Below are 121,896 nucleotides of genomic sequence, written 5' to 3'. Positions count from 1 at the left end.
TGTGTAAGTCTGAAATTTATTTGCACACAACACATAACATTACTAAAGGAGAAAAAAACATAATACTGTCTTATATTTTTGTTATAAATAAGCTGTGAAACTACAATCAGGCATACAGTAGGTTAAGACATACATAAACATACATTAATTATTACAAGTCTTTCTTAAAAAGTAAAGAGATGATATTGGTAACAAGATATGTTTCTATCATAATTTCACATTAAAGATAACACATTTGTACTTTTACTTGCAGCATAAGCTGCAAAATTATAAATAAGGACGTGTTAGTGCTATAACTAAAGTATACTTATACTACTTCCCACATAAATATGTTATTAAAAGAGCCAAAGATGGCCCCAGGAACATAACAGTTCATTCATGTTAGGTGACTTGTGCTGTCTTGCAGTTTTAAAGCAGTGAGCATGGAAAGGAAAGCAATGTTTATCAACAAAAGATCTGTCACCTAACATAAAACACGCTACATCTAATGGCCCAAAAAACTACTGAGGTTTGAAATGTTACTGTCTGTTACAAATAAGAACAGCATTTTATGTACTTTCCTCAGTAAAAATCAACAGTTTTCTTCCACCCAGAATATTTTATTGGAAGGCAAGAGTTTTATAAACTTATTTTGCTGGACGGTTCATGTTTTTACATTCATAGGTGAGTAAGGCACTGATATATCACTTAGTACTTCAATTTTATTATTATTATTATTTTGCCTAGAAACTATACTGAGTCAGACTGCACTAGGCACCGCTAATGTCAGATTGACTTTTTTATTTTTGACATGTGAGTAATGGATGAGAAAGGCACTTTCAAGTAGACGTTACACATTACATGTCAGAAACGGATCTTAGCAAGTTTTTATTGGATATGTGAGCTCATAATCTTACGATTGTAATTTTAAGAAACTACTCTGTGAGACAACGAAAACTGAGAAACACTATACAGTGAAGCCTAGTTTCTGATAGTAATGTGAGAATCTGAAAATTTTTATTTCAGAAAATAACGATGAAAATAAAATGTTTTAATAAGCAGAAATTCACACTGCTAAGGCATTTATTGCATTCAGTACTTTTGTAGCTACACATTGTGTAAAGTCTCTTCTGGTAACGGCAGGTAGAGACGGGGAAGGGAGGGGGCGATGCCGGCATGAGCAAATGATGGTAGTTGTCTCACGTTCTCAAGGTCATCCGTGTCTGTACAGTACAGGCAACGCGAGCGCTCCTACTGGAGGTTAGCTTCAGTCACATTCGACTCAGTCATGTGTCGATCACAAGGTTATTTTGATCGATCGGCAGCAGTTTCGATGTATCGCCCGCGCGCGGCAGCACTGGCGCGGCGTGCTGGCGCCACTGCGGCTCCTCAGAAGAGCGGCACCTCGCAGACGCCGTAGAGGCGGCGCGTCTTGCACGACAGCTCGGCCCAGTGCCCGTCGTCGCGCAACGCCCAGCAGTTCTTGTCCGTGGCGTTCCTCCAGTGTTGCGGCGCCGGCTTGAAGAAGCGGCGTTCCGACACAGAAGTACCTGCAAGTAGCCACACCATCAGTATAGCTAATGTCTCTCAGCTTTTCGCGGTACTGTCTACTAAACAGCTGACCACTAAAATTGCAACACTGAGAAGGTGGCATGCAGCAAATATCAAACTGGCATAAAATTGTACACTGATGAGCCAAAACATTATGAGCACCTGTTTAATAGTTTGTTTGTCCATATTTGGAACGAAATACACTGGTTCTGCATATCGGGGACCCAACGGTTTGTTGGTAGGTTTGTGTAGGTGTGTGGCATTAGACGTCTATGACCGATCATGTCCTTCGCTTAGATAACGGGCCGCTGATTTGTGTACTATCGATAGTGACCCAAGAAGAGTTCCATAGATTTTACATCAGGCGAATTTGGTCGCCGGGACATCAACGTGAATTCGCTATAATGCTCCTCAAACCACTGACTCCGAGACAGGGACAGTTATATGGCTGGAAGATGACATCGTCTTCAGGGAAGACAACAAGCATGAAGGGATGCAGATGGTTCGCAGCTGTCAGCTTGTCGTCGATTACTACCACGCAAGTGCATCAAGTCTCCCATTGTGTAACACTGCTCCCACCAGCCTGCGTCCATGGCGCGCTGCACGTTTCGAGCCGCCGTTCACCTCGTTGACGGCGTTTGTGAAGACAACCATCTGCCTAGTGCAGCAAAAGTGTGATTCACCAGAAGAGACGACAAGTTTTCTTTCATCGACGGTCGAATCACGATGTTCTCTGCCCAATGCAATCGTAGCTGACGATGTTGTTGGGTCAACATGTGAACACATAGGGGTGGTCTGCTGCAGAGCTCATTGTTCAACAATGTACGAGGTGCATTCAAGTTCTAAGGCCTCCGATTTTTTTTCTAATTAACTACTCACCCGAAATCGATCAAACTGGCGTTACTTCTCGATGTAATCACCCTGCAGACGTACACATTTTTCACAACACTGACGCCATGATTCCATGGCAGCGGAGAAGGTTCTTTAGGAGTCTGTTTTGACCACTGGAAAATCGCTGAGGCAATAGCAGCACGGCTGGTGAATGTGCGGCCACAGAGAGTGTCGTTCATTGTTGGAAAAAGCCAAAAGTCACTAGGAGCCAGGTCAGGTAAGTAGGGAGCATGAGGAATCACTTCAAAGCTGTAATCACGAAGAAACTGTTGCGTAACGTTACTCGATGTGAGGGTGCGTTGCCTTAGTGAAACAGCACACGCGCATGTCATCAGACCAGCTTGTGCAAGCCCGAGGTTGTCTCGGTTTGTTATCACACGATGTTCTGCCTTTATTAAACTGTCGCATCCACGAACGCACTTTCGACACATCCATAACTCCATCACCACATGTCTCCTTCAACTGTCGATGAATTTCAATTGGTTTCACACCACGCAAATTCAGAAAACGAATGATTGCACGCTGTTCAAGTAAGGAAAACGTCGCCATTTTAAGTATTTAAAACAGTTCTCATTCTCGCCGCTGGCGGCAAAATTCCATCTGCCATACGGTGCTGCCATCTCTGGGACATATTGACAATGAACACGGCCTCATTTTAAAACAATGTGCATGCTTCTATCTCTTTCCAGTCCAGAGAAAAAAAATCGGAGGCCTTAGAACCTGAATGCACCTCATATGGAGAACAGTCTGCTCTAAAACAATTGTGTGTGCACCAGCATTATGCTCTTTCAGTAGAGATGCCCCAGATCACCGTCTGTCCTATTTTACAGTGCAGACAAGCCTCCAAAGTCCACGTTTTGTGAAGAGCCGTGGACGTCCAAGCATTTAGCGACTAGTGGTAGTTTCAGTGTCCTTCTACCTCTTTCCATAGATGCTCACGACTTAGCACTTGAACATTCAAACAGTTCGCCGTTTTCGAGATAGTCGTTCACAGGCTCTGCATAAGAACAATCTGCCCTTTGTCAAAGTCGCTTATCTCAATGGATTTCCCCGTTTGCAGCCCATATCTTCGCTAGAATGACCCCGTCCATGTCTGCTACACTTGCATACTTTTGTTACAGCGGCACGCGTCCGCAACGCCACCAGGGTCATCCAACGTCGCAGTGGGCAGTGGTCGTAATGTTTGGCTTATCAGTGCATTACATGCCTGGATACGCAAATAACTTACATTTCTTCGCAACCACACAAAGTATTTACAGGGGTTGGACAAAAATATGAGAACACCGGGAGGAATGTGTGCTTGGGCATAAATGCAGCCTCTCGCCGAGCCTGCTGGTTGCGCTGTTGTATTTGACCACGAACGTGACTGTGCAATGCCCTTAATAAGTTTGAAGAGCCAGTCGTGGTCAGAACAGTGTTCTGTGTAGTTGTGGTGGATTATGTCGGACGTAAGTGAATTCGAACGTTGGCAAACTATTGGTGTTCGTATGGTGTGAGCTACCGTAACCAAGGTACCCGAAGTGTTTGATATTTCAAGAGGCTGCGTATCGAAGATTTGTACCACATACAGGAAAAGCGGAAAAACATCACCCGCTAAGTCACAACGCGGACTAAAATGCGTGTTGCGTGATGAGGATAGACGGTCATTGAAGAGGATTGTTACGAAAAATAACAGAATGATAGCTGCAAAAGTCACTGTAGAACTGAATGTTGCTTTCGCGAAACTGGTCAGCACCAAAACGACACGAAGGGAGTTCCAGAAGGAGCGAATTGCAATGCAAACTAGAATTCCGAAACCACTCATTAGTAATGCAAATTCCTGTAGCAGGAAAACGAAGTGCCAAAGCCACAAAACCTAGATAATGCAGCAATTGAAGAAAGTCGTTTAGTAAGATGAGTCTTGCTGTACACTGCTTCCAACTACTGGCCGCATTTATATCCCAAGAGTGAAACATGGCGAGGGTTCAGTGATGATTTGGACAATTATATTGTCGTATTCATCGGGATCTATGCACTCCGTCTTCAGGACACAAGTTGCCCATCTGGACCATCCGACCGCCGTGTCATCCTCAGTTGAGGATGCGGATAGGAGGGGCATGTGGTCAGCACACCACTCTCCCGGTCGTTATGATGGCTTTCTTTGACTGAAGCCGCTACTATTCGGTCGAGTAGCTCCTCAACTGTTCAACTGTGTGTGAAATCTTATGGGACTAAGCTTACACACTACTTAACATAAATTATCCTAAGGACAACTCACACAGCCATGCCCGAGGGAGGAATCGAACCTCTGCCGGGACCAGCCGCACTGTCCATGACTGCAGCGCCTTGGACCACTCGGCTAATCCCTCGCGGCAGCTCCTCAATTGGCATCACGAGGCTGAGTGCATCGTGAAAAATGGCAACAGCGAATGGCGGCTGGATGGTCACCCATCCAAGTGCCGGCCACGCCCGACAGCGCTTAACTTCGGTGATTCACTGCGGCAAGGCCGTTGCCTCGGGAGCTATGAGTACTCTCCAATGTCTATCACAGCCAAGTGTTATGTGAGCATTTTCGCTGATCAGGCCTATCTCATGGTACATTTTTTTTTCGCCGATTATGATGCTGTCTTACAAGACGACAGCTTGCATCGTCCAAGACTAGTTTAGCAAGCGCGACGATGAATTGTCGCGTCTCCCCTTGGTTCCACAGTCACCGGATTTGAATGCTTATTGTGTCCCTGTTGTCTGTTTTGGAGAGATGGGTGCATGATCACTACCCACCTCCGTCATCATTACCTAAACTTGCCACTATTTTGCAGAAAGAATGGTATACGTTTCCTTTGCAAGCCATACAGACTTGTACTGATTCATTCCAAGACGACTGGAAGCTGGTCTGAATGCCAACGGTTTTTCTACATTGTATTAGGCATGGTAATTGCTTTTGGCGTTTCCATATTTTTGTCCAGCCACTGTACATTCTGTATACAAGAAAAGATTACATAGCTGGTTTATCATTCCGAGATCACCCTTAGATGTTGGGAAGAAGATGGTGTTATGCCTGATGTAAAAGGGAGAAAGATCTGGCAATGAGCGTCGGAATTCGACAGCGGCAGATCTTGGCCTATCAAGACTCCGGTTTTTCTCACGTTGGTTGGGATCCGACGAATATAGAATCGGTGTGTTCAGTATGATCACACTCATCTCCATGAAGCATATAAAGTGCACCACACCACTATACTCTGTTCATCATTAAATTGTTCACGAACGCAAACTTTTTTTTCGGATATGTCCGAAAGAACAGATACCACTCATATGGATGTATATGCAACGTGAAGGCTTATATGATCATTCAGTGCAGAGCACTTTTCGCCTGAACTTAAGTGGGACTTCGCTTGATGTGAAGAGCAAAAAAGAGGAGAAAGGGTTATGGGACAATACTCTGGTAGTGTGCGGCAAATGGGAATTTGAATTCAGTGGGGTGGTGTGCTTGGGTAGTCCGTTCAGTTGCGTCTAACCACTGTGCCAAGGTGGTGTAGATGGTTAACCCATCTGCCTAGTAAGCAGGAGACCTGGGTTAGAATCTTGGCCATGGTACAAATTATAACTTGTCGCGAATGAAGTCTTTCATTGCTTGAATGCGGCAGAGATCGGTATTTCTTCTTTCTGGACGCGTGTTATTTATTTTCAGAAAAGTCCTAGCATATCTCGATATGGAGGCTTTTCGACTGTTGCCCTGGCAGGCATGCTCTCCATACCTCTCAGCCAGTGAAAACACCTGGTCATAGGTTCCTAAGAGACTGGAATGCCGCCACTTGGCAGTCTGCGCAATTGGTGAACAGGACCTGTGCCTCTCACCCAAGCTCATTTCAACTCGATACCCAGCCAGGTCACAGCCATTGTTGCTGCCAGAGCCAGCAGCTCCGTCTACTGAATTTCGCATCCTGTGTGCCCCCAAACCACTTACAAATTTAATCATGCTTTTTTCCTATTAAACTATATACACACAATAAACACAATATTTTGAAATATATTTCCACCATGTGCATGTTAATTACTCATTTATTGTCAATGAACAGTCAAATGGCAGAAATTTCTTTCGACAATTTCTTTATGACTGTGGTCCCCTGCAAAGGAAAGATAATTAATAAACAAAGTTTCGTTATTTGCTACCCTTCCCTGTGTTGCAATTTTAATGTCAAACTTAATTACATTGCACCGGTGTTCCAAAACATATGCTATGAGTTTGACTTTGTACCTGCTGAGGACTGAACAATTTTTTTTATAAAAAATACAGAGTAAATATAAACTGAATCAGTCATTTCTAAGAGGTCTTATCTCACAGTTTTTGGTAAAAGTATTTTATTGTAGGGATGGGTGACTTGTGTTGTGATAAAGAGGTCTGTCTCTGGTAGCTTTTGTTGATGCAGGATGCCAATAATATTTTTAATTATTTCTGAACTGCTCCTTCACCTGGAGAACGGGCAATTCAGCAGGGAATAATGATTGTAAACTGTCCTAAAAGAACAAATGTTCAGTTTACATGGTGTATATGGAAGAAATTTTTGATTTTCACAGATGGTGACCAAATTTCTAGAAGAAACGCAGACCTCCGTGGAAGCTAAAGAAAGAGAAGCCCAATCAAAAGTATCCTTTCAGTCTTGTTTGTTATTCAGAATTCAGGTACAACTCTGTTGATGCAAACATGATGATGCGTTAATGCACATCGTTAAACCAAATTTTGCAGAACACTGAATTGGGACCACTCTACAAAACTGGTGCGCAAAATTAATTTTTAAAAACATTTGATTTGTACGGCGACTCAAACTGATGTTTGATGTTGACAATGAGTGTAGCATAGAATGAGGCGATGGGGAGTATTTGTTTGGCCTGACTTCATTTACAAAACAAAACTGTAAATGTCCACCGAAACACAAGAGACTCCTAGGAGAGACATCCTGTGTTTCTCTGACATGTAAACTACCCAGTAAGTACAGCCACATAAAAGGTCTGCGTGATCATGTTGGCCAGTTCAAATGCTAAATTCTGGATTACTTAGCAATGCCTAGCGTATTTTCTTTTTTTTAAATTTAAGCTGCGCGAAAGACACACGTACCATCACTGTGCGTGGGGTCTCCCTCGCGGCCGTAGACGTCACGCAAGCCGATCCAGGCGTACTGCGCGCCTGCCTGACGCAGCAGCGACGCGGCGTATTCGTTGAGCGCCGGCGACGTCAGCGCCGCCAGGCGGCCGCCCTGCAACTCGCACAGCCGGTCGGCGCCCGCGTAGTCGGCCTGCTGTGACACCACCTTCATGCAGGAGCCGGAGTTGGGCTCGTGGGAGAAGCCGTCACCGCGCACTGCAACAAAACGTCGACACCTCTTACGCTCTGCCTGGACAAGGAGACGATTATAAAGTACGAGAGGTGATCATGAAGTTATTATTATCACTTCAAAAAAGATAAATTACATAATTAATTTTTAGTTTGCATGCCGGTCCATGTCTGCCGTCCTGAAAAATAACGAACGAATACCCGTACCGTAGCATGGCACTAGACGAGTCAAAACAAAACAATGCAGTCGATTGATAAAGGGAAGTCATGACATATGAACGTTGCCTATCCTACAGTCTGACAAGGGAACGCCCCATCGCACCCTATCAGATTTAGTGGCGTGATGGCCCATTGGATAACCCGTTAAAAACTGAGCTCAGATCATGAAAACAGGAAGAAGATGTACTGAACTGTGAAAAAAGAAGCAAAATAGAAATAGTGAACTATCCAAGGTCAATACATGCAACTTCGAGCAAACTGAAGACACCCAGCGTCGTTGTTCTGTGGATACGGTGTTGGACTGCTAAGTGTATGAGATCTGTGTTCAAAACTCCCTTGTGGCCCCATTTTTTTTCCACAAACTTATGAACTGTCCGTCCGGTCATTGATGCGTGTGTTCTCTTTCTATAGTCTTTATAACAGGAAGGAACAGGAGCTAGGAGAGAATAACAGAGAGGATAAAGAAGATGAGGCCAGCCTTCTGCATGACGAGAGAGATATACAATAAAAAGAATATATCCACAGAGGCAAAGATAAGCCACTACAAGGCAACGGTGAGGAATGCAATATTGCATGCTGCTGAGACGATGACACTAGGAAGAAATGGGGCAGAACAACTAGAGAAAGAACAGAGAAAAATATTAGGTCCCAAAAGAGGTGGAGAGAGGTGGATGCGAAGACCTGGGGAAGAATTGTACCAGAACATGAGAACAATATCCGGGGAAGTCAGACTCAAAAGGTCAAGGTTTTCTGGACATGTAGTTAGGATGAGTATGGACAGAATGACGAAGAGAGTGTAGGAAACAACACGGAGGAGAAGGGGAAAGACAAGAATCAAGTGGTTGTTGAACTTCGGAAGGACTGGTTGGAATTGGGGATCAAGGTCGAAGGAAAGCTACATTGGTGGAACAAATATACACCAACAAATGTGCCGGAGATCAATGGCAGAGAAGAATACAGGAAAAGATTAGACCAGTGGAGCAGACAGGAGAAACGGAAACTGAAAATCTCGGAAGAAGAGCGGGAGAGAAGAAGAGAAAGAACGAAGAGGTTCTGGGAGAAGAAGAGGAAAATGCAGTCCACGAAGGGGCTACCCGTGGTCCTACAGAGGCCGTAACGCAAGAAGAAGAAGAAGTTACAGAATATTAGTCATGTGGTAAGAATATATTACCGTCGTAAGTAAATGTGACGAATAGCGAGAGCAGGCGAAATGCCGTGTAGACCTGTCGCAGAAATGAAATCATCAGATAAACGGGTGAGAATTATTTTTCAACAAAGGAACTCAAGAGTCAAAACTTGAAAAACGTTAAAAACATATGTTTTGATAGAGCACAAGGAAAACTGTATGATTATGAAGCTTGCGTTCATTTGTTGCAGCTTATGTGACGAACTATTATGTTTTCATCATTTCTTTGTAACTGATCACATTCAGTTTCATAGGAACACCTAAATCTGGCAAGGAGGCATATCTCATTCATTCACCAGGCGTACAAGTTAGATGCGTCGATAAGAGATTCCTATCATATGACACACCTACTGTCTCCAATGTCTTATATGCCACACCAGACGTGTTTTCCGGTGGAGGATTCGGTTGACATGTCGCCTTGTCATTAAACGTTTGGGGTTCCATTTCGAGAGTCACTTCCTTTCGGCTGCTAATAGAGTAGTTGTGCGAAACCAATTTACATTACAGGTCCCTTCCGCTGCTGCAAACGGACGTACAACCACGACACAAACATACAAATTTGAATACAGCGAACAGACTCGTCAGTGACGAACGGGCTGTTCATAATTTGTGGAAGGAAAGGCAAGAGAGGTTTTGAACACTGATCTTGTGCGTCGCAGTCCAATACCGTAACCATAAAACCACAACGTCATGGCGCGTCTACTTAGCTTGATGTTGCACATATAGACTTTGGTCTGTTCACTGTTTCTGTTTTGTTTCTTTTTGCACAGTTAAACACACCTTCTTCCTGTTTTCATCCTTGATCTGCGTTCGGATTTTCACGGGCTTGTCCAGTGGGCTATCTTACCACTAAATCCTGGGGCGGGGGGGGGGGGGGATGATGAGGGGTTGCCTTGTTAGCAACGACAGTACCGGTGCATGTATCCCACTGTCAGAGGTGTCAGAACGGTTTTCGAGCAATTCGCTGATTCATTCGTTTCTGTTACAGGGTCCCTTACCTCAAACTGACCTTACCTCAAACTGATACCTTTATCCTTCTAAAATGTTTATAATATCATCATATAACACTCTGTATATATAAACATTCATGTACAGCAGCCGGTGCCTGTAACTTTGTCTGTAGCGTCGGTGGATGGCGTTTCCAGATATGGGTTCGCATGTAAAACTTGCTCAACTAAGTCCTCTCTACAACCTCTAGAAGTGTGTAACATGAACTGTGAAACACCCTGTATATTACTAAGAGATTATCCTGGAACCCAGACCGAGTGAGGTGGCGCGGTGGTTAGCACACTGGACTCGCATTCGGGAGGACGACGGTTCAAACCCGCGTTCAGTTTTCCGTCATTTCCCTAAATCGCTTCAGGCAAATACCGGGATGGTTCCTTTGAAAGGGCACGGCCGATTTCCTTCCCCATCCTTCCCTAATCCGAACGCTCCGTCTTTAATGATCTCGTTGTCGAAGGAACGTTAAACATTAATCTCCTCCTGGAACACAGAAGCAAAGAAAGTTGCAGGTTGCCTATCCAGCGGCTCCCAGGGGCAACAAAAATTTGCTATTCAACATATCGCGGTAATTATTAACGGATTTAAAAATTTAAATATTGTAATATTCTCATCAAGAGATATAAATTTACGTTAAAACTTTAACACAACAACACGAGTATTGTTTTGTCGCAGCATAACTGTCTGCAAGCAAATACCCGGACTTAATTCATCCAGTATTTGAGAATGAGGGACTTTGCGACTTCCAACAAACTTTCACATAATTTCAAACACCCCACAAAATGATGAGAGGAAAAAGTTTATCACTTACTACATTTACACTGCTCTTGCAATAAACTTTAGCATTACACGTGACGTTTTAATTTGTTACTTCTTTAGTAACGACTTTATTCGCAACAGCCGGCCGCTGTGGCCGAGCGGTTCTAGAAGAATCAGTCCGGAACCGCGCTGCTGCTACGGTCGCAGGTTCGAATCCTACCTCGGGCATGGATGTGTGTCATGCCCTTAGGTTACTCAGATTTAAGTAGTTCTAGGTCTAGGGGACTGATGGATGACCTCAGATGTTAAGTCCTATAGCGCTTAGAGCCATTTGAACCATATCCGCAACACAGTCTGCAGACGTTTTCCACATATACCCTTGAAGCGCCTACAAAATTAGATCATTGAACGACTCAAGGTTCAGGAGATATGACTTCATAAACATTTAGATGTGTGAAAACTAGCTTAAAATTATTCAAACCGCATTCATGCAGGGTTTCATAATGAGATCGCTTAGCGACTTCCAGCACATTTTTAGCATCATTTCAAATCTTTTACAAAAGTTTCTCTCGTGTACATGCTTAGCGTCTTATATTTAACACATTAACTCATCTGTAAAGTAATGAGACGTTTGAAAACGTTTTATGCACGGGACTTGGATTGTTTAAGAGAACTGAGTGTTTACTGGTATATCTCGTTATACGGAACCACGATGGCGTGTCTGCAGTGGGCGGAAGTTTCACAGAAATGCGCCGCGATGAGATCGGAGAAAACGAACCGCAGACGCGGATGCTGGCGTAAAATCGCCGCATTGGCGCCTAGTTGTAGGCCGGCGGGCTTTCCCTCTGCAGCAGCTGCTGCTGCCGGAGACGCCGACTACCACTCTCGCCGCGGAAGCAGCCGTCGTCTCCAGCGCTGCGCAGAGCGGGTAGTTCCACGCTAGCGTTATTTCAGGCAGAAACCAAGTATGCGAGCAGAGCTATATAATGCATTGTCGTGATAATGCAATAATCATCGGTTCTAGACTCTTCCTCTACTCTACGCAGTACACAGTGCTGTAAAAGTGTCCATATCCTTCCGCAGTTAATGTTTTCTTAACAGCATTGAGGGGTCACATACTAACTGTGAAAAACACTTGCACACGGTTACACCACATCCTCCGTACTTCAATGTTGGCACTACGCATAAGGGCGCCTAATGTTTTCCAGGAATCTTAACCGTACAATCGGATTGCTACAGGCTATAGCGTGATCCATAACTCCAGGTCACTCGTTTCCAGTCGTCCACTGTCCAGCGGCGTTTCTCTTTACACCACCTCAAACGTCGTTTAGCACTGCCTACAGGAATGTGTGAATTATGAGCAGCTGCTCGACAACTGTACCCCATTCGTTTTTAACTACGCGCTGTCACTGGGCCATCAGAACTAAATGGTTCAATTGGCTCTAAGCACTATGGGACTTAACATCTGAGGTCATCAGTCCCCTAGACCTAGAACTACCTAAACCTAACTATCCTAAGGACATCACACATATCCATGGCCGAGGCAGGATTCGAATCTGCGACCGTAGCAGCTGCTTGGTTCCGGACTGAAGCGCCTAGAACCGCTCGACCACAGCGGCCGGCGCCGTCAGGACTGCTGGTGGCTCTTTGGAACTTACTACAAGTCGTTCCTTCCTCTTATTTTATGCGAGCTTCTACAAACACCCTCCACTAACCTCAACCGACAGTCTCTGTCTGGCAGTACATGGGCTCTGCCTGATCGTGGTTTAGCTGTGGTTATACCTTTACGTTTTCGCTTCACTGGGCATCTGTAGAAGGGATGAAGTGTACTCAGCTGACATGCAGTGAGTGATCCATGTTCGAAGTCACTGACCGACACATTCTGTTAGTACTTCACTAGTGACAGCATAATTCTCCCCGTCTCATTTCATACTGTTGGGTCCGCCACTCGTGACATCTAGTGGTCAATTCCGCAGTTACGTAGGGTATCCGGGTACTTTTGATCATGTAGTGTTTTTGTGTGCAGCATACTAGCTGTCAGTTGTGAACTGCACGAGGACGACGTGAATGAAGGTACGCAGTTTACAGAAATCTTTCAAATTGATGTTGTGATAACAACGCAGTAGAAATGCACGGTTATGTTCTATGCAGATTCCCCTACTATCAGCAGTTTACTGTAGATCGCTGAAGCAACGTATTGTACCTAACGACTGGAAAAAAGCATAGGTCTTTACCGTTTCGATGAAGGGTCGTAGGTCAGATGCAAATAATTATAGGCCTATATCGTTGACGTCAGTCTGTTGTAGAATTCTGGAACATGTTTTACCCACATGTATTATGACGTCTTTTGAGAATGAAAATCTCCTTCATAAAAATCAACACTGATTCCGCAACCTGAGATCCTGTGAAACTCAGCTCTCTCTGTTCCTCCATGTAGACCTAGGTCTACATCTACATGGATACTCTGCAAATCACATTTAAGTGCCTGGCAGAGGGTTCATCGAACCATCTTCACAATTCTCTATTATTCTAATCTTGTATAGCGCGCAGAAAGAATGAACACCTATATCTTTCCGTTCGATCTCTGATTTCCCTTATTTTATCGTGGTGATCGTTTCTACCTGTGTATGTTGGTGTCAACAAAATATTTTCGCATTCGGAGGACAAAGTTGGTGATTGGAATTTCGTGAGAAGATTCCGTCGCAACGAAAAACGTCTTTCTTTTAATGATGTCCAGCCCAAATCCTGTATCATTTCAGTGACACTCTCTCACATATTTCGCGATAATACAAAACGTGCTGCCATTCTTTGAACTTTTTCGATGTACTCCGTCAGTCCTATCTGGTAAGGACTCCATCCCGCGCAGCAGTATTCTGAAGGGACGGACAAGCTTAATGTAGGCAGTCTCCTTAGTAGATCTGTTACATTCTCTAAGTGTCCTGCCAATAAAACGCAGTCTTCAGTTAGCCTTCGCCACAAAATTTTCTGTGTTCCTTCCAATTTCATTTATTCGTAATTGTAATTCCTGGGTATTTAGTTGAATTTACGGCCGTAATATTTGACTGATTATCGTGTAACCGAAGATCCACAGAGCTGTAGACAACGGCGCTCAGGCTATGCCGTCTTCCTTAACTTCACGAAGGTGTTTGACACTAACCCGCACTGCCGTTTACGAGCTTACCAGGTTTGCGACTGCATTCAAGGCTTCCTTGCAGATAGAACTCAACAAGTCGCTCTTAACGGATCAAAATCGACAGATATAAAGTTGATTCGGGTGGTACCCCAGGAGAGTGTGATAGCGTCGTTACTGTTTACAATGTACATAAATGATCTAGTAGAATGGATCGGGAGCTCTGTGAAACTGTCCGCAGACGATGCGGTTGTGTATTAGAAGGTAGCAACGCCAAAAGACATTATCGACTTGCAAAATGACCTACAGAGGATTAATGAATGGTGCAAGGACTGGCAGGCGATCCTGCACGTGAATAATTGTCACATATTGCGCATGCATAGGAAACGAAATCCACTACTGTACATTATTAATGACAAACTACTGGAAATAGCAGCTACCGTAAAACATCTGGAGTAACTATCCAGAGTGGCAACATAAAACAAATAGTAGGAAAAGCAGATGCCAGACTGAGATTCATAAGAAGAACCTTAAGGAAATGTAATTCATAAATGAAAGAAGTGGCTTACAAGACCTTGTTAGACCGATTCTTGAGTACTGTTCATCAATATGGGATTTTTACCAGGTTGGACTGATAGAAAAGATAGAGAAGATCCAGCGAAGAGCAGTGCGTTTCGTTGCGGGATCTTTCAGTCAGCGTGAGAGCATCATAGAGATGTTCATCAAATTCTAGTGGCAGATGATACAAGAGAGGCGTTGTGTACCACAGTGAGGTTTTCTACTGAAATGTCGAGGGAATACTTTGCGGGAAGAGTCGGGCAACATATTACTTCCTCCCACGTACATCTCACGAAATAATCGTAAGGAGAAAATTCGAGACATTAGAGCCGATACAGACTCTTACCGCGCCATCGTGAATGGAAAAGGGTAGACGGGATCAGTTAGTGGTACCAGAAGTACCACTTGCGACGCGCCCTTAGGTGGCGTGTGGAGTAGAGCTGTTGATAAAATATCACTATATCGGAATTTTCTTCCAAAAAAATAACGATATACAGGGTGTTACAAAAAGGTACGGCCAAACTTTCTGGAGACATTCCTCACACAGAAAGAAAGAAAATATGTTATGTGGATGTGTGTCCGGAAACGCTTACTTTCGATGTTAGAGCTCATTTTACTACTTCTCTTCAAATATTAATCATGGAATGGAAACACACAGCAACAGAACGTACACCGAGCGAGGTGGCGCAGTGGTTAGACACTGGACTCGCATTCGGGAGGACGACGGTTCAATCCCGCGTCCGGCCATCCTGATTTAGGTTTTCCGTGATTTCCCTAAATCGCTCCAGGCAAATGCCGGGATGGTTCCTTTCAAAGGGCACGGCCGACTTCCTTCCCCGTCCTTCCCTAATCCGATGAGACCGATGACCTCGCTGTCTGGTCTCCTTCCCCCAAAAACCACCACCACAACAGAACGTACCAGCGTGACTTCAAACACTTTGTTACAGGAAATGTTCAAAATGTCCTCCGTTAGCGAGGATACATGCATCCACCCTCCGTCGCATGGAATCCCTGATGCGCTGATGTAGCCCCGGAGAATGGCGTATTGTATCACAGCCGTCCACAATACGAGCACGAAGAGTCTCTACGTTTGGTACCGGGGTTGCGTAGTCAAGAGCTTTCAAATGCCCCCATGAATGAAAGTCAAGAGGGTTGAGGTCAGGAGAGCTTGGAGGCAATGGAATTGGTCCGCCTCTATCAATCCATCGGTCACCGAATCTGTTGTTGAGAAGCATACGAACACGTCGACTGAAATGTGCAGGAGCTCCATCGTGCATTAACCACATGTTGTGTCGTACTTGCAAAGGCACATGTTCTAGCAGCACAGGTGGAGTATCCCGTATGAAATCATGACAACGTGCTCCATTGAACGTAGGTGGAAGAACATGGGGCTCAATCAAGACATCACCAACAATGCCTGCCCAAACGTTCACATAAAATCTGTGTTGACGACGTGATTGCACAATTGCGTCCGGATTCTCGTCAGCCCACACATGTTGATTGTGAAAATTTACAATTTGATCATCAGAATCGAGGAAGTACAGTACATACTGACGATACCAAAATGAGCTCTAACATGGAAATTAAGCGTTTCCAGACACATGTCCACATAACATCTTGTCTTTATTTGTGTGTGAAGAATGTTTCCTGAAAGTTTGGCCGTAGCTTTTTGTAACACACTGTATATCGGCATTAGTTTTTGCCTTGATACGTCGATACCGAAATGACCATATCGAGTGCAGACTTTTATTTTACGTTTTTTTCGCAATTCTCTTTAAATGTGTGAAACTGTCATTTTGAAATTGCAGTAGAACATAATTTAACCTTCACTGTGTGAAGGAGTCTTACTACTTTTTGAGCTGTCATCACACCCAGTCTTACTCTTTGACTGTGTGAAGCAAGTGTAGGTGGTACAAAGAAGAAGTCCGAATGCACTGGGAGGTGGCGATGTGAATGGAATAACAAGATTTCCGATGTAAAGAAATAACACACCAGCTGCATCGAAAAAAAAAAAAAACAGTTGCTGAAAAAGATGCCACAATCTCAACGAAAAGATTGATTTTCGCGGTGGGCGGAGACGTGTGAGGGAATATGCTGACGTCATTTGCGCTCGGCGCTAACAACAGAAACTGGAACGTTTAACTTCTCAGCGCAATTTTGACACTCCAGCTGATAGATCGCTGGCGTTTGCTGAAATGAACAAACAGGGAAGTCGACTTGAAATGTTCCAGACAGATCCGCTATGTGACGAAACCGAACGGCGGACCCATCAGACATGAAGTTACCATTGTTAGCAAAGTGATCAGCGCCAAGTGTGAGCGAGCATCGCTTTCCTTTCAATTCTTGCTCTAAGAGGGATAAGCAGGCAACTACCCTGTTGATGTACAGAATACCTAATAACAAATCAGTACTTAAATGTACAACTCTAAAACTGGTGGTATAGTTACAATGTGCAGCCGATATTTTTATAGTCCAAAACGGCGATGGTTCATATACCGATATATCGATATATTTCTCGATATACCGTGGACCGGCAATGACGTTTGTAAAATATCGATATATCGTGTTCCCAATATTTTTAATAGTATCAACAGTCCAAGTGCGGAATATTAATGTAGCTATTGTGCTATCATAGATCGATACCAGCCCCAACAGCGTCTTGCTGTTGGCAATGGAAATGCACAGATGCCGACAGCAGTCGCGCTGTGGCCTGCGGCTCTGATTACGAGCGCCATCTTCCACCGTGATGCGGGATGGCGGGCGGCAGCTGCACGGCCAGTCTCAGTCGCAGTCTTCGACAGTCTTCAGTCTTAGTCAGCCTTCGGCAGTTCGCTCGTGCATTAGTAGCCGAAGGAGGAGCTCACGCTGCACGAGGCTCTTTAGTGCTGTCTGTTCTTTTGTAGAGTTTGTTTGCAACGCTTGAAGAAAGCTAGTAGTTAAGTAAAACTTCTGTTTACATTTATATTTACATCTACATTTATACTCCGCAAGCCACCCAACGGTGTGTGGCGGAGGGCGCTTTACGTGCCGCTGTCATTACCTCCCTTTCCTGTTCCAGTCGCGTATGGTTCGCGGGAAGAACGACTGTCGGAAAGCCTCCGTGAGCGCTCGAATCTCTCTAATTTTACATTCGTGATCTCCTCTGGAGTTATAGGTAGGGAGAAGTAATATATTCGATACCTCATCCAGAAACGCACCCTCTCGAAACTTGGACAACAAGCTACACCGCGATGCAGAGCGCCTCTCTTGCAGAGTCTGCCACTTGAGTTTGCTAAACATCTCCGTAACGCTATCACGCTTGCCAAATAACCCTGTGACGAAACGCGCCGCTCTTCTTTGGATCTTCTCTATCTCCTCTGTCAACCCGACCTTGTACGGATCCCACACTGATGAGCAATACTCAAGTATAGGTCGAACGAGTGTTTTGTAAGCCACCTCCTTTGTTGATGGACTACATTTTCTAAGGACTCTCCCAATGAATCTCCACCTGGCACCCGCCTTACCAACAATTACTTTTATATGATCATGCCACTTCAAATCGTTCCGCACGCATACTCCCAGATATTTTACAGAAGTAACTGCTACCAGTGTTTGTTCCGCTATCATATAATCATACAATAAAGGATCCTTCTTTCTATGTATTCGCAATACATTACACTTGTCTATGTTAAGGGTCAGTTGCCACTCCCTGCACCAAGTACCTATCTGCTGCAGATCTTCCTGCATTTCGCTGCAGTTTTCTAATGCTGCAACTTCTCTGTATACTAAAGCGACATGTTCACTAACAATTTCTGGTCCTGACAAGTTTCCCTACAACGACAGCTGCTGCACCACCCTACAGCCCAGCTCTCCTTAGCGCTGTGCGAGGTAGTACACAACAGTAGCTGCAGGTGTGCAGCCGCTGGACGGGGAGTTTGTAGCGAATGTGAAAATTGGCGAGTCGGCAGCAGCGGAGCGGGCGTCCGCCTCCGGCGCGGTAATCGCGAATACGGGGTGGAAACCGGGGCGGCGCCGCGTGGAGAAACGGCCGCCGCGGAACGCCGGGCAGCCTCGCGTCGCCTTCCGGAGGAGCAGCGGACGGTCGCCGGTCACGGTCGGGCGGGCAGGCGCCGTGGCGCAACCCGCGGCGCAGCGGCGCGCTCCACTGGACGCGGCTCTGACGCCGTTGGGCAATCTCCTGGTTAACGAACCTTCCAGGGCCCTAGGAGCCGCCGCTCTGCCCGCCTCGTACGGCCCCTTCAGCTCATCCGATACGGGTTCTCAGCGGCTTCTTACCATTTTTTCATTCCTTTTTCTTTTGCCTTTCTCCCGCGCCTAGACCGGTTCGGCATAGTTATCGGGGGATTTTCTCGAGCTGCGACATGGTCGCAAATTGAACAGTGACCCGAAAATAGAATAAATTTCCTTCACTTAACATCAACGGTCACAAATTTTTATATCATAAGACTACTGGTTCGGTAATGACCATTTTCAGATCTGCAGCAAAATACGGGAAAAACATAAATACAGATTGTCTACGGCTTAAAACAATAAAATAGACCATGATGAAAAGCATTACTAACATACGTGTGGATTTGTACCCTTTAAATACACTACTGGCCAATAAAATTGCTACACCAAGAAGAAATGCAGATGATAAACGGGTATTCATTGGACAAATATGTTATACCAGAACTGACATGTGATTACTTTTTCACGCAATTTGGCTGCATAGATTCTGAGAAATCAGTAGCCAGAACAACCACGTCTGGCCGTAATAACGGCCTTGATACGCCTGGGCATTGAGTGAAACAGAGCTTGGATAGCGTGTACAGGTACAGCTGCCCATGCAGCTTCAACACGATACCACAGTTCATCAAGAGTAGTGACTGCCGTATTAAGACGACACAGTTGCTCGGCCACCATTGACCAGACGTTTTCAATTGGTGAGAGATCTGGAGAATGTGCTGACCAGGGCAGCAGTCGAACATTTTCTGTATACAGATAGGCCCGTACAGGACCTGCAACACGTGGTCGTGCATTATCCTGCTGAAATGTAGAGTTTCGCAGGCATCGAATGAAGGGTAGAGCCACAAGTCGTAACACAACTGAAATGTAACGTCAGCTGTTCAAAGTGCCGTCAATGCGAACAAGAGGTGACCGAGACGCGTAACCGATGGCACCCCATACCATCACGCCGGGTGATACGCCAGTATGGCGATGACGAATACACGCTTCCAATGTGCGTTCACCGCGATGTCGCCAAGTACGGATGCGACCATCATGATGCTGTAAACAGAACCTGTATTCATCCGAAAAAATGACGTTTTGCCATTCGTGCAACCAGGTTCGTCCTGTCTGCGATGCAGCGTCAAGAGTAACCGCAGCCATGGTCTCTGAGCTGACAGTCCATGCTGCTGCAAACGTCGTCGAACTGTTCGTGCAGATGGTTGTTGTCTTGCAAACGTCCCCATCTGTTGACTCAGGCATCGAGACGTGGCTGCACGATCCGTTACAGCCATGCGGATAAGATGCCTGCCATCTCGACTGCTAGTGATACGATGCCATTGGGATCCAGCACGGCGTTCCGTTTTACCCTCCTGAACCCATCGATTCGATATTCTGCTAACTGTTATTGGGTCTCGACCAACGCGAGCAGCAATGCCGCAATACGATAAACCGCAATCGCAATAAGCTACAATTCGACCTTTATCAAAGTCGGAAACGTGATGGTACGCATTTCTCCTCCTTAGACCAAGCATCACAACAACGTTTCACCAGGCAACCCCGGTCAACTGCTATTTGTGTATGAGAATTCGGTTGGAAACTTTTCACATGTCAGCACGTTGTATGTGTCGTCAATGGCGCCAACCTTGTGTGAATGCTCTGAAAAGCTAATCATTTGCATATCACAGCATCTTCTTCCTGTCGGTTAAATTTCGCGTCTGTAGCACGTCATCTTCGTGGTGTAGCAATTTTAGTGGCCAATAGTGTAGAATAAATTTCCTTCACTTCACGTCTACGGTCACAAATTTTTATATCGTAAGACCACTGGTTTCTATAATGACCATCTGCAGCAAAATACGGGAAAAACATAAATACAACTAGCAGTTTGTCTACAGCTTAAAACAATAAAATAGACTATGATGAAAAGCATTACTGACATATATGTGCATCTGTGCACTTTAATAAAGATGGTGCATAGCTGTTTCATAAAAACATGTCCAAACGTACTGGAGCCATAGTGGGCTCGTCAAATGCTTTTCTCTTGCTATGCTCGTATCTGTATTAGTAAACGGCTAACCCGCTTCGTAGTCCACGGTGCACAGTTCCATATGCAGGTTACCTATCTAACGGCTTCCAGTGGTAACAAAAATATAATTTTTAGTATTACATATTATTATTGACCGAATTTAGAGTCATGTCACGTTCTGCTCGTCAAGAGATGTAATATTACATTAACGGTTCATCACAGTTAGATGAGTATTACAGTTAGAAACTGAGTACGTGTCTTTAGGCAGCACGTAATCCGAACTACATTCATCCAGCAGTTGAGACTGAGAGCATTTAGCGACTAGCAACAAATTATACATTTCATTTCAAGCCTTTACGAAATTATTTCTCACTGACACCTCCTACACAATTATGAAAGGACTAATTTTGTTGTTCAGCATCAGGCATAATGTTTTAATTTATTATTTGTTACTACTAACTCTGGCTCTGAGCACTATGAGACTTAACATCTGAGGTCATCAGTCCCGTGGAACTTAGAACTACTTAAACCTAACTAACCTAAGGACATCACACACATCCATGCCCGAGGCAGGATTCAAACCTACGACCGTAGCTGTCGTGCGGTTCCGGACTGAGGAGCCTAGGACTTCTCAGCCACCTTGGTCGGCCTACTAACTCTATAGAGAACCCATCTTCCAGACAGTATCCACATATATCAATGAACGCATGTGCAAAATTATATCATTATACGACGCATAGTTTACGAGTTAAGATGTCATGTAATGAGATGCCCGAAAAAATTATCTTTTCCTTAAAACCGAGCGCAAATTATCCAGACTATGTTTGTTAATGAGAGCACTGAGTGACTTCCAACAAACGTTCAACACAATTTCAAATATTTTCTAAACTTTTTCTCGCTTATATGTTTAAAAGTCAAAAACTGAACGCATTAACTCATTTGTGAAGTTATTAGATGTTTGAAGCTGTGTTATACATGGGAGTTCGAGTCTTTAAAGATTCGGGGGGCGTGGGTTTACAGATAATTTCGTAGTCTATTTCAGATTATCAAAGCGAAGTTGATTATGACACCCAATAACAAACTCTTTCACCTCAACAAAAATTCATATGTAGTGAATTTAGTTTTATTACTCTAGCTGAGACAGATTTATGGCAACAGCACGAATTTTCTGATTGCTTGCTGGTTCTATTCATTCGTTACAACACTTCCGAAACGGTATTTAATAGATCTCTTGTAAGAAATCCATATTTCGAATGCTGAAACCACTTTAATACTTGTTAAAAAAATCTCACCAATACCATGAGCTGCACGTAAAATATTTAATTTGGCAGACCGCTATTCGTGCCCAGGGACTCTCATCAGTGGTATCTGATCCAGAGGACAAACAAACAATTATATACAGGGGGAGCCAGTCAAAATGGCCACGGCGGGCAGAGGGCCCATTGGGGTTCTTGGAGCTATAAGATGCTGGAATGATGCGGGAAATTCCTTAACTCCCTGGAGAGCCCAACCACCCCACAAAATCCAACCTATTTTCTCTCAAAACCCTCAGAGTTTTAATGATTTTTGTATATTTAAGTTGTCCTGATGTAACGTAAGCGGTCAGTTCGTGCATTTATTGTGGGGAGGGAATTTGACTTGTTTCTGTTTAGTTCAATTGTGTTAAAGTGTCACACCTTGACTCCATAATCCTACTTTATTTATTGAAATTCTGGCCATGCTATCAGGGGGTATACAAGTTTTGTATAATGGCGTCAATGCGGGAAAAGTTGCCAGCTTGGTGGTGGCTTCTGGCCACTTTACCAGCCAAGCACCAACTGGTTACTTAGCAGGTAGCAAATAAAGAAAGAGAAGAAAAAAGTACTAAAAAGAAGTAAAAATGGAAAGCAGCCGAAGAGATGAAAGGCAGTAAAAAGAAAAAGGCGAAGTGCAGGAACCCCATCCTCGGAAGAGCTTCTTTTTGACGACAACGATGAAAAAAGAGAATGCATACACTGCGAAAAAAAATTTCAAATTCTTGACCAGAAGTGCAGTACAAGTTAAATGCGGGTCGTCCTCTCTCTGGGGCCACGAACTCTGCACAGTAGTTGAGGAACACAGTTTGACTTTTATTTGTGAAAAGTGGAAACAATTTAACTCGAATCATAATTTACAATAAAATGTATTTATTTCATTGTTGAAACAATTTTTTACCCCTTATTTTTAAGTTTAATAGTAAGTGGCCATTTTGCTTCTTTGTGCAAACTGAATTGTTTAAAGTACTTAATTTGATCCAAAGTTACTTACACTCTGTGATATTTAAGTTACTTACACTCTGTGATATTTTGCTTCAGTTGTAGCAGATTATAATCACTTATATCGTTCTATTACTTCTCAGCTTAAAAAAAATGTGAATGCCTTAGCCTATCGATTTCGCCCAGCTCTCCCATAGCTATATCTACAACATAATAATATTTCTAAGCATAATATGAGACGCGCTGAAGCATTACTGCATTTCTTGTCATGCTGAAATCCAAGCCAAATTAGATGAGGAAAAGCTACATTTCAAAAAGTTTGCGTTTTAAATACATTTGTTCTGAAGCAGGTGAAGGCTCGTACCTACAAATTCACACATATGTGGTGTCTGTTCTAGCAAAAAAATGGTTCAAATGGCTCTAAGTACTAAGGGGCTTAACATCTGAGGTCATCAGTCCCCTAGACTTCGAACTACTTAAACCTAAGTAACCTAAGGATATCACACACATCCATGTCGAGGCAGGATTCGAGCCTGCGACCGTAGCAGCAGCGTGGTTCCGGACTGAAGCGCCTAAAACCGCTCGACCACGGCGGCCTGCTTCTATTCTAGCAGCCACTATGAATTAGTGTGTGGATAAGTTGAGAATTTGAATCTGACGCGTGGCGTGCTAGGGTAATAGCTGCAATGACCATTGTGTCTGGATGCTTTTGTGGTCAGAGCATCTGCCTAGTGAACAGGAGACCCGGATTCGAATCCCGGTCCGGAACAAATTTTCAACTTTCCCTGTTGATTTAAATCTATGCCCACTTGCAGCCAGTGTCTGTAATTCCTTTGTGTCTTTACTCATTCACAGTCATTTAGCAAATGGTTCGTTTTCGGACCTTTGTTTACTGGAATATTTATGCTTTTGTTATGGTATACTTTCTGTCGACTAAGTTTTAGCTGTTAATTACGATACACTCCGTTAAGATAATAAAGTAGTAAAATATCACATTGCTTCAGCTTCGTTAGATTAACACCAGTATAGTAGATCCTCGTAACCTTTTCGATTCGTTACATCTTTCTCAACTGTAGGATTAATATTACAGTGTCATTTGGAAATATAACGAACAATACAGTATATTACGGGAAACACTTCCGAACTGTGTTCTACTGAATTTTGGAATCAGAATGTTTGTTCTGAGGTTGCTACTACGACATTCTAGAATCTCGATTTGAGGTATCACCGGCGTGCCTCTCCTTGCAGAGGCTGGGTCATGCGTCTATTGAGATCTAGAAGAGATGTCATTCAAGTAGCTGCTGGGAGCAGGACGTACAAAAAGTGCCACTGCACTTTCTCCGCGACTCAGAAAACCGGCACGCATTCCTCTGCGCTTACCGCTTAGCGCTAGCGGTCTCGTTATATGTTTCGTACCACCAGTAACCTTTTAGTAGCATTGCCACTTCCACTAGTTACGCCATAAGTAAGAGAAAACACAAAGCCGAAACACTCAGTTTTCACTTTTCCTAAACCGCATTTACGGTGATTTGCTACCAGAACTTTTGTAATATGATAGTATGAGAACATGTCAGTAAGAATCGGACGGATGTCGTCACCGATAACTTAGTGATATTTTTAAATGTTGTCGTCGTCTTACGTGCGGACACAAGTTATATGTCTGTTTCGTCTTCACAAAGTTTTTGTCCATCGTTTCCTTGGTCGACTTATATCTCTCCTTTCTTTCGGACTGTGATTCAAGATTGTCCCTGCTAGGCTTCCACCTCTTTTCTGTTTTCAGCTCTCTCTGTGTTTAACTATTTCCTTATTAGCAGGATGTAAATTAGTACTCATTTCGAACATCTTGATTCTGTATTAAATCTCTTCTTGTGCAGCCCTTCACTCTCCTCATGAAGCTCTGTCTGTCCTTGTATTTTTCTGTCGTCTTTCTTTTTACTTATATAATTCCCGATCCTATACAGCAGTAATTGTTTCACCAAAGTTTCATCAAATTAACTTATCAAATTTAATTTTTGTATCTTTTCAAGTTTTGTGTGTAGGTATTTTATTTATTGCTCCATATACTGCTTGAAACATGTGCAGCTTTTCACCTTTACTATCAGTCTAATAATAACTCGTGTCATAGCCCAGACACACCTCAGAAAGAAGGCATTATCTGAGTGGGACGGAAATCGGAAGATGTGATATACATGGACAGACAAACAAATGATTACAATTTCAGAAAAACTGGATGATTTATTCAAGAGAAAGAGGTTCACAAATTGAGCAAATCAAGAGCACGTTGGTCCATCCCTGGCCCTCATGTAAACAGTTATTCGGCTTGGCATTGATTACTTGAATTGTTGTATGTCTTCCTGAGGGATATCGTGCCAAATTCTGTCCAGTTAGCGCGTTAGATCTTCAAAACCCGGCCGAGCTGGTTGGAGGGCCCTGCCCATAATGATCCATACATTCTCAATCGGGGAGCATCTGGCGACCTTGCCGGCCAAGGCTAGGTTTGGCAAGCACGAAGGCAACTCGTAGAAACTCTCACGTATGCGGGCGGGCATTATCTTGCTGAAATATAAGCCCAGGATGACCTGCCATGAAGGGCAACCAAACGGATCGTAGAATGTGTAATATCGTTGCTGCTATGTCCTGTCCTTTTTTAGGATTGTTAGTTTCTCCTTAGATGCACACTGGAGATGCCTATCTGATTTTAGTTTGTTTTTAGATATTCTATTTTTGTCTTAACAGCTTGGATGACAGTGGATCAGCGATATTGTTTTACATAGTTACCATTATAACTAAGTGATGTGTCGAAATTCGGTTGTTTTTTATTTTTGTATGGAATTTGTTTTAGTTTTATTTGAGATTTTTATTTTACATTTTTATTTTTCCGTAATAATTTTGTTACTATCTATGATTTACGTTGGTATTGTGTCTCTGTTTTATACTCTTTATGTTGTTATCGCTGTTATTATGTATATGTGTTATTTAGCATCTGATTTATTACTTTACGCGTTTTCTTGTTTTATAATGTGAAAAGAGTTTTCTATGTACGTTTTGTGCTTTAGGTCTGTTTGTTCATTCACTAAATTTGTAGGGTTGCTGTATGCATGTGAATGTAAAGGCCTATTTGGAAAGTAAGGTCCGATCGGTCGCAAAATGGAAACCACTGTGAAAATCAAAAATGTGTATGCCCCTTCGATTTTGATATTTATCGTAGCGTTGTACCAACATTCCCATACCCTCGTCATAGAAGGCATCCACCTGTGCTTTCCATCAATCCTCTAAGCTGATCTAAAGCTCGTTGTCTGAGCCAAAATGTTGTCTTCATAGCCATCGGTTCTTGTAAGTAGAGATGAAGCTCAGGGAGAGGCAATTATGGGCTCTATTGTGGGTGATCAAACACTCCCATCGACAACGCTGCAAGAGCATCTTCACTGCCGCTTGAGAGAGCGCCTGAGAATTGTCATGCAGAAGAAAACGTATGACAGCTATGTTATGTGGGCTGCATGACATCATGCGCAATCTCACACCAGGCCCTTATACTTGGTGGGAGACACTATTGTTCTAAGCATCTCTACATGCTCACTGTTCGCTCAGATCTGAAAAGAGCGACGTGACGCGATCGAAGGGCGTACTAGAGACACTGCCCAACACATTTGTGCAAAGCTTCATCGGATTTTCACTGTTGTTTCCGTTTCGCACTCCATCGGATTACTTTCAAAAATGGCTCTGAGCACTATGGGACTTAACTGCTGTGGTCATCAGTCCCCTAGAACTTAGAACTACTTAAACCTAACTAACCTAAGGACATCACACACATCCATGCCCGAGGCAGGATTCGAACCTGCGACCATAGCGGTCACGCGGTTCCAGACTGTAGCGCCTAGAACCGCACGGCCACTCCGGCCGGCGGATTACTTTCCGACTACCCCTTGTATCTCTATTTCCTCAAGGACGTTCATGAATGCTATCTTCTGCGTAATATGGAGGATTTGTAGAGCTTCGTTTATAGGTTTTAACTCGTGTTTTTCTGTTTCTGGATGTTGAAAAAAATGTGGATGAGTTACATTCACTTTCTCTGGTGTGCTGTTTATATCTAATTTTTAAGTTCCTACCCGTTTCCCCTATGTAGAATTTGTGGCATGTGTTACATGAAATTTTGTAAATGCGAGGGTTGTTGTGTTGGAAACTTTCCAGGTGCTTCTGTGGATTTTGTGTTTGAGGCTGTGTATGTTTTGATATCCAAAGGCGATGTCGGTTTTGTTGAGTAAGTTGTTAATTTTGTATGAGATGTTTCCTAGCAAAGTTGTGGTCACGAAGCACTAGTTAATCATCAACGATTTATAAAAAATAGAAACCATTTACAGAGCAGTGTCGCTGGCTGATATTCGTCACAATCATGTCATTGAAAGACATAGTTTGCACTGTGGGCCCCAAAGGATGTGTGTGAATTTCTAAGGAACGAAACTGCTCAGGTCATCGGCCCCTAGACTTACGCACTACTTAAACAATCTCAACCTAACTTATGCTAAGAACAACACACACACTCATTCCCGAGGGGAGGACTCGAACCTCCGGCGGGAGGGGCTGCGCAATCCGTGACGTGTCGCCTCTAGCCGCGCGGCCAATCCGCGCGGTGCCCCAAAGAACAGAAGTCATTCAGCAACACTGGAATGTTTAGCTTTGGACTTTATTGCTAGTCATATACGCAAATCTTATCAGAAACTGGAATTCTGACTTGCAGTCTCTTGTATTACACTATTGGCCATTAAAATAGCTACACCAAGAAGAAATGCAGATGATAAACGGCTATTCATTGGACTAATATATTATACTATAACTGACATGTGATTACAATTTCACGTAATTTGGGTGCATAGATCCTGATAAATCAGTACCCGGAACAACCACCTCTGGCCGTAATAACGGCCTTGACACGCCTGGGCATTGAGTCAAACAGAGCTTGGATGGAGTGTGCAGGTACAGCTACCCATGCAGCTTCAACAGGATACCACAGTTCATCAAGAGTAGTGACTGGCGAATTGTGACGAGCCAGCTGCTCGGCCACCATTGACCAGACCTTTTCAGTTGGTGAGAGATTTGGAGAATGTGCTGGCCAGGGCAGCAGTCGAACATTTTATTTGTCCAGAAAGGCCAGTATACGACCTGTAACATGCGGTCGTGCATTATCCAGTTGGAATGTAGGGTTTCGCAGGGATCGAATGAAGGGCAGAGCCACGGGTCGTAACACATCTGAAATGTATCGTCCACTGTTCAAAGTGCCGTCAGTGCGAACAAGAGGTGGCCGAGACGTGTAACCAATGGGACGCCATACCATCACGCCGGGTGATACGCCAGAATGGTGATGACGAATACACGCTTCCAATGTGCATCCACCGCGATGTCGCCAAACACGGATGCGACCATCATGATGCTGTAAACAGAACCTGGATTCATCCGAAAAAATGACGTTTTGCCATTCGTGCACGCAGGTTCGTCGATGAGTACACCATCGCAGGCGCTCTTGTCTGTGATGCAGCGTCAAGGGTAACTGCAGCCATGGTCTCCGAGCTGATAGTCCCTGCTGCTGCAAACGTCGTCGAACTGTTCGTGCAGATGGTTGTCGTCTTGCAAACGTCTCCATCTGTTGACTCAGGGATCGAGACGTGGCTGCACGATCCATTACAGCCATGCGGATAAGATGGGTGTCATGTCGACTGCTAGTGATACGAGGCCGTTGGGATCCGGCACTGCGTTCCGTATTACCCTCCTGAACCCACCGATTCGATATTCTGCTAACAGTCATTGGATCTCGACCGACGCGAGCAGCAATGTCGCAATACGATAAACCGCAATCGCGATAGGCTACAATCCGACCTTTATCAAAGTCGAAAACGTGATGGTACGCATTTCTCCTCCTTACACGAGGCATCACAAAAATGTTTCACCAGGCAACCCCGGTCAACTGCTGTTTGTGCATGAGAAATCGGTTGGAAACTTTCCTCGTGTTAGGACGTTGTAGGTGTCGCCACCGGCGCCAACCTTGTGTGAATGCTCTGAAAAGCTAATCATTTGCATATCACAGCATCTTCTTCCTGTCGGTTAAATTTCACGTCTGTAGCACGTCATCTTCGCGGTGTAGCAATTTTAATGTGCAGTAGTGTATTTTTTCCCCCCACGGAAGCTTATTTGCGGTGGTCAATAAAACTGGGCGACAAAGTGAAGTGTCTGTACAAAGTGATGAGGGTAGCACTGAGTAGTGCTGTGAGTTAAAGGCTAGTGGATAAATACATTCATAAACGCAGGTCAATAAACAGTGTGAGTCAAACTTGAAGCCTTATGAGTACCCCTGGGTGTGTGAACACAGAGAGACAGGTTGATTGCTAGTATAGGAGACTCACCGTGCGGCCTGGCGGCGAAGTGGTGGTAGTCGTGGTGCTCGTAGGCGACCTTGGTGGGCGCGCAGCGCGCCAGCAGGCGGCACTTGTGCGTGGCCGCGTGGTAGTTGGCGGCGTCGCACGAGTGCGGCCGCAGCCGGCACAGCTGCAGGCAGCGCTCCGCGGAGTCGGCGCGAAGGCTCGTGCCCGGGCCGGCCACGCGCGCGTGAGCCACCAGCCGCGGGGTCGCCACTGCCAACACACACAGCCGTCTCGTCACACACCACACGATAGCACTCTCAAACGTCTAGGAAAAACTGGGCAAGTGCGAGAAGGACTCGCGCACTGGGCGGTTCCGTACAAACTATGTTTATTTATTTATTTATTGTTCCGTGGAACCAAATTAAAGAGAAGTCTCCATGGTCATGGAACGAGTCAATACATGAAATTATAACACGATATTAGAAACAGATAAAATGAAATATAAAAAAACTTATTCAGGTGACAAGTCGTAAGTTTAAATGAAGAAAATCAACAATGTAACACTGGAATTTGCTTAATTTTTCAGCTCTTCCAGGAGCTCCTCGACAGAATAGAAGGAGTGAGCCATGAGGAAACTCTTCAGTTTAGGCTTAAAAGAGTTTGGGCTACTGCTAAGATTTTTGAGTTCTTGTGGTAGCTTATTGAAAATGGATGCAGCAGAATACTGCACTCCTTTCTGCACAAGAGTCAAGGAAGTGCATTCTACATGCAGATTTGATTTCTGTCTAGTATTAACTGAGTGAAAGCTGCTAACTCTTGGGAATAGGCTAATATTGCTAACAACAAACGACGGTTATTCGGAAAGTAAGGAACGATCGGTCGCGAAATGGAAACCACAGTGAAAATCCGATGAAGTTCTGCACAAGTGTATTGGGCAGTGTCTCTGGTATGCCCGTCGATCGCATTATGTCGTTCTTTTTAGTTCTGAGCACACAGGGAGCGCATAAAGACACAACAATAGTGTCTCCGCCAAGTACGAGGGCCTGGTGAGAAATTTCACCTGAAGGTATGCAGCCAACATTACATAACTGTCAAGCAGTTTCTTCTTCAAAACAATTCTCAGCCGCTTTCTGCAGGGGCAATGAAGATGCTCCTGCATCGTTTTCAATTGGAAATGTTTGATTATCCACAATACAGCCCATAATTTTCTCCCTCTGAGTTTCATCTCTGCTGACATGAACCGCTGGCTATGAAGACAACATTTTGGCACAGACAACGAGCTGTAGACCAGCTTACAGATTTGGTGGAAAGCACTGGCTGCTGCCTTCTATAGCGTGGGCATTGGTACGTTGGTACAACACTACGACAAACGTCTAATTCGGATCGGTGACTATGGAGATAAGTAGCTGGAAGTTGTAGCTAACCGTTGCAAATAAAACAGTTTTGATTTTCACTGTGGTTTCCATTTCGAGACCTACCGTTCATTACTTTCCGAATAGCCCTCGTACGTGTCCACAGGGTGATTTTCTCCACCGTTTAAAAACTCTAGGGACTGATGGATGAGAGAATACGGAACAAAAAAGGTTTAAAGAACTTGTGTCCGAAAATGTACGGTTTCCATGCTAGAGACCATTTATTCAACCACACGTCGTTACAGAGACTGCGGTATAATATGCGCTGTACCATGCAGTCACATTTACACTATGCATGGTATCCTCCTAGAGTGTGGCACTGTTCCTCATACGTCATGCCCTAGCGTCCTCTCCTGCCGTAGTAATTGGTAATGTTGTGTCCGATTCACTTCTCTTGCTGATTCACCTTGTAGCGGATGTTATACAGCGTTGTACGCAGTGGTTCCGTATTCGAATCGAGAGCTTGCCGATATAGTGTTTACTTACGGAATGGCAAATGGCAGCGGGCAGCGGGCAGCAAGGTTGTATCAGGAGACCTATCCCCGCCGACAATAACCACAGCATTCAATGTTTCCAACAGTGTTTCACCCTGAGCATATTCTGCCAGCAGAGTTATTCAGCCGGCAGACCACAAGTCGAGTGACTGAGGTAACACAGGATATACGAGACGTACGGAAGGTAAAGGAAGAACCACTCGTGCTACGCCCCTAAGAAGACGCGCAAATGATAAGCACCGAGTAGCTGGCCCATATGCTGCTTCAATGTAGTGCCTATAGGGCGCTTTACTGTGAATTACAGCGCGACTTCTACCTTTAATATCGAAATGTCCTCTTGTGGGACTCTGCTCTGTCCCGAATTTCCGTATTCGGGGTCGGGTACATCTGAGAGACTGTTGTGCAAGGTATAATTGCACTGGTGAAATAACGCGAATGATATCAATCGGAAATAATTCCTTCTTTATTACGAAAGAAACAGCTAAATGAAACTTGACGTTAATTGAACTTTCCAAATGGGAATTAATTGAAGAATCAGAACGGAAAATAATCAATATCGGAATTCATTCTGATGATTTCGTACTTACAGAAGGGAAAAAGAAAACGATAAAGAATGTTGTGGACCAGAATGTCCATTATGACAACAAAAGCTTATAAAATTGGATATCTCTGTCGAGAGTAAATATGGGCTGTTCTGAAGAAACAAGAACTGCCAGTAATGACTAAGAAATACGTGTTAGATCATCCATTTTGTGTCGACAATTTGTTAGGAGCGTGTTAGCTTGTGTGCGTAGGAGTGTGTGAGCGACGAATAATTAATGGAGAAAATTGTTATGTGGGAAGAGGCTACCTTTCTAAAGGAAAGTGTACTGGCTTCATACTTGTCTGGAACAAACGGTGAACCTGAATAAAATTATGGACGGTCTGTAGAAATGTGAGAACCAAGACGGGGGGCAAAGTGGAACTTCTTCTTCATTGGCAGGCATTAATCTCCTATCGGAATGTGGACAGATCCCTTGGGCATAATATTTATAAGCTCTCCCGATTAATTTCGCTTAAGGCTTAAATGCAAACATTATCCAACGTTGAGACGTGGCGTTCTTTTTCGAAGTGCACTTAAATCGCGTTAATGACAGTGCAACGTCCCATTTAAGAACAATATAATTAGCTGTGTATATAGAAGCGTAGCGGAGGTGTTACATTACGTAGAGTTCCTTGTAGGACTGGAATGGGGATGTACGAAGAGAAACAGGTGATCTGAGCTGTATTGAAGATAAAATAAAGTTTCGGGTGTAACAAAAAGAAAAAAATGGTTCAAATGGCTCTGAGCACTATGCGACTTAATTTCTGAGGTCATCAGTCGCCTAGAACTTAGTAGTAATTAAACCTAACTAACCTAAGGACATCACACACATCCATGCCCGAGGCAGGATTCGAACCTGCGACCGTAGCGGTCGCCCGGTTCCAGACTGTAGCGCCTAGAACCGCACGGCCACTCCGGCTGGCCGGGCGTAACAGGTGGGGAAAGTTGAATGGCCTTCAGAAAAGAGCAAAAATCTCGAAACTTCCTGTGATCAGCTCAGGGGTTGCTGAGTAGACGCTTAAGTCAGTCTACCTGAACCAATAGTCGAACATTTACCTTCCATCAAAAACATCAAGTGGACTTGTGTTCTTCCTGATCTCCGACATACGCGAGGCAAGGCCGTATGGAGACTGGTACAGGAATCATTTAGATCTTTCTAGAGACAGATTGGTGTTTTAGAGATACATCTGTCGGTTATTCTTTCCTTTCTTAATAGCGCCATTCTTCCCTGCCATAACGTACTAACAAAATTCAGAAATTAACACTAATGGAAAGCCGGCCGGAGTGGCCGTGCGCTACTAGGCGCTACAGTCTGGAACCGAGCGACCGCTACGGTCGCAGGTTCGAATCCTGCCTCGGGCATGGATGCGTGTGCTCTCCTTAGGTTAGTTAGGTTTAATTAGTTCTAAGTTCTAGGCGACTGATGACCTCAGAAGTTAAGTCGCATAGTGCTCAGAGCCATTTGAACCACTAATGGAAACTCGCAATAAAGAGGTAAAAGAAGAAAACTGGTACAGTTGTTTCCCCCTACATTACAACTGTTAACGGACCGAAGAGAAAGGTCGATGCTATGGATGCTGAAAATCGTTCATAACATACCCGGCAGTGTGTTTTATGAGTAGACTACTGCTTATCAGCATATGTTATCTTTGGCGGAAAAGGACTTCCACTGAATAAGTTCATAGTAGGCTTGATTTGTTTTAATTTGACCAAAAATCCATTAGACAGTTATTTGATTGTCCGTCTTGATCTCTTTAATTCTTCAAAAAGACCGGTTTCGGTTCAGCAACAACAATCCTCAGAGCTGATTGTGTCGGTTACGTGAGTAATTTGTCCAAATCATCACCAAAATCTACATCATAAGGATAAACAAGAACTGTTTTACAACCAGTGGGAAAATTATGTCAATTTTTACAGACTATCCATCTCTACAGTGTTAAAGCTGTATTCTGAACGAAATAAATGCAGAAATGCAAGCATAAGGCGGGGTTATAAAATTTGTGTCCCTATTTGGAACTGATGTAGGGAAGTAAGAGTAAAAACAAGAGAGGAAGATTAAGATGGAAGTGTTATCGATGACAACATCAAGTTGAGAAGGTAATCAGCCTTGTCCATTTCAAAGGAATCTACCGGCATTTACCTTAGGCGTTTTCGGGAGACCACAGAAAATCCAGCCGGATGGCCAGACCGGGTTTTGAATCGCCGTCTTCCAGAATACGAGTTCAATCTCTTACCACTGTTCTCATAGCTCGATAGGAAGAATCAGTCTTACGTCCTTCCGTTGTGTGATCATTAGAGGCTGGATGTTGATGTAGACTGTGTCGTAGTTATTATATACAGAACCTGTAACCACCAATTTTGCTCTTGTACGCGGGCTGACCGACAGAGACTGAGACTGAGACTTGCGTGATAGTTTTCTCTCTGTCCCATGAATATTTAAAAAGGGCGGGTTTTGTGTATAATGACCATAGGCGGCAGCACTCTCGTATGGGTGAGTTGGTAGTAATGCTCTGCTCTTTGCATTACGCATACCAAACAATGGAAATGACGTGAGAGGACCAGTGCGGCGCAATAAAATTGTGTTCGTTTAAACCATACAGCCACTGGAACTTACAAGAAGCTGCAGCAACCTGACGGTGAAGATGCACTATCTGAGGCATCAGTGTTTAGGTGGTCCAGGGACTTCAAAGACGGCCTACTTGTATGTGTTAAGCAGGGTGGGCCTGGTTTTTTACTTATGCTGTGACTGAAATCAACATCAACACACCTGGTGTACGTAACCTCACCGAAGTGTTGAGAATTTCATATGGCAGCGTCTTTACTATTATGCATGATCATCACCTTATGACTCATGTTAGTGCCCGGTTGGGTGCCACGTCTGTTGACTCGACAAAAGGCTTTGCGAATGTAGATAAGCCGTGAGGTACTGCGTCTCTTTGTCGATGAGGGGATGTGTTTCTGGATTCGATTATCACCGGTGATGAGTCATGGCTGCATCATTATCATCCTGAAGGAAAACGAGCCAGCACAGTGTGGAAATCGCCAGGTTCTCCAACATAAAAAAGGCGAAAGTTTTTCCATCTGCAGGGAAAGTGATGGTGATCACATTTTTTGACTGTCATGCAATGATTTGCCAGCATGCAGATAGTTTCTCACTACTGATGCAGCAGATTGCACCTCAGTATTGGCTAAACTGAGGAAACAAGTTGCAGGGAAACGACCAAAACTTTTCCCGAATGGGTGGCTACTTCATCATGACAATGCGTGGCATCACGTTCTATATCAAGTCATTCTGTTTCTGGTTGAGTTGAACATACCTGTGTTCCCTATGCGACTTATAGCTCCAGTCTTGCACCTTGCGAATTTTTCTTATGCCCATCACTAAAAGCAAAGCTTTGGGACCTTTGATCTGAGAACTCCGAAGCAGTGCTCGAGAAAAATGAGGACCTGACAAAGAATGGCTTGCATCATGTGTCCGAAGATTGGCAGGAACCCTATAAAAAGTGCAGTCACGTGGGAGGTGAGTACTCTAAAAAAATCGAGAACATTGAAACTGAGTAATGAACATCTGCGGGAAAAAAATCAGTCACATTCTTTTTTGATCAGCCCTCGTATTCGAGTAGTTAAACACATAGAAAATCTGTTTATTTTTGCTGTTATGTCTGTGACGCTGTACTTTAAGTGGCGTCCACTATAGACAGATCGGAACAAAGAGGAGGAACGCACGCTTTGCAAACAGCAGATGAGGCCGGGAGGGTGCTATATATAGCCCAAGGGCGGTGCAGCAGGCGGCGGCCGCTATATGCGGCTGGAGCCTCCGTTTCCTCAAGTCTTCCACGGTTAGGCGGGGACGGCCGGTATTCTAGGACAACAAAGGAACTGGCACTCGCGTGATTCACGCGGTATAAACGCACGGGCGAGGAGCAGACCGTAAGCTAGGCGTCTCACTGCGGCGATAACGTCAGACGCAGATGTCAAATACACGCAGCTTTTAAAGTATACAGTAGCTTCCATCTACGCTGTGAAACAGAATTGAAGGATCACGTTTTCGAAACTTTGCAGTTCCCACACATAGGGACGCTTAAGTCTGAAATTTGACACAAAGGTGTGCACACGTTCCTCTGTAATGATACAAAAGCACAACGCTCCGCGACGGCACCTCGGGATCGCCGGCGCTTCAAACAGCAGCTGAGTAGACCATGTGACGTAAGGCGGGTTATTGATGTCACATTGGCACCAAATTTCGCCGCAATTCTGTCCAGTGCCACTGTGGACTTGTCACACGATGGGAAAGTCGTCACATCCCCTGTCACTCATTTCTCCTTCCCCCCTCCCTCCCCTTTTTTTGGCACCTCTGCGATGGAGGTCGGAACCGATAAGCCCAGTGTTGAAGTCAACGCGGCTCTCTCATTGGTGGCCGAGAAAAACATTCCAGACACACTGCTGCTCAGAATCGGCACGAAAAGGCCTCAGGGTGTGGTATAAAGGAGGTCAATTAAACCTTCCCTTTACCTGGAGCTTTGTTCCCTCACATTTCGCGGCCGAAAACTACAGTTCGCAGTGCGATGGGTAACAGGAAGACGTTCTTGACAACTTCGTGGAGGTATGTACCGTCTATGCAACTAACTGAAGACAGTTTGTTTGGTTGCCACACGCGTTACGCTTCTTTTATTTGGGAAGCAACGTCAGTGGCCTGTAATACATGTTTCCTTTTATAGATACAATAAACGTATTATGTGGTAGATATAATATGCTGCTGTATTACATTTTGTTGTGTCTTTCTCTTGTTTTTAGGTTAAAATCAACTTTTGTGGCACAAAGGTCGTAATGTGCTCTTATTGTTCGGTGTTACTATTTCCAGCTCTGTTATGTGTGTCCTCCTGGACATGTATTCGTTAGTTTCTACTCTCCAGCTGGCCGATTTCTGGCGTTCTTTCACTCAGATTTGTCACAACGCATATATCACTTGTACTTTCCATTTTTGTGGTCAACATATGTGTGTTTTCGGTGTGCAGTGTTGCCAACTGTTGTGTGTTTGTCTGTGTTTTGTTTGTGTTGTGTTTTGGTTTGATATTTTTCTTTTGTTGTGTCTTTGTGTATTTCCTGTGTGTAATTGTGTAATTCTTTCCTGAGAGGGTGAATTTTTTTATATTAGCGTGTGTGTGTATTTTTCTATATGTGTATGTATGGCCGGCCTGAGTGGCCGAGCGGTTCTAGGCGCTTCAGTTTGGAACCGCGTGGCCGCTACGATCGCAGGTTCGAATCCTGCCTCGGGCATGGACGTGTGTGATGTCCTTAGGTAGTTAGGTTTAAGTAGTTCTGAGTTCTAGGGGATTGATGACCTCAGAAGTTGAGTCCCATAGTGCTCAGAGCCATTTGAACCATTTGTGTGTGTATGCGTGTGTGTTTATGTGTGCGCGTGTGTGAGGGGAGGAGAGAGAGAGAGAGAGAGAGAGAGAGAGAGAGAAAGGTAGAAGGATATTCCTTATTTATTTATCCTGGTTGCATTTCGGTTTGTTATTGTTTTGGTGGCTAGCATGATCAGAGAGTTAGTGCTTTAATGTCCCGTCGACAGCAAGGTCATTAGAGACGGAGCAATCTCGGATTAGGGGAGGAGGGGGAAGGAAAGCGGCCAAGCCCTTTCAAAAGAACCATCCTGGCATTTATCTGAAGCGATTTAGAGAAATCACGGGAAACCTAAATGTGAACGGCCGGACGCGTGTTTGAACCATCGTCCTCCCGAATGCACTTTGGCGCTGCATCCGCATTAAACGTGATCTGACCCATTTGGAGCACCCTTAGCATAAGCACCCTTGGCTACTTCGGATCACCTTCAAATTTCGTCGAATGGTTTTTAACGGTCCCTCATGGTTACAGCCAGTACATTAGAGCAAACTTTTCGTCATGCTGCGCACCAAACGATCGTGTTCGATGGGGATGCAGCCCAACAGTGTCCTTAGAGAAGGTCTAAAAAGCCCGGGGATGTTACCAGTGTCCAAGGTTGTGCAGAACGTCTTCATGTTACTCATCGCTCTGCGAACTGTCGTTTTCGACGGCGAAATGTGTGGGTATCAGCGGCCAAGGGAAAGGGATGGTTTCATTGACGCCCATTATGCCACCCCCTGCGGCGGTTTTGAGCCGGTTCTCAGCTACAGTGTGTCTGGAATGTTTTCCCTGGCAACACATAAGAAAATGGAGTGATTTCAACGTTGGGGTGTATAGGTTCTGACTTCCATTGCAGAGGCCTTACAAGAGGGGGTGAAATGAGGGTAAGACGACCTTCCTATCGTTTGGAAGAATTGTGGTGAAGTTTGGTGCCAAAGTGACATCATTAACCCACCTTACGCGTCGCAAGTACTCCTGAGCTACAGCCTTTTTTCTGCGCGTGTGTCGACATCTTGGTGTACGAAGCGTTGTCGAGGCCGAGGGTGACGTTGCAGGGCCCCACGGATTTGCACCATTACGGAGGAAAGCTGTGCACACCTTAGAGCCAATTTTCAAACTAAAGCGTCACACTGGGTGAGAATTATGGGGTCTCGAAAAAACGCTCCTGTAATTCTGCTGCGCAATGCAGTATTGGACGAAGTGTTAGAGAAGCATACTAAGTATTTACTGGGTAGATAGACCATAAAATAGCACTATTTGGGAGAAAAGACGAAAAGAAAAGGCCACGGAAATTTTTATGAGTACGAGGCACTTCATAGGTATTTGCTTTAGATTCACACCTTTTATTGGTCATTTACAATAATAACTCAACCGTTCAAGATTTCTAATGCTTCTATATGCGGACGCCCGAACAAGTATGGCAGTGGAAGGGAAGAGATTTTCTTTTTTCTTCCCTCCAGCTTCCGACTGTGGCAAATTAATGTAAATGTTTCAGCAAAGATCTCCCCTCGATTACACGAGAACTGAACGCAAAGATTTTCATCCCCGTCCAGGGCGACGGTGTACTGTAATACAGCGATCGGGTACAAATTTCCAGACAGTGTTAACTGGGCACTGGAAGAAGTAGAGGCAGGTACAGACGAAGAGTCGAATGCAGAGCACGTTGCATGTAATATGTGTGCATGGTTGGAGGATATGAGCACAGAATCGGAAGACGTGAGACAGCCACTCAAACGAGCCGAAATACAGATGAATAACAAACGAGAAAGGTCCGCTGAGAACAGTAGGAGCCGGTCAACATCATTCATTGAATCTATTTATTCGTTCAAATGACGATTGTTACCGTTAGTGATTGAAACGTGCTGGTTGAGCTTCTTTCGCTCTTATCAAGAGAGGAATGTATCGCTCCCGTAGGGGTCGCGATGACAATATTAGGTTAGTTTCAGCGCACACAGAGGCGGTTAAGCACTCATTCTTCCCGAGCTCCATGCGTAAATGGAACGGGAAGATGCTCTAATAACTGGCGCAACAGAAGATGTCCTGCGCCACACACTTCACAGTGATTTGTATAGTATAATTGTAGTTGTATAAGGTCTGTAGAAAAAGAACGTGCTATGGAAGAAGTATGTGGGAAACCCTTGCTAAAAACTGGCAGAAACTGGTGGGTCATCTCATTAGACCAAGGAACAGTTATCTCAGCTCAAGGAGAAGCAGAAGCACTAGAAGGCAACGACTGTAGGGTAAGACAAAGCTTAGATATTTTTCAAGGGTTTTCAGAGAATGTTGGTTGTAGTGCATAGCATCTAAGCAGGAGAAAGGCTGCTAACTAAAAAAAAATAATAAAAAATGGATGAGTGAATTGAGTTTACCATATAATAGTGTGAGATCAGATTTAACTCCCACGTCTTAGCTCTAGGTTCTTGACTGCATCTATGATTTGCTAATCATTGTGCAGCCGGCAGAGTCGCAAACGATACTTTTTATTGTGTCAAAGACAACCAATAATCTGTGTGAAAATTACATCACCATGCAAGAATCTTTTGGAATGAATGAAGAAGTAGCCAGTTATGAGATGTTGCGATGCAGAGAAACAGTTGGTGGTGTTGACGTGCACTGTTGCAAGTGCCTCTACACATATACACGCATCTGCATTGATTCAAACAGTCTGCCGACAGTTCCCCGGCGGATTGCAGGCCAGGTTGCTCCCGTCCGGCTTCAACAGCTGGGTGTTGGACGTCCACAACAGACAAGTATCCGTCTGCCGAATTCCGAGACACGTTTAGTGAATCGCATGTGGAGAACTGAGAAGTTGACGTATCTGTCGCGGAGAGATATCTGGAAAATTTCTCGTGTCAGAAGGACAAGCATTTCTGCTAAATTTGTCAAATAACACCACTCAACAAGCAACGGTGAAAGATTGTTGATTAAATTCGTATAACCGCGTGTACTGATCAAAGTGGCGTAGGTTTAAAGACACTGCACTCTTGTAGGCGTTTTCAGCAATTTCCCAAAATTACTTCAGGCGAAGATAATGTTTATCGTTTTCATGACATTTAGGTGATTAAAGACAGAACTCTAAAAGTCAGATACGCTACGACAAGAGAAGAGATTAGCCACGATCTTACAGAAGGACCCATTCTAACATTCAGCTAAAGTGACAAAGAGAAACCACGGAGAAACTAAATCCTCCAGAGTAGACTCCGTAAAGCCTCGCAAAGTCACGCTATAATTTTCATAGTTACAAAATAATACGCTCTGAGTTCAGTATAACATCTATATTACTAAACCTGTGAACTGAGTTATGCTGCCAGTTGCAGGATGCCACTCTAACGGCAACAAAAATTTGGTTTTCAGTATTTTATACAGTTATTGGTAAAAGTTAAACATAAAAAAATGGTTTAAATGGCTCTGAGCACTAGGGGACTTAACTGCTGTAGTCATTTAAGATACTGTCATAATCTACTCATTAAGAACTATCATCTTACGATAAAGGTTTAACACACTAAGTCAATTATTACATCGCAGCGCGTCAGCAATCATTGGTTGATATATTAAAAAACTACAAACCCGCCTCGATTGCGAATCGCAATCGAGGCGGGTTTGTACTCTTTTTAATCAATTATTACAGCTAGAAACTGTGTATATGTTTTGAGACAGCGCAATTCAAAAATGGTTCAAATGGCTCTGAGCACTATGGGACTTAACTGCTGAGGTCAGCAGTCCCCTAGAACTTAGAACTACTTAAACCTAACTAACCTAAGGACATCACAAACATCCATGCCAGAGGCAGGATTCGAACCTGCGACCGTAGCGGTCGCGCGGTTCCAGACTGAAGCGCCCAGAACCGCTCGGCCACCAACGGCTGGCCGCGACGTTTCGACGAGTTTACTTGCCTGAAGATGACGGGTAGGAAACTCGTCGAAACGTCGAGACAACGCTACTCGGCTAACAGAAAACCCGAGAAAATTTCATCAAGAGAGAGACTGCATCCCCGTTTAAACCTTACAGCGCTATTGCTGCAGCTCACCTCTAGGGTAGATGGGCTCTCCGTCGTCGAGGTCGGCCATGAGCTGCTCCCGGCGCTCGGCGAGGCTCCACGCCTTGTCGGCGGACGGCTTACGCAGCTGCGGCGGCGCCGCCGCGTCCCCGTCCTCCACGGCCAGGTCCGACGGCGCCGGCGACGGCTGCGAGGCGGCGTCTTCCGGCACGACGACGTACTCGATCAGCGAGGCGTCGCCGGCGCGCAGCGTCGACGAGAGGACGACGTCCAGCGGCGCCTCCGGTCCCGGCTCTGAGTCTGTCTGGGCGGGCGCCAGAGGCGCGCCCACCAGCAGAACCAGCAGCAGATGCACGTAGCAGGCGGCCATGCTATCAGCAGTAGCAACAGCGGCAGCAGTGAGCGACTAGCCGGGCGCCGGGCCGCGCGCTGCCTATATAGCGCCAGACGCCTCCCACCGCTTCGCTCTCTCCCAGCTGCCACCGCTGCCGCTGCGGCGGTCACGTCTCCGGCGCGTGCCTGCGCCGCTTCCTCCCTTCCCGCCAACCGCCCGTATGCAGCTGCGCTCCGACACTCCCCTCTCCCCATCTCTCTCTGTCTGTCTGTCTCCGCTCCTCTCTCTCTGTTCCCGGCCTTCCCCTGCGAGCGAGGACGAGCCCCAGTGAAGGAACTCAGCTGTTGTCACGAGATAATTTCGATCTATCATTTTTTTCTTTAAAAAAAAAAAAAAAGAGGCACGATTTCAGAGCAAACGTCACTGCCATCTAACGATTAGCGTCTATAGTCACTATAGCCGCATTCACGAACGAAGGCGGAGAAGCCGGCCGTTCTGGCCTAGCGGTTCTAGGCGCTTCAGTCCGGAACCGCGCTGCTGCTACGGTCGCAGGTTCGAATCCTGCCTCGGGCATGGGTGTGTGTGATGTCCTTAGGTTAGTTATGTTTAAGCAGTTCTAAGTCTAGGGGACTGATGACCTCAGATGTTAAGTCCCATAGTGCTCAGAACCATTTGCACCATTTGAAGGCGGAGAATTTACGCTCGTCTGGTTCATTCCCCGACAGCTCACGGGTCCGAGTGCATTGCTATACTCTTTTCTTCGTAAATACGCGTGTCCACTAGCAAGTAAACTTCCACAAGTCGCTTCTAGAAGTCACTCCTGCAGGTTCTGTGACATGGAACTATCCCTAGCAACTCGAATTACTCAAGTATCGCCAACCTCCAGAAGTACAGTAGGTTCCGCAAGTTAGAGACAACAGTTTCTTCCAATTCACGCAACTGCCGAACTTGCCAGTTTGCTAACGCAGAAGCTTCGTGTTTTCTGTAACGGTACGAAAATGGCAGTGTCGAAAAGCAGCTGACGAGTGTCAGCCATTAAGTGCGATATGAATTTATCTATTTCTTCTTTCCACCGAGGCAACGGCCTCGCCGCAGTGGATACACCGGTTCCCGTGAGATCACCGAAGTTAAGCGCTTTCGGGCGTGGTCGGCACTTGGATGGGTGACCATTCGGGCCGCCATGCGCTGTTGCCATTTTCCGGCGTGCACTCAGTCTCGTGGTGCCAATTGAGGAGCTACTCGACCGAATAGTAGCGGCTTCGGTCAAGAATACCATCATAACGACTGGGAGAGTGGTGTGCTGTCCCCACGCCGCTCCTATCCGTATTCTCCACTCAGGATGACACGGCGGTCGGATGGTCCCGGTAGGCCACTCGTGGCCTGACGACGGAGTGCTTCTTTCCACCAAGAGGGAAATTACAATTTCAGGCAATTTTGATGCGGTACAGGTTGATCCGATCCCATGTATAACCCATCAGTTGCCAGCATTACTGGATTCGCAGATAATGTGTCAGCGCTCCTACCATCAACTGTGTAGTTGACAGTTGATGGTTGGAGTGCTGGCAACTGATGAGTTATGCATGGGGATCGCATCAACCTGTACCGCATCAAACAGCCTGAAGATGACGCAATGACGCGTCGAAATTCGTAGCGACAAAATAAAATAAAATCATAAAGACGGCTGTAGGTGTTTTTACGTTTTGTCGCGATAGTAAACGGCCGTCGTCCCAGAGACGTTCTGCTAAAAGGATGGAAAAAAATAAAAATAAATGGATTATACACACTAAGACAAAAAAAAAAAAAAACTACGCACGGCGAAGGAATTAGCCGAATGGGATAGATGTGACGTACATGCAAAGACAAACAAATCATTACATTTTCAGAAAAATTGGATCATTTTTTCAACTGAAAGAGCTTCGAAAAATGAGCAGCTCAGTAACGCTTTGGAACACCGTTGGCCCTTGCGCAAGCAGTAATTCGACTTCGCATTGATTGACAGAGTTGTTGGATACCCTCCAGAGGGATATTGTGCCAAATTCTGTCCATTTGGCGCTTTAGACCGTCAACATCTCAAGCTAGTTGGAGGGCCTTGTTCATAACGTATCAAACGTTCTCAGTGGGGTGAGACCTGGCCAAGATAGGGCTTATCAAGTAGAAATTCTTGCCGTGTGTGGACGGGCGTTATCTTGCTGAAATGTAAGCGCAGGATGGCTTGCCATGAAGGGCAACAAAACAAGAGCAAAATGTCGTCGACGTACCGCTGTGCCATTATGGTGCCGAGTATGACAACCAAACGGGTCCTGCGACGACATAAAATGGCACTTCAGACAATCTCTCCTGGTTGTAGGGCTGTATGGCGGGCGACAGTCAGGTTGGTACCCCCCCCCCCCCCCCCCGCCCCCGCTGACCGGGGTGTCTCAGACGCGTCTTCGCTGGTCATTGGGGCTCAGATCGAAGCGGGATTCATCACTGAAGACAATTCTACTCACGTCAGTGAGGTTCCAGGCCGAAGACGTGGCTGGGGACACCCCAGACAGTGGTCGATACCAACCTGACTGACGTCCGCTGTACGGCCCTACAACCTGGAGTGATGGTCTCATCTCATAGTAGGAGCTCTTTGGGTGTCATCCGCGGCACCCTAACGGCACAGCGGTACGTCGATGGTATTTCATGCCCAGTTTTGTTGCCTTCCATGGCAAGCCATTCTGGGCTTACATTTCAACAAGATAACGCTCATCCGTACACGGCAAGAGTTACTACTGCTTGTCTTCGTGCTTGCCGAAGCTGCAGGTCCGAGAAGGTCGCCGAATCTCTTCCCAACTGAGAACGCCGGCCGAGCGCTTCTAGGCGCTTCAGTCCGAAACCGTGCTGCTGCTAAGGTCGCAGGTTCGAATCCTGCTTCAGGCATTGATGTGTGTGATGTCATTAGGTTAGTTAGGTTTAAGTAGTTCTAAGTGTCGGCGACTGATGACCTCAGATGTTAAGTCCCATAGTGCTTAGAGCCATTTTGAACCCAACTGAGAACGTTTGAAATACACTACTGCCCATTAAAATTGCTACACCACGGAGATGACGTGCTAGAGACACGAAATTTCACTGACAGGAAGAAGATGCTGTGATATGCAAATAACTAGCTTTTCAGAGCATTCACACGAGGTTGACGCTGGTGGCGACACCTACAACGTGCTGACATGGGGAACGTTTCCAACCGATTTCTCAAACACAAACAGCAGCTGGCCGGCGTTGCCTGGTGAAACGTTGTTGTGATGCCTCGCGTAAGGAGGAGAAATGCGTACCATCACGTTTCCGACTTTGATAAAGGTCGGATTGTAGCCTATCGCGATTTCGGTTTATGGTATCGCGACATTGCTGCTCGCGTTGGTCGAGATTCAATGACTGTTAGCAGAATATGGAATCGGTGGGTTCAGGAGGGTAATACGGAACGCCGTGCTGGATCCCAACGGCCTCGTATCAAAAGCAGTCGAGATGACAGCCATCTTATCTGCATGGCTGTAACCGATCGTGCAGCCACGTCTCCATCCCTGAGTCAACAGATGGGGACATTTGCAAGACAACAACCATCTTCACGAACAGTCTGACGACGTTTGCAGCAGCAGGGACTATCAGCTCGGAGACCATGGCTGCTGTTACCCTTGACGCTGCATCAAAGACACGAGCGCCTGCGATGGTGTACTCAACGACGAACCTGGGTGCACGAATGGCAAAATGTCGTTTTTTTGGATAAATCCAGGTTCTGTTTACAGCATCATGATGGTCGCATCCGTGTTTGGCGACATCGCGGTGAACGCACATTGGAAGTGTGTATTCGTCATCGCCATACTGGCGTATCACTCGGCGTGATGGAATGGGGTGCCATTGGTGACAATTCTCACCTCTTTTTCGGATTGACGGCACTTTGAACGGTGGACGTTACATTACAGATGTTTTACGACCCGTGGCTCTACCCTTCATTCGATCCCTACGAAACCCTACATTTCAGCAGGATAATGCACGACCGCATGTTGCAGGTCCTGTAGGGGCCTTTCTGGACACAGAAAATGTTCGACTGCTGCCCTGGCCAGCACATTCCCCAGATCTCTCACCAACTGAAAACATCTGATCAACGGTGGCCGAGCAATTGCCTCGTCACAATACGCCAGTCACTACTCTCGATGAACTATGGTATCGTGTTGTAGCTGCATGGGCAGCTGTACCTATACACGCCTTCCGAGCTCTGTTTGACTCAATGCCCAGGCGTATCAAGGCCGTTATTACGGCCAGAGGTGGTTGTTCTGGGTAGTGATTTCTCAGGATCTATGTACCCAAATTGCGTGAAAATGTAATCACATGTCAGTTCCAGTATATATTTGTCCAATGAATACCCGTTTATTATCTGCATTTCTTCTTGGTGTAGCAATTTTAGGGGCCAGTAGTGTATTATGAACAAGGCCCTCCAACCAGCTCGAGTTGTTGACGGTCTAACGCGCTAACTGTACAGAATCTGGTAGCATATCCCTCAGGAGGACATCCAACAACTCTATCAATCAATGCTAAGCCGAATAACTGCTTGCATAAGAGGCGGAGGTGGACTAAAGCTTTACTGAGTTGCTCATTTTGTGAAGATCTTTCTGTTGAATAAATCATTGAATTTTTCTTAAAGTGTAATCGTTTGTCTGTGTGTACATGTACAACACATCTATCGATTTCCATCTCATTCTAATAATTCCTTCGTGGTGCCTCGCTTTTCTTTGTCTTAAAGTGAGTTTGTAATAAAAGTAATTACTTGTCCTTATTGTGATAAGTTTTATGTTGGTCAGTCAGGTTGAGACGTAGCAAGTACATTGGTTGAATGTGAACGCAGTTGGAGGTTGAAGAATTATGATTCTAAATTTGCTGAACATGTACAGAATGAGAACCACAGCTACCAGCTACAATCCCAACGTCTCCGTTTAGTAAACAAAGGCCAAAATCTCAACCTCTTACAAGCCCTGGAAATTAACAAAACATCTTGCTACAGTCCTGATTTAATATTAAATGAACATCCCAGTTCAATATTTCTTTTTTTCCAATCTTCGCTTAGTCATCAAAGTTTTTCAATACTTCCCATACTTTATATTTCTTTCCATCCCTCCATATCCTGTGTTTATTTATTTCATTGTGATTCGCTATGTACTCCGTATATTAAGTTGTTACAATTGGCAAATCTATTATTTACTCTGTTTCTGTTCAAATGGTTCAAATGGCTCTGAGCACTATGGGACTTAACACCTGAGGTTATGAGTCCCCTAGAACTTAGAACTACTTAAACCTCACTAACCTAAGGACATCACACACATCCATGCCCGAGGCAGGATTCGAACCTGTGACCGTAGCGGTCGGGCGGTTCCAGACTGAAGCGCCTAGAACCGCTCGGCCACACCGGCCAGCTCTGTTTCTGTGTCACTTCCCGTACGTATTACCACTTCAAGCCCTTCTTCAGTACTCTTGTCGCATACTAATTTTATTTTATTCGGATTCTTAATTTAATTTAAGTTATTATAAATGCACTGTTTTCAGAGTTTTGTGTTCAAGTTCTTCAACGTTTGGTCCCTTTATATTATTTACTGTCCAACTTATAACTTTTTAATTGCATTATTACTCACGGTCAAAGATGACTTCGACAGGGGATCAGAAACTGATTCCACATTTCTAGATTTTCGCAATACTTTTGATACTGTTCCTCACAAGTGACTTCTATTTAAATTGCATGCCTCTGTAGAATTGTCTTAATTATGTAACCGGATTTTTGATTACCTGTCAGATAGGTCACAGTTCGTAGAAACTGACGGAAAGTCATTGAGTAAAACGGAACTGACGTCTTGTGTTCCCCAAGGAAGTGTTATAGGCTCTCTGCTGTTCCTAGTCTGTATAAATGATTTAGGTAGCAATCTGAGGAGCTGTATCAGTCTTTTTGCAGATGATGCTGTCATTTACCGTCCAGTAAATTCAAAATGAACCTCAGGGAGTCACACCTAATGATACTTGGCTGGCGACCACGGGGCCCCGAGCTGAGTCCTGGCATTGCTTCCACTTACTTATGCCAGGCTCCTCACTCTTATCTTTCCTATCTGGCCACCCTCGGCCAGCTCTTGTTCTTTTCCGACCCTGACGCTATTAGGTTTCGAGGGCTAGGGGTCTTTCATTTTCCAACCTATACTTCTCATGCAGCGTCTGACCCGGAGCGGGCGGCTGCAAAAGGCGTCTGTATCCCATGTTTGGTGCGGCCTCCAGAACTGTGGAAGGCAACGGAATACCACCGCAGATTATCTTCCCTGCATAATGCACTCTCCATTTTATGCACAAAAAATGGCTTCCTCTCATGTTAAATCAGTGTCCGGAGGTAAAATAGTCCCCCATTCGGATCTCCGGGGGGACAACTTGAAAGGAGGCAAGAAATCAAGCGAGGAAGGAAGAGATTCCAGATACTGGATGACATGATGGACGGTACAACATACAGCAGCCTTAAGAAGGAAGCAACGGATCGCAGAAAATGGAGAGGCAAAGGACCTGCTAATATAGCAGATAACTGATGATGATGAAAGTCAAAATGAGAACAAAATCAATTCAAAATGGATTCAACGTAGTAACTGTATGGTGTGAAAAGTGGCAATTGATCCTAAATAATGAAAGTGTGAGACCATCCTACTGAGTACTAAAGTAATCCGTTAAATTTCAGTTACACGATAAATCACACAAATCCAAAGGCTGTCAATTCAGCTTGGTATTACAATTACGAACAACTTGTACTCGGACGATCACATGGATAAAGTTATGGGAAAGACGAACGAGACTACACTACATTTCAATTTTTTTTGTACATGGCTGCACGTTCAGAGACCGTGAATAGTTAAAACTAAAAGAAAACAGCTCTCGGTCACTAATTTTTAACGAATTAACCGGGTTTCAACACTGCTAGGAGTGTCTTCCTCAGAATTTAAACTAAAGAATGGTCTATAACATGGTCACAGAACTATGACTAAAAACGTATGACACAAATTATAAGTACGGAATTATCGTGAAAGACTGGCAGTACTTACATGTCATTTATAAAATAACAAATATGCCAAAAGGGCATTAATCACAAAGATATTTAAGATAAAAATAACTGTGATGGCGGGCCACTAAGGGTTGTTCGTTACTTGCGTGGTGCAGGTTGCAAACGGACTGTCAAATACCCTGTATATGCGATTCATAAAATCGATGAACAGCAGCAAGCAGTATAACCTCAGATTCCATTTATTACAATTTTTAAGCGCAATCAAATAATACACACTGAAAAACTCCGTAATACTTTTGACAGGGGGTCAGACGGAAAATAAGCTATAAGAGAGAACGAACACCAGAAAAACCTATCGGAAACACAGGATATTTAGTCAACGTGAGGCATGTGTAATGTTAAACTATATTGTCGAGATTTCACCGTACAACCAAATACTGAAACTACAGTCTCTTAACTCCTTCCATAACAGAATTCGAGAAATACAGTTGCTAAGCGAAAATGTCATCCTGGTGCATTTATGAGGAGCTGATTCCTATACCAGCTAACTAATTCCCACGTAAACATCTTAGACCGCACAGCACTTTTCACAAAATGGTCAGATGTAACACGGTGATTGGCAATAATAGTAAAGATTTTCAATGATTTACAGGTCTCATTGTATCATTCACACTGGGGTAACAACGAAATAAGTGACGCATATGGAGGGTCTATTTCTGGTGGATTCACATCTGGTGTAGGTGTCAGACGCCCAATCAACCGCTGAGCGTGCAGAGCGGATATTTGTTTAGATTACAGTTGAAGTTACGATGAACGAAATATAGCCATTTGCTTATTTCGTTGTTCATTAGTTCGAAATATGCAGCGAAGATGTTGTCAGTGTGCCCCAAACTGGTTGTGACTGGGGCACGGTGTACATGCTCACAAGTAGACAGGCCACATTACACACTTTACTTGGAGTAGCGTAAATGAGTACAGTGCAACATCCAAATGAGCTGACGTTGAATAAGTGTTTGAAAAACACAAAAAGAACTTCTGAATGTAGTACGCTCTATTATTGTCTGATTTTTGTACTTTTTTATAGTTTTGTTAATCGATGACACTTCTTACTTAGGAGTCTGCGATGAATCACAAGCATTGACTAATGTCTAATATCTATGTGCCACAAGCTGGGTTGTTGTCCAGAATTCACACTTATAAACCCTACGATAGTTTGATACTAAGTCTGAAGGTCGGAGTCCTCAGAGGTCACCATCTGTGAGGCGAGGGCTCGGGATCGATCCACTGGAATTTCAGGAGGACAGTGCTGATGAAGACGGGGTTCTCAGAGACAGAGTTCTCAGAGGCCAACGATTGGTGGGGCGAAGGCTCGTAGTATACCGGTTGGCTGCTCTACAAGACGGTGCAGGCGAAGTGGTCCTGGGTCGGTGGCTGGACTGCGTTTTCGTTCAGCTTCTGAGTCCGACAGGTTCGGTGGCTGGGGCTGAATTGTGTGACTGATGCTGTGTGTCGGCATAAGTACTGTAGCAGCTGAGGAACACTTCATGGTCCATTTGCGGGCACATGGCCTGGCAGATGCAAGTAGCGCCGTGATTGTCACGCCGCCTACTAATGATGGAAACGCCGCTTGTTGGCGCCACAGGCGCTGATGATTGCAGTGGCGCTTACCATAGTTTCCTATGACAACACAGTACCCTTCCCCAGCGGAAAGACGAGTAACCATTTTGGCTGCTTTCAGCCTGGCTGAGTTGGAAATGCGTTCTTCCACCTCCGCCGGCGGGAGTGGCCGAGCGGTGCTAGACGCTTCAATCTGCAACCGCGCGACCGCTACGGTCGCAGGTTCGAATCCTGCCTCGGGCATGGATGTGCGTGATGTCCTCAGGTTAGTTAGGTTTAAGTAGTTCTAAGTTCTAGGGGAATGGTGACCTCAGAAGATAAGTCCCATAGTGTTCAGAGCCATTTGAACCTTTTTTTTTTCCTCCACCCCCCCTCCCCTCCCTCTCCTCCACCAGCAAAAATGGGCGATCAATGTGACGGCATTGGGACTTGGCAGAGTCGATGGTGGCCATAGAGGTCGACGTCTTAAGGCCCTGGTTATCAATCGCCAAGAGGGTGGGAGTTGCAAACGCTTGCAGCGTATCGACTGGCAGCTGCAATCTGATGAATGCGGCGCTACTGCACAGGGGCCGCACCTGTGCGAAGCCAAAAAAATCTACATCTGAAACAGAAATTATGTTGGAACGGCTGTCATCGAGCCAGACAAAACGGGACCAAAATGTATAATCCAGGTCCCTCCTGATGAGGAAGGACGGCCAGTCATCTAGGAGAATGGTGAGTGACGATTTGTCGCTTGCAGATGAACACGGTCGGTGCTCGGCGGACGGGGAGTGACCTGTGGCGGCAATAGTGTTGTGACCCAGAAGATGTGCTTGAGAAGCGTAAAGGACTGGAATAAAAACCTGGAGAGATTAAAGAACGTTGCGGAATGTGTGGCTTGAGCTGGAATGCGATAATGCAACGGACTGGGATTAACTTGCGCTGGAGCATGAGAATGGACGCCAGGGCAAAGCCGGTCTTGAGTGGTGCCAGGTCAGAGCCAGCAAGGCATTGGGCCTATAATGATATACTATGGGAAGACATGCCGAGGATGAGGAAAGCAAGGACAGTGATAAGATAGGACACTGGAGGAAGTGACGAAGCCAGTACATCATACAGCACCCAGACATGTAGAGAGTATGAAGTGCCACATGACGCTCATGAGGAGGGGTGTCCACGGCTGCATCTTATTGGTGAGCGCATGAAGTGACAGAAGCTGCGTTGGGCCGGCATGAGGAAGACAGTACCTGGGGGAGGGGAAAACTGAGGCGGTAGAACCGACTGCTGAGTGCTGGCAATAAGAGTCCTGGCAAGTTCTGGCCATGCGATGTGTGAATATAAAACAATTCGTGGGGGCAGTGGCCACGTGTACTGGAAAAGGAAAGAGCTCTGCCATGGGAGGCTGAGGAAAATATTTGTGCACAGCAGTGCTGTGACAAAAAGGTTCAGTGATGGATATCATCTGAGAGTTCCTGTGTATGGAAGCACGAGTCCAAGCATTCGGCTGGCTTGTCACAACTGGGAAACTTGGAAGTGCCGCCTGGAGTCCTGCCAGCCTGTTGGGGTATTGTGGTATGCAGCAGGTAAATGTGCTAGTATGACGATGCCAGAGAGTTTCTTAAAGACGAGCTCTTTCGGTTGTTTCACGTGTTGCAATAATAATAATACTTGGTTGCTCACATCTATGGAGACAGTGGTCATACTGAAATGATAATTACTCGTTAATATACCAGGTTTATGAAAAAACGTCTGACGAGCTGTCTAGGATGGGAGCTGTGAGAAATTGTGAATGAACTGCGTGTAACTCTTGGAAAATGTTAACCTCATCGATAATGTTTGAGACAAAATATATCAAACTTTTATCCTCATCACCAATTTCTGTTGTGACAGGGGAACCGTGCACATAGAGAGGACAAGCTCACAAGTAGACAACTCACACCATACGGTTTATTAGGAATAGAATAAATAAATACACTGCAATAGCCACATGGACAGCCACTGAATACGTCTTTGAAATACACAAAAAGAACTTCTGAATGTAGTACGCATTTACTTCCGTCTGATAGTTTTTTAATCGATGATACTTCTTAATGAGGTGTTCGTGATGAATCACAATCACTGACTAATATCTCATATCTACATACGGACAGATCACAGGCTTGAATGTTGTCCAGAATTAACAGTTGTAAAGTCTGTGATAGTTTGGTACCAAGTTTGAAGGTTGGAGTCCTCAGAGGTTCCCGTCAATGAGATGAAGTCTCGGCGTTGATCGGCTGGCATTTCAGGAGGAAGGTGCTGATGAAGACGGAGAGCAAGCGTGAGGCTGGAGTCCTTAGAAGCCAACGATTGGTGAGGCGAAGGTTCGTAGCATACTAATTGGTTGTTCTGGGAGACGGCGTAGGCGAAGTGGTCCAGGATCGGCGGCTGAACTGCGTCTTTGCTCGTCTGCTGAGTCAGAAAAGTTTGGTTGCTGATGTGTGTTGGCATAAGACTGTGGTGGCCGGGGAATGCGGCACGGTCTACAAGTGGGCAGGTGACACGGCGAATGCCACTGTTGTCGTGCTTCCTACTGGCGAAGAAAACGCCACAAGTTGGCGATGCAGGCTGCCATAGTTTCCCACGAAATAACTCGTTGCTGCTGTTCTCGTAGATGGTTGTGTCTGGTTCTCAGTGACGAGGCGTGCTGTTGCTGTTGCCATCCGGTTTGTTGCGTTCGTTCCTTGACGACGCAGCGGCAGTAGGACTGCAATTCGGCAACCGCAGGAACGGCCTGTATTGCTGCTTGACTGTGTGTCCAGATACACCACAAGTGTTTAAAGAGCTGGATGTAAGTGGTTCTACAGTGGACACTCTACATAGATCAGCCAGAACATTATGATCACCTACCTATTAGCCGGCGTGTCCACCTCTGGCACGGATAACAGCGGTGACGCCTCGTAGCATGGACGCAATGAGGCCTTGGTAGGTGACTGGAGGAAGTTGGCACCACATTTGCGCACACAAGTCACCTAATCCCCGTAAATACCGGAGAGGGGGGAGATGAGCTCTGACGCCACGGTCAATCACATCCCAGATGTGTTCGATCGGGCTCAGATCTGGCGAGTTGGGGGGTCAGTAGATCAATTGGAATTGACCATTGTATTCCTCGAACCACTCCATCACACACCCTGCCTTGTGACATGGTGCATTATCTTGCTGCAAAATGCCTTTTTCGTCGGGAAAGATCGTTATGAAGGGATGTATGTTGTATGCGACCAGTGTACGAAACTCCTCGGCCGTCATGGTGCCTTGCACGAGCTGTACTGCATTCACGGACGCCCACGTGAATGTTCCTGAGAGCATAATCGAGTCGCCTCGAGCTTGTCTCCGTCCCGCACTACAGGTGTTAAGAAGCTGTTTCCCCGGAAGACGGTGGATTCGCGCCCTCCCATCGACATGATGAAGAAGGATGCAACGCTCTGCCACTGCGCCAACGTCCAGTGCCTATGGCCATGTGCCCATTTCAGTTGTAGCTGCCGATGTCGTGGTGTTAACACTGGCACATGGATGGGTAGTCGGCTGCGGAGGCCCATCGTTAGGACTGTTCGGTGCACTGTGTATTCAGACACACTTGTACTCTGTCCAACATTAAAGTGTGATGTTCGTTCCGCCACAGTTCGCCGCCTATCCTGTTTTACCTGTCTGCCCAGTCTACGACGTCCGACATCTGTAATGGGAGCTGGCTGCAGCCCCACAACGTCTGCCGGCCGGAATGGCCGAGTGGTTCTAGGCGCTTCAGTCTGGAACCGCGCGACCGCTACGGTCGCAGGTTGGAATCCTGCCTCGGGTATGGATGTGTGTGATGTCCTTAGGTTAGTTAGGTTTACGTAGTTCTAAGTTCTAGGGGACTGATGACCTCAGCTGTTAAGTCCCATAGTGCTCAGAGCCATTTGAACCATTTTGAACCCACAACGTCTGGAGGCGATTTCAGCTTCCGAAGTCCTTGTGCCGAGTCTCTGGGCCATCACAATAGATCGAATCTCAGGTAGACCACGTACCTTCCCCATTCTATACACGGACAGCACGCTCACTGATACTACATGCACCGCGCGTGTGTCTGACTAGCAGTCATTCCTTGCCAGGTGACGCTGCTATCGCCTGAAAGGGTTTATATCGATTGTAGGTTGGTAGTCATTTTGTTCTGGCTGATTAGTGTATATTAACTGTATCACGCGCTCCTGTGCACCAAAAATTTTCTTCCTAAATGAAGAGTTGTCCCAGAATATGATGCTGTAAGACAGTACATCTGCAATGCACTTTACGTTACGTGGTGGGGGTTACTTCGTGTACCATTGCGACTTCCTCACTCTCCTGTTTCAATCGCGAATGGTGCATGGGAAGAAAAGCTTTTGCTAAGCTCCCGTGCGAGATCGATCTCCCTAATTATATCTTCACGGCCTTTTCGCGAGATAAACGGTATACCTGGTTGATTCTTCAAAGTACGCTCTAGGAATTTTAAGCGAGCCACGCAGTGATGCACAACGCATCTCTTGTAGCGTCCACCACTGCAGTTCGATGAGCACTTCCGTGACACTGTTGTACTGACAAAATGAACCCGTGACAACGGGGTCTGATCTTCTTTGGGTGTTCTCTATGTCCTTTGCCCTACTTGGTAAGTGTCCCTCTCAGCTTTCTATCGAATGAGGACTGTGTAAGCGACCTTCTTCGTGGGTGGCCTATATTTCCTAACAAGTATTCCAATGAATCTGCCGTTTCTACTGTTAGTTTTATGCTATTGTTTCGCTCTAAATAACACTGTATGCATACTAGCTACTATTCTTCAACCGTTTAATCAAACAATAATGGGTCTTTCCACCGGTCTATGTGCAATACGTTACATTTACATTGAGGCTCAGCTGCCAATCCTTCCGTCCCGTCACCCGCATGAGACACTTTAATGTCAATTATGTCAACGTAAATGTCATATTGTTCTAGAGCAGTCGTTGGCAGAATCGAGGATTTCGAGTATTTTGTTCTCGAGACCAGGAAGTGACGAATTTCAGACGTCGTCGAGAGATAATTTTGTTCTAACGCTTTTTTCCTGTAAGGAGTCATGAATTCCAGTGCAGTCGTCAAAGTGGTGCAGAGATTACCATCTGTAGTTGCTATAGCTGAATATACGGCAAATGCGAAGAATTTAGGCTCGTATGACGCATCTAAATGCTTCTGTAGGCAGATGTTTATAGGCTTCAAGCTACGTTTAGCGGAAATTTCCAAAGAACGCATTGTGGTCTTTCGCCGTTATTCAAAAGAATGCTGGTAAAGCCTGATGTCGGATAATCAACTTGATATTTGACTTTGGTTCCGCGCTTGGAACTAACTTTGCTGATAGGAAAGGAGGGTGGAGTTTGATTAAATTCGAATCTTTTTTTCTTATTAGCACTACATGCTTTCGAAGGAGAAGAGACACTCCGTGAATCACTTCCATGGGATCTCTTGTTACCACTGCGAATCAGTGACTTATCCATGGAAAGGGCGGAACATATATCACTTTATTTTAAGCCCGGTTGACTGCTTCCACTGAACACACGCTAGAATTCACCTCCTTGTTATTTCACTTCCTTTGAGTTGACTCCGGCAGCCTGATTGAAATCGGGTGGGCAGTCAAAATGGTTGTGGGCAACAACTTAACATTTGTAGTCAGTGGTGTAACGAAGTGGTGGTCACATTACCAAGCGGTTTATCGTCATTAGTGGTTGCTAAATGTTTGGTAAGTAGCTAACGCAGCGGGTGATCTGTGACATATGCCTCAAGACTTTTCTCACCATTCCTGCTGACGGGATCTGCTGAACAGTTCTTGTGAAATAAGACATTAAATTAACGATGCGCCAGCTTCCTAACTTGCTTCATGGAAATGAGAGTATGATGCTATCAATATTTTTTCAGCGGAAATCTTTTTTCTTACATAACATAAAATATTTCAATGAAAGCCGGCGCCACCCTCTATTACCCTCAGCGACCCCCCCCCCCCCCCCCCCCCCCTCTTGTCCTCCTCCCACCAGCCTCGGCCCCCACGTTGAGAACGGGTCTTTTAGATGATTTCATCCTACAAGAAGTAACGTTCAACGAGCCAAGTTTCGTCTTAGGTAAAGTACACTGTACGCTTTCCTTCGCCGGCCGGAGTGGCCGAGCGTTTCTAGGCGCTACAGTCTGCAACCGCACGACCGCTGCGGTCGCAGGTTCGTATCCTGCCCTGGGCATGGATGTGTGTACTGTCCTTTGGTTGGTTAGGTTTAAGTAGTTCTAAGTTCTAGGGCACTGATGACCACAGCAGTTTAGTCCCATAGCGCTCAGAGGCATTTGAAATATTTGAACGCTTTCGTTCCTACGATCCTGTGCATCTGAAAAACTGTTATCAGAGTGTATCGCGCTGTTAACTGTTATTAGAGTTGAAATCGATCTTTGATGGTCTCAGCCGCATTGTACAGGATGCGGCAGATCCGACTAAGCAGTTTTAAGGAGCAATAAAAGCAAATATTGATGTATAGAGAAAAAAAATGTTTTTATTTCCTAGATTAGTACAATATACCATTTTACATTGGTTTTGAGAATAATGTTCTCAAGATGGCGGCCGTTAGCATCAATACATTGTTGTAGACGATCCCTGAAGTTTCCAGCAGCTCTTGCACACATATCGCTGGGTATGGCATTCCATTCGTCAATAATCTGCTCTCTTAACTCTGTTAGTGTGTAAGGGCGGCTTTTGAAACCTTTTTCCTTCAGATATCCCCAAAAAAAGTAGTCACAAATGCTCAAATCTGGTGACCCCGCAGGCCACCCGACGTCACCTCTCAAAGAAACGAGGCGTCCCAGAAACACTTCTCTCAAAACATCAAGTGAAGTTCGAGACATATGAGCAATAACTCCATCCTGCTGGAATCACATGTCCTCCAGTCCATGTTCTTCAACAATCTCGTCCATTCTGGATTGCAGAAAATTTTAAACATTGAAACATAACGTGTGGAATTCACTGTCACGGTCACTCCTTCCTCCTCAAAAAAGTAAGGGCCTACCGCGCCAAATTGTGATACGGTACACCACGCTGTCACTTTGCGGTATTTCATGAAAATTTCGGGGGTTATTTTCAGCCCAGCAGCAAAAGTTTTGCTTATTCACGCAGCCACTAAGATGAAAATGTGCCTCGTCACTACTGAAGAAAGCTGCATTCGGAGGGATCTGAGCAAGCATTTGCTCACACAGATTTGGACGGTTGGCGTAGTCTGCTGGGAGTAATTCTCGAGCAATCATTATTTTGAAAGGGTGGAACTTCCAATCGCATTGCAGAATCCAACTGCGGTCTGAAATCCCCAATGCAACAGCATGTCGTCGAGCAGAACGTTGCGGCGATTGTTGAACTGCTATTCTCACCCGCTGCACATTTTCTGGCGTTCTGATGGATTTGCGCCGGGCACGTGTATCTGTTCTTCGTGTGCCACCAGTGTCCTCCAACTGCCGAACCCAGGACCGAATTACATTGTTGCGTAGAATGTTGAACAGTCTCCAAAAAGCTCCTTGTGTAGCGATCACAGATCTGTTGTTTTCATAATAAGCGCGAACAGCAAAAACACTATAAGCACCGGTCCAGACCATGTTGGCTGCTGAAATGGGGTCGACGACTGAACAAAGGCAGACCACGTGCAACTTCCTACCCCCACCACAGCCCCAGCAGTAATAGATAGAAACTGAAATGCCTCTGAGCACTATGGGACTTAACATCTGAGGTCATCAGTCTCCTAGAACTTAGACCTACTTAAACCTAACTAACCTAAGGACAGCACACACATCCATGCCCGAGGCAGGATTCGAACCTGCGACCGTAGAGGTGGAGCGGTTCCAGACTGTAGCACCTAGAACCACTCGGCCACCCCGGTCGGCTCTCGCAGTATCACAACTGTCATTTCATCTTCATCTACTTCCTCTTTCCTTTCTATAACACTGCTTGCAAGTTCATTTTCCTTGTCTTTATACTCCTTCCGAGTCGTGTGCTGACCACATGACCCTCCATATCTGGTGACGCCTGTGGACTGAGGGCGACACGGCGGCCGGTCGATACCGTTGGGCCTTCATGGCCCTTTCGGGCGGAGTTTAGTTTAGTTTATATATACTCCTTCCACTCTTCAGCTTTCCCTTCTTTGCTTAGTACTGGTTCTCCATCTGAGCTCCTGGTATTGATACACATGTTTCTCTTCTTGACAAAGCTCTGCTTAATTTTCCCTTAGGCGGTGGGCTAGGATAGGCGGTTTCTGTGTTTACCCCAGTTATATTTGCTTCTATAGCCTTGAATTTGTTCTGTAGCCGTTCCTATTTGGTCATTTTGCATTTTCTATTGATCTCATTTCTCTATTCCCTTTCACCTGCTTTTTTTGTTGCATTTTTATTTCTTCTTGTTTCACCAATTAAATTTTGTATTTTCTGTGATATCCAAGGATTTAGAGAAGGCCTTGTCTTTTTAATTATTTGATCCGCAAGTGCCTTACTATGTCATATCTCAGAGCTACCCATTTTTTCTCTGTTGTATCCTTTCCACCGTTTCTGTCATTTGTTGCTTAGTGCTCCTACTGAAACTCTCAACAAAAATCGGTGCTTTCAATTTATCCATATTCCAAGTCTTTAATCTCCTACCTTTCTGCAATTATTCAGTATTAATCTACAGTTCATAACCAATAAATTGTGGCCAAAATCCACATCTGCCGCTGGAAATTCTTGCAGTTAAAAATTTTGTTTCGAGATAGGTATTACTATAATATAACCAATCTGAAAGCTTCCAGTATCCCCAGGTCTCTTCCACGTACACACATTTATTTCACAATTCTTAAACAAGGTGTTAGTAATGATTAATTAACGCTCTGTCGAAAATTCTACCAGGCAGCTTCCTCTTTCTTTCCGTTCCCCCAGTCCATAATCTTCCACAATTTTTCCTTTTCGTCCTTTTTCCACAATCGAATTCCAGTTCCCCAACATAATTAAATTTTCCTCTCGCTTAATTGTTTCAATAATTTATTTCATCTCATTATACATACTTCATGCCGAGGCTGTATTATATGTTTTTGATTTGAACTGAAGAGTTAACGATAGTCATGAAATATTACGAAGCATTGTTTTTAATAAAGTTTTGTGAGAATATAGTTGAACTTATTTTACAGCAGATGTTCTTGACTTCTGAAACGAAAGGATTTCATTTGCGGTTGCTGAAATGAAATTAATTTACAGCGAAGCATTTTAATTCAATTGGAAATAGTTACGTGATTTAGTGGTGAGCGTTTATTCCTTGGAAACTATTAACGCTCTGCCATAATTGACAGTTTTGAGATCGCTCGCTGTGTGGCAGGTTAATCTATAATACGCAGTCAGATTATGGTTTTAGTCAGATACAACACCTTAACTGAACAATGTGCTTTTACTGAGGACATATTTTGGTTGCCTTCTGGTGTTAATTGCATCTGTATCGGACTTAATAGTTCTTGCATGTACATGACGGTGAAGGCGTTAGGTTGGACGATAACATTCGCCGTGTAGCACGGATCCTGACTTTTTACTGTTTTGGCAGCAGCAGATGCAGCTGCTACAGCAATAAGCACTGGCAGCGGCAACAATAGCAAGAAGAACAGTCGGAATCCAACAACAACAACGGCAGGAATAACTGTTACAACTACTGCAAGAACGACAACTGTCTGCAGTTGCCTCGTTCTCAACCACCTACACTGCAAGGCAAGTCAAATAACTGACACTAAACATCAGAGTACACTCACTGTCTTCTAGTGATACATTATACAAAATGACGCAAAAACTACACATACTCTCAGACCCAAATAGTTTGGAGTTTTTTTGATGTTCGTGGCTTGACTACCTGCTACGATCACCACAGCCACGGAGTTGCAACTCAGTTCAAATTTAATCAGTATGGCAAGCAACGTAAGCAGATACACGCTGACCCGCAAGGCTTTGCACTCAAAAGTGATTTTTCCCGTAAAACTGTGGCGAATCGCATGTGTAGTGATGTTATATGTCTATTTCCTGACAGAGAAATTAGTGCGAAGGCTTTAAAGTTATGTGAACCAACCTTGAGCGTTTCGCTAAAAATTGCCATAGTAGCAGAATCAGCGCAAGCTACATTTTCCCGATACTTCTAATGTCGACATTCGTAGTAGTAGTAATCACAATTGTGTTCTATGATAAGCTTTAATAACCAATCAGCCTCACAATCTGATTTACCGATTACCCGATCGTCCTGTAGTCTAGCGAAGCGGGGTTCTATAGTTATAGCAGTAGTTTGCAGTCCACCAGCCTGCTCGTTGGTCGACGTGCACAAACAAAAGGGCTTTGTTCGCTGTTGGCATGTCCTAAAGCAAGTCGAAGCTTATACTGAAGCTTCCTCCATGTCGTCGTCAGAGAGTATCAGAGAAGTTAGTGCAACCACATCATGTCCTGATTGCGGTCCAAGCCATCAACGGCATCACTGCCCGTTCCCTGACGCCACTTGTTTTGCAAGTCAAAAATCGGAGCGTCTAGCAAGTGTCTCCCTTGCCTGGTGAACGGTACTAACAGCCGCCAACGTGCTGCGCGCTGCATTGCCGGTGCCGATAGCAACAGCAAACGGGATGCGGAACTCACGCTGCAGCTGGAAATTAATGGAGCAATTCCAGAATTCCTGATGGACACCTGTGCAGCCATGTGTCTGGTTATATTGAGGTGACTAAAGTCATGGGATAGCGATTTACACATATACGTATGGCGATAATATCGTGTACACGTGATATAAGAGGACTGTGCATTGGCGGAGCTATCATTTGGAGTCAGGTGATTCATGTGAAAAGGTTTCCAACTTATTTATGGCCACACGACGGCAATTGACAGATTTTGAGTGCAGAATGGTAGTTGGAGCCAGACGCATGGGATATTCAGCTTCGGAAACCTTAAGGGAATTCAGTACCCCGATAACCACAGTGTCAAGAGTGTGCCAAGAATACCAAATTTCAGGCATTACCTCTCAACACGGACAATTCAGTGGCTGACGGCCTTCAGTTAACGAGTGTAGAGTTGTCAGTGCTAACAGACAAACAACACTGCGGTCAAATAACAGTAAATATCAATGAAGGGCCTACGCGAAAGCATGCGTTACGACACTGATGCGAAATTTGTCAAAAAATTGGTTCAAATGGCTCTGAGCACTATGGGACTTAACTTCTGAGGTCATCAGTCCCCTAGAACTTAGAACTATTTGAACCTAACTAACCTAAGGACATCACACACATCCATGTCCGAGGCAGGATTCGAACCTGCGACTGTAGCGTCGCGCGGTTCCAGACTGTAGCGCCTAGAACCGTTCGGCCAGACCTTTAGAAGCTCCGGTACAATATTAGGAGGTATCCCATGACTTTCACCTCTGCCTAATGTGGACAAGTACCTTTGCTGTTCCTTCGGTGCTTTTGAAGAGGAATAAGCTATGTACTGACACTGCGTTTCACCTTACACCTTCATTCATCCATAACAACACTAAACAACACTACACTGTACAAATACTGGTGACGGTTATCCACACGACACATATACAGACATGTCACTTCGTAACAGATCGAAGGAAGGTAACAGCAGACCACCTCCACAAGGACTTCCGCCGGTCGAAAATTAGGGATTCCCGTAACTGTTCCCAACGCTAGTTTCGTGAGTGTGGGACAAACTCCAGCTGTGTTTGGCACTGCACACAGTCTGTGGAACGCAATGGACCCAAAAAGGTGCACAAAGATGCTTGATAAAAAGTAGCACAGTCTGTAGCATCACAAAAAATTGTGGTGTAACCTCATGTCCGTTACAAAAATAGAGAGGTTAAAATTTAATCATCCACCGTAATTGTGGGCACTAGACTTGGAGCACTAGCTCTGACTGCACGAAAATGAGGAAAGTATTGTTGGAAGTACCACCCAGACATTCATCTGAAACGCTTTAGGGAAACCTGAACCGGAATAGACGGACGGGATTTTAACCTCACTCCTCCCGAATTCGAATCCAGACCATTTCACTACGTCGCTGAGTTCACTACTAGAGTTTTATCAATTGTTCCAACAAAAGCCCGTACCGAGCAACTGAGCGTCTCTCCTGCAGAGTCTTCCACTGGAGTTTATCTATCATCTCCGTAACGCTTTCGCGATTACTAAATGATCCTGTAACGAAGCGCGCTGCTGTCCGTTGGATCTTCTCTATCTTTTCTATCAACTATCTGGTACTGATCCCACCCTGGTGAGCAGTATTCAAGCAGTGGGCGAACAAGTGTGCTGTAACCTACTTCCTTTGTTTTCGGATTGCATTTCCTTAGGATTCTTCCAATGAATCTCAGTCTGGCATCTGCTTTACCGACGATCAACTTTATATGGTCATTCCATTTTAAATCACTCCTAATGCCTACTCCCAGATAATTTATGGGATTAACTGCTTCCAGTTGCTGACCTGCTATATTGTAGCTAAATGATAAGGGGTCTTTCTTTCTATGTATTCACAGCACATTACACTTGCCTACATTAAGATTCAATTGCCATTCCCTGCACAATGCGTCAATTCGCTGCTGATCCTCCTGCATTTCAGTACAATTTTCCATTGTTACAACCTCTCGATATACCACAGCATCATCCGCAAAAAGCCTCAGTGAACTTCCGATGTTATTCACAAAGTCATTTATGTATATTGTGAATAGCAACGGTCCTACGACACTCCTCATAATCGAATTTCCGTAGTGCTGTATTTCTTTCAAGATAATACTCTACCTGCGCCAAATTGTGATGAAGACTGTACTAAATTTCCAGTTGTCTGCATAAAAACCATTTTATTCTGGACTATGTATCATAATACTATACATGAGCAAATTATTGACGTGAAAGTGTTCAGTAGCAAATAATAAAAGCAATGAGATTTTGTTGGTACTCAAATATTTATCATGAAGTTTTTTTTATATGTGCCATCTATATATCTACGAGGCAGGAAAACATTTACTGTAAACACGTAGGTTTCGCAAACAATGTGCAAGCTCAACCTTGGTCTTGCTGAACTATTTACGAGACTCTCATTAACTTCCATCGCGAGATGCAAAAACTTAGTTTAATGCTGAGATACAGCTGAGTAATGTTAATGGAGTCACATCGTGCGGAATCTTTCTATAAAACGTTAGCGTTTCTTAAAAATCGAGATCCTTATGGACTGCGCTATAGCTCACTAGGTCAAGGAAGGGAAAGGATGTGTTTGCGCCATGCTTCAAGGAATCTTCGCATGCATCGCTCGAATGCAGTGTAGGGAACTAACTGGGAACTTAAATAATGACTTCTGATTTGAGATAGCCCGAATGAAAGTACAGTCACAACTATAGCTAACTTTGTGTCAGAGTGTAATTCAGAATATGGTGCTTCTGCAAGCTGCGTCTACAAACAGCCACCTACTGAACGAGTCAGTCTGCTCAATAAACAGGAGACGAGATATCATTCTTTCTGTCATCACGCAATCCACGAAGGTTTCAGTGGAGTGGTATCCACAAGACTTATGTTTAGGTTTAGAATGTAATTCATTGTAGCTGGTGTTACATAAGACATTTGTCACCGAGAATGTTGTGGAATTTGATCATTGTTACCTTTGCCTGTTGTAGGAAATTAAACTCCCAATGTAATGCTGGTAAACTACGAATCACATGGCACTGAAGAACTCGTGGACGAGAGTATTTCAATATATACTCTGTGTGGATCTGGTTTATGTTCGACTTATGCTTCTGACTGTTCATTATTTTCTTAATACACAAAGAAACATCGATTTACTGCTTCAGCTACTTTCATTTTCATTTAAAACACCACTTGCATTTATATGGTCATGTCATCATCACGGGTGGATTAAAATATTTTTACATCGAGGATTTTACTTGTGAGATGCCTATGTGTCGTCTGTTTGTCAGAGGGAGTTGCGGCAATAAGGTTATCTGTCGTCATTAGCGATAATTTACATCAATGAATTAACACGAACGTCTTTAAATGATTTCAATTAAAAAAATGGTTCAAATGGCTCTGAGCACTATGGGACTTAACATCTGAGGTCATCAGTCTCTTAGACTTAGAACTACTTAAACCTAACTAACCTAAGGACATCACACACATCCATGCCCGAGGTAGGATTCGAATTGCGACCGTATCAGCAGCGCGGTTCCCGACTGAAGCGCCTAGAACCGCTTGGCCACAATGGCCGGCGCTTTCAATTAAAGTTGACGTTTCTTCATCAGTGTAAAATAAAATATAAACCTTCTTGCCACATCACTGTCTGTATAAACAGACGATGCACGTTACAGTATACACCTTAGTACACTACTATGCACACGACTTGTTATACATCACCTATGCGAATGCAACTCTTCTTGTCGATTTCTAACACCCTATAGTGTTATTTTTCAACTTGAACTTGATTGACGTATGTTTGTTAAAGAATGTTTGCGTTTTTTTGCTGTGTAGGCAGTAAGCTTTTTTTTGTTGGAGTTTCATACCAAATGATTGTTTGTAATCGAAACCGGCAGTACAATAACCAAATACAATACAAGAACCAAATACAGCTTTGTGTTATGAATTTTGTGAAACATATTTTCCCTGTCGATAACTACCTGAAGAAACTATTCGAACTGTAGTTGTGTTTAATCCGTGGAGGATGTGGCCGAGAGCTGCTTGTTTCTGACACCGTATAGTTTGATTGGTGTATTCTTCTGTTGCGCCTACTAAGCAAAGGATGATGCCATGTATGTATCTCAACCAGAATAGTACATTGAATTTTGCCTGGTACTATTTTCTGCAATGTATGTTCCTCCATTTTGTTCATAAATATATTTACTAGTCATTTAATATTTGCAAAACATCTCGGAGAAGAAAACCACTATCTATCGCAATAGAAGCAGACGTGAAAAAGTCATATTCAATAACAAAAATATCTCCTAACAGTACAAACTAATTTCCAAATACAAAAGACAATCACAGAAAATAACACATACTAAACAATCAAACACACATTAGCAACCAAACGTTATCACAGCTAGTAAAATATTCAGCAGATAAATAATAACATCCCTGTAGCCATCATAAAAACATTATCATATAAAGCAGACAACATGCTCACTCATGATCACCCACCCCACTACCATAACAATGTAGTAATAATTGGCTCCCATCCACCCACCCATTCTCCCACAGACACACACAAACACACAGAGGGAATGCACGCGCGCGCCGGTCGGTACATAAAAAAACACATATATCTCGTTTACATGGGGCTCCCAAAACTGGATTTCGTAAACCGATTTCCCAATACCGCTTATGGGTGGTCATGTAAACACTTCAAAATCGATTCTGGGAATCCGCTTCTAGTTGCCGATTTTCCAATTCCGGAATCGATTTTTGCTTCCATGTAAACGCAACCGGTTTTGAAACGTGCTTGGTCTGTCAGTTCTCAGCTTGTTTTGAAAAATTTCCGGCTAACATGGACTGAGTGGCTTTTTGTACAGTGAAGGATAAATGGAAATATTAGACTGAAGTTTTTAACGCTTTGTCTAACTGAAGAGAAATAGTGACTAAATCAGGTTCAAAATGGCTCTGAGCACTATGGGACTCAACATCTGAGGTCATTAGTCCCCTAGAACTTAGAACTACTTAAACCTAACTAACCTAAGGACATCACACACATCCATGCCCGAGGCAGGATTCGAACCTGCGACCGTAGCGGTCGCGCGGTTCCAGACTGAAGCGCCTGGAACCGCTCGGCCACACTGGCCGGCTGACTAAATCATGTGTTCGATTTCTATCACACTGCCCTTCACTGACACAGGATATAGTACTGTTTCACGTTTTGTAAATCTACGTTAACCTTGTGTATTTTGTTCTGATCATGCGGAATGCGATAGTTTTTGTTTTCTTTTTAGGCTATGGCAGCATAATTATGTTATTACTCTGTCACTACGTCTACATGCGGCACATCTTCTGAAAGTCGGAACTGTCTTGTTTGCGTGTTACGGTCTGAAGCGGATTTGTTAGCCCATTTATACATGGTGCATGGAAAACAGCTGTTACAATAGCTAGCAAATCCACTTCAGACCGTAACATGTAAACAAGAAAGCGAAAAAATGTTTTCGAAATTCGGTTTTCATCTTTCGGAAGATGTGTCGCATGTAAAGGTAGTGGCAGAGTAATAACATATGCTGTAATCTAAAAACAAAACAAAAAATATCACATTCCGCACGATCAGAACAAAATACACAAGGTGAACGTAGATTTACAAAACGTGAAACAATGTTATATCCTTTGTCAGTGAGGGGCAGTGTGATATAAATCGAACACCTGTGTGCAGAAGAACATTAAGAAATGATGTAGGAGGAAGGGAAACTGTGTTGAAAGTTAGTATAGAAGTAGAGGGACTCACTTTGTTTACATGGGATTCCCGAAACGGGATTTCGTAAACCGGTTTCCCAACACCACCAATAATGTATGCAAAAAGTTATCCCGAGTCACCTATCTGCTAACTAAGCTCAGGACTTGTGTGACGGACGAGCTACTACTAAATGTCTATTATGCCTTTCTTCATAGCCACCTCACGTATGCAGTGCTGTTATGGGGCAACGCCTCTGGGGCAAAAAGAATTTTTCTTTGGCAGAAAAAGGCCATTAGGTGTATTGCTGGCGTGAGAAACCATGAATCATGTAGAGACTATTTCAAAGAGTTAAAAATACTGACACTTACATCACTATTTATTCTTAGTTGCTTATGGACATAAAGGAAAACCAAGAAAGCTATAAACTGCGCGAGTCTGTACATAGCCATGACACACGCCAAAGGCAGATGATGGACATCCCAGTTACTAGGCTTAAAACAAACCAAACCAAAACAGTTACACATAGACAGGGATACAATTATTTAACACGCTACCACTTACAGCACACAGTGAATCACTGAATGTCTTCAAAAATATCACAAAAAAGTGGCTTGGACAAAAGGCATTCTATACAATAGAAGAATTTAAAGTATGTAATAAAAATGATCTAATCTATTAAAACTGCTGTATGACATGACCACCATATTAAATGAGCACTTCTGAAAATGTTATTGTATCATGCGCTTGTGCTTTATTTACATAATGTATTTTTACTCAATAGTTAACTGCTGTATGACATGACCACCCTATTACATAAGTTCTTCTGAAAATGTTATTGTACCATGCTGTTGTGCTTTATTTACATAATGCATTTTCCCCAATGGTTAACATGTATTAAGCCTGTCCCATTTATATTTGTTAAAATGTTTTTCTTAGCATGTGCAATCTGTTACACATACAGTATCTCCTTTTGTCATTCTGCACGACACATGACTACTAAACATGTGCAGCATAAAACATATTTACTCACTCAGAATGTTAAAAATGTATGACTTATTTTGTAATTATATAATGTATGTAAAATGACGACATCAATTGCATGAAAAATGCTTAAAAATGGATCAATAAACCAATAAATCAAATCTAACTGCTCATTTGAAAACACCCCAATATCTATTTTGAAAATGTTGCTGTAGCCACCGAATTTACAATTCCACTATCGATTTTTGCTGTCATATAAACTCACAACTGTTTTTAGAACGTGTTTGCGTTGTTATGTTATGTCATTTCTTTAGATCTGCTAATCTAGACGGAGTGACTTCTTGTGCAGTGAAGGAGAAGCAGAAATATTAGATTGCGCATGAAGTTGTGTACCATTAACACAACTGAAGAGAAATAGCCATCAGAAACCAGAACAGATAATTTCCAGACGATATTTGTGTAAACAAACTGACGATCGTGAAACCGATATTTGACCGTTCTAGCAAAACCGCTTATGACAACACGTAAGTTCGACACCGAAAAACGTTTCCGAAATTCTATTTTCGTCTTCTGATAATTTCGTAGTACGTAAACGTAGCGAGTGACTCTGGAAGAAGTAAGAACGAAAGGAGGGAGTTTGACTGGCTGACGTCAAAGACATCAGGGACGGACTACCAGCTCAAAGAACAAGGGATGTATGAGGAAACTGCAGTGACATTCCTAAAGGAACCATTCCGGTACTGGGGCGTGGTCCTGTGGATTTCTTAAGCTCTTACTCTTCAGTGTAAGACTGTAGTTGTACAAATTATTATCAGGAGTTGTTCTTACCTACTTTATGAGTGATGTTTTCAGATCCGACGTCGATTTTTTTCCGAAAGCTCCAGTTTTTATCCAGTCGCAAAAGTCAGTATTTCATGTTTTATTATTAAATCGTAATGTAGATGGATAAATATTTAAGTCTCTTGCACTTAGCTGGCAATACAAATTAAATTAAATTAAATGTAAATTGAATAGGAATAGAGTATAAATTTGTTCAGTGGCACGAAGTGAAGCACATATCGCTATGAAGAAGGTTATAGTTTATTAAAAGTGACATATAACTAACACTTTCTGATGAGGAAGGAATTTTCGTTTCGAGCTCTGTCGTTTGTGGGCTATTTCACAGAGATCTCGTTAAACACCCCAGCCATCATATGCTCGTCCCATCTCCCTTGACAGCGCTCTGCCGTAGTCCTGAGGTTTTGATGGAACTGTTAGCCCAGTTGGTCACTGACGTCTCCTAAGTTGTCAGGAAATTTATCACGATAATTTGATTGAAAATGGAGTTTGACACTCATATCACATCCCAAGACATGAAATTCTGACAACGTATCAGCTACGACAATTTCATAGTTAACAGCTTTTTTACCATCGAGAAAGTTTTCCATCACCGCCACGAATGACACCCTTGCAGCCTTTTCTTGATGGTCATCTTTGTGATAAATTAGGGATATTAATATATGATATTTTATGTCTGTTTTTCGCACCAATTCCTTCTGTATTAAAGATACAGAAATAGCAGTCACTTGCGTGATGCACTGATTGTCACCAGGACATGAGGATTCCGAAAGGCAACCCTTCACGCTTTCTTTTTGTCCGGTCACGGACCATTTCTCCACAGTTGTGTCATGCAGTATGTAGGTCCAAAATATGCGTTATAAGCTTGCCTCAAAATTGCGTCTTTTACAAATAAAGGTATAGTATCCACAAATGTAACTGAAACTCGGAGGATTATTGTTACAGTGATGTCTCTTCGCTTCCATGGTGAAATGACATCAGATCTGTAAGAAAAAAAGATAAAATATCATAACCCTGTCCGTACCATACATATGTAAGTAATTAATCTAACAGCAAATGGATGGTAAGGAAAAATTTATTTCGTAACCACGATTAAATGTCATCAAATCTGTGAGGAAAAAAAGATACAGTATCATAACCTGTCGGTAAATTAATTAATCTAGCAGCAAATGACTGGAAATGTAAGTTCTAATTGCTTGAATCCAGCAGATCAAAAACAACAGGAATAAATTTAAAAAAAATTGTTGAGCAGTGTTAAATTAGAGGATAGCAGAATATAGCTGAGCAGTGCATCATTGCATCATGGAGACCCTCTTTGCTCACAGTTCGCAGTAAGCATAGCCTCTCCGCTGAGTGCCTCAGAAATTCCCTGGAAGGCGAGACGCAACCTGGCGCCGGCGCACGTTATCTCCAGCCGACTGGGTGGAGCTGGACTGCGGCACGGCGCTGGACTTTGAACTGTCGTCACAGCGGCCGCTCAGCGGATGTACGTTACGTCGTACCGGGAACTCACTGCATCCTCTTGTGTAGCTGCACGGCTAGAATGCGTGTTGAATGCTGTGTCATCGCCATCAGTAGTTTGTCACACACCACTGATAAAGGGTGCCTCCAGACTTCTCCATCAATTAGTCCACAGTTATACGGAGCCGTGTTGCTCCTGCATGTTTTCTGATATCACCATCACCCCGCCCCCCCCCCCCCGCCGCTTATCCACCCCCACCCACACCACTACCGTAGGTTCTTAAAGAAGTCATCTCTTACGTATAAAATACCTCTAAATGTGTGATTGCTTTAGAATGAGATAATGCATGTTCTCTCATTATCAAACCATGGAAGAGTATAAATTGGGTAATTTGCGCCAGTTTTAAGCAAAAGCTAGTTTTTCTCACATCTTAATGTTTATGACGTCACATCTCCTGACCTGGGCGTCGTACAATAATACAGGGTTATTCTAAATGATCGACTCATTTTCAGAAATTCGTATGTATTCAAGTACAAATCCAAAACGAACAAGCTTTATACCAATGAAAAGGGGAAGTTCCAAAGTTTTTGGCGAGCGCGGAGGGCGGGGATGATGGTTTCAAAAGCGGCCGGTAGAGTTCGCGCGGCAATAGGGCCGTCATTACGTTTCACTGTCAGTTGAGAGTGAGATAATGATGGCGGAGCACAAGGTTTTCTGCGTTCCTGAGTTCGTGAAAAGTTAGTCGTAAATTGCAGTGCAGCGGGCATTTCGTACCAAATTCGGTATTCAGCTACAAACTCGCAAAAGTATTAGCCTTTGGTTTAAGCAATTTAAACAGACTGGGAGTGTGTGCAAAGGGAAAAGCACAGGTCGACCGCGTGTGTCGGAGGATGATGTCCGACGGACTGAAGAAACTTTGGGGCGCAGTTCCAGTAAGTCTACCAATAGAGCCAGTCGACAACCTGGTTCAAAATGGTTCAAATAGCTCTAAGCATCATGGGACTTAACATCTGAGGTCATCAGTCCCTTAGAGTTAGAACTACTTAAACCTAACTAACCTAGGGACATCACACACATGCATGTCCGAGGTAGGATTCGAACCTGCGACTGTAGCAGCCGCTCGGTACCGAACTGAAGCGCCTAGAACAGCTCGATCACAGCGGCCGGCGAGAACTTGAAATGCCCAAACCAATTGTATGGACAGTTCTGAGACGGCGTTTGCTATGCAAGCCATACCGATTACAGCTTGTGCATGCTCGCAACCCCAATGACAAAGAGAAGCGTCTCGCATTTTGTGGTTGTGTGATAGCAAAGATGGAGGATGACGCATTTCTACAGCGTGTAATTTTTAGCGATAAAGCAACCTTAGTGGAGAAGTCAACGGACACAATGATCGCATATGGGGATTGGAAAATCCACATTCACCATTGCAACTCGAAAGAGACTCACCGAAGACTAACGTGTTCTGTGCCGTATCCCGTACAAAGGTTTATAGACAAATTTTTTTCTTTTTTTTTGCGTAAGGAACTGTAACGGAAATAAAGTACATGACATACTGGAACAACGGCTGTTCCGTTAAGTTGTAGAAGATTCCCAGGACTTCATTTTCCAACAGGATGGAGCTCGGTCCCATTGGCACCGTGACGTACGAGGCGTTTTGAATGACTTCCTTCTTCAGTGCTGAATCGGTAGCAGGGGACTTGAGGACCTGGCTCTGCACTTCTGGCCACCGAGATCTCTTGATCTCACACCTTGCGACTATTTCTTATGGGGTTATGTGAAGGAAGCTGTTTACGTCCCATCTCTACCAACCACTCTGAACGATTTGCGGAACATGATCAATGTTGCCGTGCACTGGGTAACAGCAGATACGGTATCGCATGTTTGGGACGAGTTTGGCTACCGCATCGATGTTTGCCGTGCAGCCAACGGTGACCACATTGAATATTTATAACATTTATCATATTTCTAATTATTAATCAATTATTAAAAACCACTCCGTCTACAGGCTACAAGTGGCCCATCGGGACCATCCGACCGCCGTGTCATCCTCCGAGGAGGACGCGGATAGGAGGGGCATGGCGTCAGCACACTGTTCTCCCGGTCGTTATGATGGCTTTCTTTGACCGAAGCCGCTACTATTCGATCGAGTAGCTCCTCAGTTGGCATCACGAGGCTGAGTGCACCCCGGAAAATGGCAACAGCGCATGGCGGCCCGAATGGTCACCCATCCAAGTGCCGACCACGCCCGACAGCGCTTAACTTCGGTGATCTCAGGGGAACCGGTGTATCCACTGCGGCAAGGCCGTTGACATTAATCAATTACTAAACACTAATTAATTATAAATTATTACAAATTATTAAATTTAATAAATTGATATCAAAAATTATGAAAAAAATTTTCGAATCTTTCTCTTCGAATTGGCATAAAGCTTGTTCATTTTGGATTTGTACTTTAATAAATACGAAGTTTTGCAAATAGGTCCATCATTTAGAATAAGTCTGTATAACTTTACAGGTACATTCAGTGGTATATTTAGATACTCACTGCAATATGTGTTGCTAATAGTTAGGAGTAAAGAAGTTATAAATTAAAACGTCAGGACTTTTGCTGAAGTTTTGCTGTCTGAATGGAGAAAATGTATGAACTTTTGTCCTTTTATTATTTTATGGCGCGTATCAGCGAGAAACAAATGTCGAAAAGGTCTGAAATTATGTGCAAAGTTTGTTGGGAGTCGCTAAGTGCTTCTATTCCCATGCGTAACTTGCTTGACGTGAGTTACGCTGCCTTAAGACATAGTTCCGAATTGTAATATTTGGTTTATTGTGTTAAAACTTTATTGTAAGACTGTAACTCTTAATGAGTAGATTGTGGCAGCGTTTTAAATTTTCAATTCGGTCAATAATTATATGAAGTACTGAAAAAACAGTGTTTATTAGTCCTGGAAGCCGTTAGATTGGTCATCATTCCACAGAGACCGGGTGATTGCGTGGCCATTTAGTAATGTAGATCTTCCCAACTTGCACCATGAAGAAAGACAGACGCCGTCTGATCAACTTTTTATGTTTATTCGGATTACCAGCTCCGACTGTTGCGTCAGGTCATCTTCGGATAGAAATCTAATTACTGCACTCTTACCTCATATTTCAATTTGAAAAATTCTGTAGGTTTAATGGAACGTTTGGTCTGATAACGAACAGCGATTTGCAGTGATTACATTTGGATTTGAAGAGGACAAGAAAAGGTGAATTTACGAGGGACGTTCCTTAAGTAATGCAAAACATTTTTTTCTGATAGCACGTTGATTTTATTCAGGATTCCAATAGAGAATATTATTCTCCACTCGTTTACCTACGAAAGCATATTTTTCAACATAATCATTATTCAGTGTGAAACTTCTTTGTTTAATAATTTTTTTACTTAAACTGCTGAATGCTTACTCAATGTCCGTAAACTGAATGTACTCTCACTTTGCTTGTTTTTATAATTTCGACACTGACCTCCAGAACTGGCCGTGACAAACAGAACACAAACTTTTCCTATTCATTAATTACTCACAATACTCAACGGTAACGCGATCTGACTGCTCAAAAATGATAAACTGACTTCAAATAATTAATACAAAAGAATGGCCCTGAATTAGTAGAAATCCTAACAATAACCTATACATTTCGTAAGTCACTTACCTCACAAAAATCTTTATTACACAAACTACTGCAATACAGAAAGCGCCAATACAGTCAGCTAAATAATAGATTCTAACTACTGAAGGCTCTAACTGCTAATAGGCCAGTGATTAGCAATGGAAAGATTTTGTTGCAGAGCAAACAATGCATTTATCTTATAATGTGACAACCAGTTCAAAAAATTATGTAATCGTCCATGACATCCAGTTCCAAAAATTATATAATCATCGACAAATTACATTTCCATGAAAGACACACCTCCAAATCTCCGCATGCGCTAACACTTCAAACCTCTAACCTCCATCACCGCTAGCTACTCACTACCAACTTCCATCACTGCTGGCTGTTTACCTCCAACTTCCATCACTGCTGACAACTCACTCTCAACTTCCATCACCGCTGACTGTTAACTTCCAAGTGCTAGTACGACCAGCCACAGAGAGCCTCTTACAAGTGCGCAGAGCGCTGTCAGAGTTATTAATGCAGAGCGCTACATAGCGCTCCCAACATACAAACACATAAACAGCCTACTTACATGTGTGCCGGCCTTGTTCTACCTCACTGGGAGGGCCTATATGCCTGTATTGTAACTCACTACTAGTCGGCGTCTGAGCCAATGACTTGCTGCATCAATAACCTCCCCATCATTCGCAAGCACCTCCACACAGATGGCCCTTCGTTGCTCTTTATGGTCTTCCGTTAGGCGGCGAGGAACCCAGTGGCCACACACCTCTGACTATCCCAACTGGTGGATACGTGCGTCAGCACTACCGACAGAAACGTCCAGCTGTGCAGTGAGGTGATTGATTGTGATCCTTCGATCACCTCGAATGAGAGTGTCCGCACGTTCAAACATTGCAGGAGAGACAGCTGTGTGCGGCTGCCGGCACGAGAGAGATTGGACAGGTTTGCTCAGCTTTCTTACGATGATATCCGACACCTCGCCCAACGATTCACCGTGCCTTTATTCACTGCGAGGTCTCCGTAGACATTCTGCAAGCGCCTGTATCTGAGATGCTCTGGTTTTCTGCCGGAAGAAACTCGATGACGGAATGAGATTTTCACTCTGCAGGGGAGTGTGCGCTGATATGAAACTTCATGGCAGGTTAAAACTGTTGGTTGGTTGTTTCGGGGAAGGAGACCAGACAGCGAGGTCATTGGTCTCATCGGATTAGGGAAGGACGGGGAAGGAAGTCGGCCGTGCCCTTTGAAAGGAATCATCCCGGCATTTGCCTGGAGCGATTTAGGGAAATCACGGAAAACCTAAATCAGGATGGCCGGACGCGGGATTGAACCGTCGTCCTCCCGAATGCGAGTCCAGTGTCTAACCACTGCGCCACCTCGCTCGGTGTTAACACTGTGTGCCGAACCGAGACTCGAACTCGGGACCTTTGCCTTTCGCAGGCAAGTGCTCTGCCAACTGAGCTACCCAAGCACGACTCACGCCCCGTCCTCACACCTTTACTTCTGTCAGTATCTCGTCTCCTACCTTCGAAACTTTACAGAAGCTCTCCTGCGAACCTTGCAGGACTAGCACTCCTGAAAGAAAGGATACTGCGGAGACATGGCTTAGCCACAGCCTGGGGGATGTTTCCAGAATGAGATTTTCACTCGGCAGCGGAGTGTGCACTGATATGAAACTTCCTGGCGGATTAAAACTGTGTGCCCGGCTGAGACTCGAACTCGGGACCTTTGCCTTTCGCAGGAAAGTGCTCTACCACTTCCCCGTGATAGGCAAAGGACCCGAGTTCGAGTCTCGGTCCGGCGCACAGTTTTAATCTGCCAGGAAATTTCAACTCGATGACAGTTCTGCTTGGAATGCACCTCCGTTAGAGACACCACTTTGAACGCTTTTTATAGCGCCGCCACCTATTGTCACTTCACGAAAGTATATGGGCTGAAGCGGGAATATTCTACGACGTTCCACAACAAATTCATCATTTTTTTCAATCGAAATTGTCCATGAAAAAAATTGTTGCATTACTTATTGAACGCCCCTCTCATATACCAGAATGAACTTTCATACGCGCATAAGTGTACATGATTACTCTGTAGTTCGCAGTCAAGTACTTGGCAGAGAGTTCAACGAACCACTTTCAGATTCGTTAGATACCGTTCCACTCTCGAACAGAGCGTGGGAAAAACGAACGCCTAAATTTTAGTGCGAGTTCTGATCTATATTATTTTGTTACGAAAGTCTTTTCTCTCTATATAGATAGGAGTCAAAAAAATATTTCGAAGTAGGAAGATGGTGAATCAAATTTCGTGAACAGATCTCCGCAACAAAATTGCCTTTGTCTTAGTAATTGCTGGCCAACCCCCATATCCTATCCGTGACAACTCTCCCCTATGCCGCTAGAATGCAAAACGAACTGCATTCCTTTGAACTTTTTCAATATCCACCGTCAATCCTATCTGGTAAGCATCCCACGCTGCAGATGTATTAATGGTCATTATGTTGTGACTTGGCAAGACAGACCAGCCACTATGAGATAGCCGAAAGGCACGTGTTTAAGCTCACGCAGGCTGGCGTGAGGTCTGGAACAGTTAAAGGAGTTGAGTCTAGTAAAAAAGGTACGTAGCTTCTGGAATACTTAACTTTAATCCATAATTGGTGAACATCGGTCTGACGGTACATGCATCACAAGATAAATAGCAATTGATAATGGCGCCTTGCTAGGTCGTAGCAAATGACGTAGCTGAAGGCTATGCTAACTATCGTCTCGGCAATTGAGAGCGTAATTTGTCAGTGATCCATCGCTAGCAAAGTCGGCTGTACAACTGGGGCGAGTGCTAGGAAGTCTCTCTCTAGACCTGTCGTGTGGCGGCGCTCGGTCTGCAATCACTGATAGTGGCGACACGCGGGTCCGACGTATACTAACGGACCGCGGCCGATTTAAAGGCTACCACCTAGCAAGTGTGGTGTCTGGCGGTGACACCACACATTATGGGATGTCATGTATCCATTATCAAGTTTCAAGTAGCTTTGAAGCTATCATTACGAAAGTGGTTTTGTAGCTTGATGACGGATGCTTGGCATCTGAAACAGGATATAATACGAGGGTTGACTAAAAGTAATGCCTCCATCTTCGTAACTCTTCCAACAGATGGCAGCATTGGTATGAGGCAGGTACTGGCTTGCCCCGTAGACTCTTCTCTACAGCTCCAGTTGGCGGGAAGTCTTAGCATTGAACGGTTGCGTTGCTACAGTGTGAAGTACGGAACCCTGCGCAGACAGTCGGTCAATGCGATTTAAGCAACGTGCAGTCATTGAATTCTTGACAGCGGAAGGTGTCACCCCAAAGGAGATTCATCAGAGAATGAAAGCAATTTACGCTGATTGTGTTGATGTGAGTACTGTGTGTCGTTGGGCGAGTAAGTTTAAAGAAGTCGAAGCGTGAGCATCTGACCTGCGTGACAGACAAAGAATTGGACGTCCTGTGACATCAGTCACCTAGTTGCACAAGCAAAATGTTGACAGATTGATTCAGGACGATCGTCGTATCACTCAAAGAGAAATTGCAAGCACAGTCATCATTTCACAAGAACGTGCGGGTCACATTATTGCTTTGCTTGGCTATCGGAAGATCTGTGCAGGATTGGTACCCGGATGCTGACTCCTGAAATGAAAGCGCTCAGACTTGAAATTTGCCAGGAACTCCTCTCGCATTACGAGAATGAAGGTGACGCCTTACTCCATTCAATTGTGACAGGAGCCGAAACGTGGGTACACCATTATGACTCGGAGACGAAACGTCAGTCTTTGGAATATCGACACAAAGACTCGCTCCAGAAAAAGAAATTCAAGACGCAGCCCTCAGTTGGAAAAATCATGGCCACAGTGTTCTGGGACGCAGATGGTGTTGTCCATGTTGATTTCCTCCATCGTGGCACAACAATAAATTCAGAGCGTTACATCACAAAACTGCGAACTCTGAAACGACGGCTAACAAGGGCCTGAAAGGAAAAGGGAAATGTTTCCTTGCAACCACACACTTCACGTGCCACCACAGCAGAACTCCAGAGACTGGATCTCACCACGGTACCGCATCCTCCATACAGTCCAGATTTAGCACCGTCTGTTCCCGATAATGAAAGACTATCTGCGGGGACATCATTATGCTTCTGATGAAGAGGTTGAGAGAACTCTGAGACTGTGGTTGCGGAAACAGAGTGTCGACTTCTTCCGTGACGGCTTCAGAAAACTTGTTCATCGTTGGCAGAAATGTATCCAATTGGCTGGTGAATACGTGGAGAAGTGAATGTTGGTAATTAAAGACGACATTCTAAGGATTATTTCTGCGTTTGATTTATTAAAATAATCCCATCCAAGCCCCATTAACGAAGGTGGAGGTATTATTTTTCATTCAACCCTCGTAAATTTTGCTGTGAAAGTGAGGCCGTGTATTACATACCATCTGTGGAAGTTTCCAGAAGTTAGACGGACAACAGGAGATTTATGCATCTGGGGTGTGGGTAACATTGTGTAGAACATCCACTGGAATCTATAAATTATAAAACTTGTGAATTTCTCTTGCAACTCTTGTAAATCATCATTAGTTCTAGTTGGTGCAAAAGAATTCATACATACAAATGATTTTGATACGCTATAGACTGGTGCGCGAAACTTAAGGACGAAAATAACTTTCTCATGATGTGTCTCTGCCAAGTAACGTAACTCGATGAAACTTGGACCGTACATAGAAAGAACTGCTACTGTGTCTTACAGAAGACAACTAAAAGCAATGAAACCACCTTTTTGGAACGACAATAATTACACTGATGTCATCACGATTTACGATGAATCCCTGGACATTACTGAAATGGGACGTGGTTCTTAATAAGGGCGTGGCCATCTCAGGCAGCAGTGCATGCTCTGCAACGTACTTCCAAGCTGTCTACAAGGCTGGTAAGGCGTTCTTGTGGGAAGGCGTTCCATTTGTCCATCAGCTCGCGGTTGACAACTGTCGGATGGTCGGTGGTGCTTGCGAACGTGCCGCAATACCCTTCTCCAACGCATCCTACACGTGATCTATGGCGTTTAAGTCGTGGAAACGGACAGACCAGACCATTCGACACCTGCGGAGATCGATGTGGCTGCACATTGTCATCCACATCGTAAAAGTGCTGGATGCATCTGCTCGAAGACACACATGGGGAAGGAGTACAACGTCACAATAGCGCTGACCAGTGAGTGTGCCATGTTCAGAGATTTGGAGGTTAGGACCCCCATCCCACATTATGCCTTCCCACACCACCTGGACACGGGAAGGCGTAATGTTGCAGGGGCAAACTGACCTCGACATCCTTGACCACGGTATACTTGCCGGTTATCGTTATTGTAACACTGTAATTTTCCCAAATATGCTTCTTTTAAGAGGAGCAGTGACTTCATTTTTACGGACGACAAAGCTCGACCGCGTCGAACAGAGCAGGTTGGGGAGCTCTTGGAACGAGAGGATATTCGGCGAATGGATCGACTACACGTGGAATGCGTTGGAAAGACATATTTCAGCATGTATACATGCACCAAGGATTACCCCACAGTTGCCAACCGTGCTGTCAGAGGAACACCCTATCACAACAACTCCTTACCAACCTTGTGGGTCGAGCGGTTCTAGGCGCTTCCGTCCGGAACCTCGCGGCTGCTACGGTCGCAGGTTCGAATCCTGCCTCGGGTTTGGATGTGTGTGATGTCCTTAGGTTAGTTAGGTTTACGTAGTTCTACGTCCAGGGGACTGATCACCTCAGATGTTAAGTCCCATACTGCTTAGAGCCGTTTGAACCATTTTGAACCAACCTTGTGCACAGCGCGGGAGCCTGTTGTAGTCCGTTATGACCAAACAACCTACCGACCATATCGCACCTTTTGTAATGTTCAGGGGTCCAGCATGAACCGCGGTGGCTTCAGTGTAATTACTGTCTTTGAATAAATGTGTCATTTTTGTTCGTCTCACGCTTGTTTCTGTCAGTTACTTTCTGTACTGTACTCTAGCATTTATTTCCACTTATGGTCCAAATATCATTGAGCTATGTTATTTGCCAGTGACACATCATGCATATGTTTATTTCATCCTTAAGTTTTGCACGTCAGTGTATTTTATTTGTGCAAGTGACACTGTATACTATATAGCGTCCGTTTTCATATATAACATATATATTTTACATTATAAATATCATATGATAGTAATCAATATACAGGGTGACACTTATTAAACTTTATGAAATAAAATCGTCATAACTTCTGAACGGTTTGCGTTAGGACGTTCAAACTGCACGGTTGGCCGTGCACCATGTTGGGAATTAGTATGGTTTGGTTTAGCGACGAAGCCCACTTTCATTTATATGGGTTCGTCAGTAAGCAAAATTAGCGCATTTGGAGGACTGAGAAATCACATTTAGCGATCCAGAAGTCTTTTCACCTTCAACGGGTGACTGAGTGGTGTACAATGTCCAGTCACGGAATAATCGGTGCGATATTCCTTCATGGCACGGTGACTACCGAACGGTAACTGAAGGTTTTGGAAGATGATTTCATCCCCGTTATCCAAAATGACCCTGATTTCGACAAGATGTGGTTCATGTTAGACGGAGCTCGACCCCATCGAAACAGGAGAGTGATGTCCTGGGGGAGCACTTTGGGGACCGCATTCTGGCACTTGGGTATCCACTGGCATGGGCCTCGATTGGCCGCCATATTCGCCGGATCTGAACACATGCGATTCCTTTTTGTATTGTCTTGGGTGTCATCCGTTGTGTAAGTGATTAATATCACTGAAATAATAATCGACTCGTTTTAAATGTGTGTCGTGTTACTGACTTATAGTTACCCTCCTCGTAATTTCAATGATTTTTTGAATAAATGCAAATTTGGCTGCCTTTCATAAACGGAATCTATTCGCAAGGTCGAGGAGATTAGTTTTTAAAGTCCCTCCGGCCGCTGTGATCGAGCGGTTCTCGGCGCTTCAGTCCGGAACTGCGCTGCTGCTACGGTCGCAGGTTCGAATCCTGCCTAGGGTATGGATGTGTGTTATTAGGTTAGTTAGGTTGAAGTAGTTCTAAGTTTACGGAACTGATGACCCAGGTTTTAAGTCCCATAGTGGTTAGAGCCATTTGAAAGTCCTATCGACAACGAGGTCATTAGAGATGGAGCACAATGTCGGATTAGGGAAGAATGGAGAAAGAAAACGATAGTGCACTTTCGAAGGAACCATTACGGCATTTGACTTAAGCGATTTAGGGAAATCACGGGAAACCCAAATCAGGATGTCCGGACGCGGGTTTGAAGAGTTGTCCTCCCAAATGTGAGTCCAGTGTGCTAACCATTCCGCTATCACCCTCGGTGGAATCGACTCGCAATTCTAACTAACTCATTGTTGAGCTCCATTTTGCTCTATTTTCATTTTCCTAATAAAAGAAGTACGATTGCTTATCAGATTAAATTCATTTCCACATACTATAATTTTATAGTCGCGTGTGTACGCAATTTCAAAATGAATCGATATCAGACAGATTAATGAGCCTAGGTATGGATTCAGGAAAAGAGAATTTCAAGTAAATAAAGACTTTATTAAAATAATGAAACGAATATACAAGCCAATGCACAACAGCTTGTAGCAAAAGCAGAAGGGATCATTCCTTTTTACCTGTTGTTGGATAACCATCACAACGCGAATTTGGGTTAGAAAAGGGTGGGGGATACAGATTTTGTAGCATACAAGCCACAAAACAAAACTGACCACTTGCTGTTGTTCAGTGCCACCTTCGGAAACATCACCAAGTCCTTAAATGCTTCTTCAGAAATCGTTAAAATTGCAGCGTTTCATTCTGATTAATGTCCCCAAAGGCATCGAATGTGTATCCTTTTTTGTATAGAGTAAAATTTAGAAAACAGGCGAACCATGTTGTAGATTAAGCATGTTGAGGCAGCAGCCACGAGTTTTGACAGCAGCGTTAAGCAAGGCAGGAACGACGACTGCTCCTTCCAGCGTTTCTATTGCTACCCTCTGCTTCTCTTTCGGTGCAGCACGGCGTAGTTCAGGAACTTCCGGACGGTGAGATGATGTTCACAGTTCACAAAGCATCGAATGTTCCAAGTAAACACAAGTAACGTCGCTCGCTTGTCTTAATCTATTTGGGTTTCCATTTGAGACTATTTGGGCTTTTACAGTTTTCTGACAAATTAATCGCGCGTTGTTACTACCGCTTTATCAACGAATAACAAATTTCCTATTCTTATGCTCTCCGAAGAAAGTCCTTACTGCTCGCGATACATCTGTGTAGGGTTGTCGGTCACTGACCGTCGGTCTTGGAACACACCGCCTTATTGAAACGTGTGGGTGGGTGGGAACTGCATTAGAATGCAGTATGTAGATAGCTGTAAGCAGCGAGTCCTGTCACGCAAGTGACTGGCAGATCCACGCCGACAACGCCCACGCCTGTCGCTTCGAAATTACGCAACAGCTGCTGGCCGCACCCCGCGTTTCACAACCGAGGCAACCTCCGTGACGAGTTGACAGTTCAGCGCGCTTTTTTTGTTTTGGCCCGAGTAGAGCGACGCATGATAATGTAAAAGACGCCCGAGAAACTTCACGTGTCCCACATGGATGAAAGGTGGGGCCGCCACTCCCACAGTTTGTATTGACAGTATTAAACACATTTTCGTTTAGAGAAAACTGAACTTTTTGAAAGTGCGGCGAAATCCATGCAATGTTGAAAGTTTCTTACGGATTAAGCTTTTGTGCTGAACCAAAACTGGACTCGGCCCTTTGCCTTCGATCGACTGGAAAAAAGAAGAGAGAAGAACGTTCGGGTTTAACTTCTCGTAAATGTCTGATTATTAGAGACGACGCAGTTCCTTGGTTGTACAAGGATACAGAATGAAATCAAGCGTGGCTCGTTTGAAGTAACCATAGCGGCGTTCACCTGATGTAATTCTGGGAAATCGTAAGAAACGGGCATTTGAATCCCATTGCTCCTGAGTATACGCTGCCTGCCAGAAATATCACGCCCCCTGAAGACACCGTCGGATGTCAACGTAACTTCTTGCCTTCTTGGTTCGACTCGCAGTCCGGAACACAATTCGAATTTGCCAAGAGGTAATGCGAATGTTGTCGGACAAAGGAGATATAAAAATGAAAAATCTGGCACATATTCTTACTTTCATTCCATAATGTCATATGGGATTATTTTTTGGAATCAGTCATCAAGCCAAGTTGAAGCTTTCAGGGTCCAAAAACGAGTAAAAAAAATTGTTGGTGGTGTCAAATTAAAAACATCCTGCAGAGGTCTGTTTAGGGAACTAGGGATATTAACTACTGCTTCCTGATATATTTATTCCTTAATGAAATTTGTCACTAAAATATGTCTCTTTTCAAAACCAACAGCTCAGTTCATGGAATCAGTACTAAAAATAAGAATGATTTTCACAAAGATTTAAAGTTACTTACTATGTTCAAAAGCGGTGTCCATCATTCAGGAACACACATTTTCAGTAACTTGTCAGCAGCGTTAGAAACGTTTAACTACCAATAAAGTTCAGTTTAACAGAAGCCTAAAGATAGCCAACTCCTTCTTCTCCACTGATAAATTTCTTAGTGGAAACAGCTGGTGTGTGTTCTTTACTAAAAATATCAAATACTGCGATTATTAGTAAAATGTGACTTCTGTACAAATTCAGTGCAGTAATGCGATCATTGTAAATAAGTGTTATAAATTGATTTTTCTATTTACTGTATATTACGTTTTACATGATGATATGTTAAAACTTTTGTTTTGACGCATTAGACAACCATGAAGATCATTTCACTTGAGATCTGTGAAAGTTACATTAGCATTTTTATTTGTCACTGTAAATATTTACTGTGTATTCTTGTTTTTCTGACGTATTCTTCATCCTGGAGGATCTTCTCACTGTGGGTCAATTGGAACGAAAAATGCATACATTCTAATGTAGACAATACTCACACTTTCATAAGAAACCTTTCCAATTCGGGCTACTTAAAGAGTAGTGCAGTGACCTTTCAACAGTGTCATACGATATTTGAATTGAACTATGTTTTCTGCGTCTTTGGGTTTCTTGGCCGTAAGCAGCTTCCGGCATACGTCTATGTAACCTATGGGAAGAGAAAATGCAGTTGGCAAGAATAAAAACAAGATACAGTTTGCCTGTAGTGCATATATTACGTAAGTGTACTGTTTATTCCGAACATCTCGAGGGTCAGACGATGCCAGAAAAGTAAGAATGCAGAGCCGACGTCAAAAAGCGCGATATCGGCTGCGTAAGCGCCTTAGCCAAGACTGAAATCAAAATCCTCGACAGCTGACCCCGATAATCTCCGAGAGGCGACCGCGCGAAGGACGTGGTATCTTGAGCAACCAGAAAGGGACAACGACTTGCAGAGGGGAAGGCCTCCCAAACGAAACTGCGGTGCCTCCACCGACATTGTTTTCGTGGAGATGCGTGTGCAGCGCGTGATACTTTCGCAAGCGCAAGTGAGCCGCTGCCGCAAAGAGCTATGGGGTCGCGAGGGGTTTCTCTTCAGCAGTATTCTTTCAGATAATGCTGACAAACATTGGCGGCTCTGCTCAGCGGCGGCAGATTTAAGTCGTATTAATAGACATAGCCTGACGCTCGCATTCTGATGTGACATTAGCGTCAACCTGTTTCACAAGCTGGCGATAAAGCGCTCGTCGGCTGTTACTTGCAGCTTGTGAATGAAAACTGCTTATATCCAGGTCCCCATATCAGATAGGGTTCAAATACGAATAAACAGATGTCTTTTTTCCAGAAAAACAACGTCGGCAGTATTTCTGCTCCGAGTGACAGACTTGCCCATCGCTCTCATGACATCACTGTGGAGTATCGTGCGGTAATCGTTTTCGGCAACGGCTGAATGGTTCAAATGGCTCTGAGCACTATGGGACTTAACTTCTGAGGTCATCAGTCCCCTAGAACTTAGAACTACTTAAACCTAACTAATCTAAGGACATCACACACATCCATGCCCGAGGCAGGATTCGAACCTGTGACCGTAGCGGTCGCGCGGTTCCAGACTGTAGCGCCTAGAACCGCTCGGCCAGCAACGGCTGAGATGAAGCAGCTTTTGTCAGGTTAATCTGGACGGCGGAAGACGTCGCCCGAATTGTCCACCATATTTCATGTTATCAATGGGCTGCGCCATTTCGTGTTGGTTCCTCTAGCAGTGTGCTACGGAAGTGTACCATGTGTGGTTGGCCGACTTGGGGGAAGGGGACCAAACAGCAAGGTCACCAGTCCCTTCGGATTAGGGAAGGAAGTCCGTCGTGCCCTTTCAAAGAAATCATCCCGGCATTTGCCTGAAGCGGTGTAAGGAAATCACGGGGAACCTAAATCAGGACGGCCGTACGCTGGTTTGACCCGTCGTCCTCTCGAATGCGAGTTCAGTGTGGCAACTACTGCGCCGCTTCGCTCGGTGTACCACGTAAGGAATCTTTACTTATCGCTGACTTCGGGAACTTTCTGTAGAGGTTATATTGCTACGTCGAGGAGGAACTTTCAAAAAGAGCTGCACTATGAAAACTACCACAGGACACTGATGTAGTGGTACTGAAGGCTGACAAAGCTAATGCAACCGTTTTGTTACCTCGTAGTCTGTATGCTGATAAGACCTATGGTCTGTTAAGTAACTCTACCTATAGAAGGATTGATTACGGCACTGCAGAAAGTGTGCAATGGGAAACTTCAGCGCTACTGAATTTCTTCCGTTCACCTCAAGAGGTTAAGACCACATGCTTGTGTACCACCTAGACTGTATGGTCTTCCAAAAATTCATAAGGAAAGTGCTCCATTATGTTCAATAGTGAGCAACACTGGAGCATCTACAAATGATTTGACCAAACATCTCGTTCTTTGCTGAGACCGTTTGTGGGAAAGTGCCCACACCACGTCCGTAACTCAGTTGCCTTTATCAATAGACTGGCAGCTCTCTGTCTAAGCTGTTCTGACCGTCTGGTTAGCTTTGATGTGGTGCCACTTTCTACAAAGGTTCCTCGCGCAGATTCTTTAGCACTAATAGGCAAAACGTTTCAGGCGGACGTAACTGCCTTGTTTCAGCATGCTCTGACCTCAATCCATTTTATGTTCAACCAAGAATATTTTGATCTGACTGACAGCGTCGCCACGGGAGCCCTCTGTATCCCTTGTGAAGGATTTCGAGGAGAGAGCACTTGAATCAGCGGCCCTTAAACCAACTGTACTTTGGTGGTATGTGAACGACACTTTCATAGTGTGGCCTCATGGAGAAGATGAATTGATGGAGTTTATTCACGACCTCAGCTCCATTCATAATAACATTCTGTTCAATATGGAAATAGAGTAAGATGGTTGTCTACATTTCTTGGGTGTCTTGGTTGCCGGCCGGAGTGGCCGTGCGATTCTAGGCGCTGCAGTCTGGAACCGAGCGACCGCTACGGTCGCAGGTTCGAATTCTGCCTCGGACATGGATGTGTGTGATGTCCTTAGGTTAGTTAGGTTTAATTAGTTCTAAGTTCTAGGCGACTGATGACCTCAGAAGTTAAGTCACATAGTGCTCAGAGCCATTTGAACCATTTTATGTCTTGGTTAGACGAAAGAATGAAGGTTCTCTGGGACATTAACTTTATTGTAAGCCCACTCATACTGATTTATATTTGCAAGCGCAAGTTGTCATCACCTGTCGCAAACTATGAGCGTGCTTAAAACACTCATACACAGAGCTCACAACGTCTCAGAAATAGATAGTTTGCCTAAAGAGCTCCCCCATCTAGAGACAGTGTCCAGAAAAAATGGATATTCCACCTAGCAGATTAACAGGGCACTGTCAGTTAAAACCAAGAATCAGGAAGTGTATAAGGAGCAGAACACGCCGGCACAATCTTTAGCTTTTCTTCCTTTTGTGGACAATATTTCGTTTAAAATACCAAGAATCCTCCGAAATTTCAGGTAAAAGTGATTTTTCCGTTCACCATCTAAGACTGCAGACTTTTTGAGCTCAGTGAAGGACGACTTGTTATTGCGGAAGGCCATAATTTACAAAATAGCTTGTCAGTGCAGTACGGCTTACATAGGACAGACCACATGCGGTGTGAAAAAACATTGCACTGAACATTAACGTCTCACTCGCCTTTTGCAACCAAGCAAGTCCGCTATTGGCGAACTCTATATTTCCACTGGACTTTCGTTGGAGTATGGTAGTAATATGATTCTGACCATAGCAACATCGTTTTGGGACTCCAGTGTCTAAGAATCAGAATCTTGGCAGAAAATCAGATTAAGCGTGACAGCGGCTAAAAGTTGGACAGTGCGTGGAACCCCATCATCAAAACGATTTGTTGTAAACGAAGACGACTGAGTGTGCCAATGGCCGCGGCGAGCGTTAACGCAAAGGCCAGCTGAGGGCGCTGCCACTGTGAAGTGTGGTCCGTCTGTCAACTTGAATTTTGATTCATGAGCGGAACATTCGCAGCGCGCTGTTTATTGCGGAACGGAGGACGTCTTCGAACCTCACCTGGACACCCCATCTCCATACAATCCAACACAAAGCCCACAATAGACTCTGCCTCCTGAAACTCCTGTCCGGCCGGACATGGGGACTGTGTCCTTCCACCATCCTTCACATCTACAAACCCGTGATCCATCCCATCCTTTGTTATGCCAGCGTCGGTTGGATTTCCACCCCTCCCAGATTCTATAAAGCCCTCCAAACCCTAGAACGCGATGGACTCTGCCTCGCCTTCTGTATCAGCCTTCCATCCCTCCATCCCACACATGCATCCTCTACGACCACATCCCCTTTCCACAACTTTTCCTCGAACGCATACGTACCCTGTACATCGTCTGGAGACTCGATTCCCCCCACCCCCACCCCCTCTTGTGTCCTCCTTCCTCTCCATCCCCGGCCCTTTGCTGCGTCTTTACTGTTGTGTCCCGCCCTCTTTCCATCTCCACATCCTCCACCTCCTTTCCCAACACAGCTTGCAGCACCTCCCCCCCTATACACATGGCGGAAGTTTCGCGCACGCGAGGTATGAAAGGGAGCGCATTGGCGAAGTTGTCATTTACACTCAGATGATCCATGTGAGAAGGTTTCATTCGTCATTCTGTCTGCACTATGGGAATTGACAGACTTTGAATGCGGAGTGCTAGTTGGAGCTAGAGGCATGCGACACTCCATTTCAGAAATCGTTAGGGTACTCAATAATCCGAGATCTACAGTGTCAAGAGTATATCAAGAATGCCAACTTACAGCCATTCTCTCTCACGACGCACAACGCAGTGACTGACGGCCTTAACCTAACGACCGAGAGCAGTGGTGTTTGCACAGAATTGTTAGTGCTGACAGACAAGCAACACTACCTGATCTAACTGCAGAAATCAATGTGGGACGAACGCTGAATATATCTGTTAGCAGAGTGCGTCGAAATTTGGTGTTAATGGGCTATGGCAGCAGATGACCAACACGAGTGCCTCTACTGAAAGCACGACACCCCAAACAGCGCCTTTCCTGGGCTCGTTATCATATCAGTTGGACCCTAGACGACTGGAAAACCGTGGTCTGGTCAGATGATTCTCGATTTCAACTGGTAAGAGCTGATGGTAGGGTTCGAGTGTGGCGCAGATCCCACGAAGCCATGGACCCAAGTTGTCAACAAGATATTGTGCAGGCTGTTGATGGCTCCATAATGGTGTGGGCTGTGGTTACATGGAATGGATTGGGTCTTCTGGTCAAAATGATCCGATAGTAGACTAGAAATGGCAATTTTCGTCTATTTAGAGACCATTTGCAGTCATTCTTGAACTTCATGTCCTCAAACATGTGGCGGAGCCACAGTTGTTCGTGATTAGTTTGAAGAACATTCTGGACCTTTTGAGTGAATCATTTGGTCTCCCAGATCGGCAGACACGAACCCCATCGAACATCTTTGGAACCTAATGAAGAGGTGAGTTCTTGCACAAAATGCTGCACCAGTAACATCTTTGCAGCTATGGGCGGCTATAGAGACAGCATAGCTCAATATTTTTTGAGCCTATAACACGTCGAGTTGCTGCACTACGCCGGGCAAAAGGGGTTGCGACAAGATATTAGGAGGTGTCCCATGCCTTTTGTCACATCAGGGTAGTAGAAGCTCACTGTTATGGTATATTATTACTTTCATTTTCAGGCATTTGAATCAGAGAAAGAGAAAAAGAAAGCTGCGATGACTGAATTAAGATTCAGTCTGTTAGTCACGGCTCATAATTTCAGTTTCAGTTCAATGGATCGTGTTGTAGAGACAACCGAACTCAGTTTTAGGGTTTCAAAAATCACGAAAACAATAAATGAAGAGTCGCACAAAATGAACAAGCATTCCTAGGAATTTGCTTTGCGCAAAAATTAAGGACGACTTAAATAATGATCTAAGATATAACGGATTTTCAACCGTTATAGATGAGAGTTCGTATATCAGCAACATCAGGTTAACATGTATGTTAATGAGACGTACAGACTTTCTGAAGTCAAAACAGAACTTATTGATCTACTTTCCATAGGTGGAGACGCTAGGGGTCTGTACAACCTTTTCAAAAACTGTATGGAGAGGTATGAGCTATCTGTTGATAATGTTGTTGGGTTTTGTGTTGATAATGCACACGTTGTGTTAGGTAAGTATCAATCATTCAAGACCTATCTGTTAAGTGGAAACTCAGAGATAACTGTGAGCGGGTGCTTTTGTCATTCACCACATTTCGTTGCCGTGGCTAGTTCCAATAGACCCCTAGCCATGTCGAAGCTCTGTTATCTGGAACTGAATTCAACTATCAAAATATAACCAACATACTGCTTTATTTACAGATGCATTTATTTCACTACCATTTTAAGAAACACTGAAACATTTGACACAAAAAGCTAACAAAACCTGCATCAGAATGACTTCCTGATACCTTCGCAAGTTCAAATCCCATAAAAAGATGAAAATACTTGTTCTTTAAGACTAAAATTATTACACTAAGAGCGACCTTGTGAACGGTACACGATCTTTAAGTTCACCACTGTAGTCCTTGGTGACGCTGATCGTCAAACGGGCATAACTAGAAAGGTATGGAACATAGTTGTTTATAGTTTAAGTTCTTTATTTAGCCTCTATATCGTAGGCTATAGTATATATTATATTTGGCATGGTAGTGAAATGTAGCGGAATTTGAGTATTATCGTAGCGGAAACAAGTTACGTTTGGTTGGCAACACTGCCAGAGTAGAGTTGTTATTGAGCTTCAGCTCGGAGCGGCGCACGAAGCCGCGTCGCGGATAATTCGATGTGAAGAATTTGCTGTGAACTATAACCAACTGTCGAAAGTGTTTCGTCGGTTCGTAGGAGAAAAGTAATTCAATTATTTACAGAAATGCGTGCAGTTATGAGATTTATGGTTGAAACAGTGCTGTGTTTGTGAATCAGTAACTTTCGTGACGGAAGATATTGACAGCAAAAAATAAATGAAAAAGCTTCGGTGATCAGTGATTACCTGTTTTATTAGTGTGGAAACTTAGCAATGGTTACTTCATAATGAACGGGAAACGAACTTAACACAAGACTGGACGAGTTTAGATATTGTTAAGGAAGTGTGCTACGTTCTGAAGGGACAATAAAACAAAATAATTTGACTTGTATTGTTATTATTTCAAAGTGACATATTCCATTTTTCATTTTTCAATTGAACGACTTTAACATTTGAAAAGTGTAGGAGACACGTGTTCGTATTAGATACATGGTCAGGTTTACTTCGTAAAAAGCGTGTTCTCCATGTAAAGCTCCTACACTTCAGTCTCATAGCCCGATAGCGGCAAAAATTAAGCGAAAAATAGGAAAAGATATTGACGGGACTATACAACCATGACAGCAAATCCTTACCTGCAAACGACTGAAAAATTAATTTAAGTAAAGTTATTTTTTAAAAGTTGGTACAGTCGTTTAGCAACAGCACAAGCTGAGGAATGGAAGTGACTAGTGGCTGTGGGCGCTCAAATATATTTTAATAGTAATACACAATGTATTTACCACAACTGCAAGAGGATACAATAAAATAAGCACTGTAACTGCAACAACCTAACTGGTTCCCTTTTAATAATTCTCAGAATAACAGAGCAGATATTTTTAGTGAGTGAAATCCTGGTCCTGTTGATTGAAGTAAAATAAAATGATACTGTACACACATTAAATTACCGTTACCTCCACACTTACATGCAGATTAATTTAAATTCAGGATTTAAGTACATAGACAAGGTAAACGTACAAAACTGGCTGTACACAAGTACTTTTACAAGAAGTGAAATTCTTTTTGATTGCGCACAAATGCGTCAAGCAATGTTATGAAATAATCTCGAACAAGAAGTTCATACTCGCACAAGATACTGAAAGAGCTAAACACCAAATGGAAGGAACATAACTCTGTTTTAGCAGTCACGCATGTGCTATTCCCAGTGAGCAGACATTCAGCACGTCATAGCCCTCTATCCACAAGGTGGACTGGGAGAACGTTAACGACAATAGTGCTGCTCGCTTTCCCCAATTTCTGTACTAATCCTACGTTTCGAAGAAATGGAAAATTAACGAATAAGCGTTTCTCGTTAAAAAAAACAAATAATTTAGAAAGCAAAAACTTTAGCACTACTGCTGAGGTAAATTGATATGCCGGGTTTTACCCGATTATTAGTAAAAAATGAAAAAAACTGTTATAACTGAGACCAAACAAATACAGGCTATTCGGAACTAAAATATCGGTATCAGTTTTAGCCTGTCGATTTTTACCACACATAGCTGACGGTTAAAAATACGCTTCCACAGGTTTCAATCAAATACCAGTGAGACTCCAAGAGAAAACCTAAATAGCATTAAAAGTTGTTATTAGACACTGAAACGCATGGATAGTTTCCGTGGAGAGTCGTGTGTACGGGGCACGCAGAACAAAGGGGCAGTCAGTGCCCGTGCGCTTCGGGAACAGACTTCTCGAACACCAAGACAACACCGGCCGGCCCGTCCTTCGTGCATCCGACGCCGCTACCTGCGTGTTAGCCAGCGACTGCCAATCGAGTTCCCAGCCGCTCGCAAGTTCCGGCTGTTCGGCTGCTCCCCGCGAGGCTGCGTCACCGTTGCCGCTAAGTCCCCTATAACCTGAGCTGAACTGTCCGCCATCTTGTCCCCAAAGTATAGGATTTTCACACTCGTTTACATAAGAGTCGGGCTGCGAGTGAAGATTTCTAATTAAATGTATTGAAGAATTCGTAGTATATATGGACGGCTATTAAGCTGTGAATTGCATTAACCAATGCAAAAATGGTTTTCACATGTTTAGATTTCCAAGCGACACCAAACGAAGAAGAAGGGTGGGCGTAAATTGCCACAGAGACATCTGGGATCTAGGACCCGGCGCCCAGTTGTGTATTGTAAGCATATGTTATTAAAAGTAGTTACAAACATGAAACCAGTTAAATGCAATTGCGTTTCTTCCCTCAGTCGAAAACTACTGAAGCAGTTCGTCACACAATTTTTCGATTCCTAAGATATTTTCGCAATTGAGAAAGCGGAGAGGAATGTTTATTTTGATGTATCTATAGGCCGTTATCATGCACATACGTACACAAATTGAATAACACTAAACACTATTTTTATGTAGGTACGGTAGGACAAGTGATAATTAAGATAGTTTTATAGCGGATTGGACAGTGTGAAGGATCCTGCACCAGTAATATAACCTTTAAAGTGTATAGTTCTGACCACAACTCAACAAGCAACAAATTGTCTGTCTTATTCTTGTGTTAATGATAAAACATTTAATAACAGCGTGGCTTCCAGATACACAAATTTTGCAGTTGGTGTAAGTGTGTGTTTGTGAATGTATGTGTGTGCGTGTGTGTGTGTGTGTGTGTGTAGGGTGTGGGGGGGGGGGGGGGGGTCAGTTCTCACACCTCCTTGCTGGTCAAGAAGTAATTTAATCTAATGGACAAAAAATAACAAAATGTTAGTTTCGGTTAATAGCCCTGTATGAACATACTTTTAGGGTTGAGTTGTTATATTGTACAATTCAAGGGGCTTCATAGAGACGGATTTCTTAAAATACATACTTATGATTAAAAAATAAACACCACTTGGCAAATGCCCAAGTACGGGTGAAAACCAATAATTAGGCACAGATTGTTACTGCTGACGCCCATATTTGAACACACTAGTACCTAGTTCCTAACTCATTATATTTAATATTTTCAAACTACCACGCTTTTTCCGATGTTACAGTTCTGTAGCAGTGTAATATTACCTTTAAATTTTTATGTTATATGAAAATGGCATTCTAAAAATCTCTACACACGTTAATTACTATTTGGTACGCTTCATAGCTGAAACATCAAATATTTTATAAGAAATATGGTAAAAAGTCACGTATAGACGAACCACCCACAAGGTAAACACTGCCGAATCCTCAGAGTTGGGGAAAACATGCCGGACGATTCACTCTGTAGTTGCCGCGGTCACTCGCTGATGGATAAAGGTGTCGGTTGCGCAGGCAACAGCACTGATCCACGTGTCCTCTGGGCAGAGTGAGAAAACTGCTCCAGCCTTGGCGCCGCCCACCTAGCAGGGCACGACTACGGTCCCGCGAAATCACAGCATAAGGCGATGATTAATATTTCAAGAATACCTCTCGTGTTACTCGTGAACAAACCGCTCACACATTGAAGAGCCAAAGAAACTGGTACACCTGCCTAATATCGTGTAGGGTCTCCGCGAGCACGCAGCAGTGCCACAACACGACGTGACATGGACTAGATTAATGTCTGAAGTAGTGCTGGAGGGAACTGATACCATGAATCCTGCAGGGCTGTCTATAAATCCGTAAGAGTACGAGGAGATGGAGATCTCTTCTTAGCAGCACGTCGCAAAGCATCCCAGATATGCTCAATAATGTTCATATGTGGAGAGTTTGGTGGCCAGTGGAAGTGTTTAAACTCAGAAGAGTGTTCCTGGAGCCACTATGTACCAATTCCGGACGTGTGGGGTGTAGCATTGTCCTGTTGGAATTGCCCAAGTCCGTCGGAATGCACAATGGACATGGATGTATGTAGGTGATAATACAGGATGCTTATGTACGTATCATCTGTCAGAGTCGTATCAGGAGACCCATATCACTCCACCTGCACACGCCCCACACCATTACAGAGCCTCCACCACCTTGAACAGTCCTCTGCTGACATGCAAGGTCCATGGATTCATGAGGCTGTCTTCATACCCGCACACATTCATCCGCTCGGTACAACTTAAAAAGAGACTCGTCCCACCAGGCAACATGTTTCCAGTCATCAACAGTCCACTGTCAGTATTGACGGGCCCAGACCAGACGTAAAGCTTTGTGTCGTGTAGTCATCACGAGCCTTCGGCTCCGATAGCCCGCTCGTTGAATGGTTCGCACGCTGACACTTGTTGATGGCGATGCATTGAAATCTGCAGCAATTTGAGGAAGGGTTACACTTCTGTCACATAGAATAATTTTCTTCAGTTGTTGTTGGTCCTGGTCTTGCAGGATCTTTTTCCGGCTGCAGCGGTGTAGGACATTTGATTTTTTACCGAATTCCAGATATTCAAGGTATACTCGTGAAATGGTCGTACGGGAAAATCCCCAGTTCATCGCTACCTCGGAGATCCTGTGTCCATCGCTCATGCGCCGACTATAACACCATGTTCAAACTCACTCACGGGGAGATTGAATGGATAAATAAGTTTTTTTCCACATTTTCGAATTTTTATCTCATTATAAAATTTGCAATTTTGCGAATAACATGATTTATATAGCCCTTATAAACTCACATGTGAAGTATTTTATTTTTTTTAAATATAATCTACACCGGTTGAAAATGTTAAAATTTTTATGTGCATTACTTCAAGATGTAATAAAATCGGTAATTTTTTATATAGAAGGTCCTTGATTGCTGTGTTATAAAGGTTAAATTACGTGTTTGTATTGGTAGAAATGTCAAAAACAGTATCGTATCGTTTCATAGTATAAACACGCGTTGTATGTAGAAGTGATAACGTTTTTCCGAGGAAAAGTGACGAATAGATTGGTAAATGTCTAAAAAAGGAAAGTATGACTCCAAAACGAAGTGTTTTTAAGAAACGTGGGTTTCTTGGTAATAGATTTCGGAATAAAGGGAAACATTGTGTTCAACATGTGGCATGTGAAGTTACAGACAATGAAATACAGGCAAACTCATCAGTGTCTAGAGAAACACCCACTAGTGCTTCGAAGATTAAAATAAAACGTTGTGATACACAGTTTTCTCAAAACGAAAGTGATGTAAATGATAGGTTAGATTATATTCTGATAGATTTACACATCCTAACAAGGGTGTTAGGTGAATGTGTGTGTTGTAAAATATGTAGAGGGCCAGTTAGTTTACATGAAGACAGTAAGGTATCAAATGGACCAGCCAGGAAACTCATAATTCATTGTGCCATTTGTAAATATACTCATTCATTTTGGAATCCTGATAAGTGTAAAGATAATTATTTTGAAGTAAATCGTAGGTGGTTTTATGGATTGAGAGCTATTGGCAAAGGACACACAGCAGCAGAAACAATGTGTGCCGTGATGAGTATGCCATGCCCACCTTGTAAAGTTGACAAGTATGCATGATTGATTGGAGCTGCCGTGGAATCTGTTGCATGTGAGTCAATGAAGGGTGCTGCAAACGAAGCTGTTGAAATAAATGATGGTATGACTGACATACCAGCAGCTTTTTATCGCACTTGACAGAATCACGGCTACAGTTCTAAGAATTCTGTTGCTACAGTGACTAGTGTGGATACTGGAAAGGTAATATATTTCCAGATTTTAACCAAACATTGTCATAAGTGTAGATCAGGGAATGAAGAAGTGCATATCTGTAACAGAAATTATAAAAGAACAAGTGGTGGTATGGAGGCCGCCGCAGCTATTGAAATTTTTAGTCGATCTGTGAATGAAGGGGGGAGTGTGTTACACTAAGTTCTTAGATGATGGAGCCTCAAACGCATATAACAGTGTAGCAGTCACTCAGCCTTATGGCGAGAAGATTATCACAAAACTGGAATGTGTTGGTCATGTCCAGAAGAGGATGGGCACCAGGTTGAGGGAGTTGAAACAAAGTTTGAGGGACAAGAAACTTTCTGATGGTGAAACCATAAGAGGCAGGTTGACAGACAAATTGATTGATGAACTACAGCATTATTATGGGATGGCCATTAGAAATAATACTGAGGATTTGTTGAAAATGAAGCAGGCAGTATGGGGTACCTTCTTCCACAGACGGTCAACTGATGAAAAACTAGTGCACCACCTTAGCCCTCCTGGACCTGATTCATGGTGCAGTTACCGGAGTGGCCAGTACTCAAACAGTTCATACAGCCACAAACATTCCATCCAAGAAGCAGCCATGGATATCATAATACCTGGCAAATCCCGAATTACTGAAGAAGTGTCTGCATGGTCAGACTCAAATTCCCAATAAGTCATTTAGTAATCTTATATGGACTCACTTACCAAAAAATGTTTTGTTGGAATGAAGACACTAAAGTGGGGGGGTCAGTGATGTTGTTATTGTTTTTAATGATGGAAACATTGGTAGGGCGAAAGTGCTGCAGCATATGGGAATTAATCTTGGAGCAAACTGCAGCAGAGGACTTGAACGGATGGACAAGGTTCGCATTGATAAAGCAGAATATGCAGCACAGTTGGCCACTAAGGAGTCCAGAAAGAAGAAAAGAACTTGGAAAAAGATCAAGAGGATGATATACAGTATGGTGCTTCTGAGTGACTAAAAATAAAAAAAATTAAGCATATATTAAGTGAATGACTGTCTTTTGAAACTTTAGAATCTCAGAAACCACTTAGAATAGAGTATTCAGATTTTCTGGGAGTAATAACATACATAACTTGAGTCTATTGAACTAAAAGAAAAACATAATGTTATATATAATTAAAATTATTTAGGATAACGTACAGAAAAAGTACACAAAATTTTAAGTGTGTAATTAAAAAGTTGTATTTCCGAAATCAGTGGCTGAAATGCGTTTATTGTAGTTCGGTAGACTCAGAACATACAGTTTAATGTCCTGTAAAAGTTTCATGTCAATGGCTACACTGGTTCCTGAAATACAGGGAAGCCAAGTCACTAAATTTAACATTGTCAGGATAGAGCGTTCCAATTCCCCTTAAATCTTGACAGACACATTACCGACCGCAGCACCGTGTTTTGCCTGTTTATATATCTCTGTATTTGAATACGCAAGCCTATATCCGTTTCTTTGGCGCTTCAGTGTATAGCGCACACATAACTAGCTTAAATAATAATCATATTCGTGTACTGCACTCTTTGCCATGCACTAGTAGAGATTTGTCGAGTATCTGCGTAGATGCAGACTATCGCAAATGTTGTAATAAGCCGGCCGGAGTGGCAGAGCGGTTCTAGGCGCTACAGTCTGGAACTGCGCGACCGCTACGGTCGCAGGTTCGAATCCTGCCTCGGACATGGATGTGTGTGATGTCCTTAGGTTACTTAGGTTTAAGTAGTTCTAAGCTCTAGGGGACCGATGACCTCAGAAATTAAGTCTCATAGTGCCGAGAGCCATTCGAACCATTTGTTATAGTAAGACCGTAGCCGTGAAAATGCATTTAGCCACTTTGCCTCATTAATTGAGCAGAGTGCCGGCTTCATCCACATCTCACGTCAGTGAAAAAGCAGCATAATTTTTTTTACAACACCCGTACATTCAAAAACATAGGAGAACAGGAAGTGGAAGGAGAAATCTTATGCAACTAGAAAAAAGCTTGGCCAGGTGGGAGTAGGAGTCGAGCGCCGATGATTCCCCACAAACGTAATTACGAATGCAGGGTGAGGATTAATAAAACCGACAAACAGCAGGAACGGATTGCTGGCTGGAAATGGAGGAAGATAGGTCCTGTGGTCATGTGACCGGATATGCATCAATGCCACGGTAGAGGGCGCTGACGAATGAAAGTTCCTCTGACCACGTGCCTTGTGTTCTTGCGTGTTGCGGGCTGTGTGACTGACGCAGCGTACTGTAACTAGCGAAATGGTACGGTATTCATGTCTGGAACAAGCCGAGATGGTATTTGTGTACGGTCAAGTAGACGTAAACGGTCGAGAGGCAGCACGGCTACAACAAAACAAGTCTTATTTGGGCGTTCTGTGATCATGTCTCCTTGCAGACAGACCAACGTGCAGGGAGGCGGCGGACTGTGGGTACACCAGATTTGGAGGACCGGATTTTACAGGACATGCTGCCTCTCGACCGTTTCCATCTACTTGGCCGTACATAAAGCTCATTTCGGCTTGTTCCCGGCGTAAATACCGGACCATTCCGCTGCTTGCGGTACTCTGGGTCAATCGCACAACCTGCAACACACTATGAACACACAGCACGTGATCAGGGGAACATTCATTCGTCTGCGCCTTCTACCGTGGCAACCATACACATCCGGACAGGTGTTTATAGGAACTTTTTTCCTCCATTTCCAGTCGGGAATCTGTCTCTGCAGCTTCTTGTTCTTATTAATGTCCACCCTCTACAGACTGTTCATCCATTCCGGGAACTAAGAATCTCGACCATTTTTGCCTATTATCGGCATTGATGCTGGCAAGACATCGTTCTCAGGGATACCAAGATTTTCGAGAATGTTTTAATTTCAGTAACGCAAATGTGACATAAAGTCATGCAGGAAGCAGGCAACCATTCATCTACATCTACATCTACGTGATTACTCTGCTATTCACAATAAAGTGCCTGGCAGAGGGTTCAATGAACCGCCTTCAAGATGTCTTTCTACCGTTCCACTCTCGAACGGCTCGCGAAAAACGAGCAATTAAATTTTTCTGTGCCGAGCCCTGATTTCTCTTATTTTATCGTGATGATCATTTCTCCCTATGTAGGCCGGTGTCAACAGAATGTTTTCGCAGGAGAAAAGTGATTGAAATTTCATGAGAAGATCCCGTCACAACGAAAACCGCCTTTGTTTCAATGATTGCCATTCCAATTCATGTATCACGTTTGTGGCACTCTCTCCCCTATTTCGCGGAAATACAAAACGTGCTGCCCTTCTCTGAACTGTTTCGATGTCGTCCGTCAGTCCCACCTGATGCGGATCCCACACCGCGCAGCAATACTCCAGAATAGGGCGGACAAATGGTTCAAATGGCTCTGAGCACTATGGGACTTAACTTCTGAGGTCATCAGTCCCATAGAACTTAGAACTACTTAAACCTAACTAACCTGAGGACATCACACACATCCATACCCGAGGCAGGATTCGCACCTGAGACCTTAGCGGTCGCGTGGTTCCAGACTGAAGCGCGTAGAACCGCTCGCCACACCGGCCGCCTCTGAAGTACTGACCGTTTTAATCTGAAGCTCGACGTCGGATAACGAATGTTAAAAGAAATATTTTCGTCGCATGATATAATCACAAATTAACAATTTTGTGATTTTTTTCCTTTACTTGTGCTGTAAAACCTTGCTTCTTGCCAAATTTCATGAATCTAGGCCAACCGAATATACACTATAGGCTGTGACAAGTGAGTGTGAGTATGAAGAAATATGACATAAATGGCCATTGCGTTGACGTAGAAGCTTCAGCGTTTTACACCGCCAAGGGACTGTAAACCTTAGTATGTGCTGAAAATTTCAACTTGATACGTCTATCCGTTCCAGAGAAAAAGGGTGTTGAACAGTCGGACAGACAGACAGACCGACGGACAACAAACCGGTCCTATAACGGTTCCGTTTTTACAGCCTGATGCACGGAAGCTGAAAAATAACTGTGAATAAATAAACAAATAAAAGTGATCTTTTCCAAAAAGTGTATATTGCAGATCTGTGAAGTCAAAACCTACTGCTGGGTAACCGTCAATACAGTGTTGCACAAGCGCGTGCACATTAACGTGTCCTCCTTGGCACGTCGTCCGTAATGTGGTCGAGAAGTTGCTATGCGAGGCTGTTCTTCTCTTCGATGGCGACTGTCCCGGAATCATCCATAGTGTGAGTAGAGTTCTTGTAACAATGCGCTGCACGTTTCAACTGTCGGGTCCATGTGAAAAGTAGCCTACTTCAGTTAGTTCTTAACCTCAGTGATTAACTAATGTTAACCCAGTACAGACTTCGAGAAAGCTTTTGACAATGTTGACTGGAATACTCTCTTTCAAATTCTGAAGATGGCAGGGGTAAAATACAGGGAGCGAAAGGCTATTTACAATTTGTACAGAAACCAGATGGCAGTTATAAGAGTCGATGGGCATGGAAGGAAAGCACTGGTTGGGAAGGGAGTGAGACAGGGCTGTAGCCTATCCCCCATGTTATTCAATCTGTATTTTGAGCAAGCAGTAAAGGATACAAAAGAAAAATTCGTAGTAGATATTAAAATACATGGAGAATAAATAAAAACTTTGAGGTTTGCCGATGACATTGTAATTCTGTCAGAGACAGCAAAGGACTTGGAAGAGCAGTTGAACGGAATGGACAGTGTCTTGAAAGGAGGATATAAGATGAACATCAACAAAGCAAAACGAGGATAATGGAATGTAGTCGAATCAAGTGGGATGATGCTGAGGGAATCAGACTAGGAAATGAGACACTTAAAGTAGTAAAGGAGTTTTGCTATTTGGGGAGCAAAATAACTGATGATGGTCGAAGTAGAGAGGATATAAAATGTAGACTGGCAATGGCAAGAAAAGCGTTTCTGAAGAAGAGAAATTTGTTAACATCGAGTATAGATTTAAGTGTCAGGAAGTTGTTTCTGAAAGTATTTGTTGGAGTGTAGCCATGTATGGAAGTGAAACATGAACGATAAATAGTTTGGACAAGAAGAGAATAGAAGTTTCCGAAATGTGGTGCTACAGAAGAATGCTGAAGATTAGATGGGTAGATCACATTACTAATGAAGAGGAATAGAATTGGAGAGAAGAGAAATTTGTGGCACAACTTGACTAGAAGAAGGGCTCGGTTGGTAGGGCATATTCTGAGGCATCAAGGGACCACCAATTTAGTATTGGAGGGCAGCGTGGAGGGTAAAAATCGTAGAGGGAGACCAAGAGATGAATACAATAAGCAGATTCAGAAGGATGTAGGCTGCAGTAGGTACTGGGAGATGAAGAAGCTTGCACAGGATAAAGTAGCATGGAGAGCCGCATCAAACCAGTTTCAGGACTGAAGACTACAACAACAACAAAAACCCCAGTACAGGTACCCTAAAACTATTCCCCTTCTTTTTCAACATTTTGGCCGTGAGTGAAGAGGAACGCGATAGGAAATCCATTATCTGATCAAAGGAACACATTATCTAACCAAACGTATCGGGACACTTGCTACTGGAAATTAATATGGAGTGCATCCGTCCTTCGTCTTTATGACGGGTTGAGCTCTACTGTGGTCACTTTCCACGACATGTCGGAGTGACTGTGGAGGAATAGCAGCCAATTCATTCTCAAGAGCTGAAACCAGAGAAGATAATGTTGTTGGACGCTGGGGTCTAGAACGAAGTCCATGTCTTCTGGCTCATCCCACAGTCGTTCCATTGGGTCAGGCCGGGACTCTGGGCAGGCCAGTCTTTTTCAGAAAAGTTATTGTTCACAAACCATTGCCTAACAGATGCTGCTTTATAACAGAGTGCATTATCATGCTGATACAGTCATCGTCTCTGAAGCTCTGCTGTACGCAGTATACTATGCTGTAAAAAGTGTTCATATTCGACCTCATTTAGCAGTTTCTTAAGCACCATAACATGACTTCATCCTATCCACGACAAACACTCCATACTGCAACATCACCTCATCCCTACTCCACTGTTGGTACTATACATAATGACAGGTAACGTTCTCCAGCCATTCGCCAAACCTAAACCCTGCCATGGGATGGCCAGATGGTATAGCGCGATTCATCAGCCCAAATCACCCGTTGCCAGTTATCCGCTGTACAATGGCGTCGCTCCATACGCCACCTCAAGCTTCACTTTGCACCGACAACAGAAATGAGTGGCTTATGAGAAGCTGCTCGACCATTGTACCCCATTGTTTTTAACCCTCTACAGTCTACGCAGTCATCGCGCTAGCTGGACTGTTGGTAGCGCTTTGGTACTCACGAGCTTTTCCATCCGTTGACTTCATGCTATTTTTTTTAAGTACCACTCTCTTCAATGCTTGACGGTCCCTGTTCGTAAATGAGGTCTGCCTGCTCTTGGTTTAGTTGAGGTTGTTCCTTAGCGTTTCCACTTAGCAATCACATCACCAGCGATCGACTTGTGCAGCTTTAGAAGGCTTGAAATGTCCCTGATGGATTTGTTACTCAGGTGATATCGAACCATTAGTCCACGTTCGAAGTTACAGAGTTCTCCAGACCGACACATTCTGATGTTACGTTTCTCTTCTGACAACATATACTTTCTCATATTATACTGGCGGGTATGTTTCTCGTGACATCTCGTGGTCAATACCGTATTAGTTATGGGTGACCGATTGCTTCTGATTAGGTAGTGTGTATGAAGAGGGCCTATCAGAAGTTAGAAGTAACTCAAAATTATGACCAAGAATACTATATTATTCTAACGCAAGCTAGAACTGTAGGTGCGTCTTCTCTTACAGAGAAAACGCGTGCCATGCACATCTAGAGCGCAGCTTGTGTTGAGTAAGAAGCGTGAATCTCAAAAGAACCAACTTTCGATGTACTCAGGAGTGCTCCACGTGTCTCCTAGTTCTCTGTAGGAGAAACCTATCTTACGTTGGCATAAAGCTGCATGCAACAAAGAAGAATATTCTATCTGCCGAAAGCTGTTTCTTGTTATGTTCATACTACTAAAGGCACATTTTTTTCACTGAACTTCCTCGCATGAACTACAAGTATGGGGCAAAGGATAAATAAGCACATGCAGGGTGTCCCAGGAGAAATGGCGAGTGTTCGGGGATATGACAGGAGTGATCACTTAAGGAAAAAAAAACTTAATATGGATATATGCCCTATTCCCAATAGTTTCCGAGATAGAACGCATTTAATGTACATTTTGCTTCAAATGAGCTTTCCTGTCAAATTCCTGAATACTGACCATTTCTCCTCCTACACCCTACATAAACCGAGCAAAAATGTCGGAAAGCTTAGGAACATTTACGGGGAAAAATTAAAAAAAGATAGCCTTGAAATAATTCACGGCGTTATTGAAGAAATTGGCATGAAACAGGGGGAACGCAATGTGATCCATCGGACCACGAGGAAATATCAACAGAAAACTATCCCCATATATTCTCATATTCCTGCAATATTATCCAATGAATGAGAAAGTAATGTGAAGCACGATGTATATTCACGGATGACTTAATGCAGAACAGATACGATATTGATTCTTGTACTATAGACAAAGCCTCGATCGGAAGACAGAGATCCAATCTCGCGTAGCGATGCATAGCTGAAAAATGATGTAATATACAATTACACCAGTGTAATGCTAGGAAATGGTCTCACCATCAACTGTAAATACAGATGCTTAGAAATGCCCATCATTGCAAGGCATAAGACGCTACTCCTGAATTTAACACAAAGAACCAGACACCTGTCGCAGTCGCCGACCACGCGAATGCCAGCGGCATGGACAAGCGGGAACGTCCAGTGTCAGAAACAGCGAACCATGGAAAAGTGTTTCGTTTCGCATCCCCATAGGCCACGCGAATTCTAATCCTAAATGAAAATAATGATGTTTGGTTTGTGGGGCGCTCAACTGCCCGGTCATCAGCGCCAATAGAGTCCCAGTTTTTTCACAGTCTAATTTTTTTCACACTCCAATCAAGCCACTGTCACGAATGATGAGGAGGAAGATGATGATGATGAAATTATGAGGAAAACACAAACACCCAGTCCCCGGGCAGAGAAAAATCCCCAACCCGGCCGGGAATCGAACCCGGGGCCCCGTGATTCAGAGGTAGCAACGCTAGCCACTAGACCACGAACTGCGGACGCGAATTTTAATTCTCAATGCTTCACTACTGACTGTCCAGCAGGGTTCTCCCATCAGACGCAGATATGTTTCACTATAGAACCAGACATGTAAGTGCTATAGCGGGTGAAAACAGTGAACTGTTAGCCTTTAACTCATTCCAGTGATTTGCAGCTCGCTTAATAATAAATATTATGATACACGTTTCTAACAGAGCTAACAGAGGGCTTCGCATGCCAGCAGATGCAGATAGTCACTCTGTTTCGTTAGTTCTTCTTTCGTCGAGGAAGGTCTTCACGAAGTAGGCGCCATGTGATCGTGTATTATCATCTTGAAAAACAAACCTTTCGCAAAATAGCGTACTGTCAAAAAGTGCACATGGCTGATTTTTAATTTAATTAACGTCTTAACATCCAGACAATACACTTTCCTATCTCTAAAATCTAGCAACTCTCAGTACAATAACCAAGTTAGTCCGATGGCGCAGCAATAGTGAAAAAAAGGGTAAAATCATTAAAGTATTTACCTTTAACATTCCATTAAACTTCCTCCTTCACAAATCAGTTTCCATTACAATCTTGATATAATCATGTTCATTAAACACATTGATAAATTGAGACTTTACATTTGAAATATAACATTGTATTGCTTCCTCACTCCAACACAGCTTAACAATGTCTGACCCTGCGCTTCCGCGCACACCAAAGATAATAATCTAACTTCTGCGATACACCTTTACAGCATCGCTGCTCGCTCACAATCGATTCAGATACCAAAATTATACATGACACCTATCACTGGTATCTAGGATATGAAGGACCACGTACAACAGTAGTGGGCCAGTTTGACTAAGAAGGGGATACGACTTGATGACACTCTTCGCAACCGAATCAGTGCATGCATCTAGGCTCAGACAGGGTGGAACGTTATACTGTTAAGCTGGCTCATACTGCTAAGTTCTTTGTATATTTGACTCGAATTGGTAATAACTGAAGTAGCTTCACATACCTTCTCAACCCGTAATGTTTCGGTTCATTTCACCCTCCCTCCTCTAGGCGCTTCACATTTTGGTCAGGCGCTGTATACAGTTGGCATAACAGTTTTCTGCGGCCAAAAGAGTGCTGTGAAAGACCTTATTAAAAAAAATACATTCACACAAAAACTATGCAAGTTATGAGCGTGGTGAAAAATTTTTGTTGAGTAGTTTAATCATGGAACGGTACTTAACAAGATTGTCTTGGTTTTCTAACTTTAACTTTGAGAAATTGAAAGACAAAGGCAACTGGAAAAATTAGAGAATGCATGTTGTGAAATCATGATGAAAGGACGGGAAACGGAATGCTTAGAAAGAAGATGGGATCGTTTTAAAAACGAGATCAAAAAGGCAGCTAAGGAAACTCGTGGATTCAAGGAGAGGAAAAAAGTAAAGAAAGAATAGGTAACATCATATATGATAACCAAGATCGGCGACCGCAGGAAATCGAAAACTGTAAACACAGAAGAAGGGAAGCGCAACTACAGGAGGTTAAATAAAGAGTTAAGAAGGGATATTGCAAAAGCAAAGGAAAAATGGCTCACAGAAAAGTGTGACAAGATAGAGAAATTAGAGAAAGAAGGAGAATATGATTTGATGTACAAAGAAGCACTGGATTTGACATTCAGGGAAAAGAGAAACAAAAATGGACTAAAGGGAGTAGAGGCAGAAGACGGTAAAATCGTGAGTGAACACCGAGAAATAATGAGAAGATGGGAAGAATATATAGAATGACTATACGCTGCAGACAGCCGACCAAGTGAAGAAGAGCTTGGGATAGAAGAAAAAGATAAGGTTGCAGATGATGACAAAGGAAATGCAATATTAATTAGTGAGATTGAAGCATCTATGGAGGAGATGAAAAATGGAAGGGCAACGGGAACTGGTGAGATTCTTGCGGAACTGTTAAAGCCATTGGAGAAAGAAGGGAAAAGGGAGTTGATTGAATTGTGTAATCAAATATGCATGACAGGAAAATGGCCAAAGGACTTTACAGAAAGTATCTTAATACCTATAGAAAAGAAAAAGCACAGCAAAAAGTGCGAGGAACATAGAACAGTGAGCCTGATATCGCATGCAGCCAAAGTCTTGCTGAGGACGCTCAACAGAATGGCTACATGGAAAGCTGAATTGCGTAATAGGAGATGAACAATTTGGTTTCAGTCAAGGAGTGGGAACTAAAGATGCCATTGGGTTACTGAGAGTGATAGGGGAGAGGTACATCGAGAAGAAAAGGAAGGTGTATGCTGTGTTCATCCGTCTTGAGAAGGCTTTTGACTGTGTCACGTGGGACAAACTGATGGAAATCCTAAGGAAACATGGAGTTGACTGGAGGGATACATGGCTAATTAGAAATTTATATTTGAACCAGAGAGCAAGAGTAAAAACAGAAGCTGTGATGAGTGAAGAAATTGAACTGGGAAGAGGTGTAAGACAAGGTTGTTGTTTTTTACCAACACTGTCCAATATCTATCTGGAGGAAATTATTAATGAAAGTTTTGATGGAAGGAGAGGAGTTTGTATAGGGGGTCGGAGAGTGGAGTGCATAAGATTTGCAGACGACATGGTTGTGATGGCAGAGTGTGCAAGAGAGATGGAAAAAATTCTAGATGATGTAAACACAAACTTAGAAGAATATGGAATGAAAATTAGCAAGAAGAAAACGAAAAGTATGGTAATTTGAGGAAAGGGGAGAAAATGCCGTATGAAAATAGGGGGAGAGGAAATAGAGTAAGTGAATAACTTCAGTTACTTGGGATGTATGATAAGGTCTGCTCAACAGAAATTAGGAAAAGAACTGCAATGGCAATATAAGGATTCAAGAGGAATCAGAAATTAATTTACGGACCACTATACAAAGATCTGAGGAAAAGACTTGTCAAGTGTTACATCTGGAGCGTGGCACTGTGTGGTGCGGAGACCTGGACATTGAGGAACGAAGATTAAAGAAGATTGGAGGCACTAGAGATGTGGATATGGAGAAGAATGGTAAAAGTGAAATGGGAAGACCGAGCAAGGAAGTTTCTGGATTGGACATTGTTTGAGGAGGGACTGTTTATTGAAGGAAGGAATAGAAGGAATGATGGAGGGAAAAATGGGAAGAGGAAAGAGAAGATATCAAATGCTGGACAATATCCAAGGAGGCAATTATTCGGAAATGCAAAGGCTAGCCATGGACAGACAAAAGTGGAAGAGACTTAACCCATGATAAGACCTGCCGTAAGGCAGAATACCTACAACTACTACTCTAAGGTGGTGATGACATTCATTATCGGTGTGGCTTTTGCAGTGAAAAGGGGGTATAAATACCTTCATGATAGAAGAAAGATGGACGCGGGAGGAGAAGGTGTGTTTGAGTGATAACAGACACTCTGCACTCTGACAACGTTTCCAGATTTGGAAAGACTAGCGCAACTCGAACACAAGACACTATGCACTAGCTTAAGAATCCTGGGCGGCTCCTCAGTTCCTCGTAAGCTGTAGCAACTGAATTACTGGCAGAAACGAGTCAGAGAGCGTGTAACTCGGCTTACAGCGGCTCAGCGGAAGCCGGCGCTAATGCTAGCAGCCAGGGCTGGAGAGGAGCGCAGGTTAAGAAGAAAGCCGTCTGCCGTAGCTGACGCCGAGGCAGTCGTTGAGAATCGATGTGGAGCAGCAGATGCCCCTGGAGAAAGTGTGGCTCGCTGAGGCGTCCCAAAGTCCGTCTGTCCAGACGTGACTGCTGCTCCAGCCGACCCGTGCAGTCGGCACTCCGAGTTCTACATCTACATCTACATCTACAATTATATTCCGCAAGCCACCCAACGGTGTGTGGCGGAGGACACTTTACGTGCCACTGTCATTACCTCCCTTTCCTGTTCCAGTCGTGTATGGTTTGCGGGAAGAATGACTGTCTGAAAGCCTCCGTGCGCTCTAATCTCTCTAATTTTACATTCGTGATCTCCTCGGGAGGTATAAGTAGGGGGAAGTAATATATTCGATACGTCATCCAGAAACGCACCCTCTCGAAACCTGGCGAGCAAGCTACACCGCGATGCAGAGCGCCTCTCTTGCGTAGTCTGCCACTTGAGTTTGTTAAACATCTCCGTAACGCTATCACGGTTACCAAATAACCCTGTGACGAAACGCGCCGCTCTTCTTTGGATCTTCTCTATCTCCTCCGTCAACCCGATCTGGTACGGATCCCACACTGATGAGCAATACTCAAGTATAGGTCGAACGAGTGTTTTGTAAACCACTTCCTTTGTTGATGGACTACATTTTCTAAGGACTCTCCCAATGAATCTCAACCTGGTACCCGCCTTAGCAACAATTAATTTTATATGATCATTCCACTTCAAATCGTTCCGCACGCATACTCCCAGATATTTTACAGAAGTAACTGCTACCAGTGTTTGTTCCGCTATCATATAATCATACAATAAAGGATCCTTCTTTCTACGTATTCGCAATACGTTACATTTGTCTATGCTAAGGGTCAGTTGCCTCTCCCTGCACCAAGTGCCTATCCGCTGCAGATCTTCCTGCATTTCGCTACAATTTTCTAATGCTGCAACTTCTCTGTATACTACAGCATCATCCGCGAAAAGCCGCATGGAACTTGCGACACTATCTACTAGGTCATTTATATATATTGTGAAAAGCAATGGTCCCATAACACTCCCCTGTGGCACGCCAGAGGTTACTTTAACGTCTGTAGATGTCTCTCCATTGATAAAAAACATGCTGTGTTCTGTTTGCTAAAAACTCTTCAATCCAGCCACACAGCTGGTCTGATATTCCGTAGGCTCTTACTTTGTTTATGAGGTGACAGTGCGGAACTGTATCGAACGCCTTCCGGAAGTCAAGCAAAATAGCATCTACCTGGGAGCCTGTATCTAATATTTTCTGGGTCTCATGAACAAATAATGCGAGTTGGGTCTCACACGATCGCTGTTTCCGGAATCCATGTTGATTCCTACATAGTAGATTCTGGGATTCCAAAAACGACATGATACTCGAGCAAAAAACATGTTCTAAAATTCTACAACAGATCGACGTCAGAGATATAGGTCTATAGTTTTGCGCATCTGCTCGACGACCCTTCTTGAAGACTGGGACTACCTGTGCTCTTTTCCAATCATTTGGAACCTTCCGTTCCTCTAGAGACTTGCGGTACACGGCTGTTAGAAGGGGGGCAAGTTCTTTCGCGTACTCTGTGTAGAATCGAACTGGTATCCCGTCAGGTCCAGTGGACTTTCCTCTGTTGAGTGATTCCAGTTGCTTTTCTATTCCTTGGACACTTATTTCGATGTCAGACATTTTTTCGTTTGTGCGAGGATTTAGAGAAGGAACTGCAGTGCGGTCTTCCTCTGTGAAACAGCTTTGGAAAAAGGTGTTTAGTATTTCAGCTTTACGCGTGTCATCCTCTGTTTCAATGCCATCATCATCCCGGAGTGTCTGGATATGCTGTTTCGAGCCACTTACTGATTTAGCGTAAGACCAGAACTTCCTAGGATTTTCTGTCAAGTCGGTACATAGAATTTTACTTTACTGAACGCTTCACGCATAGCCCTCCTTACGCTAACTTTGACATCGTTTAGCTTCTGTTTGTCTGAGAGGTTTTGGCTGCGTTTAAACTTGGAGTGAAGCTCTCTTTACTTTCGCAGTACTTTCCTAACTTTGTTGTTGTACCACGGTGGGTTTTTCCCGTCCCTCACAGTTTTACTCGGCACGTACCTGCCTAAAACGCATTTTACGATTGCCTTGAACTTTTTCCATAAACACTCAACATTGTCAGTGTCGGAACAGAAATTTTCGTTTTGATCTGTTAGGTAGTCTGAAATCTGCCTTCTATTACTCTTGCTAAACAGATAAACCTTCCTCTCTTTTTTATATTCCTATTAACTTCCATATTCAGGGATGCTGCAACGGCCTTGTGATCACTGATTCCCTGTTCTGCACATAAAGAGTCGAAACGTTCGGGTCTGTTTGTTATCAGTAGGTCCAAGATGTTATCTCCACGAGTCGGTTCTCTGTTTAATTGCACATTCACAAAAGGCTCAACAGCGAAACGCGGCTCGCCAAAGCCATATACTTCTTTCTTCAAGTGTGCGTACTGGGCGAGACGTGCAAGATACTGTATTAATAGCATTTAAATTCAAAACGCATTTTTTTCTATTTCAAATGTAAATACAAAATTGCTTTAAATAAAAATATTTAAAGACAAAACGTCAAATACGTATTTTTAAACATTTGCATTCATAGAAGTTACCTCTAGTTAGTGAAAATTTTATATGCCATTTATTTCACTCATTTTAACACCAATAATTGTTCAAATGTTTTATCTTACATGGTCCGCCTATGTGTCTTCATTATTATTCCACCAACGGAAAATAGTCATTCACCAGGAGCACAACTTGGAAAACAAGTATTATATTTAAGGAAAAAAATTACAGTTGGATATCTGTTCAAGGAATCTAAACTATTGTCAGTATCTTTTAGGTATTGCAGTGTTTACAGAACTACTGTCTAGTAAGCAGTATCACTGCCTGCAGATGAATTAGAGACTTCAACAACATATAATCATATTCAACCTTTTTTATCAGAATACTGCAAGTTCTTCCCACATTCTTCTTCTTATTTCATTTCCCGCTCTTCTGAAATAAACAGTTCTTTAATATACTCTCTGCTAGCCTTCGATGCCCATTTCAATTTGAAAGAGGATAAGATATGTCATCCTCTGCTTTTGGGTCCTCTAATTTATAGAATTTCTCCAAACGCCTATTAACAATTTCTTTATTAACTTCTATCAGTACACTCATCACACCACAATACGTTGTGTTGTTGTTGTGGTCTTCAGTCCTGAGACTGGTTTGATGCAGCTCTCCATGCTACCCTATCTTGTGCAAGGTTCTTCATCTCCCAGTACTTCATACATCCTTCTGAATCTGATTAGTGTATTGATCTCTTGGTCTCCCTCTACGATTTTTACCCTCCACGCTGCCCTCCGATGCTAAATTTGTGATCCCTTGATGCCTCAGAACGTGTCCTACCAACCGGTCCCGTCTTCTTATCAAGTTGTGCCACAAACTCCTCTTCTCCCCAATTCTATTCAATACCTCCTCATTAGTTATGTGATTTGCCCATCTAATCTTCAGCATTCTTCTGTAGCACCACATTTCGAAAGCTTCTATTCTCTTCTTGTCCAAACCATTTATCGTCCATGTTCCTCTTCCATACATGGCTACACTTCATTCAAATACTTTCAGAAACAACTTCCTGACACTTAAATCTACACTCGACGTTAACAAATTCCTCTTCTTCAGAAACGCTTTCCTTGCCGTTGCCAGTCTACATTTTATATCCTCTCTACTTCGACCATCATCAATTATTTTGCTCCCCAAATAGCAAAACTCTCTTACTACTTTAAGTGTCTCATTTCCTAATCTAATTCCCTCAGCATCACCCGACTGAATTCGACTACATTCCATTATTCTCGCTTTTCTTTTGTTGATGTTCATCTTATATCCTCCTTTCAAGACACTGTCCACAATACGTAGGTTTATCCATTTGCAAGCCACTTAGCACTTTTTACATTCTCATTAGTTCTCCCAGAAGACACCCACAGTAGGTATCCTTGTCCCTTTTTAAATTTCTGATGTTGTCAGCAATAGGTAGTGAACGTCTTATGTATTCATTAGAAAACTGTATTTTAATTTCTATAAAGGCAACTTATTCAAGTTTTCCCAAAGTTTCAGTTGGAATATCCTTGACTGTGAGCAGAATTTGATCAGAGTTATAGTATGAATTCGATTGTATTGGACATGGATAAGAAGGGGCTTTTCAAGTTGATTATAGATAGGTTTCATAAGTTTTAGGAGACCTTGAATGCAAGTTCCCGAAATGATTGACATTTTGACATGGCTGCATCATAAACATTTTTGTATGAATCAGTTTGAGGTCTCGCCTTATACATATCCCTTGAAGCTATTAAATGTAACGTGTGTGACCTCGCTCCCTCGTACATTCAATTACTGTGACGTTATCATATGATTTTCATATGTTTTACAATAGCAAATAATAGTGGTACACATATAATGTGTACTTAAGTCTTACTCTTCTTTCTAATAATTAGGGTCATGCTAACATTCACTTGACAGGTATACCTTTCACGCTTATTATGGCATCCGTATCCGTCGTAGACCTACTTTTGTTTAAACAAATGTATCGTTAAATGAATGAAAACTTCGAAGATAGAAATAAAAATTCAAGAGAATCACTTCTCATATCACAAATACGAAACGTCTATATGTTTAGTATTTCAAATACAATAGTAAATGCTTTTGAAAAAAGTATTTCCATTTCAAAATAAAAATAGGTATTTTATATTTTGTATTTGCACTTGAAGTAAATGTATTTGACATAATTCACATCTCTGGTAAGAACATTATCTGAGAATCCACAGTCATGCGTCCAATTTACGGAACACAGTTTGTTTTACGAGCTACCAGAAACGTTTATTTGCAGACTCTTTTTTACAAGTTTCAAAATTTTTAGAAAAACAAAATTCGTTAATTATTGACTTATACAAACAAAATAAGTTTTGAAGATGTACTGATGTATGAGTAGGGTCCAGAAACTGAAAACATCTTTAATCGCACTCTTAGCTGTAGGAAAGCGCTTTCCAAAGCGTTTGATATCAAAAGGAGGGAGGGACACTTTATGACGAGCACAAAAAATTTTAAAAAATAAAAATTTCGTTAATCGTTGTTGACTTTTACTCGCAACATGCTTTTTAAGGAGATCGTAATGTGTAAGTAGGGAACTGAATCCGAAAATATTGAATATGACGTTCATTTTGTAAAGTCACATCTACTACCTTTAATGCGAACATTTTAGGTTAGGCTTTATCGCACTGTTATTGATATCGATTGAAGCAACAAGTTTACTGTTACCAATCACTGTTTATTTATATCAACCACGCGTTTCGATGGTTTAAACCTCCATCATCGAGTGGATTTACATGAGTTAGTTTGATATGCCTGTGCCATGTTACAATTTTGAGGCAACTTGTGGCACTGTCTAGTGGAGAAACTGAAACACTATTTCAGAACATGATTTTGGAAGTGTTTTGACTAAAAACTAAACGTATATGTAATGGTGAAAATGAAACAAGTGAAATACATATCTATTCTATTTTAGTTGTTTTATTTTCACGTTAAATACAACTTTAATTTTTAGTCATAAATTTCCCCAAAGCATGTTCTCAAATAGTGTTTTTGTTTCTCCACTAGACAGTACCACAAGGTACCCCAGAATCGTAACACAACACATATATGTCGTACTAACACATGTAAATTGAGGATTAAACCTTCGAAACTTGTCGTGGGTATAAATAAACATTGACTGGTAACAGTCAACTTGTTGTTTCATTCGATCACATCTACTACTAAGAGTGAAATTTTTATGATACGTTTAACTGAAAAATTCAAAATATTTATGAAATCTGGCAGAAGACTATTGAAAACAATAAAAACTTTTTCAAAATTTTAAAATATAAAATGCCGACTAGATTACAATATTTTCAGGAGGTGGGCATAAAGTACCTACCCCCTTTCCCCAACTGATATTGTAAGGCTTACTATTTTGTATTTTCAATGATATTATGTTCTCAAGAATTTAGCGTGTTTTCGTTATTTCTTTCTCACTGATGATCAATTGTAATACTGTGGTATTACTTTTATGTAAACCATTGTGAACGACTTTATAAATGAGAAGCGGACACACTGGCAATATCAGGGATGTTTCACTGTACAGAATCAAAAATACGGTCATGATGGTATGTGGGATCTGTAGAGTACGAGAAATAAAGATAGCCGGAAATCAGCAGTGAGTATGACTGGACGCAATGTAGCTGCGAGAAAAAGCACGCGTGAATGAATGTGTATGCCTACGGTGTGGTGGCAATGTGAAAACTATTACAACTTTTTAAATAAAAAACGTTATTAACATTCTACATCATTATTATTCATATGTACATACTCATTTCTCAGCAATATTATGAAAAGGAAAGTTGCTACTCACCATGTCGTTCACAATGGTTTACATAAAAGTAATACCACAGTATTACAATTGATCATCAGTGAGAAAGAAATAACGAAAACACGCTAAATTCTTGAGAACATAATATCATTGAAAATACAAAATAGTAAGCCTTACAATATCAGTTGGGAGAAGGGGGTTGGTACTTAATGCCCACCTTCTGAAAACATTGTAATCTAGTCGGCATTTTATATTTTAAAATTTTGAAGAAGTTTTTATTGTTTTCAATAAAGTCTTCTGCCAGATTTCATAACTATTTTGAATTTTTCAGTTAAATGTATCATAAAAATTTCACTCTTAGTAGTAGATGTGATCGAATGAAACAACAAGTTGACTGTTACCAGTCAATGTTTATTTATATCCACGACTTGTTTCTAAGGTTTAATCCTCCATTTACATGTGTTAGTACGACATATATGTGTTTTGTTACGATTCTGGGGTACCTTGTGGTACTGTCTAGTGGAGAAACAAAAACACTATTTGAGAACATGCTTTGGGGAAATTTATGACTAAAAATTAAAGTTGTATTTAACGTGAAAATAAAACAACTAAAATAGAATAGATACGTATTTCACTTGTTTCATTTTCACCATTACATATACGTTTAGTTTTTAGTCAAAACACTTCCAAAATCATGTCACTCGTCGAAACGTCGCAGTTTGAAGACACCGCCACCTGGCTGGAAGCCCGAGAACTCTTCGCCAGCTGTATACGGCGGGAAAGCATACATTCACAACTTTCCATTTCGTAATATTGTTACATTCCATCCTGTTTATTTATTTCTCAACATAGTCACCCTGGCGATGAACACATTTCTTCCAATGAGAGACCAGTTTATTGATACCGCCGCTGTAGAGTTTTTGGTTATGAGCCACAACTTCAGCTCTGCTTGTACCGTTTCATCACTATCATAATCAAGTTCTCGAAGGTGTTCTTTAACAGGCGAAAATCTGTTGTAGTCAAGTCTGGACTGTGTGGAGGATGATCAATGACAGTGACACCGAAGGCGTCGGATTGCTGCAGATATCTCTGCGTCGTGTGTGGTGTGGCATACTAATGCTGAAGGAGAGTTTGTTCCGTGTATGGAAGAACTCACCGGATTCGAAACTCTATTACAGCCCGATGTTTCTCACGCACCGACATGGTCACTCGTTACAATTTGGAACCCTTAATCGGCATTGGAGTGCATACATGTAGGCATCTAGAAGAAAGATGCAGAACATAAATAACGTCTGTTTTAATTAAAAAGAATTTCACGTAAAACATTTGACGATGTTTCTTTTCAGCATGCCCTCGTATGTGACAAGGCACCCTACGATGGGCATGCAATTCTGTAGGTCACAGTACTATGTAACTTAATGAAGAGGCTTCAAGAGAATTATTAAAGAATGGTACTATGTGGCTAAAGCGTGTTTAAAAATGGTCCACAACTGAAAGATGAGCCATGGTCAATGTAACTGTTGCTTTCGAGCTGCGATGTCACGCCAGCAGCGTCAAGTCTTGTAACACTGTACTGTTTCAGGTACACAGTACGGTAGAAGACTCGTCACTTTTTAGAGTTTTCTTTGTACAGTGCATTGTGTGCGTGAAAGTTAGTCCTAGTCCTGTTGTAATTATTTACCCAAGTCGTTGTTATGATAAGGAAGGGTACGTGTCATACTGTCCAAACAACCAAGAATCACCTTATGACAGATAGAAATATATCAATACAGAAATGATGAATGTGGCAGAAAGTAATGCTAAATTTTTCTCTTTAAAATGAGAGAGCATTTCTTGAGAGGTAATCAGTCAACACTTAAATTTTGCACCTCAGAAATATCAGTTACCTTTTTGAAAGTAATATTCATTAACTTCTGAAATTAGCGACTCTGGCAAACGATAGTGATTTGTGTAATTCTATTGTAACATGTTATTCAATTCTGTGTGTTTCGTAATGTCGTATATCGATCTCTTGGCGTGATCTTAGTACATTGATGATATTTCTGTCACTCATATTTAAATACGACTATTGCGTTTTTGGTAAAAAAATCTGACTATCTGAAACAAGTGGTTAGGTAAACCACCGTCTACAGAACAGGCCTGAAATCGCTATCCGTGGCGCCACCGCGTTTAGTGCATCTGCTTCCCAACTGGTGGTACACAAGCTATGACTAAATGACAGTGAAGCTTTGGCAGTGTTGCACTTGGAAATACCTCTCGTTCGTTTTATTGTTAACGTGAAACTTCTCGTTTTTATGAGCAGTTACAAAGAAAAATGAAGTAAATATTTCTCGAAATTGTATTACCACGAGAAAAGTAACGTAAACAGCACAATTTGAGATCATTCTAAGATGTCCGTAGTTGTACATCGTTGATTTACAAAGAGTGGCATCAATAAATACGTGAATGACATTGTGCAGAGTAAGATCAACAATATTTGCTTTTTTTTACGAAATAAGTAGCTACAACATACATACAGAAACTTCCGAGGCAAAGGCTTTCTTATGCAAAATTTCGGTCCTTTTGTGTACTACATTTGTACAAAGAAATGGATATTTTCGATAATAATTGAATAAACATTGACTCCGTGAAATTTGAGCTTTTTTATCGCCTCTTGCTCAAAATTTGGTTATCTCTTTCTTTAAGCTGCACGCATGGTTTTTAACCTTACATGATCAGTTTGGTTTTTAATGAAATTATTTAGTACTTGCGACGTACATAATTCGTTCCTGGACCACACTTTATGAATGAGCAAAGCAAGAATCTCCTAATAAAATATTAGGCAATCACCTTCCAGCCAAAATTTTTAAGACACTACACTGCTTCTCTCTTTGCAAACACTGCACCCTGAAATGGTTGCGTTACACGTCCATCATAGCATACACAGAAGATGCACAAAGCACCACATCATCATTTGGATAACGGAGACCACGTCTAGCTGCTGGAGCAGTTAAATTGCAGCATGACAGGTTTTCTCCTGCATCAGGAAACATTTCGACGTGAGCAGGCAGACATACCTGCTGGTCGCACGGAGTGGCCGCGCGGTTTGAGGCGCCATTGTCACGGACTGCGCGGCCCCTCCCGCCGGAGGTTCGAGTCCTCCCTCTGGTATGGGTCGTCGTGCAAGACACACTATATATAAAACAATTGAAGACGTCGAAATGACCACATCTGCCGCCGACAAGAAAAAGAATACGACCAAATCTGTCGCTGCACACGCTCTACTGGACGGACCTGCAGTGTTTTGTGGTTGCAGACTGAACTTCAGCATTGACATCAATGATTCGTTTACCCACGGTAACGCATGGTTAACAGTCGCTGTTGTACGTGGTGGTACAGGCGTACCCAATGTATCCGGACTGGAAAGCTTCGTTGATCGTGACATCATAGCCTATCGAACATATCACGTCACCGAAAATGCAAATAAAGACTTTGGCAAATCAACATATATGTCACCCTCACCCTTTCCCTTGTATACACGTAGTAGACGTAAGATTTCAGTTAATGAAACTGTTTTTATATGGATTAAAGGTAAAGGTACCTGTGAATATGTTAAATTTGTTGGAGATTGTACATTGTATTTTCATAAATAAAGTGATCTGTAGCGTAGCTTAAAAACGGACAAGGGTACATCTAGGATCTGTCGACATAGAGTATGCAACAGCATGTTACGTCAGCTCTCTGAGTGCTTGACCTTGTTCTTAGTATAAGTTAGTTTAAGTAGTGTGTAAGTCTAGGGACCGATGACCTCAGCAGTTTGGTCCCTTAGGAATTCACACACATTTGAACATTTTTCATACCTGCTGACAACGACTCATCGACAGTGTCAAGTGGCAGAGACTGTCACTCAGCAGAGAAAAACTCAGCGGGAAGAAGACATTCCGGCGCAGCAACTGCAGGCTTTCGTCAGCAGGAAGGGCCGTTGTATTAAGCACAGGTACACCAAGAGACACCAGGTTGGAAAAAAAAGAAAAAAAGGGGATGCTGGTGCAGCGACGGACGAGTGTAAATGACAAGTGGATGATGCAGTAGAAGATGATTGCTGGTTGCAGCATGGAATTATTATTATGACGGAAGTTTTGTCCGTGTTATTCTTTAATTTATCTCGATTGTTTGTTGGTTGATTATGTGAATAAAGTACGAATAGATAGATTAAGTGTTTCTTTCCTTCGCTACTACTATGCTCAATAAAAGTTGGTTATAGGAAATACCATTTATAAACGTTTTAAAGAGCCTTAGCACTATAGCTCCGATTGGTGAATATTGCAATCTTTGTCGAAAACTGTTACTGCATATAACCTTTAGTAGGCCGGAATCGTCTGCAATAAAAGCAGTAATTTCAAATCAGTATCATCGATTATATTTTTCTAGTGTATAATATGATGCATTATATTTGTACCACCTAAAACAGTGCTTGAGAACAATTTATACGCGAAAATATTTAACTTGAGGGTGTGTTGTGATTTACACCATGAGTAAACCTAATTGATTACATCATTCCAGTAATTCAAATGGCATGTTTGTTAGCGTGTTAGCGCACTATTTTATCTAACGTTTATTTCCTGCAGTTTAAGCCTGATCAGGTTAATTTTATGAGATCGATCTTTAAGGACTAAAATGTAATGTTGTCTTTTAGTTACAATGATATCTGCAACTTTTTAGGCATGTAAATAGTATTTCGGCCCTTACTTTAGAGTTCACAATCATGTTTGTGGCACTGATTTGATGAATGTGTGTTTATTTGGTAAATAAAATTGAGATACTTGACATAAACATTACACTTTTGCGTTGCTAACGTCCTTCTGCAGACATTTTAGACTTGGAAAGAACATTGTGACACTTGGTTAGCATCATAGATGTGGAATATAATTAATTTCAGGTTCTATTGTGAGGTAAACCAAATCTGGTACCTAGATCGAAGTGTGAACGCCACAATGAATTGGAGCTTAAAGCAACAGATAATTTTATTTCTCATTTTTGAAGTGTTGTGGAATAGTATTTAAAGTAAAACTCATCTTCGACAACTACATATTATCAATTTGTTAACTGCACTGCATAATCAAACATATGTTTTGAACTATCTATGGAGGGTATGGTTTATACTTGTTCTCATATTCTGTAAGAAGATCACCTGTCTGTTTAGCAGGCCACATGTGTTTAGGCATGAAAATAAAATTAGATTACTTACTTTATAATTCATAGCTTTTTTTACACCAGTATGACGTTAACATTGAAGTCATTTATGTTGGTGACGTGTTTTTGCAGACTTTTAGAACGTTGTTATACTTGACAAGGATGACAGATGTGGCAAATAATAAAGCTGCCGTGGTACTATGGACAATTGCAGGATTACGTTGGAAGAGAGATATCACATGCAAGGAGTATCTTTTTATTTATTTATTTGTTGAAACAACGATCTGACTGGGCTCATTTGAATATTATACTGTGATTGACATGGGAAGGGGAGGGGCGAGGGGAATGCGGTACAGAGCACAGAGCACAAAGGGCCTAGGACTGCCAACTTAGAATTTATTCACCGTCCCGCTAATTTTTAAATTTCCCACCAGCGCCATCTACAATTTCATATTTCCCACAACTGCAGCATTACGACTGCAGCGCCAGGTAGCAGAGGAAACTTGAACTATATGCTAAAGGTGCTATAGCCACACTACCATCCTCAGTTGATGTGATGTAAACAGCAAAGATACTTGCAAATAAAATGTCATCAGCATGTAATGCCCTTTAGTCCTGTCATCAGTGCATAGCAGCCAGTGATTTTTAGGTACATACTATTAACATGTGTTATCAGGGCTTTGTTACGGAATTATTTTCTGGGGATGAAATATACAGGATATCAACACAGTCTGCAAACTACAGAAAAGTGCCATAAGAATAATAACTAAGAATAGTAGTCAAAGTCATCGTAAATATCTGTTCAAAACGTTGGGGGATTGTAAATATGTAATTTGAGTCGCTTACTAGTCCATTATGCTCATAAAGAGAACTTTACTAGTAATTGGAGAAACAGCTCTGTCCATGGCGATGGAACGATATCTTGCCTGAACTTACAGTTACCAGGAAGGTATAAATGTAAAGCTCAGTCATTATCATCTGCCAAGGAATAAAGTTGTACAAAAACTTTAAAGAGGTTACTAAAACAAACTTACTTGTAAAGGTAGCTAAAAGTAAGTAAGTAATAAATTCTATACGGTAAAATATTACTTAGATTACACTGTGGAAGTGCCTGGTGAAAAATGTAACTCAAGCAAGTACTATTAATTAGAAAGTATATCTGTCGTTCCAAACTACAATTTTGCACAATCTTCGTTTTTACTCTCTGAAAAACCGTACTCCAAAGCTCTGGAATGGGTAATATAAATCTCCTTTATGAATTCATCATCTCGCTCACTATGGCGAGATTCTGAAGTAGGGGTGAAAGGTTCTGTGATTATACATCGCTATTAAGGCAGTTTTGGAGCTAGAACTACGAAAATTGGTATTTGGTTTCTCAGTCAGAAATAAAGAAATACATGTTTCAGCTATTTCGGAAATTTAACTCGTTTGTGGATGAAATAGTGGGTGAAAGTTTTCTTTAAACATGAATCATTATTAAAGAACTACTGACGAATTTTTAAAGTTACATGTATGAGAACTGGTATTTGACTTCTTTGTTACCAATAAAAAACATGTTTCAGGCGATGAAATAGTGTATGAAATATTTTACGAAAATATTTCATTATGAAAGCATTTGAAAGCTAAATCTATGAAAATTTGGCTCCTCGGTTGGAAATAGAAAATAACCTGTTTCAGTGTATTTGGAAGTTCAGCCGCTAAAGGGGTGAAATAGTGACCGACGTATTGACTGGCTCATCATCGCCGAGCTCAAACCGCTAAGGACACGAACTACAAATCTGGAGAGAGTGTTTATTTTACACTGCAGGCATCGTTTAGTACGGGACTGTTCGAAATTCCACCCCTAAGGGGTGAAGTAAATGTCGTTATTAAGGCCTTTTGAAGCTAGAACTACGAAAATTAGTATCTAGTTTCTCGGTCAGAAATAAAAAAAGGTACATGGCTCAGCATTTTTGAGAACTGAAAATTTATTTCGAAAGTAAATAATTATTAACAAACTACTAAAACATTTTTAAAGCTACAGCTATGAAAATTGGTATTTGACAGCTCAGTTAGAAAGAAAAAATACATGTTTCAGTGCTTTTTGAAAGTCAACCCCTAAGGGGGCGAAATAGGGGATGAAAACTTTTATTAAAATATTTTGAAAGTATTTTTAAAGCTAAATCTAAACAATTTCTCTGTTACAAATAAGAAAAATGTCTTTGAGTGCTTTTGGAGATTCAGCCCTTAAGGGAACAAAATAGGGAGTGAATGTTATTATGGAAATATTTTATTGTGAAAGTCGTTCTGAAACTAAAACTGTAAGAATCTGTATTTGGCTGCTCGGTCAGAAATAAAAAATACGTGTTTCAGTGTTTTTCGAAATTCAACTCCTAAGGGCGTAAAATAGGAGAAGAAAGTTCTTATGGAAGTATTTCATTACAAAAGCATTTTTTAAACTAAACCTCCGAAAATGTGTATTTGAGTTCTAAGGGGGGTGAAATAGGATATCAGAATTTTTATGAAAATATTTCGTTGTATTTAAACATGTTTAAAGCAAAATCCATGGAAACTGATGTTTCACTTCTAAAGAAATATGTGTTAAGGGATGAAAGTTTTTGTGTAAATTTCACCACAAGAACTTAAAAGACAGGGTTAACTAAGACCTTTGACACCATGTATCAGAACCGCCTTTGGTCAGAGAGACATTTAGAAAAGTATGCTTCTATGGCCTTAATTAGTGTGAAAATTTTTAATGATGTAGCGGTTTGTGAAATTCCATTAAAGATAAACAAAAGAAATGTGCAGACGTTACAGTCTACGAGAGCGAAGCAGCTAGCGCTAGGCTTGTTTGCGGTATAATAAGCATTTATTTTTCTGCGAAGCTTCCTTTGCCATTGCAGTTCTTGATATTATTTCTTTTTCACTCGTTCAGTTATCAGAAAGCTGCCCAAATACCTGCGCTGTACAAACTGTTAAGTTTGACGTTATGTAGTTTTTCACTTTCATATCTTCTTTGTTAGTGCTCCTACCACCTTAGTCTTCGTTGCGTTGATTTTCAATTTGTAC

General features: G+C 43.2%; 1 protein-coding gene and 2 pseudogenes across 1 annotated transcript; 1 reads left to right on the top strand and 2 right to left on the bottom strand.

Moving 5' to 3' along the window:
* Positions 1–793: 793 nt before the first annotated feature.
* Positions 794–41,684, bottom strand: LOC124613891. The gene is made up of 4 exons (XM_047142629.1): positions 41,301–41,684; positions 29,442–29,669; positions 7,514–7,756; positions 794–1,529 (listed from the first exon to the last, which is right to left on the bottom strand). The coding sequence occupies exons 1-4, from the start codon at positions 41,638–41,640 to the stop codon at positions 1,369–1,371; spliced, it is 972 nt and encodes a 323-aa protein (XP_046998585.1). The 5' UTR covers positions 41,641–41,684; the 3' UTR covers positions 794–1,368.
* Positions 41,685–42,680: 996 nt separating this feature from the next.
* LOC124614556 lies at positions 42,681–42,798 on the top strand (annotated as a pseudogene).
* Positions 42,799–72,118: 29,320 nt separating this feature from the next.
* On the bottom strand, positions 72,119–72,236 carry LOC124614352 (annotated as a pseudogene).
* Between the last annotated feature and the right edge of the window lie 49,660 nt (positions 72,237–121,896).

Source organism: Schistocerca americana, chromosome 4 (genome assembly GCF_021461395.2).
Source record: "Schistocerca americana isolate TAMUIC-IGC-003095 chromosome 4, iqSchAmer2.1, whole genome shotgun sequence".
NCBI classification, from domain to species: domain Eukaryota; kingdom Metazoa; phylum Arthropoda; class Insecta; order Orthoptera; family Acrididae; genus Schistocerca; species Schistocerca americana.
The sequence above is the reverse complement of the archived record's forward strand: the minus strand, read 5'-3'. Positions and strand labels throughout refer to the sequence as shown.

Coding starts and splice junctions, on each gene's coding strand:
- LOC124613891 (XM_047142629.1), bottom strand. CDS start 41,640: ATGGCCGCCTGCTACGTGCATCTGCTGCTGGTTCTGCTGGTGGGCGCG. Junction 29,670..41,300: donor AGAGCCCATCTACCCTAGAG/GTGAGCTGCAGC, acceptor GTGTGTTGGCAG/TGGCGACCCCGCGGCTGGTG. Junction 7,757..29,441: donor CTTCGCCGCCAGGCCGCACG/GTGAGTCTCCTA, acceptor GTTTTGTTGCAG/TGCGCGGTGACGGCTTCTCC.